The 121,952-nt window shown below is 36.3% G+C and overlaps 2 protein-coding genes and 1 long non-coding RNA gene across 3 annotated transcripts in view; all 3 read left to right on the top strand.

Annotated features, from left to right (window-relative positions):
- Window positions 1-4,462: 4,462 nt before the first annotated feature.
- LOC133529569 (homeotic protein empty spiracles-like) lies at window positions 4,463-53,622 on the top strand. The gene is made up of 3 exons (XM_061867316.1): window positions 4,463-5,681; window positions 28,656-28,828; window positions 52,476-53,622. Exons 1-3 carry the CDS (start codon window positions 5,228-5,230, stop codon window positions 52,662-52,664), a joined length of 816 nt encoding a protein of 271 aa, XP_061723300.1. The 5' UTR covers window positions 4,463-5,227; the 3' UTR covers window positions 52,665-53,622.
- A 1,555-nt stretch (window positions 53,623-55,177) lies between these two features.
- On the top strand, window positions 55,178-56,678 carry LOC133529851 (uncharacterized). The gene is made up of 2 exons (XR_009801233.1): window positions 55,178-56,102; window positions 56,515-56,678. It is a non-coding gene; the product is annotated as an uncharacterized LOC133529851 (long non-coding RNA).
- A 64,109-nt stretch (window positions 56,679-120,787) lies between these two features.
- Window positions 120,788-121,952, top strand: part of LOC133529565 (uncharacterized) — a 1,654-nt gene continuing 489 nt past the window's right edge. Inside the window, exon 1 of the mRNA XM_061867308.1 lies at window positions 120,788-121,952. This exon is cut by the window's right edge and continues 489 nt beyond it. Coding sequence (XP_061723292.1) covers window positions 120,821-121,952 — 1,132 coding nt within the window. The 5' untranslated portion in view covers window positions 120,788-120,820.

Below are 121,952 nucleotides of genomic sequence, written 5' to 3'. Positions count from 1 at the left end.
AACGAAGTATAAAATGTATTTGACCCATGTAGGAACAGGAATAGATATCCAACTAATAGTTAACTCCCCCACGACCCGCAACCTCCAACTCAAGCTGGAGATACCCAATCATTAGCAGCCACTTTATTTGTTGTAGTCTGCGGTTGCAGGTGATAAAAGTCCCGAGATTAGGGGGCACCAGCCTAAACTACTCGAAGGCAATCATGTGATGGTAAGGAACTGGGGCACGGGGTAGGGATGTCTCGTATACCGGTATTCAAGATTCTTGAACACCGGTACAAAAAGCCTAAACTATTCGTAGGCAATTATTTGATGGTAAGGAACTGGGGCACGGGGTAGGGATGTCTCGTATACCGGTATTCACCGGTACAAAAAGCCTAAACTATTCGTAGGCAATCATGTGACGGTAAGGAACCGGGGCACGGGGTAGGGATGTCGCGGGTACCTACCGATATTCAAGATTCTTGACATCGGTACTTTCACGGTGCATCAAGAGCCCGAACGCCAAGAAGCTGGGCCCATACAATCGAAGCGCTCTCATTTTAAAATGAAATGCTTAAATTACATGTAACTTGCCATGAACATTCAAGTAACATATCAAAGTCCGGAACTAATAGTTTTCCTTGCTAAAATTGTTGTATAAAGAATATAAAGCGAGTAGAAGTTTTGTGTGAAACTTTTACTCGCTCTAATTTCTATATTATTACAATTATTGAGACCTTAATATCGATTGTACAGCGGCGGCTAGATTCGTGTGACACTTAACTAGGTGTTGGCTGTTTTTTTTATACTAAATAAGTAATAAAATTAATATTAAAGAACATTACACATATTGACTAAGCCCCACAGTAAGCTCAAGAAGGCTTGTGTTGTGGGTACTCAAACAACGATATATATAAGATATAAATACTTAAATACATAGAAAACGCCACTCGGGAATAAATATCTGTGCCCATCACACAAATAAATGGCCTTACCGGGATTGGAACCTAGAACCACAGGCTTCATAGGCAGGGTCACTACCTACTATGCCAGAACGGTTACATTGAAACTTACAAGTAACTATGTATGCCTATATTTATTGTTTTTTCGACAACATCTACACAACCGGGACAATTTCGTCTACCATACCGGTACGTCGATCAGCCTGACTGTAATCGAATGGTGAAACCATTGACCTGAGTATTCAAATGCGGCCACGACGCGATAATGTGATGCTATCGAGGTTTAGCCACACTACCTAGTACCAGTACCGTGTGTACCGGACTATCGGTACCGACCTACCGGTACATCGGCTGGCTGAAATCGAATGATTTCGCCATCGAGCTGAGTATTCAAATGCGGTCACGACGCGATAATGCGATGCCATCGAGGCTCTAGCCACACCTTTGGGCTTGTTTGTTCTTTCAATAATCAGACAATACATAGGTACATATCAATAGAAATGAAAATAATGTATGTAAGGTCAATGTGGTATTATGGATGGCTTTATCCCACCAAAAACATTTTCATGTAAAACGTTGCCAAGACGGAACTAGAAGGCTCGCACTGTTAAAAAGTAATCAGATCTCATATAGAGCCAAGCTTTTAACTCTACAAGCCCTAACTCCACAAACTCACAAACTACACCTTAGTCAAAATATGTGGCTTGGCCATTTTTACTTTATTTAATTTTAAATCGATAGTCCTTGGGATTCTAAGTAGATATAATCCTTACTATTTTTTTAACACCTTACCTTACCTTTTTAACGCTGGGTGTTACCTAGTCTTAAACTTGTATTTCTGAAGAGAAAATTATTTATTGCAATAAACTTAACCTACCTATAATATATATATATAAAACAACTTACTCATCAAACCTAAAAACTAATACTAAATAAAATTAATATACGTGTATTTCAGAATCATAATCAAATATTTTATTCGTGTTAAAACTAAAATTACATACTTATAGAAGTATAACTACAAACTACAACAGTTAAAGTTCACCACGAATTCATTTTCTGTCTTTTTCCTGCAACTTTATGATGCACAATAAATATATTTTTTAGGGTTTTTTCGATTTTAAAATCAATAAATTTATTTTATCGCAGGTATTTTAAGAGACTATGCGCGTTTATTAGGTATCATTGTAGGCAACAATTATCTACGACATAAGGCACATTATTATTTAAAATCTGCAGAAAAGTTTTTAAAGTTATTTAAAATGGCAATAAATTTTGTTTAATGCGAAGTTATTATATTTATTTAAAGCCTTTTGTGTTCTTAATAATAAAAATTACAAAAAGTACAACATCGTTAAATGTATGTTACTTAATTCTTATTTGAAAAGTTTTGGCCACTTTTACTAAACAGAGATCGCATATCTCCAATTAGATTTTATTAGTCTTTTGTTGGACTCTAGGTGCCTTCAACTTTTATACAATTTGTATTACAGTCTTCAATTAAATATTAGACAATGGCGCAAAAAACACCTGACATACTTATAGATCATCTTAGTTGTAGAGCTACAAGATCGTGCTGACTGTGCCAAACATCAATTTATACCGTTTTTTACCTTTTCGCCACACGGGTGTTTGAGTGCTCGCCATAGAACTCAATTCCTACCGACCTGCCTAATAGTTTTCAGATATTTGGCTAATGTTCTTTGATGTCATTGAAAAATATAGGTAGATCAAAAAATACGTTGACAATCATATTTTTGTGGATTATTTTTCTTAGTTTTTTTTTACAAAATATCGTTAAAAATCAAACGGCAATTATCAACAACCGAACCTTCGGCCGCAACATGATTTTTATGTTAGAAAAAAATAAATAAAAAAAACACCGAAACCGATAGTTTGAATACTAGGTAGAAAAGAAACAGATTCGGCGCGGCTGAAAGGTTCAGCAGGTTTTTAGCCGAAACTGAATTTAGCTAAAACATGATTTTTTATGTCGAAACCGAAACTTCGGCTACCGGGCCCGCAACTGGTCCACTTTCATACAACTGGGGAATAAAACAAATTGTTTTATTATTTTCGATTCGAATCTGGCCTCTTACTGGAGCATTTAATCACTTTGTTTTTGGTATAATATGTATATATTCAATTTATAGGTACCAGTGCTTTCATATTAACTACAATAAATAGCTAATATGTTCATACGGCGATGGTAGGTAGACTAGGTATTTAGGTATTATGTATAACACTAAAACTGATTTAAAAACGTGAAAGTTTAGTAAAGATCTACATATAGGTATACCTATAGCTCCTATAGGTAGTTTAGGTAGATAGGTACTAAGTAGGTACATAAAATTTATTGTTATTAAAATTTCAATACGTCTAAATTATTAAATTAAACAATGTTTTTCTACCACACCTATTTGTCGCTTGCTAAAGATAAAGATAAGTAGTTTATTTATCAAGTAGGCATATAACAATGCGCTTATTAACGTTAAATAAATCTTTACAAATTTACAAACCGCACTTTTTATATTTATTTTTTGTCACTTTCTTACTAATACATATCTAAGTTAAAATTGTAGATTAAGGTAAACGAGTTTTAGCAGATTAAGGCTTGCAGCGCGTTTATGAAGAACGCCACCTGTAATAGGTACCCATTAGGTAATATAGAAGAGCTAGTTCGAGTGAACTTTTCTGTTTGAGCTAGTACTAGGTATCTAGGTATAGTGAAAAAACTGCACAAACAACTGCACATGCATGCATGATTGGCTCGGTACGCTACGTTATAAAATAAACGTATTTTTTAAAATATCGAAATATAGGTACGTAAATTAGCCCTTAAATACTAATAATTATGATCTCATATAATATTATTACTGTAGGTACCTAAGTAGATAATCGTTTGTTATTTGGTTATAAAATTGTTGCGTCCTTGCGGGGTCCATAACGTAATATGTTCGTAATAAAACTCAGAGATGCCACAATATTCGGCAACTATTCGGTATTCAATCCTTTCGGCCACTTTGCCGATTATTCGGTATTCGGCCCAATGACGGCTACTATTCATCCGAATACCGGATATCTGTTGCAACTGCCTACTATGAAAATAATATACAAAATCCACTATTTTATTCGATTTTGAGAATATGTTGACTACAAATAAATTTATTTTTACCGCGGGTCTGATTTGATTGACTCTAACATTCACTGATGCTGGGCAACAAAAATAAAATCTTAGTAGGTAAACGTTGTGCTTTATCGGCGAACAGTTTTCATAATTAATGTGACTCAAAATATTCGCATGTTGTGCTGAATATTCGGCGCTTCGGTCGAGAGACAGGTCGAATATTCGGTATTCGGCCAAAACCATTATTCGGGGCATCTCTAATAAAAATGCTTTTAAATTTAGACTTTTAATATGTACGTAGGTATGAATTTAGGCAAATAGTTTTTTTTTTCATATCGTACCTACGTTCGCAACGTAATCTATCTACTACATATGTATAGTAATTGAATATAACATGGCGGAACGCATACATTTCCCAAACAATAACTAATCACAGTCGTACAGCGCTACAAAACACAAAACAATTTTAATTAAAAAATCAAACTATTTACCAAACACTATTTAGTTTATAATGGCGTAAAATTTGCGTGAAATTCAATCCTTATCGCGTTTCATTAAAAAATAATTCAACAATATGCGGGTTCATATCAACGATAAAAATAATTAGAAATGCCAAAATGGCGGGCCGGGCGCTGCAAATTAATTGTTTCTAAGAGAAATCGCTGAAAAATTCTTTATCTCGCGGTATTAAGTTAATAAACTATCGGAGTTAATTAAAGTGTATTATTTCGAATGCGGAGGCAGCGGGCCCAGAACGAGCAAGCCCAATCCGGGCCTTAATTGATTGGTAACCCGACCAAAAGGCGAAGCGGAACCTTCCTCGGCGCCGCCTCGCGCCGACTGACGCCCGCACCCGGCAGGCTTACACGCAAGCTCCCGGCTCCAACCGCCCATCGCGAAAGCATTCCAAATTCAAACACAACCTCCCTAACGCAACCAACCAATCACGTCGCGCCGCTTCAAATTTCAAATGCAGCTCTACGCCCATTGGAAAACACCGACCAATCGCTCGCTCGGCATCCATGTTCGTTATTTTTTCCCTCGCCGGGCGTCGGGCGCGGTAGTCATTCGGCCGCGCGCCGCGTTGGCGTTCGTATCGCGCGTCACCATGGATTGTGCTCTGTGACAGTGCTAAGTGTTTGTGACTCGTGAAAGCATGATGCCTCTCGCACCGACCCCTGTGCTGGCGGTGCCGTCGAAGCCGAAGATCGGTTTTAGTATAGACAGTATAGTGGGTGGCGGGCCGCCGAAGCACGCGTCGCCGCCGCTGGCGAGTCCGGGGTCACCGTCGCCCGTGGCGTCTCCTAGGACGCCTAGGAGTCCGTCTCCTAGGCCTCTGTTGCGGCCTAGCGCGTTGCCCGCAGTGTTTCCATCGCCCGAGTTGAAGAGGCTGCCTTATTTGGAAGCGCAGAGTCATCACCAGCAGTTCTTAGCGCACTTCCAAGGTGCAGCATTGGCGGCTGCCCTCGCGCATCAGCAGCAAGGGTTCGGCGCACCGCTGCCCCCGCACCCCCCACCGCACCCCGCACCTGTACCTCGAGAGTCGTACCAGCTCTACCCTTGGCTAATCAACAGACATGGAAGGATATTTCCACATAGGTTTCCTGGGGGTAAGTTCCAAACATTATTTCTATAAAAGGCCAAGGACCGTAATTTCTAATTCAGCTTGACAAAGAGAAATGATTTTTATCTACCTATGTCGGATACTTAATACGCCTGTCCAAAACATTATGTAAATCTAAAATCCAAATTCTGCTTTAATTTTGAATAAGGAGTACCAATTTTCTTACTAGACTTGCTGGCTGGGCCCTTATGCTCTCAAACTCATACAGATATAGGTACATCAGTCATACACAATGTCAAAAACTGTTGAGTCCTAAGTAATTTTGATTTTATAGATATATTTTTTGTGCCGACGCCGGTAAATTTTCTGCCGACGCCGACATGACATCGTGGGATCGCGCGACGTGGCCGGGTTAATTTTAAAGATAACCGGCAATCTTGCGAATAACGAAAGCTAAAAAAATATACGTTTATTTACCTGCAAATAACTATTCATATGTAAATTTAAACGTTTTCATTGAGGACGAAAAGGATATTTTTCCCTTGTGGTTAAAATAAAATAATTGCGTCGCGTAACTTAGGTACTGTTTTATGTTGTTCAATAACAAAAGAGGCTAATGAGGATCTAAAATTCTAAATAATGACTATAAGTAGGTGGGTGAATTAAAAGTAAAAATAGCCTTAGCGTAGGTAAGTATCTATCTGTTCCCCACCCAACCTTATGTACATTCTTTCCTTACTTAAACTAAAATATCTAAATATAAAACATAAACAAATAATTTGTCAAAGTATTTCTTTGATTTAATTTGATTCCAATTAGTATATTAGTGTTTATAAACAATGTAGATACTTACCTAAAAAATCAACATTAAAAAAATATTAGGTACCAATAGCATTTTGTCGACGTGTTCGTTAATTATCGCGTAGAGTAAATTAAAAAATAATAAGAATGAGAATATTATTATTATGTTTTATATTTGTTTATACAAGTATCAGAATATCCATTCTGTATATTGTTATTGTAAATAAAGATATTGTTAAGTATCAGAATACAATGCATTGACAAGTAGGTACCTATTACTAAAACTAGAAATAGTATGTAGGTAGGTATTTAATTGTTACGATTGGTAACTACTATATTTTAATTGTCGGATAAAGATATGCGAAACTAAGTGTAAACTGTTTTAAGAAACCTTAGGATTATAAGGGCGGTCACTACGTGCACTAAAGGTTAAAAATTCAATAATTTATGATTTTAAACAATTTCTCATAATATCTAAATTTAAAAGTTTTATCAGTCAATCATAGAGAAAAATAAGATTTATATTTGTTTTTAATACTTACCTAGGTAAACACCATGCTTGCTTTCAAACGGTTTTGACTTAAATACACTAAAGTGGGTAATTCACTAAACAACTATCTAGCTGTTCCCTGACAATTTTACATTTAATAGACAAAAGTCAGACCAGTCCCACGCTACCTTCAAGTTCTGTCAAACACAAATGCCAGCGTGGCAGCTGCGTCTTGATTTCCACTTAATTGCCTGGTCAAGCCTTGACAGTTGACAGGTCCAGCAACCCGTATTCATTTACTAAACGAGTGAACTGTCAAATTAATGTTATGTTGTTGAACTTGTTGAATAATCATGTACAGTTATAAAGCTCTAACAAATATAGTATGCAGTTGACAGTTAGAAATTATTATTTATTTGGTCATAGTTTATTTTCTGAAAATCTCGTAGAGAAAGTAAGGGAGACAGTGACAAGTGACAAATCGATCCCACTCGTTTTAAACGAGAGTTCAAACGTAAGTGCAAAACCACCCAACTATGTATAGTCCAATTTCTAGTCTATTGAAATTAAATTACTAATTTCATACTTATACATTAAAGTTTCTAATTTTAAATTGATTCTATTCTTTCTCACGTTATTGTGAATTAATTACGTACATAACAAAGTTCCATCAACAGTTATTGTTTGAATTTTTGTAGGTGTTTATTTAGTAAACACATGCAAAACAAGTCGTTCGTGTTTCGTTAGTTTCTGTAATTCAAGCGAGAGAAGAATAAAAACCCTCACAGTCGTTCTTTGCCCGCTATAATTCCTGTAGAACCAGTAGGGGTGCGACGGATTCATGTGAAACTTCACACCCCCTACCGATCTAGCTAATATAACACTCGCGTGGCAAAAATGGTAGACCTCAATGCAATTTTTTATCGATATCGATATTTATTTGTCGAATTTTTTTAACTCTTAAATTCGAATGTCTATCTTTTAGTGTTTATTTTCTTAACTCTTCAAGTGTCATATGTCGTTTTTGAATTATTGGAATTTTGATTTTATTTCAATTAATCACATTTGAAATTTAAATGACAATGATTCGGGAGTCGACTGCCTACCACTCCAAGGGTTATCATTAAAATGACAATAAAAAAAAAAGTATTGTATATGTATTGGTAATAGGTACTTACAATACGCCTAGCTTATGATAAAAACAATTGTATATTGTGTAGTTAATTAATGTTAATTTAAGATTATTTTTGCCCACATAATCTTCAGCGTAAACTAATTGCTTGTACAAACGGTGCTAACTTATACCATAAGAAACTGCCGCTGTTGGCCCAGCTACCATTCTAAACATTTTAAACCTTTTACCGATTCTAGCAAAGACAAGTAATGTCTTTTTCTTTTATGAATCAACATATTATAGCATCTCCACAGGAAGTTGTATTTTAGATCTCCAGCGGATATTTTCTTAGGAGAAATAGTTAAGCGGCAGGCACTCGATAAATACTTAGCCACTGGGTAAATACAGGCGTGGCTACTTGAAATTCTCTTCTATAAATAGGCTTGAAATTGGTCCGGTTGTTACTGAGATATGTTGCTGCAGATAATATTTACAGGTGTAGGTGACGATCATTTACTTTTTTTACATATATTATGTATCGTTTTGTATCATAATGTATAGATGTGTATCTTCATCTAAATTTTTAGACTCTATCTTTCTCTAAACCTTAATACCTACATAGTTTAGTTTCAAATTCAGCTTGTGTTGTTCTGGCAGAGATTTATTTTATCTCTTACGGTAGTATAATTTTCCAATCGTAACACACCTACCTATTAACCGTTTTAAATCAGTGTCTATTATTCACTTCACCCAAGTATCAATTAAATTTATCTCTGACTATAAACGTACAGTTAAAATATGCTTAATCAATGCAATTAACCGTAGGTTTATCTCAAACGGCTCATTAATCCTTCACCGACTTACAAACTTTTTGAAAAAAGAAAGTATCTCTAAACACCAGCGTTTACGATAACGTTATCTCTGGTCTGTCGGCGCTTGTTTAAAAAAATAAAAAAGTAATCCGGGAACGTTTGAATTCACAACGTCCTTTTTCGAAAAAGGAACAAAGTGTCGTTTTGTTTGTACCGATCGCGGTTTTTGAAATAAGTTAATTGGCTTTTCTCTGGCGTATTTTAGTCGTACAACTTTGTATAGGATCTTAAAAGGTATAACGGAGTTGAGGATTACTCAGTCCATTTGAAAAACCGTTACTGGGCACTCTTTATGTTTAATCCGATCGTCTTAATTGTCCCTTATATAATTTATTTTGCTCATTAAATTTCGGTTCAATATTCTGGGTATCTGAGTAAGATAACTTACTTGCCTGGATAAACGAACTTAATTTCAGTAAAATAAGCTATACAACAAGATATCACATACTATATCGTAACCTCAAAATGATACCATATTTTATACGCATAAACTGCAAAAACAATAAATCATTCAACAATGTTGCTAATTATGAGACAATTAAGTTATCTGCTCATAATTACGCTTAATAGTGCGATAGTCACATTGTAACGGTGTTTGTGGCAAAACGACGCAAGCGCGCGAATGATACTCCGTTATGTTACGTTTTCGTTATAAACGGTATTGAATCGAGGTTATCGCTAAGTTATGAAATCTTCGTCCTAATAGCGCGGGATCAAGTGTCACGAGTCAGAATAACATCTTTATTGCTTTTAAATTATCTGTTTGGTTTATTAACGAAATATTATTTTTTTGTAAGAACCGTTAATTAGATAGAAATGAAGCTCGTATCTTTGTTATTATGAACCAATTTTAGACTTATCAATTCTACCTACCATTACATTGTTGCAGCTTAAAAAAAAAACACAATATAGTATCTACTTAAGTGATGGGTGCTCATGTGATATCACAGATATTGGATATTAGGAACACGCAGTGTTTTCTTCGTAGAAACATAAAGTGAAATGAAACTAAATGACAGAATAATTTACCCAGATCTATACCGATATGTACCTAATATATCCACATCCACAAGTACATATAGTTTATTTGACAATGATAAATTATTACTTTACATTATATTGTAACAATTGAATAGAATTAACTCCACTAACTAAGCCATTTGTTACACCAGTTATTCGTAACCAGTAGCAATAAAAATCAAATTATCCACCCCTCGAAACGGCAGCCATTATCTGCGCACCACCCCTCCCCTCCCTAATTCCTTCGGATCAAAAGCAAATATTATGTGACAAATAAGCAATAACGAAACGCACCCTCTATAACAACAATATTTTTATGAACCATCAGAAAAAAAACAGTTCATTTTAATTAAACTGGCTTAACGCGTCCGTCAGAAACGGTTTAAAAAATGTTTTAAAAAGTTAAGCGCTCTGACAAAGGTCTTTTGTGAACCGAAAGCCCGCGATTATCAACCGACGCCATTGTTGTTCGAAATTTGATTGTTCCGTAGTGCGGGGCATGGACCATCGATGTTTGTAATCTGATTTAGGTCTATTCCTTTAAGTGAACTACTATATGTAATTAATTAATTGATTTAGGTATGTGTCACGTATAAAATATTTTTTACCTAATGGGAAAATTTTCGAATTCTTTGGTACATAATTGCCGGGGATATTTCTCAGTAATTATTAGAGGTAACATAAAATAATCATTTATTATAAATTAATAAGAAGAAATAAAGAATACTGTGTTAGGTAGGTAGTTATACCCTAATTATCAATAGGGCAACCGCATAATACAATGTTAGTTCGATTTGGAGTAGCATAACGATTTAACGTATAACCGTTATAAAGAGAAGCCACATTAAAGTTTTATGTTTATTATAACATACTTAGTGACAATATAATAATGCTACAAAGATAACCTTTACACACTTGTCTATTTTAATTAACCGCTCATACTAAAAGTAAATTTGATTACCTATTGTAACCCCTCCCTCGGCACGTATTGGCCAACTAATCAAGCATAATGTCCTGTTTGTCCTACAATCATAATTAAAGATTCCATCATGTAATTTGCGCATTAATTATGACTCGCTATAAAACTTTATAACCTCTAAGTGCCAATTGTGTCTGTATAAAGAGTCGATAATCGATATCGATAGATTGCGTCACCGTCACGACGCTATCTCGTTAGAACGTCACATTTCTTAATTACGCGATTGTTGTGGATGTTTTTTAACAGTATTCGTCTGAAAGATTTGGGTAGAAGAATAGTGGGTAATTGTGTGTAATTTGAGCTACTTTGTTGGTGCTACTGGCTCGAGCGTGCTACACAGTGTACACACGCACACAACAACACACTAACACACATGCACACAAGTGCGTTCATCGCTCATTAAGGCGGTGACAGACAGATCTTTTGATAAAATATAGTTTAAGTCATTTTTATTCCTCTTTTTAGGGTATCGTGGGATTCGTGAGTCTCAGTGCAGTTGAACTACAAAATATGTTTCGAAGTGTGCGTGTTTCGGGGAGATTTTTAAATCAAAAGTTTCTGTTGATCCTGGGACCAATGAAAAAGCAACATTTAACATGCATTCGACCGGAGCAGATGAAAAACAAAATATGCATTTTGCGATATGATTAATTCTTTAAAAAAATAAAAACTGAATATTTGTTACAATGTTGCTTTTCAACACACCTATAGTGTCATAGTTTTTGATATTGTCTTAACTATCCAATATTGTTCGGGTTTCTTGTATTAGTATTGATGATGTGACTAAAATGTTACGCCGCCGCCGTGCAGGTCAGGATCTCGACGACTCAAATGAAAAGCTTCGATTCTTAATAAATTAACAAAACGGTTAATGCAGAAGGTGGTGTTGATTTTATGGAGGATGCTGAAAGAGTGGTTTATCAAAATTTTACAGTAAAAAAGGTTTAAATTTAGGTGCCAGAATATGTGGAGCGCTCCTATTGGTGCTTTTGAAAAAGCCTCCGAATACCAGCCGAGCCCGACGGCTGCGTTTAGCTACTGCATTAGGAATATATTGATTATACAAATAAATAGTTGCGTTCGCAACGCACTCAATTAATGACTTTAATTAAACAAGTTCACCAGATTGTAACCAGCTTAACCAAACAGTTAATCTATTTCCAAACTCGTTTGTAGTGCACTTAAAAACGGTCAATTTAACCCCTTTGTCCGACCATCTCGATCAGTAGTTAGAAGTGATTTATCATTAAAGATAATTGTGATTAATTCATCTGCCTTGTTGATATGCTTACAAGTCATATGAAACTTTAGCGTTCTTGGTTGATGCGACTTTTTATCACGAGGTTTTAGATATGTTATGATAAGTTTGAAAATATCTTGCACCATATATAATAAATTACCCTAGCTCTCAACCTTATAATGTAAAATGTAATTTACTTTAACCAACCTAATAATGTAAAATGGACTTGTAATTTACTTTAAATGTAATTTAATTTAACTTCTGATAATTTGTTATACATCCTAGTATATAATTGGGTAAACTGTTAATGTAGAACCGGCTCGGTGGGTCCCAAGATACAGGCTCAGCCTAGTTTGGGACACACAGGACAGCATTTGTGCAACTTTTACTATGTATTATTTTATGATAAAATATTATTCTTATTCTTAAATTAAAATAATTCTACAGAATAGAATGTATTTGTTGTTTGTTTGTTGTTGTTTGTTGTATGTATTTGTAGAAGCCTACTCGAACTTTGACAACACCACCCACCTATGTAAGTTTCACTACTGTTTGTACAACAAGCTTGGGCGATAGTCCCACGCTAGCCGGATGCGGATTGGGGACTTCACATTGACCAAACAGAATTTTTTGGGACCTTTGGCCGAGACTTCGGTCGGACGCTGCCGAAAATACATGTTTCAGCGTCGCCTTCAGGGAATTGAACTTTAAACCCTAAACAGAATCTCATGGTGCTGAAAATTAGGACCCTTTCTAATGTGGGAGTGAGCATAGAGGGGGTTGAACTTTGATTCTTAGTGAAGCTCAACAACTCGGTCTCCTGTGTTCAGAGGTTTGGCCAGTGCGTTGTCTGCCATGTTATCAAAAAGCCCGGCGTCTCCATATAATGGAAGTTGGCGTAACGTCCATTTTAAAACATAAATGTGCATGTCAAGTTTCATGTAATAAGCATGTCGTATTAAAATGTGAACTTACGTTCCATTGTATGGGAGCGCCTTTGTGGAAGCGGGTTGAACTAAAAGTTAAGTCTTAAACTCACGTTTAGTGAGACTCAAAACTGTTTTATATGTGACTATTATATATTGTATTCGTCAACCCAAAATACAAATCCATAGAAACCATTTTGGCTCCAAACCTAATTGTAAGAAACGTAGTTAGCACATTTTTACGACTCGGCTTTAATGAGTGGTAGGCGTAAGACGCGGGTTATAATTAGCCTCGTTAGAGCAATTAAAAAGGGTTTGTTTGAGGAAATTATCCTTGGTTTATTTTGAAGTTTGGAGGCTTCAAATTGTGCCTCGCGGCGGTTAAGTGGGCGATTACTCTGGTAATTCGGGGCTTGTTTAATAATTATTATTTAACAAGTTTTGTTCTGTTTATTGCAATAATTAGTGTTGTTAGGAACTGTTTAAATTTGACTTAGACTTCCCCCCTTATTCATAAACGTCTACTAAAGTTGACAAGCCGCTAATAATCGTTTGTCCCTTTCCGACATATTGATTGGTATGATGGAAAGGGATAAACGATTATTAGCGGTTCGTCACTAATTTTTGTAGGTTAATACATATTTAAATGAACACTAAGAAAATGAATGAATCTCATGTGGAGACTAGGTATTGTCATATGTAAGTTTTAGAAAAATTATTTAGTTATTTTTGAAGGGCTCAAAGTGTTTACAAAAGACTCAGATCTCGATGAGAACTCAAATTTCGACTGAATGCCTACAGTCTGAAAATTGAGTCGAACCTTAAAGCATCGGACTCATAGGTATTTATTATAAAATATTTTACAGTACATATGGTGCTACTTTACCGCACTAGTGCGAAAATTAGCATATTACGTTACTGTGTCCAACATTTAAAGGGCCATATGTACTGTAAAACGTTGTACGATACATGTGCGAATAGGTAATTCGCAACTCGTGTCGATTTAAAACACTCCCTTCGGTCGTGTTTTAATTTATCGCCACTCGTTTCGAATTTCCTATTTTTCGCACTTGTATCGTAATGTACTATTTAGATATAATACCTAAGTCGAGTATTTCACCTATGGAAGGTGGAGATAAGGAATACAATCTCTATAGGCAGAACTGTTGCAAAAGTGTCCAGCTGTCAGCTATAAATAATAGTTCCAAATCTCTCCAGAGTAGCGCTAGAGTAGCTAACAACCTAGGCGTTATTGACGGAGTGAAGTGCGCTGTCTATGAATTGATTTTTTTCTTCAAATATTCTAGATAGCGCCACATATTTAAGGTTTTTTGACGAACAATTTTTGATACATGGAGACTGTATTACCTCTACTTTCCATAACTATTAGTTCCCGAAGACAAACAACATCAGTGATAGTGTTGTGACAGCCCGCCGCGTTCTCCATTCAAACGATATTAATTAATGATGTACCAATGATGGGACTGTAACTTGATAGTCATTTGTTATATTTTATCACTGGGAATGGAGAAGAAGCAACTCTCTGCGGCAAGCACCATCACCAGCATTGTTTTATGTTTCTATGGGTCAAACACATTCCAGAAAAAGGTCACTATATGGGCACAACGTCAAACGTTAACGACCCGGTATTATATCAATACCCCTAGAGTAAATTTATTCGATAGCGAAACGTGACGGACGCGGTTGCGTTATCTAAGTCTCATTTTGTATGGGATTTTGAGTTTCTAAAACGTCCCGCTTGGCGCGCTGTTTGGAAATCGCATACAAAATGAGACTTAACGCAAACGCGTACGTCACGTTTCGCTATTGAATAAATTTACACTAGGGGTTCAGGTCTTTCTTATTTGAGTCTCAAGTATTGAAAAAATGTAACATCAGCTTAAAAAATAACTTTTGATTTTCTTAAGTATGCGATGTCTACAGGAAATACTGGAACGAGCAGTATATAATAAAGTGTGTACGACCCTTATATAAGATCTGAAATTCGTGATAGGGATTCTATGGCGTAGGATTAAGATAAATTAGAAAATGTCGCCTGAGTTTCTTCCATCTAAAATATATCGTATCTTGCTAATTGACAGTTCTTTTATTTAAATAACGATGCGCTGTCAAATATTGCATCTGAGCCATGTTATGACATCACGACATTTTCACAATGACACTTTCACACAAATTGTTAAACTGATTCCGCTAAATGTCATAACCCTCATTAAAGTTGTTTATTTTCAACTCGGTGACAAGTTTACGAAATTCTTTAATTGCCCACTAAATTATATTTTTTATCGCTTACAATATGATTAAACGAAAATAAAATAATTACTCATGATGTGTCTTTATGGCCACAGATAACATTTAAAAGCTTTTTATTTCGATATAGACGTATTTACGACTGAAATATCTTGTACTTAGGCCTTTTTCATTTAAGGAATAAATGTGTTATTTTGTATTAAAAGGGATTTTGTAACCATTGGTACTTACGTCAGAAAGTGTCGCTTTAATGTTAAATTATTGTAAGTAACGATGTAAGCGCCCCCTGAAGTAAGACTCCTTATAAAGAAAACGAAACATTTGATTTCGTAGTAAATTAACAACATAATCGGTGTTCAAGCAAAATGCGTGGCAGGTTGTAGACGAAGTAAAGTATTGTTCTAATTAAATATTTTTGTAAATATTGGCCTTTTTAAATGATGGTAGTAGGAGTATACTTAAAGAGTATTTTGATTGTTTAAAGTCTTGTAAATGTATTTTTATTGACGAGAAGAGACAGTAGGTAATCAAACTTATTCAACGTGTTTGTTTGTATTTGGCCTAAATGTAGGTATGCCACATACAAAAAATAAACAAACCATTTATTTGGCCAACTTAGGATAATTTCAGTATAATTACAAAGAAAATAATAATCACTTTTCTAATGATGTTGAATTGATGCTAAATACTTTTGTTATTGCTTATTTTCTAAACGTAAAAGCATAACAACAAATTATAATATCAAGTCAAGTCAATAATAAAGAAATTAATCAAATATTCTCTATTCAGGAGAATTAGTAGACCAACTACACTTATACATATTCATAATCATATAATTCAATGAATTATAATAATTTCCGCTCTACATTAAGTTGCGCTTACGCATGAACCCTAGCGTTTTCAATATAATTCGCATTCAATTTTAATTCAATTCAGCACTCGGAGGACCAATCACTGTAATTATATTAATTATAAATACTCGCGTGACTTTGCAGATCGTTAATTTGTACAATCTGTTAAGAGGAAAGTCCACATGACCGCTTCGCCATACAAACAGTCCCCGTTTTCCTCTCTGGTTATTAACACATGGATTTTTAACGCAATTTGATGTATGTTTACAACTACGCCCCATTGATTTTTTTTTGTGATTTTGACCGAAGCGTTACCGAAGGTCTACGTTTGGACTCGGGCAATTTGCTTTCGTAGTTCCGGATGTTCTCCTCTACAGTACCCCTAGTGTAAATTTGATCGACATCATAACGTGACGAACGCGTTTGCGTTAAGTCTCATTTTGTATAGGATACTGAGTTTCCAAAACGTCCCGCTTGGCGCGCTCTTTCTAAATCCAATACAAAATGAGACTAAACGCAAACGCGTACGTCACGTTTCGAAATCGAATTTATTTACACTAGGGGTACACGTCGCAATTCACAACTGAATCTCGTGAAATTTTATAAGCAGGTTCATTAGCTACATATAATTTTTATGTCGTTTCATTTTTTTGAAAATGTTCAAAATGGTGGAAATTTGCATAACGGACTTAAGTGCCATTACGGTCTATGGCACTTAAGACAATTGTGAGTACGCTGTGAAAATTACTCAACAAAGTATTTTTTGTTTTTACATGTTAAATTATTATACGAGTTTTTCGATCCTATTTCTTAAAATAATCACGAGTACATACATCAAATTGGATAAAAATGGTTTCCATAATGTCAAGATCCAGAGAGGAAAATGGGGACTACGTTGTATGGAGAAGCGGTCGTCCTCTACTCTCTTAAAGTTTTAATTGGAAGTAATGAGTATTAAAGTAGAACACTTATCAGGGAGATAAGTTAATGTATGTTTCTGTGACGCTTTCTAGGGGTTATCTACTAATGGTTATGAGTAATGTGTTCCTAGACATCTTAAATTATATGTCACTTTAACTAACATGACGATAATATAATGTAGCTAGGTAATTAATAAATCTATACGATGAAATTTGTTTAATAAAATATTAAATATAGGGATATATTATGTTATGATACAAGGGCAGTTTTACTTCGCACCACAATACATATTTACTTTAATCACTTTAGAAGTAGCTAAAACACTTGTGCTGTTGATTATACCTATAATAATTACCTAAAACAAAGCAAAACCTAGCTTAATAGCTTTTGCGTTTAAAAATTTACAAGAAACGATTGTGTTAAATATACTTATATTTATTTTTTATATAATTTTTCGTATATTAGCATTATTTCGGCGTTTTTCTGAACATTTGATAGTATCAGAGAAAGAAACCCATATACCTGCAAAGGCTGCAAATCTTCAGAAAATTCGCGTATGTGGTGGTACAGTCAGCATCAATAGTAGCGGATGAAACAACGCGCCGGAAGTATTTGAAATCCCAAATAACTTTTCCAAATTCACGTTCTAAAGTATATCTTTTGCAGTCTTAGTTGTTCTATTTTAAAGACATCACTTTTTGTTAAGCTGGTACAGAATGGTAGATACTTATGAAGCGTTATTTGATCCGCTACTTTTGATGCTGACTGTACGAGACAACGATAAACAACATCATGGAGTTAGGTACATGATTTTCTAATACATTATCTAGGTATTGCGATAAAAAAAAAGATCCTTGTCGTGATATAAGTAGATAGTGTAATGAATGCGATAACAATAGTTAAACAGTATCATTACAGCAACCTCAGCTGTCCGTCTGTCTGTCCGTGATCGCAGTTTCACGTATTATGGCCATTACGAGGTAATTAGTCTTCAGCGGGGAAATAAACACGCGATTCCAATTATTAACGAAGATTGAGCGATTAAATAAACTTTAGATTACTGAAGTATTACGCTAAAAATAATGTTTAGAATCGAATCTGGTGGGATCGCGAAGTGACGATTTGTTTATAGATGTATGGGAATATTCACGTAACTTTTCTTCTACGCACGACATTTCCATCTTCACAACTTAGGTGGTTGGCAGTCCTCAACTGTGCGAATCTTCAATTAACTTCCTGCCTCGTAGTAATAAGTAAATAATTAGTAAAAACGACGCCATTGACGATATTAAGCGATACTCGGATAATCTCCCTTTTTTTAAGGGTTCCGTAGCCAAATGGCAAAAAACGGAACCCTTATATTTTGAAGTCATTTTATAAGTCACAACCATAAATAATACTATATTTGTTCATTCGTATGTTTTATGACGGTAGTTATTGTAAGTAATTAAAGTTGGTTGCATAATTTATGTAAAGCTTTACTTCAAAGATATTTATATTTTTTAAATAGTTTTATTACGGCTGCACAAGAAATTATGCGCTAAAGTCGAAGGCCCTCTATAATTAACTAATAACTGGTATCAGTAAGGTAAATGAGCCAGTGTTCGACCTGCCAATGCCTAATATATGACACCCGCTGTCATCTATACAGAATGACGTAAGTTTAGTGATGACATCTGGGACAGTGACGAGCACTAGTCTACCTTAGCCAGCCATTTTTAGCTGTTCTTAATTTATCATCCACACACTATTTCAATTCTTTTAACTTCACTCGCTCTAATTTCTTTTATTATAGTTTCTAGCAACGAAAACAGCTAGGTACATCATACATTATATGTTACGAATGGTCATGTCAAGTTTCATGTTATTTCAGAACGTCGTTATAAATGGAAGCGTAACATCGATTGTATGGCGGCGTCTTGGTTTGTGTAGGTCTTATAAGAATTAAACATTTCTTAAATGTGATCTTTGCCGTGATTTTTATGTTACTAGTACTACTAGGTACTATTCTTCTGATCCTAATAGACAACAATAATAATCGTGCCCGCTCTTTTCTTGCTTTTAAATAATATATTTACATGTTTGATACCTCTACCTTTAATGTTTTTCCTTAAGTTGCATATTGTACTAAGGTGCTCAAAAAAAGATAATAGTTTGTGTTAACCAGAAATCAGAAATGATTTATTTGCTTTAATAAGGTATACGGATGTTACATTACTTATATTATGTTTAATTCATATATCTAGATTGCATGCAAGCGTGCAAATATATAGTCAATAAAATGACTAATAGAAATATTAAAAAGTTAACAAAATAGATATATCACAATTATATAACTAAATACAAAGTATTTAAATGTTATTGGTGATCAAGATACGCCTTTACGCTGTAAAAACAACGCTCTGAGAGCCAGCTTAGTTTGTTATACTACGTTCAAAGGCTTTTCCCTCTAGAATCAGACCAAGCTAAGCTGGCAGCGATTTTGATAGCCCAGCCTGTGTAAGTGTTAAGTCTTCTTCTTTACGTGCCATCTCCGTCCAGGAGGTCGGCGACCATACATATGTCTATTTTGTCTCTCTATCGTGCGAATTAGTCCATTTATGCTCTTCACTTTTAACCAGTCTCTTATATTTTTAGTCACAGTGTTAAGTAGACGTCATAAATTCATAGATGTTTGACGTTTAGGATAACACTTGCACAGTCTGGGCTATCAAAAACGCTACCAACATATCTTGGCTTGACTCTAGCAGCTTTAGTTCCTCCGTGATTATATGAAATAATGCACATATTAAAAACGTTTAACGTAAACCAATATGTTTTCTACTTAGTCATATTGTATAATATACTTGACTTGGTACATACTAGTTATGTACAGAATGTAGCATTAGTTTATGAGACTGCTAGTTTAACAGTCCAGACGCGGTTTATTTATTTAGTATAAATTTTATTTTGACACTTGGAGAGACTTTACACCTCCAAATTTTATTAGTATTAGTACTCTGACATTGGGGACCTTTTACATCTCCAGATTTAATGTGTTTTTAACCATAGAGACTATACATCTCTATTGTATTGTATTAATTATTTATTTTAAGATTATTATAATGTAATGTTTACCCAGGTATTGGCTGTTGTATTTATAAATGTTGTTATGTATTTTTCATGTCACTATATGATGTTACTATAAATGTTGTATTGACTTGTAAAAGAGTCCTTGAGGCCTACTTGCAGAATAAATTTTTGAATTTTTTTTGAATTTTTGAATAGTCATTCCTAAATTTAATTTGCTGTTTCCCTCATTATAAAACTCAACAGTACATAAACTGCCAAGGTCTAAGGAGGAAACGAAGGAAACTAATAGTAATTTGATATCATTAATTCGCTGTTACCGGCTATTAAGACACATTAGGAATAATCCTTAAGCGGTCATATAAGACTCGTATACCGGTATAATAAGGGATATAATAGCTATTTAACGACGTTTTAATAGGTAGGATTGTCACCGCAAATGCGCGTTTCGCGTGACGCGAATTTTGCCTTAATGACTTTTCACACTTTATAAAAGTTTCGTTTTTTATGTTAGAGGTATAAGTTAGTTTTATGCTGAGGTGAGAAATGTCATGGAAAAGTGGGTGTACTGTCAGCAACAAAAGTTATTTATTCATATATATAAAACAATAAATAAAAACAACTTAAAATTACAATTAATCTAAATACATAAAACTACACTAAACTAAAAAAAATCTAAAAAAGGCCCCTGCGGCAAAGTCCCGAAGATGCTGGCTGCGTTACCCCGCTGAACTGCCAGACCGATGCGTTGAGCGAGGTAACTGCCAGCTCTCCGGTCCCGCTGCGTCCCTGAGTCTCTTTGAAAGGTCTCCAAAGAGACTTAGAGCGCCTTGACCCCACGGACCCAGGGTCTCGACGCCGAACGGAACAAAACTGTATTATAGTTATAATGTATACAAAAATTATTACAGTGCTAATGTTTTTCGTTAAGATTTGAATCTTATATGTAAAGTTAAATTATATAATATTTGAGACAAGGAGCTAAAAACATATTATTATATTATTAAAACTTAAAATTTACACAAACAAACCGCTCCCCACCGTCCCGGGTGCAAAGGCGCCCATGATACTCGCAGCATTTCCACGCTGAATTACCATGGACAGCCTTTGCACTAGGAACGACTCGGAGCGGGGACCCTCCCCCTTTTGCCTGAGACGACGGCCTAGTTCGCGTATAAGACGTTTTGCGTCCGCTCCCCAGCAACCCGCCGTTTCCACAGCGAATGGAACGAATATGTAGCCTGGGCAAATAGGGGCATATTTTTGCCTCTTTAAAGCCGCTTGCGTTTCGGCTGCCGCTCCGGCCGTGCGCGAGGTACGGCTGATGTGGGAGGCGGCGAAGGTGCTGACGCACGTAGCGTCCCACACCAAGCACCGCCCCCGTTCCCATGGTATTAGGGTCAGGCCATCGGGTCGTTTGCCATCGGTGCGGCTAAGACCAGGGGGCTCAAGCACCGATGGGACACCAGCCGACCTAAGGGCCCTCTGGACAGTATCGTTGAGGGCATGGTGACGCGGGTGCCTACCTGCGCAACGACGGCAACTCAGTGCGTGGTGGCCGTCAGCACCCACCATGGAACCGCAGATGCAAAAGTGTGGTTGGCATACATCGCAGCCCAGGCGGAGAGCAACAGCCACGCGCAGTGAGTCACTGTCGAGTAAGGTGCCCAATTGGGGCGAAGGCAACGCGTGCAACCATGCCCCTGATTCTGGTTGCGACACTGCCAGAAGCCTTGCACGGTCAACTCCCGCGGCGCTCATAATGAGGTTGTCTAATGTAGCTTTTGAGAGAGTGTCGTCCCATGCACGCTGAATTTTTGGGTTCTCTGGCACAGTTGCTCCCGGGTTGATGCACAACCATGCCCTTAAGGCGTCCGCCACATGGGGTATGCACACTCTGTCGCCATTTTTTGGTACAATATTAGCAACAAGGTCTGCCACCCCATGGGCCGACGCCAGAAAGGCTGGCAGGCACACGTCTTTTATACGCCGCACGCCAATGCCACCGTGACGGACCGGAAGGGCTGCTTGTGTCCACTGGTTTTCGTTCATAAAGATGTTTACCAAAGACTCTATTGATAACTTTATAGCGGCATCGAAGCAATCGATGTCGTCAGGAAATAACCACACGGGGGCCGTACGCAGAAGATAGGTTACCTTAGGTACGGCAAAATATTTTTGTAATAGAACCAAAGCTACATGCGGATTGATGTCCTTGAGGCGTTCGCCAGCAAGCAGAAGGAGCTCTTTTCGCCTTAGCAGAGCCTCGGGTACTGCAGATGGAAATAAAGGGACTCCGAGTAAAGTAAAAGAGTTAGAGCTAAGTTCCCTTAGCCCAGGCAATACCGATGAGAAGGAGGGGAAGAAAGAAGATGACTCCAACCCGCACGCGAAAACTTCACATTTGGACGCATTAACTTCCAACCCCAGATCCTTAAGGCGCGGAAGCAAAATAAGCAAAGTCTCGCTTTACTTCTTCTGGTTTACCTCCAATGGTACCATCATCGAGGTACCAAATGTTGAGCGGGGACTTAAGCTCAGCGATTGCTTTTTGTATTGAGAGGCTAAAAGTGAGGGGACCCAACGGATCTCCTTGTTGAGCACCCACTTGAGACAAAATACGACTGGAACCATAGAAGAGGTTGGAAGGTAGGTGATAGACCTGGTGGAGGAAGGGGTAGAGAAATGGAATATTCTCACTTACCTCTTTTAATAAGACGTCCCTCTCAACAGAGTTAAAAGCGTTTTTTAGGTCTAGTTTGACTATCACACTACCTGCATTTTCTGAATCTAATGCAAAACTACGCACTGCATGTATCGCCGCTTCGCAACCCAAAGGTGTCCCAAAACCCACCTGAAGTGGTTGAAGGTAGGAAGCCATCTGCTCTCTTACCGCGCGGCATCCAAGCTTAGCGACGAGTCGTCGGAATGTGCACCCTACTGCTATTGGACGCACCCCTCCCTCTTTCTTCCTTAAAGCGCAAAGAGTAGCCCCATATAAATAAGGACAAACTTCGCCAAGTAACTTTCCGCTAAGTAAAAAATTACAAAGTTTGGTTAAGGACTCCAAAAGACGTACCCCGCTGTCTCCAGCCGAGCCAGATGTCAGCTCCTTCAAGAGGTCTGGCCGAATGCCATCCAACCCTGCTGCTGATCCACTGTGAAAGGAGTTTATTGCCCAAGCCACATCCTCAACTTTAACTGATAGGGTTGGGCAGTTCAGATCTGGCTCAGCTGGGAAACAGAGTGGACGAGACGGAGCCGGATGTTTTGATTGCAATGCTGTGAGAGTGTCAGGTCCTTGAGGAGCAATTGTGTCTTCGCTCAAAAGTATTCGGACAGCTCCCCTTAGATCGCCCTCATGGACTTTGGCTTCAATTAACTTAGTCAGTGACAGGGACTTGTGAGCCGCCGTACATTCAGCGGACGCTAAGTAAGAGAAAGCATCTATATTTGCCTTAACTTTCGCGGTAAGAGATCCTGCTTCAACTGATTCAGGAGTTCGTAATGCCCTATAGGAAAAAGATAGGAGAGCGTACCATTCGTTTACTCCATTAATTGTAATGCAATTATCAATGATATTACATAACTTACTAGCAGCGATACTCCTTGCCCCTTTTGGAATGTGGCGAAGAACTCTCACTGACCCCTTAAATGAGGGAAGTTGGTCCAGGCTACAGCTATTTGCTTGTGAAGTTGGAGCTGGTGGCGTGATATTAAAGCGAACAGAGGCATCGCCGGCGGGTTGCGTATGTATAAGGCGGGGAACATCTTTGTGTTTACGAGTAATATGCGCCTTAAGACCTCGGGACGTAAACACTCGCGATGAATCAAGACAGTGAGGGCACGACGACTCAGGCAGAGAACTCATTGCTGTTTAACACCAAAAAGTAGAAACATTGTAAATGAGATACTTATATACATTAACAAACACAAAACACAGTATAGGTTAGTATAACTAAACAATTTCACAATTAACGACTGACACGAAACTGCAGAGTCGATACTCTCTCGGTGCACCGTCGTGACCAGCGGCGGCAGCGAGGACTTTTGTTTCGGAACCGGAGCTCTGGGCAGGGACGGGCGTCAAAAGAGGCCTTAAGGCAGGCGTGAGGAGGCAAAATATAAATATAAATCACTTATAAACAAGAAGTTGTATCGATGTTATTGATATTTTTTTACACTGACATTCTTGTCATGTCAACCGAGGTGTGCATCGGCGCTCCTTTTTGGGCTATGCCTGCGAACTGCGGCCTTCGTGAAAAGATACTATCCGCTGTACGATGACTATAAATTTCTTGATATATTGTACCAGAGGATTTGTAAATATAATTGCACTATAATATTTTTGTGGAAAGAATTGATTTTAGTGCTTTGTTTACCGGTTGCTATGTTATAAATTAAATTAAAGTTAAATTGTGTTATGATCTGCCGGTGTTGGATGATATGGGAGGCAAAAGAGCTGTAAGGAAAGTGCTCAATAATGCAACACAAAATTAAAAATACGTAGTCGTAAGTTAGTTACGAAAATTAACATAGTTTTTAGGTTTTAGTTTTAGTTTTTATTTTGCCGCTTTTTTCTACTGACGGAAATAGTTTAGCAGACTATAGTTCTGCTAGCTGTACATACAGTAGAACGATGGCCACAAAAAGGCTTCATACGTCAGTCTAGTGCTCGGTGGAGCAGGGAACACACAATGTTTAAAAAAAGAACGCTAACCAGCTCATTATCTACTATGCAATCTTAGTCAGCTCATCAAATATCGATTAACTTCATATAAACAATTGTGCATTATGACATTTAAATGTCAAATGTAAACGGCTTATTTCTATAGGTATATATTTTTCTCATATTATTCTAGTAAATCATACAATAATAAAAACATACGTCAATATTCATAATTAATATCAATAATTTTCAGAAATTGTAACTTACCTGCATCAGATATTAAAATATTCTTGAATTTTTTATTATGAGTGTACTTAAACTTTACGAAGAGTTTTGACCTATTTTTATCAATTTACCAGCGAATTTATGTAATTTAGTAGTATTTTCTGTCATTATAGTATTGTATTGCATAGTAGTAAATATAAAATGCCAAGTAGTTATTAATGTAATCCGCTCATTATGCAACTGCTAAACGAGATAATATCTCAATTTTACGATACAACAACGCAATTGATATCAATTTAAAATGTTAAAATATAACCAGTTCAGCAAGACCTCTCTGTACTCAGTTAAGGGTCACTTGCACCATCCGGGGTTAGCCACTAACGCAGTTAACCGTTAACACACGGTGAAACTGTACTGGTAACTCCGGGTTTAACCGGTTACAGATCGTGTCATTCACGAAGACGAATGCCTTGACACGTAATGTCAAGTTATTAAAGGGTAGATTTGACATATCTGCGCGTCGTCGCGGATGACACGGACTATAACTGCGAGTTAGTAGCTAGCCCCGGAAGGCGCTAGTAGCCCTTAGAGTCTCATGAAGCTTAGCATGAAGGCATGAATATTTACGACAGTATTAGACAAATGGAGGCAAATAATGCTCGGCCTTGTGTAAAAATTATCTGTTGTATTTTGAATTATTAATTTGATTATTTTTATTTATTTGATTATTGTGGAATATTATTGTTATGTATTATTTATTCTAATTTTTAATTATTGATAATTTCATTGTAATTACTTTTTGTATACGAGTAGGTGCTAATATAGTCTAAGGAATTGTAACTAACATTTTTCTTTATGGGCTCCCGGCCCGAAATAAACGAATATTTAATTTAATTAGTACGTTTAAAATATTTTGTATGTAACAATTTTACTCGCTTTAATTTATTTGTATTACAATTACTACTTAGTAATGAAAACTAAAACAAGACAGAATACGCTGTATTTGTGTTTTGTACAACAAAGAGTATAAACTCGTACATAAATAATACACATAAGACATGATGTTACTTGAATGTTCATGTCAACTTTCATGTTATTTCAGAATATCGTTTTAAAATAAGAGTGTAACTTATTGTATGGGGCGGCTGCCTAGCCTGTCTTGTGACTCTTAAGAGTTAAGGTGTAGAAATATCTCATTATAGTGGCCGTGTGTACAATTATAATGTCATTAGTTAAAATGTCAGGACGTCGCTACGAGGTCATATCATGCGGAACGCATACAAACTACAGCCCACACAAGTCTTACACCCCACCCCAATGAAAAACCAACTCTATCCCTTTGAAATACGACTTACAATAGCTTGTTTACTTTTATTAAATTTACACATATTAAGATATGATATTGTGATGACATTTAATAGCGCATAATTGCCGGCCGGGCCGCAAAGTGATTGCTTTCCTTAATGCCTGCAATCGGTACAAAGTCCGTGTTAGCGATACTGGAGTGCCATTCGAAATTCAAAGATATGATCTTAATTCGACTTTGATATGATGTTACACAATGATTCGAAATAAAGGAAAAATGGAATTCCTTTTTTTCTCGTGCAGTACTCGAACTCGCGACTTTGGGACACCAGCCCATCGCGCTGCCAACTGAGCTACCGATGCTTACCCGTTGACAGTAAATGTTTTCTACCATATCCTTCATATGCGTCTTAGGGAGGCGTCCAGCGACATCTACCTCAAGAGCATTACACTTATTAAACGGCTACTGGAGTTGAAAGTCATATTGGAAATTCTCCAGTAGGTAACGATGCACACACACCCCATAATAAATTAATTGTGTATTGAGCAGACGCAAACGATACCACACAGCTTAGAAATAAATGGTATTACTCTTTTTGCCTCTCGCTTGCTCTAACATTCAATTCGTTTATTTTAGGTTATTAAAACCCATACCATATCATTAGTTCATTATTATAAGTGCTTATGAGATATTTTAGTAATGTCAAATCAAAATTACATTTTCAAAGTCCGTATGCCACTTGTTTTCAGTAGATAATTGTAAAGTTCGAGGAATGTCAGCTTTTGTTGGGCTTTATTTATTTGGGTATTTAGGGGCCCTTTAGGATTTGTGTGTAGGTTTTTTCATTTATTTGTGCGTATTCTCCTGTTTGTGTAATGCTAATTTCGTTTGTTCACTGGATTTGTCTGAAAACTTTCATTGTTTTGAATGACAAGACCTATGTTGATTGTAAATATTAATTTAAATAATTAATTTGTATTTTTGAAATTTACTTGACTTCAGCTTGTACAGTTAGCGACTGAAGTGGGGTGGTATATTTAAAATAAAATAAAAAATATCATAGAACATTATTATACAAATTGACTAAGTCCCACAGTAAGCTCAATAAGGCTTGTGTTGAGGGTACTTAGACAACGATATATATAAATACTTAAATACATAGAAAACACCCATGACTCAGGAACAAATATCCATGCTCATCACACGAATAAATGCCCTTACCAGGATTTGAACCCGGAACCATCGGCTTCGTAGGCAGGGTCACTACCCACTAGGCCAAACTGGTCGTCGAAATATTTGTAGGTATTATGTGTAATCTACTTTCGGTGCGACTTAGTCTACTAACTGTTGAACGCTGATGCTGACTATTCTTATTGTGTCATATCTACGCGCCAATTTATTACCTATGTATTTAAGTTTCTTTATGACATGTGGGTACTGAGAATTAATGATTGTTAAAAGTATTAAAACGTACAGTTCAGCCACGATAACAGCCGCAGAGTTTCAGATTTAGACTAACTCAAAGCTAAACTTAGGTACTTATTTGCCAAATACATTCCATTCATTTTAGCAAATCATGTTTTAACCAACGTTTACTAATACCAGCATTGGCACGCCCACAATTTGTAATACACTGGTTTGCTTAATGCTTAATGTAGTCTTTCATTAGGCCATACATCACAAACCACTCAAAGCTAAATCACTAACCACTCAAAGCTAAAAGTTATATGTGCCTGTTCGAGTACTTTCATATAAAATGGTTTACCAAATATATCACACTAGATGGCGCTGCGTGAAGAGCGACGATTTCTACATCGCGCTAACGAATTTTTTATTGGAATTGTATCACGGTTGGGGATTAATTTTATTTATTTTGATAAATTAGCTACTTCTAATTGGCACGCTTCCTATTTATAATAAAACACTGGTTTGTTTAATGTAATCTTTAATAACAATAGGTTATATCACTAACTAGTCATCGCTAAACGTCCTAAGTTGTTGTTACAATGTCTTTGCTTGAGCAATATCGAAGTACATTTTCTTGAAATGCCTAGTATTCTGTACCTACCTACTTGCTGTGATATTAAAAACACTAGACCTACACCATTGAAACGAAGGTCTGTACTCCTATACTAAAATACAGAAAACAAAGAAAAATAATGCAACTCAGTCGTAGTGCCATGACTCAACGCTAGTGTTTTCCTCTCTCGAAAGAAGCTCGAATACGTTATTGATATTATTTACTAACACATTTTTTTATTGTCTCCAGGTCCAGACATCCCTGGGTTCCTGCTACAGCCGTTCCGCAAACCTAAACGCATCAGAACAGCCTTCAGCCCCTCACAACTCCTCAAGCTCGAGCATGCCTTCGAGAAGAACCACTACGTAGTCGGAGCTGAAAGGAAACAGCTAGCACAAGCACTCAGCCTTACAGAGACTCAGGTATGTACCTAGACTTATTAGACAGACTTGAAACCCTTACAACTGCTCAAACTAGAACATGCTATCGGGAAGAACCACTACGTAGTTGGAGCTGAGAGAAAACAATAAGCACAATCACTCAGCCTTACAGAGACTCAGGTTTGTAGAAGCTTAACCTCTTGTCTGTGTACGATACCGATACTGACCGAATCTTTAGTCGTGTTTTCACATTTTTTCGAGAACGATTCTTTTGCTCTTTACAGCACAAGCGAAGTATGAACCCACGACTTTTATTCACGACACACATTGAAAGGTTAATACAACCATCAGCCTGTCATAACTCCGCATGCCTCCTAGAAGAACCATGGAGCTGAGAAGAAACAGATATTCAGATACGTTCTTACACAGAATTATGACCATCACAAGTTGGACCACGCGGGTTAACTGTGTTCGTAATTCCTTGAAGTAGAGGAAGTGTGTTCGAAGATTAGCAGAAGTGGACAGATGGATAGCGGAGGCGTGGGCTGCATTTGGTGCCCACTAACAAATACCGTGTGGCAAAATAGCCCTGGGTCATTCTATAAAAATCTCATTCCCCGGCTCCATTCAGCAGTTAAATATGAATGTAGACAGAACTTGGCACGATCTATACAGTCACCAAAAATGAGATGCTAATAAAGCGGCATCTCCTGGGAATTTGCGAACAGATACAGCCAGGGGAATGAGATTGCTGTGATTACTCCTCTACGTCTCAAAGTCATCGAAAGTATGTCGATGATGCTAGCTATATGACAGTGGATAAAGAAGAAACCAATGTTGCCAAACGCCGGAGACGCTTTTACCCTAAAGGCGTTTTTAAATGCTTAATCTAATATTCATATTTGTGTTTCACGCATCATGTAACATTACGGCTACTGATATACGCCATTCAAGTTCGCTGTGATGCCTATGATATGCAAGCCAGAAAAACCTGAATACATTTGATAAATTCAAACGTTTGTATTCCAGTATAGGAGGTATTTACGCGTAAGCAATAATTTCTTAAATGTTTTTCTATTAACTAGAATTCAACAGGTGATTTCAAGGATATTAATTTTTACTGTCGTCTTTCACGGTCAATCATAATCATAAAACACGTATCTATTTATTTTATACCTAACTATTGTCTAGAAATCGCCTCGTTGGTATGCATAAAATTAGCACGCTCTTTAAGTAAATCGATAAATATAATCATTGACATACGCATTGGTAATTAAATAATAGTTAGCAATAAATACCAATTACTGTTTTATCATATAACTGTGCACTTGGGTGGATAATATAGTTTAATAGTCATGACATAAAATTACATTATAACCAGGTGCAGCAATGTTTTGTTTATGAACCCGCGACACAAAAAGAGGTGTGTTATAAGACTTATAAGTTTAACGCCATGTGGCATTGTAGCTCTCTAACAGAGGGACGGATGCGGTTTTTTTACATGAAAGCGAATTTCCTTGCGGTGGTTCTTCGCTGTTTGATAAATATCAATCCAGCTCTTTTCTAAAATGATGAAATGCATTTTTATGTGCGTAGGGTTTTTTTTATTTTTTTTATATTTTTTTTTTATATTATAGGACATTATTACACAAATTGACTAAGTCCCACAGTAAGCTCAATAAGGCTTGTATTGAGGGTACTTAGACAACGATATATATAATATATAAATATTTATAAATACTTAAATACATAGAAAACACCCATGACTCAGGAACAAATATCCATGCTCATCACACGAATAAATGCCCTTACCAGGATTTGAACCCGGGACCATCAGCTTCGTAGGCAGGGTCACTACCCACTAGGCCAAACCGGTCGTCGAAAATTTCGGTTTTGAAAATTTAAATTTAATAGTTATTTGATTCGTTTTCGCAATCCGCTCATCTTTGTCACACTCGTTAAGAACTATCTTGTATTTACATTGTAAGCTTCAACAATAATTTAAATAGGTCTGTTACTGACTCATTATTTTTAACAAACCATTTCTTTTTACATAAAACGTAAAGTAATTTTTGCTTTAAAAAAATACATATGTAGAAACTATTATTATTTATTCTGTAACTTACCCATCCGTTTCTAATGAAGTTATTATTAGGCCTGTGAAAATGTCAAGAGAAAAATAAATGAAGAGCAGACTAAAACAATAGCGTAAGGTTATAAATAATGCAGGACAAGTAGATCGACAGATACCACGGCAATTACTACATCCACGACGGCCATTTTACAGATGCTTTAATGAAGAGTACTAGATCTAGTGTCAAGATACGGAGGCTCTCAAACTAACTACCTATCGTTAATTTTTTTAGTGTCCAAATGTTACTTAAGAGGGCTAGAGGGACCGGGGTACGTCCTTAAACTACGTTCAAGAGGTATGGGCATTGTGAATTTCATCTCGCTTTGTCTGGTAGGGCACAGCACAGCGGATGTCATTCCAGATCTAGAGCAGAGCCCAACTGGGGAAGTACCTCCACCTTACAGAAAACTGCAGCCAAATAACACTAGACTCATAGTGTTGTGTTCCTGCCGGTGAGTAAGGTTGCCCGAGCTCAACGAGGTTGCGGAGTGTTAGGGTCGAAAACGCGCATGTAACTCCTCTGGAGTTGCAGGCGTACATAGGCTACGGAGACTGCTTACCATAAGGCGGGCCGTATGCTTGTTAGCCACCGACGTATTATAAAAAATATTTAGAATTTTAGTTGAGTCTAAAAAAGAAATAAAATGCTAAGCTAGTTCAATCAGACAGCAGGGTATGAATTTTAGCTTGGAATAAGGGTTCTTATATTACTAGATAACCCTAATAAAATGCCCCAGGAAAGGGCATTATCGATGTTAATATTATGGCATTGCGAGCCGCCCGATCTCGTTATAGAGGCTTCGCATTCAAATTGAAAAAGGTTTCTAATGTGTATTTATATTTTATTGAATGGTCGTTGTATATCATTCTATATTGATTTTAGCCTATTTGTAAATAGGCATTTATATTACCCGCTAGAAAAACGCCAATGAGCTAACCTTTTTACGACATCGCAATTATGCTTTATTTGACTTGAAAACGTGCAAAACAGCCTCAAGTCTACAGCTAGGGGAAATTGCTATAATGACATAATAATGTATAATTATAGCAAATGCATACCAATTAGTGGCCCGGGCAGCTCGGCTGTAATGGGCTAAATAATATTGATATAATTTATTATAATTTACAAGTTACAACCTTTTACATGCCACGTATTTCTCAAGTTATTTAACCGGCTATAATAACTATTGTTTTTCAGTAGTTAAGTGCCTTTCATTTAATTAAAAATAATATTGTAGTACTAGAGCCACGGTAGTTTAATTTGGCAAATTGCTTACCGATTGCCTGATTTTTAAGTTAGGTTAAGGTTATAGCTATATTATAAGATCAAATACTAACCCACTACCAACCCAGTTGTATGTTCTCTTTGAAATAAAAGTTTGTTCAATACACCAACAAAATGAACAATTTATTCCACGTTAGTGACATCCACGGATGTGACATGTAAAACAATGCATGTAAGTAATCCAAAATAAACATGTAGATAAAATAAGCTTATTCCTTTAAATTAGTGATTATTTTATATAAAACTATGAGTGAATATGTATTATATTACGAAATACTTTTAATCGTTAAAAAAAAATGATTTTCGAAAGAAGCGGAATGCGTCTTTTTTCTGTGTATAACTTGAATGAGTGGTCAATTGTCGGTGACATCCATGGATGTGACTATATGAACAATAACGAGAGTAACACAAACGTCGAATTCTAGTAAAAACATAAACACGGTTAGTTAGCCAGTTCCTTTAAATGAGTGATTAAATGTAAAAAGCCGACGGCAGTGAAACCAGGGCGCATGGAGCCACACCCGATTGGCCAAAGAGCTCATTATCGTACGGCGTGCAGAAAAATCACGATTACAAATAATGAGTGTTACTTAAACGATTAGCAAAAAAATATTAACATACCCCGATCTGAAACCTGATTGTACAGCTACAGCATGAAACAACTAATTGTACATCAAAACAGCATTAGGATGTGTAAATCAGATCCTTTTGAAGTGTTTAACCCTTTAACAGGTCTGACTGAAAAAAAATCTTCAATTCCGTTATATGGTAATTCAGTGAGACCGTTGCCCTATAAAGGGCAGACGGTTAACATTATTCATAATATGGATTTTTATATATATAATTTACTATGTAACTTCATTTTGGCACTGATTACCAGCTTTGACACTTTAAACTGTCATTGTCTTGTATAAATATGACCTTAAGAGAGTAAGAGCATAATGATATCTCGTTCAAACTAAAATGCCGTTTTATCCGAAGACCTTAGCCCACAGACAACACTGCTAGATATTCTGTAGATTGGTAGGTTTGTGTTCACGACGGAGAGTAAGGCTGACAGAACCACCCTACCATGAAAAGTAAGACTGACATTCGAAAGATCACGTCAAAGTAGTCGGTAGCGGCTCTGCCAACCAATCAGGAGATCCCGGGTTCGAATCCCGGTAAGTTTATTTATTTGTGTGTATATCATGAATTTTTGTTCCTGAGTTATGGGTGTTTTCTATTACTTATTTATATCGTCGTCTAGTACCCACAGCAAAGCAAGGCCATAAGGCTGTTGAGCTTACTGTGGGGCTAGCTCGATTTGTGTAAGATTTTCCCATAATATGTATTTGCTTTATTTATTTAAAATGATTTGCAAATGTCACTTACGGTTGTTATGTTATGTACCGACAAGTAGCTCCGGAGGATGCACAGTGAAGGCCTTCCAAGAAATTAGCTAATTAGCTATGAAAACCTAATATTAATTTAATAGGGCTAATTAAACATCGATTTCATTTCAGCGCTCAATAATGATATAAGTTACGATGCGCGTGCGTTGCGAACGCTACGCGCCTAATGATCGGTAATTAAATCATTTTTTCCCGATTCTCGGGCAATTAACGCCGCTGATACACTTAGCGTTGCGCGTACTTACGTTCCAATCACTTGCAGAAAATAATGCCATTAGTTAGTTAAAAATGTTAAAATTAGTAGTAGTGGTAAAACACTATTGTACAGAAAGAAACATAAAACAGGACAGAACATACATCATTTGTACAAAGGCGAACTTATCCCTTTCAGGTTAGTTACATTACATTTACAGTACATTTATAGTAATAGCTAATGGGTCAGAATTATTTTGTTTCTGAGCACCTTACGATTTGCTTTTGTCTTTAGAAAGGAAAAAAACATGAGAAACCATATTTTGGAAAGAGAAAATAAGACAACGGCTATAATTTAGTCAATAGCTAGTAGACTCGTTACGTTACATTGATCTATTAAAAAAAAGCTCAGGTTGATTCGTTCCCAACTTGCCATCAGTCCAATATCTCAGATCGCACTGGTTCGCGCGAGCTCTCGACTCGCGTACAAGCGCTCGGTATTAACACTTCCGATTCTATATATTCACACTCGACAGGGAGAAATCGAAGCAAGGTTAGCGATTAGCGCAGTTTAATTATAAGTGGCCAACGCCCATGCATCGTAAATGAATATAGTTCCAGAAACGGAAATTTTACTGATTAAATAAAAGTAAAATGTAAGTTTTTTTAATACCACGTCGGTGGTAAACAAGCATATGGCCCGCCTGATGGTAAGCAGTCACCGTAGCCTATGGACGCCTGCAACTCCAGAGGTGTTACATGCGCGTTGCCGACCCTTTAAAAACCTGTAAACTCCTTATTAAATAACACAAACGGGACTTAATCGCGTATTAAGTTTTAAATTTGCCTCCGACGTTTCGAGGACGGCGTTGTCCCCGTGGCCTCGGAGAAGACTGGCTAAAGTTGACATCAACATCTTCAAGCCGCGCGCGTTTGTGTTAGTTAATAATGTGTATAAATCGTGAAAGTTTAAATCAGTGTTCTGTAAACTCCTTATTTGAAGAACCCCATACTGTATACCCTCGGGAAAACCTCGGCAGGGAGCTCATTCCACAGCCGGAGCGTACACGGGAGGAAATTTCTCTTAAACCGCACAGTGCGCGACCATTTAGGTTCTAGGGTGTGAGGATGAACACCCTGCCGACGGCGAGCGGTGCGGTTATAGAAAGTGGCCGTTGTCAAACAATTCTTCAGAGCACAGCCCATTGTACAAGCGGTAGAACACACACAAGGAGGCAAAGTCTCTCCTTAGACTTAAAGGTTCAATGCCGCTTGTGAGTTTGGAATCGTCGACGATTCGTACAGCGCGCCTTTGGACTGAGTCGAAGGGTCCAAGCTGGCATCCAGGTGCTCCATCACGAGGTCATCTTGCGGAAATCGACCTAGTCATAGTAATGAGCTTAATATAGCTTATGTTGTTGTGATACTAAATAACGATATAGTTAAAAGGTAACAGATTGTGGTACTCGTACCTTCTATGTACATAAAAATAAAACACACATACGAGTAAATAAAGAACAACCATAATTCGAACGATAAGTCTTAAGCGACTGATGGTATATACTGTAATCTGGATACTTATTTTACGACTTCCTTCTTTCCATCTGTGAGTTCCTATACATTTACAATAAGAGTCAATCCTCTGCAATTCAATTGCTATTTAAAAGTACAGTTAATCTCAATAAATAAACCAATAAATATATAAATCATAACACTATTAATTACGTTGTAATTATAGTACAACGCTCGAAGTTTGGCACGTATACATACATAAATAAATAAATAAAAACGGCCACACTAATTACCTCAAACCTCAACCGCGCCCTGTATTCGCTCAGTTTTTGCCTGATAAGCCGGTTACGCCATACACGTCGCGCACCACCGACGGCAGTCAATGCAATAAGTGGACGCGGCTGTGACAGCTGTGTTAATCCTGTCACACTTAAGTTTCATTATATGTATACACTACACAGAGTTTAATCAAATATTCCAATACCTACCTAATTAGGGCAACAGTGTTGTGTACAGGTTAATGAAGAACGTTGAATGAGATGCGAATGAATGCAGAGCAATAACGGAATTTGTATGGAAATTCGATACTAACCCATTTTTATTGCAGTTGAATATCCAAGATTACAAGTTATTAAATATCTCGGCAAGTCTAATCAATTGAATGTCATACATTACTTGCTTTCAAATGTCAATGATGTTACTACCGGAACGCGGGCTACTCGTATAAGCTGTTTTAAATATAATACTGAATGATTTTTTTTTTCTATTCCAATGGTAATCATAAATGAGTAATAATATAAAGTAGGTAAGCTAACAGATATTACAACCGTTAACAGATTAAGGTGTTTTATTAAGCTATTTAATTAAATGAATTAAAAGCTCAGGTTGAGGATGAGACAAATACATGCATGAATATGGCAAGATTAGTAGGTCCTTATGTTAATTGTTTTTTTAGTTTTATGTTGTTTTAAACTATCAGGATTTACACATGCTTATTTGGAAAAACGGGACTTAATAGCGTACTGCGATATCTGATATCTAACCTTTGCGAAAGGTCAGCTAGGTCAGTTAGGTCTTACATCCGATGTCTTATTTACCGCACGTCGATCTACTGCATAAATTCGTGAGCAAGGATCTTGATCAGATAAAACTGATTCTTTTTCAGGAGAAACTGGATTAGATTTCTCTTAGTCACTAAAGTCGGTACTTTTATTAAGGTCCTGTGGTAAGAGAAACAGTTTATTTTGCTCCAGACAAGAGAAACAGTATGAGGACTCCCTACAAGTGTTTATCTTGTCCCCTCCCAATGTTTCTCTCATTCCATCTAACCTTACCCGAGTGACACAATTTATTATGAGATCGTCAACATGCTTGGCACGGCTGTGCTAAAAAGGCAAAATTAGCTATAAAGGCTAGTACGAGTAAGGCACTCAAAATTATCTTGGTTGTGACAACCCTTTGAAAATAGGCCTAACTAAAGATGATATAATCGTTTGCTATTTAGGTATATTTGGAGAGCATATGCTTTTTTATTCTCAAAATACGTGAAAACTGCGTGAAATTACAGGTCGGCTCGGCTTTTTATAGGTATATCAGAGATCATTTTCGACGTTATCAATGTTATCACTATATTAACATCGCGGGAAACGAGACCTATATTAAAATAATTAAGAGCATGGACTAATAGACATGTTCTTTGTTTTTGCTGGGAGCAGGAATGCTGCTCATTAATAAAACAATAGAGCATTAGCGCAAAATTGGCCGCCTCATGCAACGCGAACATACCCTGTTTTTATGAGTTGGATTGGTATCGGACACAGGCACAGTGGGTATGCACTATGCAGATTGTATGTAGATTCATATTTTCGTATTACTTTTTTTAATCTACAATCGACTTTTGAAATCATGTCAGGTTCTATTTCAACAGCATATTCTTAGTGTATGAGAAGCTCAAAGTGAACATATAAATAAAAAAGTATTTAAAAAAACATAGGTTCCTTGTTCGGTTGATCCCTTTGTATTTTTCAATGCATGTTAGCTACCAAATGTTAAAATGGGTAGTTAACATGCGTTCTATTTAATTTGAATAGAACAATTTAGAGCCGTAAACTCTTAGACAGTAATCGTCTCGCATCTCACTATCCGACTTCCAAGAGCTGATTTGTGTTTTCTGGCTTTATGTAAATAGTTTACTCTTTTACGCTTAAATCACGAAAAGTTCAAATCACGTTTTAAGGTTTTATGAAAACAAGCGAATTCAAGTTGTGCACGCCTGCTGTACCTTTGTGTGGTGCGCACGAGTGTATTACAGCGCTAATGTGCTGCGGATCTACGGAATCGCCGCCAATGGGCCGTGCTCGACTTTCTGATGCTAATCTTTTGCAACTAGCTGCTAACTAGCCTAGCCCTGCTACTTACTTCCATTCCGTATTTATAGAATCACACCTCATCCACTTCTACCACCCAGATGCATTAATGTCCAACTAAATTAATTAAACTCCACAGACATTGAAATAAATATAATAATAGATTTTTTAATGATTATATTACGAATGATAATCAGTCTCCAGCTACTAACCAACCTTTTCCCTGGGTCTGCTAAGTATCGTCGCCGCATCCTATATGTTAAACATTGAAAATGAATTAATAATTACTCTGCAGTTTGCTGAAAGAGCTCTTTGACAAGTCAATACAACATAGACAGTAACATCAACATCATATAAAGTAACGTGAAAAATACATAGCAACATAAATGTTTTATGGGCTTTTATAATTATTTATATTCTTCTATGGATGTCACTACTGTGGATACGTTTATAAGCTATGCTAACATTAGAGGCTTTTCGTACGAATAGAGACTGATTCCACGGTAGTGACATCCATAAAAAGAATTGTATATCTAGTATACATACCTACACCAAAATAACTCAGTTATTAGTACATTTTCCAATAACACTTAAGAATCAGGTCAGGTACCTTCAAATATGTATTATTATTTTAACCTTTACGCTGTTTGTCCTTCAGTTTTCAGTTCATTCACTTAGTCAAAGTAGTCAAAGTTCCTAACAAAATGTCAAGTGTTCATTCATACATTATTCATCAAATATCATTTTCATATAATTCTTATTCTACGCAAACCACAGGAAATTACCTTACTCGTAAATACAATCTTCCGGACAGCGATTAAAAACCGAATAATCGAATATAATCGATTAAAAACTTGCAATAATCGAATTATTAACGTAAACAAGAACTAATAGCGTGCAGCTGCTAGTTTACTTAATCGTCTGAAATTACGACAACCGTACGTCATATAAAATAGAGTAAAACAGCGCAGCGAAAATTGTGCAGGCACTATATTAACTGGCTTCGAACGTTTGGAATAATCTCTTCTACATTGTTGTTGCCTTGTTGAGACTATGTCGTTTTGTGTAAGATTTATTTGTTCCATAGTACTTACGCTGAAGAGCAATGAAATATGATGACCTGATTCATTGCTCTTATGTCTGTGTAGATTGACGAGATAAGGTATATATCTTTTTGCAAGTTCAAAAATCACTTCACTTACATTTCAAAATCTTATAATGTGACCATCGATAGTGACGCAACGATTCGAGTGCCCTCCTTATTTTATCATAAGAGTATGTGTAGCAAAATTGATCTGTAACGTGTACAATAGAACACAAAATTGCACTAAAATCTAAAATCTCAGTACGTACTACAAAATTTTGTACATCTATTGTCGTGTTTTACGATGTCAATAAACTGTCCACACTAAACTCACTGTACCAAGAGGTTCTCTCGCTTGTCGTTAAATGGCACGTTGGCTCAAACGATACATTACGTGCTTTCAATATCGGGATTATAGCCTGAGACGAGCCACGGGCGTGTTATCATATAAATATAACTGACTTTAAGTAGATCTTAAACCGTGGCAATAAGGTTCACATGTCAAACGTGTCAACGATGGTACACAAACGTAACTGGAATTTACTGGAAGACTTATAGCGATGACATTAAGTAACTAATCATTGTGTTTCTATCGCTATTCATACAAGATGGACATAATTATATGGGCTACATCCATACTAATACCTACCTAATACCATAATTGCGGTAGTAACTCTGTCTGTCAGTTACCTCTGCACGCTTAAACTGCTGAACCGATTAAGACGAAATTTGGTATGGAGATAGTTTTAGGCCCGGAAACGTCATAGGATAGTTTTAAATATATCATCATCATAATTCCACGCTAGTTACATATAAGTAAAAATCTATAAGCACTATACATTTCATGCAAAAAAAAACATAAATGATAAATTCTTTAAAAATGAAATATTATAAACAACAAACTTTACCTATACGTTAAAAATAACTGTTATTAAATAAGTTATTGTAAATTATTTATATTTAACAAGTTAACCTGAACCTTGTTTCCTGACATGTCGATTTATTCATTCATAATAACTCATAATATAAAACACAAAAACATATTTATGTAGATCTATACTTATACTTAACATAAAAAGCTGTTTCCTGCCTCTAGGTTCAATCTAGATTCTAGACAAAAATAACGACCGCTGTCAAAGATAATGCGTTTTTTATCCCATGACCATAATAGAGACCTAAACTATTGACAACCTAGGAAACCTGTTCTACTTATATAATTATATCAATTGACAGGACATTAATTGAGTAATATCCTGCCAATTATACAATGTGCGGGTACAAGTGAGTCAATAAATTAATGGCAGTTACATTGACATCGCAGGTAATTGTCTTCTTAAACATACAAAGCAATTATATAGTACCTAAAGATCAAATGTGAGTCAGATATAGCAAGCATTACAAGCAAAAACCATTAAATATAGTTAATCGTTTTTTTTTAATTCTGTTAGTGTGTTTATTTACTTATATTCTCATGACAATTCTGAAATGATGATAAAAATTGTGTTACATACTTAGGTCAACTTATAAAAGTATAACGTATCCAACTGACATGTATTTATTTGTATAAGTCGTAAATACATATATGTGTGACACTTACATACAAAAATAGCATACTGTGCACTGTTTAGACATATATACTTACTAAAATCATTGTAATAGTTATAATAGTTATGACTGTACCAAGATCGTTCCCAGGCTAAATGATGACGTGACAATTTTGAATCAAAATCAACCAGTTTAACGGATTATGTCATACCTACGCACCCTCAGCGCATGCGCTATTGACTCCATAATTCTTCGTTCATAAATCAACCTTAGTTCTTTGATATAAAACCTATTATCGCTTGCTCTATGACACCCCTATGCTTTACTCTGTGATCTGTTCTGGCGATTCTTATTCTTTTCAAATAAGGACCTTAGTACTTTGATATAGAGTTTATAGTTGCCTGATGGTGTAGCTGGGCGGGTATTAACACAACCCCCGTTGTGATTTTGATGTCGCCGCCGGAGGTTGGATTAGGGTTGACACATATAGTTTGCTGTCAAATGTCTTAACCTATGATATACGACGTCCAGATATTTTGACCTATGATATGTCACGACCATGTGTACAATATTTTATTAACGATTTTCTAAAATAGAAAGGTTTTGTAAGAGACGCAATTGGCGACAACGTGCGCGGCATATTAACAATATAATCGATAATTATATGCATGTGTAGAAAACGTAAAAAAGTTCGACCACGGTTGTGACTTGTGACAGAGGTTTTTATTGAACCTAGTGACAACCCTAGCAATGACGTCACCCCGGGGGCCCGTGGTAAGATGAGGAATGGTGGGAGTTCGTTCGTGCGATGTCTAGTAAAGGGTGCTTTCATGTAACCAGCATACTAGATATCATTTGTGTACCTACAGTAGTATGTAGGTAGTTTAGGTATTAGATAGGTACCTACTTACTTAGGTACAAAATTAATTTTGAACAAGCAGAAACGTCTGCGAACGATGCTAATAAGCTTAGAATATATTTAAAAGTGGAAAAATTACTGTCTTGGGTGAGACTCGAACTCACGGCCTCTGGAATATCGATCCATCATCATCATTATTTTAAATTTACTTAGGTACTGTATTATAATATATAATATAGATATTGCTAAAGTTTTTCAATGCATCCTACCTAAATAAATAAATTCTTACCTTATTTTGTCTTACTATTCGAAGGCAAGAGGCCATGCTGTCTTGGCTTCGAGGAGTAAGATTCGACACTTTCGTCATAATTTATGGTTACAACTTTTTACAGGGCTGGTTACGTGCGCCCCTGAATAGGTTACCGTAACCGCCCCTCCGTTAGGCGGCATGCTTTAAATAGGTTACCGTAACCGACGTACTTTAGCAACTGACATGATATACAAAAATAATTACGACCAGTTTAATACATATTAGAACATAGGGATGTAAAATTTTTGAAATATTTTTTTTATTACATTTTTCTTAAACGCCTACATCACGATTTTTTAATATTACCCTATTAACTTATATTCAAGGGTATCTTGTACATGAGCTCTATGAACGTAGGTATACATACGTGAGCTACTTACGTATATGTACGTAAATACGAGACACAATAAACGGTATACTACAAATATTATTTAGAGTTCCTTGCCCCGTCGATCATTAACGAAAAGCAATAAAAGATTTCCTCCGGAAGCGCATCGATTGGAAACAATTAAAACGGAAAAAGGGGCGTGGCGTGCGGCCACTATACTCACTATTGGAAAACTTCATCCAATTATGATTGGTATCATAATCATAATTATAATGAAGCAGCTTCTTTTTCTTCTTCTTCCTTGCCTTATCCCTTTATTTGGGGTCGGCTCTCCTCGTCCTTAGGCGCCAGGACCACCTGTCCTGGGTTGTCTCTGTGTTCAGCTGTGCCCGTTCCAGATCTTTGGCTACGGTTGTCCACCACGTAGCTAGCGGGCGCAGCAATGAAGCAGCATTCGAACAAAGAACAGTTATTCTTGATTTGATATTCTTTGGGGAACTTTCAGTAGTCTCAGTGCAGCTAGCACATACAATAAACAAGCACACGAGTTATCAAATTGATATCATATAAAGCTAAAAATTTTACAGTTTAATAGTTTGGATGCCGAGGAAATTATTTTGAAAATGACAGTGAAATACCTACTTATTTAGGGAAGGAGTATATAAACAGTATTTTCATAACAATTTGGAAAATTTGGATTAAAATTACATGGACATTAAAACAGTGGTTAGGGCAAATCATATTCACAATTAAGCGGTTAGCAAATAAATACTAACCTCACCTATAAATTAGTTGCACAGGAAAACAGCATTCTGGTAATAATTATTAAGGCATCTATAAAATCTTAAATAGAAGGTAGCTTATTAAAACTTGGTGTTTTTGATAAGTCTACTGACTACATGGTGCCCTAAAAATTTCAGCTCTGTAGCGTTATTTAAACTGAAACTACGAGGGTTCGAAAATCTGACGAAACGTGCCGAGAAAAAATATAGGCACTCCCTTTTGCCCTTTGTCTCGTCTTGTCTTGACATGGCCGTGCCCCCAGATTCTGCTGTGAAAGTCAGTATTTTTTGAGGGATTATTTATTATATTTCATCCTCAAACACTGATTTTTCTATAAAATCTACCTACACACTAACGTAAATATTGTACTGTACCTTTTCTTCCCCCAAATTAACAAGCTTAAGTGTCCGCTAAAATACTTGTTAAATAGCTTTCGTTTTACTTGATTGCTTTGGATAATATTTTTATGTTTTTTGTATTTTACCAAGTTCCCTTTGAGCTTTTCTGCTTTAATTAACTAGTGGAAACTGTTTTGGCTTGTGTTCTATTAATATTAATTCATATTATGTAAGATTGATAGCTGTTTGTTTCCCAAAATAAAAAGCTAATATTTATACAAAGATCAGATTTGAGAATAAAAAATCTGGTTTGGATAAATCATTGCTCTAGCTTCAAAAACCACGGAGGAAACAGTCGAGTACGTTTGTATGGAGAAATGACCACTCCTGTTGCCTCTTAATATTACTACTATGTACTAATACCGCTCACAAACACTTTTTCTATTAGATCCGATATCCACAAAAATGTAAAAAGAATAAAGGTCACAGAAAAGTCGAGTAGAGTAAATCGAGCCCTTAATAAATCCGAGTCCCAGACAATTTCCAGCAACAATAGAAATCTTCAGGCCGCCATCTTGGCTTTAAACGCGAACCGGAAATGCTGTTGAACGTCCGGTTTCCCGCCGGAAATGGACTCTACATTGTTTTCTTTCGTCCGGAAATGCTTTATGGCTTTGGTGATTATTGATTATCAATTATGTCATTTTGGATTGCATAATGCTCTATTTATGCGGTTATTTTGCGTCATAGTTTAACTGTCATTATTGAGGTAACGAATAGTAATATTTTTACAAATATTAATAGCTGCTTGTACATATGATTTACACTCGTAATAGTTGGTTATTTATTGACAATAACAATATACATAATGGATATATACAGATGATTACTATAACTAGCTTATATCTAAAATAGGCCCTTGAGGCATTGTACCAAGGATGCTGGCGGCATTTCCTCGTTGTATCGCAATACTGATACGTTGTGCGAGGAAGCCGCCAGCTCTTCGGTCACCAGTTACGTCAACCAGACGTTTCGCGATTTCTCCAAAAAAACTTGTGCGCGCTGGGACCCCCATGGACCTAGAGTTTCAACGCCAAAAGGTACAAAATGGTACTAATGGTAGAGACCGAGGCTCTTATATTTATTACGTTTCAAAATTTCGGTGCTTTCCGCCGCTGCGCCCGCTTTTACATTAGTCCGCTGGAGGTGGGACGGTGCCAGTGTGTCTACGCAGGTAGCATCCCACACTAACATCCGTCCCAAGCTCCAAGGAACCAAGGACACCCCATCAGGCCTCTTCCCAACTAGCAAAAACACGCTTAGAATAGTCTCAAGACTACAATTTTTTCGCTCTTATATTGATTTTATAGCATCATATAAGCCCGGATTTGGGCACAAATTATAAGCGTATTTATTTTCATATCGTTCTAATATCAGTCTAATTGAATGCTGCTTGCATTTATAGTAATCTTTCCAAAACTTATTTAAGCTACCTTAGGCTAATATCGCTTTTACGTAAGTATCTTGTAAGCCTACATAGGCTTATATTGGACCAACGTTAGAATCTTATGAGCCTAAATAAGCTTATTTAGATTTTTTGTAAGATCACACAGAGTTGAAACATTCTATTTGTGTGTACGAGTAAAATAAAGTAGCAGCGTGACAAAAATATGTTAGTGTAAGTATTTATCTAACTGTTTATGAATTATGTTTAAATATAATAACATGCTCGTTATCATCGTGTGTGTTTATGTTATGTTTTACGGTAAGTAATCACGTGGGAAAATATTATTTACTGCAAAGTAGACCCTATTTTACACTTCAAACTTCATGCGCCTGATCAAATATGGTATTTGTATCCGTTTATAAATTATTTTATTTCTTTATTTGTACTGATAGTCAGCCATAGCTGTAGGTGCATTTTTAAAGCGCACTATTAGACTATTATAAGATTATTTACACTAAATTCTGCATTCAGAATACAAATGATATGGCCATGTTGAATTAATTAGGGTTCTTTGGTTTACTTACTAAAACCCTAAATACATTTGTTTATCTTTACTAGATCACTTGACACATACTAATAAACTAAATGTTTATTTATTTATTTAAGTGACAAGGTTGGTGATGCAAAATGGTTGTATTTATGGATATAGACCATTACTTGATGAAGAAAGACTTCCGCATGTTAAAACATTTAACATGGCCTTGGGAAGAAACACAATATACAAGTCTTGTTATTAAGCTACTATGCCAATACATTCCAGGAGACAAATCATTAATTTGCACAATCTCTTTGTTTGTGTTAAGCAGTGTCCTTGCGTCCTTTGGTAGAACATTATTTAGTCTTCTGTTTAAAATAATTAGCAATCCATTTACTGCTGCATGAGGGATATTAAATTTTAACGCCCATTTTTGTAATTCACTTTTTAAGGCAAAATCTTTCTCATAATCTGTTTCGTCCTCGGTCGAAGATTTTTTTTCACTAAAATTATTAATTTCACAGTGTCCTCAACCTCTACATCTTTCATGCAAGCAGAACCTACAGAACCCTCACTAATATTTTCACCAAAACTACCTTGTCCTGGCAGGAGCTGTATATGTATTTGATTTACTTATGATTTTTTTGTACTTCTGAATTTTCCGCCGATAACCATCACTTCTCGAACGTTTTTTCCAGTTGTCGTAATCTATACCTATTTAAAATTACACTCTTACTTTAAATTACAAAAAAAAATAAAAATAAATATCATACTTACATAGTATTCCCAAAATCGATTTAAGATCAAACGATCTTATATTGATCTTGTCTTTTGTGATATAAGTATCTTTATCCTATATCACTCTAATATCTCACTAAAGTGCTGCTGTTGATCTTATTTTATGCTTGTTTATAGCTTTAAATAAGATCAGAAAAGTACGTACTTACAGTGTTCTTATGCTATGTTGATATTAGTCTTACATTCTTACAATAGCATTTATAAAGTCTAATATAAAATCAAATAAACTTTGAGAATGGAGATATAAGACTAGGTACTCTCAAGTTCAATGAGACTTCGTAAATGTTATTGTAGGACCAAGAGGCTTATAATAGTATTATACTATGTTGATATTAGTCTTACATTCTTACAATAGCATTTATAAAGTCTAATATAAAATCAAATGAACTTAGAGAAAGGGGATATAAGACCAGGCACTCTCAAGTTCAATGAGACTTCGTAAATGTTATTGTAGGACCAAGAGGCTTATAATAGTATTATACTATGTTGATATTAGTCTTACATTCTTACAATAGCATTTATAAAGTCTAATATAAAATCAAATGTACTTAGAGAAAGGGGATATAAGACCAGGCACTCTCAAGTTCAATGAGACTTCGTAAATGTTGTTGTAGGAGCAAGAGGTTTATAATAGTATTATAAAATGCTCTTATATACATATATAAGACTAGGTAATAAGACTGACCTTACTAAAGCCGGTACTAGCTTGTCTAAGACTAATATAAGAGTGATGATATGTTCCAAAACAATAATAAGAGCTCTATAAGCCCATCAGTCTTATAAAGTGCGCAACCTGAGACTCTTTTGCTAGTTGGGTTGCCATCATCCCTGATAATGCCAGTTGGCTCAAGAAGAGCAGGCAAGTTGGTTAGTTAGTTAACAATACATGTATATGTGTAAAGTACATTATTTTGGCACATATTGTGTGTACATATAAGTACCTGCTTTCATTTAATAACGGCAACTTAAAACATCCCCTTACAGCATTTTTCCATCGCAACAACTTTCAACGAAAACATGACATGAATCTTCTCCTGTCCCCGCCTTGTTTAACTATCCACCTAATATACGCAACCCGTACTTAGCCGGCCATTTGTCTTACGAGTCTAGATCCAGACCATCCAGACTTAGTTTATGGCCTCGATAGCGGGCGGAAGCGCGGTAAACGCGCGCTTTCCACTTGCGGTACCATTGTTAATGTTGTGTTAAGGGGTAAGCTTGAGAGATGACATTTTGTACATGAATAGCTTTACTTAGAGAATTTAGTTGTGATTAGGGATGAAAATTCCGGAAAAAATCAAATGTATTTTTTAGGAATATTACCATTTCATAAAGTTATGAAATGGTAATATTCCCATTTCATAAAAACCGTTGCATAAATAATACGGGTAGAATCATACGGCCCTTAAAAAAAAAGAAGTTGTTTATGGCGTTCTTTAATTTCTTTCCCCATTAATTATCTTAGTCAGTATTACCATGTATTACTCAAAGGTTGTCTGGAAGAGATCGCTCTTTAGCGATAAGACCGCCTGTTGTCTGCCTCTATCACTAATCAATAGTTTTTCTTTAAGCTGTATCTTTTACTGAGGTGTGCCAATAAAGAGTATTCTATCTATCTATCTTCTAAAACCATTTTCATGCAACAAGCACAATACTCTTAATCAATTCCTTCCACACAAAAGAAAAATAAAATATAAACTACCAATTTCTAACTTAACATTAATCAAACACTCACAAAGACAACGATTAATCTCCCGACCCCCTCGCACACCCCTCACCCCTATCACCATCCCTATTACCCGTAAAAATTGCAAATGGGGTCGCCCAATTTGTCGCATAATTCCCATCGCTGTCTCCTTCTCTCCTTAATCATCTCCCTCTCCCCGTAATGGCTCGACAATAAAGTAATACACGAATAAATAGCTTTCCGTTTAAATTTCGCTCCGAATTCACGCCACTTAATTGCTTGTCTCCCCTCTGTGTATCCATCCCTGTCTCTCCAGTTCACTTAATCGTCTGTCTCTTTCTGTGATCCGTAGGGGAGTATAATCGAGCACATAAGTACTTAATCGTATTTGGGGTTTGAATAGCTACCCTTTATTTATTCAGTGCCCTGGGTGTTATGAGTTGCGATTCTCTTTTCCCATTAAATTCATTGTTTGCGTTGTTATAACCAGAACATTGGGCCACTTATCTAGGAGACGGTTTTGTATTTGTGTGTGTGAGTTTGTGTATTGTGTCGATACACTGTAAAAGAGCACACACACAGGGGAGATGTGCGACTGTGTTGTGTAGGTACGCTGTAAAAGGGCGCACACAGGGGATAAGGCTCGCGGCAGATGCGTAGAGTACTCGATTAAGTTTATGCAGAGGGAAGCAAATTTGCATCAAATAGCTATAATTGTTTTATGGTTGTTTAAATTAGTTAGAGGGGTTGGTGTCGTTTTGGTAAATGATGCGATGATGTTTTTGTTATTTTGACCTTGTTAGTGATGAAGGTTCGAGTTAGGTATATTTCGTGTACCCTCAACGTTTTTAATATGTACTTCTTTCTTTTGAAGGTATTCTCTGAATTAATTGTAAGTGATTGTTTTTGTTTATAGTGATAAATTGTTTTCTTTGCAGATACAATATCCACTTTCAGTACCGACAGTATACTGCTAAGCGAAGCGTAGACTATCAAGTGTAGTTGATAAGCACTTATACTTATGCCTGATACTCGATTCTAGTGTTACAATTACTTATCGTTTAAAGCTAGTTTCGACACGAGCTTTGAAACTCTGATACCTCCTTATAATAGAAGTATCACGTTATGGAATCTATATCATGACTATAACGTCATAATCTCATCAAAATCATAATCTTTTGGGGTGAAATCCACGCCTTCAGGCGCCCCCAGGGGGTTGTTAGGGGGTAGCTAGCAGTGCTATGTAAAAACGAAAATACCTATTGGTCTGTTAGAAGATTTAGATTCAAGCTTTTCCCTAGTCTTGCTTTCAGAATAGCAAATAAACACTAAAAGTCTACATCGTTAATCTAATGCGTTTTTAGATAAAGAGGTAAACTTTCCAACAACACAACACGAGCCTTGTTGAGCTTACTGTGGGTCGAATGTCGACTAACTAACTATTTTGGCTCAGTGATCCAAAAAGAATCTTGACCTCCGAAACGATGTGTGTAAAATAATAAAATTGTGTTGTAGTATCTATTTAATCATAATATTAGGTAAGTATATTACAATCTAAAAACTCAAAAGCATTAAACAATTCAAAGTACTTAAACAGGTGAAATTCAAAATTACATATTTTGTTGTTCAGTACAGTGTTTTTTCGTTACTGTGGAACAAATCTACCATGAAATAGTACATTACGATACAAGTGCGAAAAATAGGAAATTCGAAACGAGTGGCGATAAATTAAAACACGACCGAAGGGAGTGTTTTAAATCGACACGAGTTGCGAATTACCTATTCGCACATGTATCGTACAACGTTTTACAGTACATATGGCCCTTTAAATGTTCGACACAGTAACGTAATATGCTACTTCTCGCACTAGTGCTATAAAGTAGCCCCATATGTACTGTAAAATTCCATAAGTATATGATTCTCCAAATGAAAGTTAGAATAAACAGGCGAAAGGAAAATGTTGCAACTTAAATAGGTAGGTACAAGGTGTCTTTGTTTTCTGCTTTTAAATGTCATTCTACACATCCTATACGCGATAGTTATGTAGGTACTAACGGTCACTGCTGACCATTTTTCGACCCTACGGCTTTGCAATAACGATGGCAAATGACAATAGCTTCTAACACATTATCTTATTTGTGTAAAAGGCAGTGCCTTTCCTTAAACGCCTTGCGTCAGCGACATTTGCGATCTGTTAGCCTCGCTAACGGACAATTTTAAACCAGCGATGATTAGTTAGCCCTTATATACAAAATTAAACCCTATCACTGTGAAATAAAGTTCTAAATCAGTTGGGATATATATTCCCTCTTGTGTTATAAAGGCTTAAGTTGCTGTTTAGTACATGTAATTTACGTTGTACAATTGCTTTTATGTAAGAACCATCTTTAGTTTTTGAAAGCTTTCCATTTAAGTACCATAAAGCCAAACTACACACACGGACAAAAGATATGTTGTGTTTAAGGCTATATTGTTGTTAAAGTTGTCGTAAGAACTGTGACAAAGGAGTGAGCAGACTAAGAGAGTTGTATAATACATATTAACAGCCCATAATGAAAGGCAAACAAGTAACACTCTCCGCCCATTTTCGAGTGTAAGTATGTATGTTTGAATGTTTTTCAGCCTTAGATATTCTGATGTGACAATAAATTAGTAGAATATTAAATTAAAAGTGGCAAATATCTTTACTCTCTGCTACACGACCCTACTCTCTTGCTGAGTTTGAGCAAATGTTGTATCTGCAAATTTGTCTTTTGCAATAAGCGCGCAAAAGCATATGAAATTGTATCATATGTTTTTGTGCCCTTCTGTTTCAAAATATTATTGCAGGTACATGGACTTTCTGCCTTTTGTAAATTGACGAACATATACTTTCCTCTATTGATATTATTTTTCCATACTCCCGATAACGACTCCGCATTCGCCGCTCACGCGCCATTGCGTCGAGATTGATATTTGATGTGGATGACGCCTAATGTAGCGTGACATGTTCCCTCGTTGTCGCACTCGATTGATCTTTCGTAAACCTTATAGTAAGGTAATAAGGCATATTGTTGCTCAGTTATGTTAGAACTCCCAGAGTTATATAATGTATAATTGATTTAGACGGGCTTGTGTGAAAATGATCGCTTTTGTTATGGTTTATGGTAATGTATTGGCTCGTTTGAATATTGTTTAGTTATTAATGATGTAAAATATTGGTAATGGCTTTAAAAGATAATTGATTAAATTAAGAGTGTTTTATGAAGAAATCGCCATATAAGTAACCTTTTATTTTTAATTATTGCATCATTCAATTGCTGTGATAATTAGCTATTAAAAACAAAGATGCATTTAGATTTATAATGCAGATGCATAGCAGCAGATGTTTGTTAACTGACGGTTACGAATAAAGAATATTATGAATATTTGACTTTGAAATCTTTCGCATATTACGAATAAGTTAAGAATACTGTACACTTAATTAAACTTTCTTGCCTTCTTTATGAAAGCTTTTCGTTAAATGTAAAAAAGTGTGTAGGTAAAAATATTCAGAAAACGCAGCTTGAATTCGGTAGCCATGTTTAAAACCCAATAAAAAGCGAGCCCACCGCTCAAATCTTAAAACAAACGAGCCATAAACATAAACCGCACAAAATCCAAACCAATAACCCTTATCTGGAATCGATAAATCATTAAAATATCGCAATAATAATAACTTATTAAAATTTCCATTAGCCCCGGAGCCAATGGCGTCGGTACAGCAATTCGAAATGTCAGTAAAACATAATTTGCCTTTGGATTGCCGTGAAATTGTGCAAATGTTATGGCTTACATTACTACGAACAAGTTATAAACTTATTATTTACCTACCGCTGATAAAGCATAATCGGAAATTACTCTTTTATTTTTGGAACGAGATTGTTATTGCTTTCTGTTTAAATGGAATGGCGTTTACTTTTATGGGGCTAAAACAATGTACGCACCGAGAGTAACACGGCCCAGAAACTTCGGTTATTACAGTATGTCTTTTACTGTAACCTACAACCGAAACTGCCAGTTTTTTCTCATTTAAAAGAGTTGTTAACATTTATACATTGTTGTTTAAACATCACCAAAAGAAAAACATGAACTAATTTTCTTTAAGAGGCGCAATCTGGTTTTGTAATCCAAGTCGCATTCTTTTAGTGCGACTCTGTCTGCCCTTTAAAAGTACGAGTAGGTTTATTGTAGGTTACAGTATTCCAATAGTAATTATAGATCGCCAAGGTTCAAGTAGGTACCTATCAAACATTTTATATCATATATCTACAACTAAAATACACACACATAAGATTTTATTGTAAATATCTCAAACACGATACAGCCATGCGCCATGAATAGATTTTTCGCGCCATTAAACTTGACAAATCGTTCAAAATGGCGGACGATTTTTACGCGGGAAATCCATTCTCCCTCGCAGTTTCGGATTTTCTTTGAATAGCGATGAAATATGATTAGGGAGCGATGTTCCCGACAATGCTGTAATAAATGGCAACGATGTCACGGTAGTAATGGTGCAGAAGGTCTTTAACCCCTTCGATAAAATGATCGTTTCAAATAAATAACTATTACACACAGTCACACACCCCTTTTGTATCTATAACAGCACGGAAATATCATATTATACTACTTTTATTACTTTTTAGCACTTGTGTAATTTGATGATAATAATATTAACCAATTAATTTTAATGTGAAATCACTGACTGTATTATGATTAACGGACGCATTGAAATATTATCCGTTATGCTAATTTTATGTAAGCTATTAACATAAAACAGTTTTACAGTACATATGGGGCTACTTTATAGCACTAGTGCGAGAAGTAGCATATTATGTTACTGTGTCGAACATTTAAAGGGCCATATGTACTGTAAAACGTTGTACGATACATGTGCGAATAGGTAATTCGCAACTCGTGTCGATTTAAAACACTCCCTTCGGTCGTGTTTTAATTTATCGCCACTCGTTTCGAATTTCCTATTTTTCGCACTTGTATCGTAATGTACTATTAAACTATAATAAGAAGCCGTTTAACATTGAACCATAGATAACTTTTTTTCTTGTTACAGGTAAAGGTGTGGTTCCAAAATAGAAGAACGAAACATAAACGTATGCAGCAAGAGGAGGAGGCCAAAACGGGAACCAAATCGGGTTCCTCGAGCAAACCGGACGAACAGTTCAACAATTCATATGAAGATGATGAGGAACTCATCGATATGGACATGGACGAACTAAGTGAGAGTGAAAACGAAACGTAGGAGTGAGATAGACAATCGACTGTAAATATCTATCGATAGATTCTATTTATTTATTATAGTTTTTGTAAATAGCTTAGCGGTAAGTAAGTATTTATTACGGTAATCGAATCCAATGGATGAATGTTTATTATAAGTAAAAAGATTAATTTTTAAATTAACTAATACAGCAAACATTGGTAAAAAAAGTAGAATAACGACTTCTAAACGCGCCCCAAATGAAGTTCTAACAATCTTCGTTGTCTCGACTCATAAATCATCATATAAAGCGTCCATTATAATTAAATGAAGGAAACCCAAATTTTAAAACGGTTTCAAAACGCCTTGTTAGCCACGAGTTATTACATAACATAATTGGTCCCATTATAATAGTTTTGGGACTAAATTAATTAAAAATGCCTCTTTGATGCGTGCTCTAGTGATGTGGGTATAATTAGGAGGTTAGATTTCGAGCGCTGATACGTATGTTTCTAAACGAAGGCTGTCAATGATAGAAAAGGATAGCCTGGCTTCCCATAAGTCAGAGAGAGATAAATATAGTTATGTGATGACGTTTGAGATTAGCGTTGGTCTGTGAGTCTATTATTAAGAGATGCGTTCAGAAACATATCTTGGGCTCGAATCGCGTTTCGTAATTGCTCGCGACGCGCCCAAATTGTTTTTAAACAGTTGACGATTGTTCTCCACGGCTATTTGTCTATGGTCTGATACGATCGGATTGGCTCGTTAGGCTTTCACGCGTCGCACACCTGCTTTAATTTTGAATTTGGAATCGACAACGTGTTAGGAATTTAAATTAATTTGTTCCAATTAAAGATTGAAGCCCTGTTTGAGATAAGTGGAGCGTTTTGGTTCTCGTACATACAACGAGATTCTTTCAAGATTTTATGACAAATGATAGCCCGGGTAAGTCCTGGAATTAACGCAACTATATTTTATATATTCTATAACCTAGAAGTGGTTATATACAATGTCAGGGCCCTTATTCGACATGCTAAAAGTGACGTTTCGTGTTGATTTCCATTTGATGTGGGAAATATTGTGACTTGTCGAATTGCTATCATCAACACCTGTCAGTGACCAATATCCACACTAGAGGCGGGGCGTTGTACCGGAATAGTTTTTGGAACAGGTTTTTTGTAATAGACTACTTTTAGCTTGTCGAGTATTTAAAAGTACGAACTTTGATTTCTGAAATAAAACAAATATGAAACTTTCATCACCTCGTACCTCCATTCTTACCGTTACTTTAAGCAAAACAAAATTTTGTTAACAGACGGTCGTCTGGGCGTCTGTTGTATCTAAAAATAGTGTAATAATATATAATAAAAATATGTCAATGGATTCATAGCCTTCACTCAAAACGTCATAATATTTCCGACCCCTACCGAAATAATAAGTCGATATTTGCACATATAATCCTTATTTGTAAGACGCCTAAGACCGGCAAATACGTAAACTGCCTATTGGGGGTCATACTCGTAAAAGTGGTATTTTAGACGTTCTTTTGGTACGAGTAACAGAGACGTACTTTTGGTACGCAGTCCCAGCTCTAGTCAGGATTCTAGTTGTCAAATATAAGCGTGTCGAATACGTATTAGTTAACTGTCAAATGAAATTAGATCAACGGTAGACTTTTTTGTCGATGGGTATGGCTGCCATGTTTGGATTTATGACATTTGAAAGGGGATCCTAAGGCAGAGAGTAGTTTTTTCTGTACGATTTTGATTCTTCTACTCGACGCAAGATGGAGTTAGCTGCCAAATTCCGATCTTGGCGTTATAAAAATAAACCGCAAGAACCATGACAATGACATGCAGTTGCGTCGATGTAGATCTATCATAAAAACGTACATGTGACAATTGTCCAGGATTTAAAAAAATCTTGACAATTAATAAATGTCAAAAAGAAAACTGATTTATTATAAAAATACAAATTATATATAAAGTTTGATTTTAAAACCAATGGTCGTGGGTCCTAACCCCGGCTCTTAACAATGAACATCTTGTAACTTGTGTGCAAAATATCATTTAACTTTTACCAATTACTTTTCGGTTAAATAAAATATCACGAGGAAGAAGTAGCCCCAATAAGGTATATTTTCCCCTCTGGAGGGAAGCGGAGCTTCGGCGACTAGCTGGTTGCGTCTGCTTATCAACTTCTTCCAATTCACTTTTACATCAACTCCTTATAAATTTGTAAATTAAGGTCAACTTTGTAAGAACATATACCTGTGCCATACTATAAATTGGACGATATGCCTAATTAATTGTTATTAATGTTGAATTTTTAATGGCGTATAATATAAGACAGCGGTCGTATAATGACTGAGAAATTTGGATTTTTCTGTTTGAATAAACAGCAAACTGGAGACATTGAGATTAATTATAAACTTATTATTTTAGGTGTTATCAAGAAAAAAGGTCTTAACAGATTTATGAATAGCCATTGGCAGAAAAACAGGCGTCCGACTTTTATCATGTAGCTATATCTATATGACCACTGCCGCCGACTTTTTCACCCGTTGGCGCCTGTGCCCAAATCCTTCTAAGACCGAAGTTTGCTGTTTCCACCTGTCCAATAAGCTGGCACATAAGACAGCCTTACAACATAACTATTCGCCAAAGTATCTCGGTGTTACACTGGACAGAAGCCTGACATACCGATTGCACATAGAGAAGCTAAAAAGTAAAATAAGGACCAGGATATTTTAATTACGATACATAAATAACTACTAAAACATGTTTTCTGCAAGAAATTAGTTATCTTATTATATTATAAAATATTTATTATCCATCTGTGATGTTTATTTCTTGTGAAGATATCGAAGTTTCGCTGTGTAGCACTTATCGATATATAATATGATCAAAATCGACCCGTCCACATCCCTAAAAATCCACACATACACATTTTTACGCACATATACAAAGCAGTATAACCACCAAAATGGCTACGGCTTGAGTATTCAAATTTGTATTGAGAAAAGGCAACTATATCCTGTCTTTATTTGCCTCTCTATCGCTCGAATATGCAATACGCATGCACTCTTCGTCAAAATCGGTTTCAAACTTTTTCGACTGAGTACGCGCAATAAACGCCTAGTAGTAGTATTTAAATGTTTACCGTATTCATTTAAAGCATCGTAGGACAATGCCGCTATGTAAACTGTAAGGTGGGTCTTAAATTAGTGTGAGTTATTTTGGCACCGGACTCAACCTTCACGTTACAATATTTAAAGTATTGCGCTGTCATAGTAACGAAAATGATAAACACGTCAATCGGAGTAAACAAGTAACTAAATGATGCAAACAAGAAAATATTGCAAAATAGGTACATATATATGTACCGATAATTATTTTGTGTTAAAAATATGAGGCAAATTATACTGCCCGATTATACGGACTACATATTAAAAACGATTATCTTGGAAACAGTCAATAGGTGAACAAAGTTATAGTAAAATTGGTGCATAATTTCAGGGCTTGCCTGGCCCACGCATGATGTACCTACCTACCACGACCACGGCCGTCTCCTATTACTATTTTTTTCTAATTCCCTAACTAGAGAACAATATTTCATGTTCATAGTCTAGAATTTAAAACCTTAGCTACATATTTGTGGTGCTTGGGGTTGAAGTTGAAACCCTGGGGTCCTAGCGTGGGTCTATGAGGAAATGTCAAAACGCCTTTTAAAGGTTTCTGGTGACCAGAGGCCTGGCCTATATTTCAATCGGCGGATCAGCATTGTTATCCAGAGGGGCAGCAGCCTTCTGGACACACCACCGACCGACCAGAATTTATTTATAAGTTTTTATCTTAAGTGTTTTTATGATATTTTATATATAAACTTACAGATGTCGAACCACCAGCAAAGTTTTTGAAGAGGTGTACCTAGTTCCTGGTACCAACTGGAAACTGAAACTAATAATCTACACTCAAGAAAATGAAATATAGTCACAGAAAACTTTAATGTTTTATTTTATTAAAGAAAAACGTTAAAAAAATGTGTAAACAGAAATATATATTTTTTAATTCGTAGTTGAATAACATATTTAATCTCCTGTACATAGGAATCGTCTTTTTGTAGGTTTATATAAACAATAAGTACTTAGGTCGATTTAGGCATCAACTCATCACACCAAAATTTTGTTCTAACCGGTCATACCGCCAAAAGCAGTATTATTTGTTTAAACCCGTCACAAGTAGATTTAGTTCTATTAGGACACATCGTAATTTTGTAGCTATTGGTCAAACTGCAAATCTGTTCCTATTCGTCATCCCGTCAAACTGTTCTAACTAGTCACAAGGAGGATACCTAAACAAATTTCACTACCCGCCAAACGTGTAATATAGACCATACAGTAGGTCTTAATGGTGATGGCGACTGTACAATGGGGTTGCGTATACATACAAAGAGCATTCAAATAGTTGGTGATAGACCAAGTGACCGAGTTACTAACAGTTATATTATATCTTTTTTATAAATAATGTAATAGTGTAATTTTTGGAAAAATAATAAAGGATTCATGAACCATCTCGTAATTTTTAAAAAACGGACTTTAAATCATATGCCTGAAAGATGTGTTAAGGTATACTTACAACTTGGATCGTGAACGTGGTTTAGAAGCAACTGGGTGCGGAGTAAATTGCTTGAATTTTTTTAGAATTTTGAGCGTTTCTAGGAGAATATGTGGAGCGAGCATTATTCGACGTGTAGGTGTGGGTTCAACAAAAATATCGCATGTCAATAGTGTTTTATTGTCGTTAAAATTCAATTAATAATCGCCTTTATCGACCATCAACCGTGTGGTCACTTTTTAATTGATTGACATTGTCAGGTATAGTTTCACTACTCGCCGCCGCATTATTCATAGCGCATTACTTATCCTATCGGATACAAGATGTCGCTGATTCTTGTAAAGTTATGTTTTAAAAAAAAAGACGCCTTACTCTATGCCATATATTGTATGAAAGGAAGGGTATTCCCTGTCGTACGTCAAAAAATCCAAGATGGTGCCCAAGCCCATGGACAAAAAAGTCTAGCAATAAAATCAACACTTGTCAAAATTTGACATTAGCAATCCACAGTCAGGTGACAATCAAATCAAACCGATCCACTTCGAGTTCAGAGCCATTACAAACTGTATAGTAGTAATAAACAAAGTTGATTTTAGTTTGATTATTTTTTCTATGAATGAGTTTTGATTGTTCCAAATGATAATATCCACAGTTGATAGAATCAACACTTGATACAATCAACATGCGATAGAATCAAGTGTTGATTTGATGTGGACGCGAAATTTGACAGTTGTGCATGTCGAATAAGGCCCCAGGTTTCAAGATTGATTTTCTTAGCTGTCAATGTCAACGCGTTTATAGGTAATTTTTAGCAGGTTTTTCCATTTTAAAAATCAAGAAATAAAGGCACAGCTTTCCACGGAACTAAACTTAGTAACTCCTTTATTCAAAGTTGATTTAAAAATGTTTACAGAAGTTTAGTTGACTATTCGTCTATAATTTAAAACATTGATCCGTGCAATAGATAATCTCACCCAGTAATTTTCGTAACGCAATATGACTCAAAATTTACTTCCATCCCCAATCGTCTTCATAATTTATTGGCATGCAGACAAAACTTTAACTTATCCCCATTTTTTGCAATCCATCCTTAATACAGATTAGAAAGCCAATTTATGAATTTGTGCAGTGTTTCCCTCGCTAATCTGATATTCAAGTTTATGGTGCAATTAAAGGTAAAGTTAATGAGTCGTTTAATTGGCATTGTTCGCGACAATTAGCCCGGGGCTGCGGGACAAGCGTGCTAGGTGACCACGTTGCAAAATACCCGTTTACGCGGCACACTGAGGGCCTACCGCTAACATCGAAAACTCAAAACTCAAACAACGTTATCTGCCTGTCTATCGCTCGAGTTTATTCCGCCTTACACATTTGACATTAATACGTGCATTGTCATACGTCTGAAATGAAGTTTAAAGAGAAATATGTAGTATTGTTGCTGCTAATGTAAATGAAAAAAGAATGATAAAAGAAGTTAGCTCTGCCATTTATAAAAAAAATAACAAACTAATTCGACCAACATTTTTTATATACTTAATTACCTCACAAAATCTCACGAGAATCGGTTGAGAAAGGCGACCTGTAGAGAAAAACAGCCAGATAGCCGGAGAGACATAAAGAAAGTATGTCCAAGCTCAAAATTTAAACTCAAGCAAGCAAGTAGGCCTCAAGAGTTCTTTTACAAGTCAATACAACATTTACAGTAACATCATAATAACATGAGAAACCCATCGCAACATTTATAAATACAACAGCCAATCAACATTATGTCAGGTTTGCCCATCTGAAACACAACTTTTCGCTGTCGCTTCGAGACCGCTCCGTCATTGCTGTTTTACCCAGTGTTGCAGCAGCCTCCCTCGTCGCCATAGTAATGGATTACAAGGTTAATTTGTATTTTCCCTTTGTTCCGACTTTACGAGCTTACTTACGAGGCACGCGGCTGTTTCGTGTTCGTGCCTTAAAAAGGTTGCTAACCTAAGAGAAACATTTCAACAATGTTTGACATTTCAAACAACAGAAGATGTTAGATTATAAATAGGAAAGGGAATGCGCATCTCAGAAAACCTACACTGATATACATACTCGTATCTAGAAAGAAAATGTTTTGTTTCAGGTATTTTTGTAAAAGTACTAAATAAGTGACTGTAGGCCTGTTTCACAATGTCCAAGTAAAGTATTGTATAGCTAATTAACAAATAAATTAACTACCAGATAAAACTTCGTACTAAACTTAGCACTTTATCTACCAGTTAGGCTTATTTGAAGATTGTGAAACGCCAACGATGACTTTATTCGTCAGATAAGTGGCAAGTAGCTTATTCAGGACTTTACTTGGACATTGTGAAACAGGCCCATAGTCATAAAAAATACTTAGGTATATGCAATAAAGCATACTATTGTGACATAGGTACAACTGTTTACTGTTACTAATTCAAGATAGGTACGATATTACCTAATCTTCCCATTGCTAGAATCACACACATCGCAACAAAACGTGTAATGAGAATGACAGCCAGATTTTTAAATAAGTGTTCTTTTTTTCCTACGGATACCAAGTTAAACCGCCAACTGCAAGATGGTCCAAAAAAATTCTTTCAGGTTTTTTAGTTTTTAAAGCTTTTTAGCTTATCGTGCGCTTGAGTCATATTTACTAATTCATTCATTCAATATTGTTTTTTCGATTAGTACTCTGTGTAGCTGTGTGTGTAATCATTCACTTCAACTCTCCTGGCGATACCTATACCTTAGCTTCTAATTAGTTAAAGATTCATATTTATGAATAACATGATGTGTCATAGTAGTATGAAAGGAGGAGGTAAGGAACGAAATCTCCATGCACCAAAAAGTGTCATCAAAAAACCTTAAATAGGTGGCGCTACAATACCTAGAATACTTAAAAAAAAACAAATCATAGACAGCGCACTTCACTCCGTCAATGACGCCTAGGTTCTTAGCTACTCTAGCGCTACTCTGGAGAGATTTGGAACTATTATTTATAGCTGATAGCTGGACACTTTTGCAACAGTTCTACCATAAGAGATTTCAGTCCTTTTAATTCCACACTCCATACATAATAGCGGTACCATAACCGTTTAGTGCGTAGTACGAAGCTTGGACAAAAATGTTCCTACTTATTTAGTGCCCACTCCGCACAATCATAAATTACTGGCAATCAATACTCGAACAATTAAAAACCACGGAAAATCGTAAAACGCGGACATGGTCGCTAATCGGAATCACTTAATGAAGAAAATCGATAATTAAAATCGACTAACAGTTAATCGACTTGAAAATGGAATGCTGATTCCATTCAAAATGGCGGGATCGTTAATACGGTAATAGCTTTAGCTATGTCATATCTTGCTCTATTCATTAACAGGGAAATTGATCTTATACATGTTGCCTTAAGATTGAAATCTGAATGATAGGCTTAGATGAGATGACAGGTATTTGAACGACGGCTTTGCTAATTGTTTCATAGGTTATGATTGATTGAATGTGTGCCGGATTGAGAAACGTAATAAGAAAGAATATAATTGTGAAGGTAATTGCATAATTGGTTAACGAAAACTCTTGGTAATTATAATTGATATTATTTGGGCAGCTAAATAATAGTTTCTAATTGTGTAATACGAAGTAACGTATTACATCAATTTCGACACGCTATAATATTATTTTGGAAAGAAAAAAAAAAGCCGAAAGGTAATTTTTAACGTACCCACATCACTAGTTAGCTTAATCCGCGAGAGTGAATTTATTATATAATTTCGTTTTTATTTAAATATAAGTAAGTTTATTATTTATTTTCCCATTTTGTTTTGTTAAATATTATTATTATTACCTACAGTTGATTCTACTTAATAAAATGGTTGTGTGTATTATTGTATTGTAATACATGCTATACCGTGGCACATAACATTCCTAAATAAATTCATTCATTGGATTCGATCATCTAAATTAAATATCGATTGAAATTTTATCAAAACATGGCTTACAATTATTTGAAAAGATGATATCCGTTGGTAGTGATTAGTGATATCGTTCAATGGCTCAATAATATGTAACTAATAATAAGACGGTTCCTTTAGTATAAATATATGTGAGAATGGCTAAACTTCGTTTACATCCAGTATTATTGTATACTTATGAAAATAATAATTAAAAACCACTGAAAGGAGTCCCAAATCGTGTAAATGACCTTCCAAAATTTCAATATATTGTTATTGCTAGATGAGCTGGTTTTTTTTTTTTTTTTTTGGTTTCTTTCGGTAGGTATATTTCGCTAAAATTCTGGTGGAGCTCCGAGTTCTGTACAATATAAACCATAATTTCGCCGTTAGTCTTATTCCAAAAAATATGGTATCTCTACGGAAAATATAACATACTCACATTTTTTGGAAGAGATTATGGTTTTTTCTTTATCGGACCCAAAATGAGCAGCTCGTTAAACCAGTCATTTTTTTCGAAATCTAAATATTTTTTTTTACAGCAGAATAAAAATCGGCACAGATTCTGTTAAAATTTATAGGTAAATAATTATGCACTTGTATTTTCAAACTTTAATTAAACAGCCTTTTTGTTTGCAAAGGTTGTCGACACAAAATGTACCTATTTTTTAACATGTATGTTTACATTTAGTCCTGAACACAGAAAATATGTTTTTTTATAACTGTGCAATTCTAGGCCAATCATTCAAGCTGGATAAAGTCCGTCGGGTAACGTTTATGGCAGTTTAAATATGTGGTGTGAGGGCATTTTCATTTTAACCAATGTTTCATTCGTGTGACGTTATCATCTGACAGTGAGTGTCAGGTGATATTTATGCAATTTGACAAAACAGTCATTTCTTTTTGTTTTTAAGGCCCAAAACTGGCCGATAAAGGAAATATAGTGAAAAGGCCCTCGAAATATTGACTTCGTAGTCAAAACGTTGTTGTTTATTATTATTAATCTACACTGTATTAGGGACTTTCATTAAATAACTTTGTCACAAAACCTATTCTAAATGTTACCTTAAAACAGAATATATTATGCATTAAATATAAAATGTCAAAATGTATTTATGAAAAGAAAGTTATTTTACCGAATCGTAAATGTCAAATGGGGTACAGTTAGCACCAAAAGTACTAACTAGTACTTACATGTTTATTTTATTTGTCTTTGCTTAAATAACTGTGATTATGACAAACTGTGTTTGACATAATACTCATTCGTTACTCATTTTTTCTGAAAGATTCGGCGCAGGATTGTAAAAGGTGCATAACTAACGGATTCTCAATTTCTCATTTTGATATTTTGTAAAGTTTTTTTTCATTTATTTTGGGTCTGCTCTTTACCTAAATACAAGCATTTATTTATTTCCTTGGTACTTAAACTTGGTAGGTAAAAAACGAATATGTATAGACAAGTAGGTATAAAATTCCTATAATCACGGTTGTTCCTTCTGTCATCTTACGCCATAGACTCAAATTGTAAATAAAATTAGACATAAATTGTACATTTTATTTTAATTTAACTAGCGTTGTACATACTGAGTGGTAGAATAAATGTTTATATATAGTGTAGGCTATGTTAAGTATATGTGTGTATATTCGGCTAACACTTTTCTCCGCGACTGTCCAGTGAAGGTTTCTTTTCGTGACTGTACGAGAGTGTACCTAATTTAAAAGACGAGTGATATAAAATATATGTTTTTACTCATTTAATTTGTTTTTCTTTTACCTATTATACCATCGTTTGAAAAACCTTATAAATAAATAAAAGAAATGATCATAAATTTAGTTCTAATCGCTATTTCATTCAAAATTCATAAAATTACCCCATTTTACTAGCCAATATATTACAGTGAACATCAATATAGTGACATGAAAAATACACAAAAATATATATAAACACAATTGTCAATACCTGGGTAGGCATTATCTACATTACACTGAAAAATAAATAATTACTCCAATATAACTGAGATGTATTGTCTAGGGTCCATAATACATTAAATTTGTAGTAAACATTATCATACAGGAGTAAAACTATTGTACCTATTGTAAGACCTGTTCATACGCCAATACGAGAACAATAAAGTTGCTATTAAATGAAACAAAACCCGACATTTCTATAAAAATGAAAATAAGTTTAATAACTTTAACTTATCCTAAAAAGAAGTAAAGTGCTGGTGGCCTAGCGGTAAGAGCGTGCGACTTGCAATCCGGAGGTCGCGGGTTCAAACCCCGGCTCGTACCCATTGAGTTTTTCGGAACTTATTTAGGAAATATCATTTGATATTTACCAGTCGCTTTTCGGTGAAGGAAGACATCGTGAGGAATCCGGACTGATCCCAACCAGGCCTACTTTGGGTTGGAAGGTCAGATGGCAGTCGCTTTCGTAAAAACTAGTGCCTACGCCAAATCTTGGGATTAGCTGTCAATCGGACCCCAGGCTCCCATGAGCCGTGGCAAAATGCTGGGACAACGCGAGGAAGAAGAATCCTAAAAAGAAGTAACATACCTAATACCATCATACAATATAAGGTAACTTTTTTAAATCCTACTATTATTATAAAAGCGTAAGTATAACTATCTGTTACCTCTTCATGTTTAAACGGCTGAACTAATTCGGATGAAGTTTGGTATCTCTGGAGACAGTTTGAGAGACAGATGCAGAGACACCTTCTAACAAATAAATGGCCAAATCATGACAGTGGTCAAATCACAGATCAATTTATAACACGCTCCTTTGGCAAATTTTGACAGATGACATTAATCATTCGACAAACCTGTCAAACGGGCGATAAGAGACAAATGGAAGCGAATTGCAATGACAGAGCAACATCGCGGTGACTAACCAGACATTAATTAATAAACATTTAGTAAAAGGAAATTATGTCTGTTATCGGCGATTCGTACTGGCTTTTCGGGGCCTACCGCGAAAATCTTCATATCATTATCTACCTTTCTGCATTGTCTTTCTATCGCTCGAATATTCAAGAGTGACAGTGGCGGATAAATAAGTTTCGTTTTCACAGCTTTATGAAATACTATTTAGAAAAAAAAACGAGGATGCGGAGTGTTAGTGTTGGCAACGTGCATGTACCTCCTCTGGCGTTGCAGGCGTACATAGGCTAAGGAAACTGATTACCATCAGGCGGGCCGTATGCTTGTTTGCCACCGACGTAGTATGTGTATATATATATATATATATATATATACTTATATGTATAGTAAAAAATACATAGGTAAAACACTACATATCTATATTCAAGGTACTTAATTTTTTAATGGTGCACAGAAGGCAGTTACTATATCCCGTCAATTTTTTTTTATGATGTACTTAGCAGGAAAACTAGCAGCCGGATCACCTGATGGTAAGCGATTACCGCCGCCGTTGGACTCCTGCAACCAGAGGGGTTATAAGTGCGTTGCCGGCGTTTAAGATAGGAGTACGCTCTTTTCTTGAAGGTTTGAACGTCGTATTGGTCCCGAAATACCGCAGGCGACAGTTCATTCCACAGTTTAGGTGTGCGAGGCAAGAAATTTCTGGAGAAACGCACAGTCGACGACTGCAGAAGTAGGTAAGCTTGTGGTTCCAAATCGGGCACTTTATTGCACGCTTATTTTTTTAAATATTTTTATTTAGAAACCAAACAGTCATATAAACATGATGTACCACAATAATAAGAAAATACAACAATAAGACCTAAGTTCATAATTACAAATTAATTGGGCTGGAGCAGCTGCCGAGGCGGCTGAAACCAAAAAGATTTCCAAATATCGAGGTCTTGGCCTCTAATACCACTTTGTGGCATTTTGAGTCGAGACCCTAGGGGTCCAAGCGCCAAAGTTCTATTCAGGGAATCAAGTAAAAAGCTCATCGATTCTACCGGTGACCAGAGAGCTGGCAGCTTTCTCTTGCATCATTGGCCACAGTATCTTGACAGATGATTGTTACAGCGACAGTTCATTAGGAAGAAGAGGTCCGTGCGCCATCGGAGATTCAATTTTTGTCCAAAGACATATACTTAGATAATAGCTGCCATTCATTGAGTCTCAGATTCATAAAGTTTGGTGCCTTTTTGAAACTCGTATGATCTTTGATTGTCTTTATTATTTACCAACCTGTCTCTTGACTAATAAAATGACTACCTAAAATTCAAAAGAATTTAAAACCACACACGCTGCAGTGACGTCATCATGCACGCCGAGTGCACGTGCCCGGGCTCGCAATCGACTCGATTGTATCGATATCGATATTCGGGGTTTGCACGGCGGACGACTGTTAATGTTTGGGTAAATTGCTGGATTTGCATGTCCTTGGCTGAAGTCATTGGCGGAGGAAAAATACGCATTTTGATTGTACGAGTTAGGTGGGTCAAACACATTTTAGAAAAAGGTCACTTCTGTGGACGATATACAATAAAAGTTAACGACTCTGGTACATAGATATCCCGTTTTTCTTATTTGAGTCTCAATCTTCAATTTGCGATGTCCACAGGAAAGACGTAAACGAGTTTTCAACAAAAAACATTGGGGACGCCATGGGGGAAATACAAGCTATATCCAAGGGCAGATCCAGGAGGGTCATGGGGGTCAAGACGACGGGGCGCCTGGGTCTAGGACAACAGTAAGTAGATATTTTTCTAAGCTGGTGAAACTTCTGACTTTATACCTAGTTAGGTGACCCCCCCCTGACTATAAAGTTAGATCCGCGCCTGGCTTTATCTATCTATTATGCAAGAGCGATATTGATATTCATTTATTCAGAAGATTATATTGATTAAACATTGTCAGTAACCTGACAATGTATCCTTATCGCAATTACAAAATATATAATAATGATAACTTATTAGTAATATATACTGATATGTAACACATTTATCTAACCTAACACAACCATTTTTGCGCATGTAACACCTCTGGAGTTGCAGGCGTCTATATAGGCTACGGTGAATGCTTCAGACGGGTCGTATGCTTGTTTGCTACTGAAATAGATATAAACCTGTTTCTAAGGTTCATGTATTAATTGATAGTATAATGAATATATTTTAATCACGACACGTTGTCGTTTTGCCTCTACGAAGCATTTCCGTTACATACCGGGAAACCCATGTTATGGGCTACAACGTATTCAGCGTACCTTACACATTCACCGTAGCTCAGTGGTGAATGTGTAAGGTCGGAATTCTTCTGAACGCGAATAACGTACTATAGGCGGACTTAATGCCTTGGGGCATTTTCTAACAGTCAACCACTGGGCCAAACAGAAATTTGCTAAGGTGGGTGCAGTGTGAAAATAAAATTTTCCAAAATTAAATACTAATTTATCTCTAATTGGAAGTGTATTCGACGCTGGCAGATACTTTTGGCGCATTATTTTATCCACTTAAGTAAGGACGCTAAGCAAGAAGAATTTCGTACAATGACCCCACATTTTCTATCTCTATCGCACGCACATAATTATATTGCTGTCCTGCTCGCACAGTGGCATTGACCACCAACATCATGGGCGGGAAAGCAATATAATTATGAACATGCAATAGAGATAGGAAAACAGAACATATTCTCCTAGACTGTAAACAGGTAGAAGTATACATTCGATGACCGGTCTGGCCAAGTGGGTGCCTGCCTATGAAGATGATGATCCCAGGTTCAAATCCTGGTATCCATTTATTTGTGTGATGAGCACGGATATTTGTTCCTGATTCATGGGTGTTTTATATTATATATATTTAAGTATTTATAAATATTTATATAAAAAGTATATATCGTTGTCTATTAAGTCCCCACAACACAAGCCTTATTCAGGTTACTGTGGGACTTAGTCAATTTGTGTAATAATGTCCTATAATATTTATTATACAGGAACAAATACCTAGGGATTCCGTGTACACGGAAGGAGGTAGTTAGCAACCTGAAGAACTTGCTAGGTTTCATGGAGGAGCTGTAGGTGTTAGGGTAGCGCTACCTCGTTTCACTCAAAACAGGCGCAATGGTCGTTGATTTGCGGAAAATGCCCAGCAATACTAACTAGAGATAAGAAATGGCGAGTCAATTTACGATATTCTTTGTGTTTAGCGTCCGTACTTCACTGTTGATGCTGACTGTACGGCCGTCACTCGTAACTCTCTTGTTTAGGAGCCGTAAAGCGACAGACGGACGGACGTAAACAATCGCGGGAATACAGTGTTGGCGATGTCGCGCTGTAGTGTTGTGTTTACGATTATCGTCGCAAATGGCGCTATGTGGGTGGAGCACACAGATTATGTACTCGTACTCACTAGATGAGCCGTATACTGCCGTGCTCATTCCAAAGGACGCATCTCCAAAAAAAAAAACAATATTACTTTTTAGCATTTTTCTATAAATCAGATATGAATGCATCTTTTGTGTAGTACAAAAACAAATTTTTGTTAACAATATTTTTCAAAAAGTTATTAAGAAAATTTAACACATGTCTAAAATCATGACATATCCTAAGCCAGTTATCCTTTGTCCATGTGTCCTTTGCTAAGCAAAAACTTCTTATCTCCATTTTACTAATGAGTTAAGGACGCATATACCTATCTGACATGCGTCTTTATAGATTATTGAACGCGACGAATTAACTCGGGGTGAAGTTAGATATATAATAGGTACGTACTACAGTATGGGATTCATCAAAAAATAAATGTACGTGTTTTTAAACGGTCCGCAACGCACATGTAAAGCCATAACTGAAGTGCGTTCCGGACCGCGACCTTGGTGCGGTCCGAGGCCTGTAATACGTTCGTATGTAATTAATGTATGTATGCAATCTAGACTGCGCAGTCAGGATAGGAAATTATTTTTAGTTTTTGTTTTAACCTTAAGTAATATTAACTTTATTTTAATTGTGTTGTTACACTGTTACTAACCAAGATATGGATCCTTAATGTGTCTGAACTGAAATAAAATTTTCAATTCAGTTAAAAATATATAAATAAATATTACATTCTTACACAGATTGACTAAGTCCCACAGTAAGCTCAAGAAGGCCATAACACAAGCCTACTCAGACAACGATATATACTGTAATATATAAATACATAAAAATTACCCATGACTCAGGAAAGTCAGGAACAATTCGAACAGGATTCGAACCCAGGACCATCGGGTTTATAGGTAGGGTCACCCGTATAGGGTTGTATGAAAAGTGGTCCTGAGTTATGAAAGTTATCTATGTATTATCTAAGTATGTATTTATCATTTACAGTATGTATATCGTCGCCTGGCGCCCATAGTAGGTACACGCTTTGCTGAGTTTGGGGCTAGGTTGATCTGGGTATTTGTTTAATATTGCGTAGTCCATCAGAGGAAGTCTCTGACGTAAAGTAACTGTAGCTTGGTTTTAAACTGTAGCTAAACGTCTGGTCGATTGAAACATTGTGTGACAATTTATTATACAATATCATAGTAATAGTCTTCGGTTTGTGCGATTTTCTGTAATCTGGCAAGTCAGTTTTGTCAGTAGAAACAGGCGGCGTTTAAAAAATGTAGGCGGGTAAAAAGGTTTGGGATAACCGGAAACTTATCTGTGGATATTACAAAGATTTTTATCATACAGATTTTGAGAAGTAGAAGGTTTTAAGATGCCTGACCATCATAGAGCAGGATCTCTAGTATTTGTATATGTAGGTACTTCGCTCAGACAGTCAGAAAGGAAGAGCTTCACTCCGTCTGCTCCACCGACCTTCTGGTAGTGGAGTATGTATACAAATACAAACGCAAAAGTTAGAAGCGACGAAAGAGCGTGTAGACGGTCTTAACTGATAGACGGTCTTCTCCACGTTGACCTTACTCACTACGTAGTGGTATTGTTAGAAGTTTTCGAGAAGTCCTACGGTTACTTCTGTGTTTTTTTTTAGTTTTTCCTGCGTACATACAGGACTAAAACTTGATTCTACTCCACCTTTTTTATTTGCCCATGAATAGCTAAGTAAGTATATATCTCGCCTCATATTAATAATAAAACCTTCGACGTTCCCACACACTTAAAAAAAAGTTTTTGCTTCTTCAAACACTTTAGGTTCCCGAAAACATATTAAATAAAATTAAAAACAGCTTACTTGAAGAAATAAGATTTAAATTATACGCGACTAAACCTCAAAAAAACTTCAAAACCACAAATTTCAGTCGAGCGCGAAAAGTCAAATGGTTAAAAGGATTAGTTTAATACCGTCAGGTAGTGGGTTCGAACCCAGATGTGGTTCTCGGAAGCGACGCGGGTGGCTCACTTAACGACATTAAAAGATTTCACAAACAAATACTTAGATAACTTAGAGAAGTTGGTAAATTTTTTACTGAGTTGACAACCCTGGGATCTAATTTCTCCCAAGCAATTTCAACTTTATCGCCCTTATTGTAGAGTTGCATTTCCTTTAACTTTTTTGATTTCGTAATAAGGGTTGCCTCTTTACGTATCACCGGTTTTGTTTAAAAAAAGTGCAAGTAAAGTATTTTTATCATTAAAAGGTGTTTGTAAAAGGATTATTCCGTTTTTAAATACATTATACCGCGGAACCTTTGGGGGTTTATCCAATATGGCGGCAAATTCTAGTGGATTTGCGAAGTGCCGTAGGCGTTGAGGCTTTGAGGGTGTTAACGTTAAGTAAAAAGGATTATAATTAACTCATTAACTCGGGTTCGTTTGACAGTTAGCTAAGAAGTTTTTTAATAAGCTAGTTAATTAAGGTGGATTTTTTTTAAAACTATAATACTTACCGCATAGTTGCCATCTCAACTTCAGAACTAAGAAGTTTGTTCTAACAAAACAGTTTTCTTCGTCACATAGTGTTTTTGAACACATTATAGATAGGTAGCTTATAATATGTATGTTTTTTTTTTATGTTAGAGGAGGCAAACGAGCAGACGGATCACCTGATGGTAACCGATAGATAAAATGTGTATTTGTACACATTGTAACGACTACTATTCCACTATTCCTGTTTGTTTATAATATTTATAAGATTCTGTATTTTGTTTTAATTGATTGTGTACTTTGTTAATTGTGTATTTCTCTGTTTGCCTGTGTTTTTAAATTGTGTGTATTTGCAGCAAACAAATAAACGCTTTATCTATATATCTATCTATCTATTTATCTGTAGACAATTATTAGTGTTTATTAGTGTGATTGTGATCGTATTATAAATCTCACTTCGTTTTTGTTCCATAAACCTACACTCGTATATTAATGCCCTGTATTATGTTAAAGCCACATTAAACTACTATTATTATAAGAAAATGTGTATATAATAAATAAATGTAGTATTTATATATAAATAAATGAGGCACAAATGTCTCATGTCAACTTCGAAATAGGAGCAGTCTGGGTGCAATGAATTATAAATCACTTTAAATGGTTTAAATATCGAAACTTCTTTTGACAGTTGATAAAATGAGTACAGCCTTAACGTGTTATTAAGCGATCATAAAATATCCGCTCATACAATGTAGTTTTATGAAATTGGTAAGTATGTATGAATTACCTCCGAACACAACGCGGAGAGGAATTTATAACAGATTGAGTTATCTGCTCGTAACAAATGATTTGTCAGTGCGATTGTGCATGGGACCAAGTTACTAACTTTTAGCGGCAAGTTGATCTTGAGATTGAGTTACAAAATAAAAAGAGCGGAAAGTGAATTTATCGGCGATTTCCACTTCTTTGACATATTTTGTGATGATGGATTGCATTGTCATTGTGATTGAATTTCAAAGTAGCTGGCTAATTCGAACGTGTCATTCTAACTGATTTCATTCAAATTTTTCATTTGCTCGTAAAATTCAAAATTCAAGAATTTATTCTTCAAGTAGGCATCAAGGGCTCTTTTACAAGTCAATACAACATTTATAGAAACAGAATATACTGACATGCAAAATACATAACAACAGTTATAAATACAGCAGCTAATACCTGGGTAAACATTACATAATAATATAATAATAATCTTGTCTTAGATACGGAAGGAAAAGACATGCTGCGCCGACCCCAAATGAATGGGATAAGGGCAAGCGAATGATGATAATAATAATCTTGTCTGTACATGTAGATAGTGGCGCGGGTGAGACGCACGATAACTTAATAATATCATTATAATGTGAGTGTATGTTCGAATGGGCTGTACATAGATAGAGTTTCACACGATACATGGTTGCTGATAATGGGTTGAGTGCTCCAAGTTTTCACTGTCATCTTCCAATGATATTATAGGTACACATTAAGTATGTATGGTTCCCTTTGTTTGTACCTTTAGATATTTAGACGTTATACTCTTGAAGTTTTCACGCGATTAGTTTCCTTCACGTCGTTTCAGTTTAATTTAATTTTAATTTAAAATCATGAAATAATGAGAATAAATTTCTGCGCCACGTTACATATTTAGTTTTCTTGGTATTTCAAGTTTTCTAAGTGCAAAAATGCCTCGAGAAACGAGTGCGAAACGACCTGCGGAGTCGAAACGCTTCCAACAGTCGATACATATATCACGCCTGATGCGTGTGTGCGTGTTATTTAATGATACTTTTCTAAATAAAACGCTGTAGCTTATGCCTTAAGCCCCCTGAAACGAGCGCGGGACGACCTGCGGAGTCGAAACGCTTCCAACAGTCGATACATCACATCACGGATCAGTATTTATTGATAATGATCCAACTTATATTTATATTTACACCTAGGTGTCTGACTGAACCCCATGCGGTGATGGGGTGCCTTTCCGGGTGCTATTTGTACGTGTACAATAATATCGTACAATATTTATGTCACAAAAAAATGGAAATCAAAACTAGTTCTAGAATCTGCATGGCATTGGCAATGACAAAGTGAGGTAATGTCAATTAATGAAAAATTTCTATAAATATGATATATCGTACATAAGTTCCGACAAACTTATTTGTACGAGTGATTGGGATACAAATAATTATTTGAATATCGCATAAACTACCCTACTTAACATACGTCAAAATGTTAAACAACAAAATCCTTAGGTTCGTCCTGTTCCTTACGGAAGGGCATACGGCTAGCATGAAATAAACAGAAACAATTTTATTATGAAAGACTAATTGAGATTGTTATATAGCTAGAGTAACAATTTATTACCTACAAAGAAATTTACACAACTATTAAATGTAATAGAGTTGCCTTTTATATTGTTTGATTTTAAAACTAAATAAACATAATATTTTTTTTTATAAAGTAGGTAAATTCCATTTTTTTTGTATGCCAGTAACCAAAAAAAAAATAGGTACTTTAAATTGGAAAATGTGGAAATATTGACTTGTAATGAATTGATGAAATAAATGTGGTTCTCCATCGGAGAAGGGCCCATGCACATGTTCCAAGTGCACAAAGAACCTTGTTTGATGGAAAGCCACATAATATAAATAGTTCACAAAGAATCTGTATAAAGGTGGCCCAAAAACATTTCACAAAAAAAATTGGAGTTTGTCTCCACTTCACGTTCGGTATCCTCTTTTGTAACCATATCCATGTAGCTATAACAAAAATACGTACTTAATCAAGCGAAAGTATCGACTTAAAATTAATTAGATGATCGAATAGTGAAAATGTCTCAAGATAACAACTCAAACAACACACCGACTTAACATAAAACACATCGGTACACTTCAAACATTTCAGCCATGACACATTTACTGCACACAAAACTTGCTAACAACCTCACTGGTTACTAAATAGGGGATATTTTGGAGTAAATGTTAGTTTACCAATGTTATTTGTGGTTTGTTGACAATTGACATGTGTCAGGCAGTGGTTATTAATAATTAATTATAGTCAGTTGTCATCAATCTGTGGTTGCGTTAAGGGCAGGTTTGGTTTTCGGAATTCATTTGTACTTTTCAACACTATTTTTCGTCGATCAAAAATGTAGGTTTTCAACATTTCTTTTCCCAACGAATAAGAGTAACTTTAGTCTGATTAGAGCTCAAAAATGACCCCAAGGGAATTGTGCTGTGAGCGGTTCAACTACAGGTGGAATTGGGCTGTGAGCGGCTCAACTACAGGTAGAATTGTGCCGTGAGCGGCTCAACTACAGGAAGAATTGTGCTGTGAGCGGCTCAACTACAGGTGGAATTGTGCTGTGAGCGGCTCAACTACAGGTAGAATTGTGCTGTGAGCGGCTCAACTACAGGTAGAATTGTGCCGTGAGTGGCTCAACTAGGTAGATAGGTACTACCGTGCAACTTGACAACGACGATAAATATTGTACTGCTGCGCAAAAGGTTTGACGTAGCGTAGTGTACCTACCTTACCTTACCTGCATAAGTCGTGATCAGAAATACCTGTGTTTCTTACTCAGTATGTTTAGTATAAACACTTACATGTACCATCAGCCGTAAATGTGCATGGCGACTTTATCAATGAATTCATTCATAATTTTTCTAGTAACATTATTCAAAAACCTGTAAATGTATTTTCTTAGGTATAAATATTTCACTTAAACTGAGTTCCATAGTTACCCTACTTTTAACATGGAACTCGCATGAACTCATAGCATATTAATAAAATTATTCAGTTCGACTTTTTTGTAAATAACATAAAAGCTGATTGTAGATGGCGCTCACAATAAACCCAAAGGTAGACAATCAAATTCTCAATTGCTTTCTCCATAAGAAAACTTATAAATTTACTTTACAATGGGGAAAACCCACATATTAAATTCTGATTTAAAAACTAGTCTGTGTAGTTGTATATAATAATTCACTGTACTCATTTATTAAATTTGAATACACGAAACCGGGAATATTAAGGAAGTGCCATATCGGACGGCTAACGATTGGAAGCGACGTCGACGGGCCCAATTATTTTTGCTAGAGTTTTTACCGTTTCACGAATTATCAACACTGCGTTTACAATATTTTTTGATATAAAAAAATTGTTTATTTGCAAAAATATCAAACATCAAACATTTTTTGCAATTCAAGACAAAGTATCTTTTACATGTCAAATATTGTTAACGATACCCTTATATTTCGTGAAAAGGAAACAATCTGGGTCGGTGCCGACGTCGGGCCCGATTGTAAGGCCCGACGGCAGGATGAGTATAATAAGCCTTTTAATTCTGCGCATCCTCATTCCACAGAGAATCAAATTCACAATAGAGTACTCCATAAAAGTAAAACCCAACCTCTTTACAATTATAACTGGCCACATCACCTCTTTACCACAGATAAGATAAATTAGACGAGATTTGGAGCGCACAAAACTAATTTAACCCCTATTCACCTTAACCGGGCACTGAGCGCGCAAACGGCTGTCAACGAATACAGATTCAACGATAAAATAACCTAAAACCATCTTCCATGTTACACCTTAAAACATAACCTCAAATATATTAAATAAGCCCTATTTTACAACAATTTAAAGTTCAAAATAGCGTATAAAAGTTGTGAAAATTTTGTTTTAAAAGTGAAAGTGTGCGTTGGTGCGCGCGAAGTCTATTTACCGCCATAATTTGATTATAGTTATCAAGATGGAGTTGTCAATCGGCATTAGACGGACGCCATTTTGACAGGTAGACTAAACGTTCGAAATTTGAATCGTGGAACACGTTTTTTCAGTTATTGGGTATTGGGTATGTATCTAGGTATTGAGTTATAACGGTTTTTTGTTATTTGTATTTAGCATGTGAAAATAGTTAATAAATTACTGAGCATTCAATGCTGTCTTTTAATATTAAAATGTGTATATTGGTGTATGTGGGGCTTAGTTGATTAGAGCGCCAAGAATGTTTAAATACAGAATGTTTTATCATTGTCACAACATTGAGGCCATACTTTGGGAGTTGATATTTTGTGTGTAGGTCTAACGACTTTTGTTATGGGACCAATTATGAAATGGTCAAAAAAGTAAGGAGCTGTTATAGAAACATCGAATTTGTAAAAATAAAATAAAATATTCTACAAGTAGGTAACTCACGTAATGAATGGATGCCCCCTAACTGATCGGTCAAACGTGGCAAGAATGAACTTTTGAGAGCTCATCTCTTCATGCTATTTAACATCTATCTGCTGTCAATTTGGCTGACTTTTATTTTGGTTGTCGTTTTTTTGTTAGATTGTGATAAAATTGGTTCGTGTCATCGATGACGCGCAGACTTGTCAAATCTAACCTTTATTAACATGACAATAGGAGTCAAGGCACGCGTCGTCGTGAATGACAAGATCTTTACCACTATCGCCCGGTCCACAGCCACTGACTTATATGTACTACGTACTAGACAGGCTATAGAGAACAAATTGTGTCCGCCATTTTCGACGTTTGACGTCTGTCACTAAGCTTAAGAATAAGCGTAACTAGCCAGAGCCGAAACTGTTATGACAACTGTTCATTTTCTGCCTACATACGCTTTGTAAAGAATCTAGATAAAATGTATTTATTTTCTTACAAGTGTATTGATTTTTTTTAGATAATTATGTGAAACTGACGACATTGAAATTAATAAAAAGTCATAAGTATTTCTATTTGACTCTTGGACGCGTAGAAATTTTGATCAAATCCCGCTTATAGACATAGACATAGAATTTTTTTTTTAACACCACATTGAAAAATGTTTACAGGCAATGCTACAAAACATTACAAGCCTTAAAATGAAACTTAATTAGGCACAAATTTATGTTTACATGTAGATATAAAAAAAACTTTTAAAATTATGATGCTAAAAAGGAGCGAACCTCAGCATGTGTTGCAGCAGGCTTACCTACTACAACGCTGGTTTTCAGGCCGACCCTTCGTACAATACGAATTTACTTGCTGCTTGTCGGAAACTGTATGGCTAAGACTGTTGTAGTTTTTCTTGATATTATAGCATAATATACTCTTTAAATTTAAGAAAAACACTACAAAAAATACGAGACAAAGACAGAATATATCATTATTGTGTATATATTCTGCAAAAAATAAGGTAGGTAATCATTAGTACCTACGTGTTACATCTGCGAAATGTAATCTTTGCGCCAAAGAAAATGGCGTACCCTCGCGAATATTTAAAGTGACGTTTCAAAATAATTTTAATGAACTTAAAACAAGAGTTAGGAGCATCCTGTACGAACCTATGTATGTGCTCTATTTCTTGGAGGAACCAACCGCTACCGCTGCTTTCTGGGCATCCACAGTTTAGGGGAACCTCGACACGAGAGAAGAAGAGAAGATTGCTATTTAGACTCACGATGAGATTCCAGCTACTGTTCCCAGTCAGGTACGCTTCATTTGCCTCTAGTTTTTATAACATCACAAAAAAACTTTGCGTGTCGTTTTGCAAATTGTATATGAAGCCCCGGAGCATCACACACTGATCTTCACTTAATTAGTGCCAGTTAACTAACTAGCCAACTTTAACAAGGCCATTTTTTTCGACAGCCTATAAAAAAGCAACAAGGTGTATTCGAATTACGGGCTATTCTGAAGCAATCAAACGTTTAACTACATTAGTTAACCTTTTAACGCAAAAACCACAAGTCTCAACATCTGTCAAAAAGGAAACACCCTATTACGTACAGTTAACCACACGTCGCGGTTGTTTTCAAAATATCGTATTTCGATAACTAACTTCAATATTGATACGACGGTTTTGTTTTCATCCTGTGACTTTTAAATTTTGCCATGCGTTTATAGTAAATAGCTCTTATATTTAAAGCCATAAGTATGTGTATCGTGTGTGGGAAGGTGTACGTAATAAATTAACATTTAATAAGAGTTCAGTACAAATTATATTTTCCAAATTGGAGAAATTACGTTTATTATAAATGGGGTGCGCCTAAAATTAGATTAGGGCGCGTGCCCATTACCCTATAAGCGGGCTTTGGAAGAAATACTGTCATTGATTCTTTTCAGATTGGGTTTATTTTTAGATTTAATCTTAAACGTGATCTAATGAGAGTAAGAGCGCAATGACAAAAATTGAGATATTTGCCGTTTTGGGAATTAAAGTCACAAAAACTCACTATTAAATCTTGCACTCACGGACCTCATTGCAGTGCTGTCGTTAACAACTTTAGACGTTGGGTCTACCTAAATAATTTGTTATTTTTAACTACAATATAAATAAAGCAATCAATAAGCGTTCTCATCGCTATACGCGGTGTTATCCATAAGTTCTGCAAAGTATCAAACATACTAAGTCTATAATACCTTTACGAACGTCTTTTTCCAGAGCATTTTTCATCCAGCAAAGTTATAGTGCCCTTTCCACGGATACTACACTCGAGCCTGCTCTGGTGTCTGCGCGAGATAGCGCTACGCACGCAGATCCGAATCCAATGTGAAGACAGAACCCTACCGACATCGAAAACCGTTATCTGTCTCTCTATAGCTCTTGCATATTCAAGCTATAGAGGCGATAAAGATATTTCTAACTTTATTAACTATTCTTAACTTTCTCCCGGCCTCAGTCTTCCCGTGTAACGTGCGAAAGTGCGAACCCGCACTCCGCCCGCTGATGGGCTAAGTGGGTGTTTAAATCCCCATTCGGGCAATTTCCCGTCACTCACCGCCCCCACACGGATGATTAGGGACCTCGTGTCACAAAAACAACTAAAATAAAATGGTATACTTCAAGTTTTCTATAAAAATATGGTTTTTATTTTGATTTTTTACTTCTTTTATTTTGAGGCCGCAAACAAAAATATCCGTAGACAAGACGATAGGAATCGAGTTCAATGGATAATGGATCTTTAAAAATTCAATATTAAAAAAATGTATTCTGCAAGTAGGCCTCAAAGGCTCTTTTAGAGGTCAATACAACATTTACAGTGATATCACATAGATAGTGACATGAAAAATACATAGCAACATAAATGCAACAGCCAATACCTAGGTATGACATTAAATAATCTTACAAAATAATTACTACCATATAACGGAGATATATATACTCTATAGTTATTAAATTTGGAGATGTAAAAGGTCCCCAATGTCAGAGTACTAATACTAATAAAATTTGGGGGTGTAAAGTCTCTAGAAGCGTCAAAATGAAATTAACAAAATATATCGCGTCAAGACTGTTAAGCTAACAGGCTTATCAGGATTGGAGAGATCTGGTTCCGCCTCAGTATTACACCTCAGCGTCACCCTTTGGGAGAAGCACTGATATCCTGCCAGGACCAGAGAAGTTTGTACTTACCTAAATGCCTATAAATATTAACATGCTTAGGTATATAACTACATAACTAGTGATAAAATTTCCAATGAGTGTATGTAGCTAAAGCTATGATGATTATGATGATGTTGATGTGTCAGCGTGGTTAGATTAGGTTAAAATAGTAAACTGAGACAACATATTCTGAAATACTGTAATGAAAATATTAAAACTAATTAGAAATAATAAATTAATCATTTTAAACATGTTTAATTATTAAGACTAAATAATCAGCAACCTGGTAACCGTGAAGGATTCCCAAACTTTGCTTGTCTTAAGAGGTAGTTTTTAATATGAAATATCAAAATACGTTTAATTTAGATCCTTTATTGTCTCGGTGCCTTATGAATGAATAAATGAATTCTTATTTAGTCAAAGATATAAAGAAGTAGAGGTGCGCTTATATCCCTCCAACAATACTGGCATGCAAATAATATTACATATAATAATCATATTAATTATACACAACCATCGACAGAAATTAAAATTTATATCATGTTAAAACATTATTTTAAAGATAAAGTTATATTTTATTTGCAAAATGTAGTGGTAAACATAGTTAGACTGTAGGTAATTTTAAGTGGGTGCGTACATTTTACTTAATGAAGCATGCAAACTTTCCTTATTAACTAGGTACTATAAGTAAGTATAGTATAAAAAAAGTTTAGAACAATAAACCATGCATTATAATCTTATACACCTAATACTAATTAATTTATATCTAAGATTTACAAAATATTATAATTTTTTTTTTTTTTTTTTTTTTTTTTATTTTTTTTATAATGTCACTTACAGTATACACCAGACATGACACATAGGAATATAAGAATTGAATTATAACATAGCCATAATAAATTACAATAAATTACTACCAAAAAACAGTTAGTCATAATTTAAATATAAGTACCTACATATTATCTAATTAGTGCTAATGGTGCTCGGGGCGACTATAGCCTCGAGGCAGCGCCCGGCTGTGGCTAAGAATCTTGGTGCAGGAGTCTAAAATAGGTCTAATGAATCGTCCTGGGTCAATATGCCGTTAATAAGCTTTAGGTTAATCATTATTCATTATTATTTATTAGCTTACACATAATTTAAAAAAATACAAAATTATTAACCTGAACCTATGACGAGTACCTATTTCATACGGATATGATGTCCTTCATGACCTCAAATAACCAATAAAATGTTATGTTCTCTTGTTTCATCAACAACCTCAATAAACAACATGATAACTTTCCCTCCTTATTGACAACACTGCCAATACTGTACAAGAAGACTTAATAAGCAAAGAGTTATTAATAGTACTAGAGATGTAAAGTTTAAGAAAAAATTGTGTCTAAAATTTGACAGCTGGAGCTCGCTGTAGGCGCCATACAGTAATTCTGATTGTCAAAAGTTGACGTTTGACAATTCAGTTACTACAAAACACATGGCTTCGTAGCGCCATCAAGTTTGACTGTCAAAGCATTTCACGATTCAGTTACTACTAAACATATATAGTTTTGGCCATTATTTAGTCAAAAGAGACGATGGCAGTTGGACGATTCGAAAGGATATAGAAGAACTAATAGCCGAGCCGAATATAATAGGCGAGACCAAAGCACATCGTTTTCGCTGGCTTGGCCATCTCGAACGGATGGGTGACGATCGGGCAGTCAAGAGGGCTTACTTAGGTCGACCAACTGGATAGAGTGGAGGCAGATCTCCGTGAGCTCGGCGTCAGCGAAGGCTGGCGCGCCTGGGATCACTATATATTTCATGGAAGCCAATTTTTAAAGAATAATAAGTACTAAAAACATTCATGTAATGCTCTGGTTTCCTAAGATAGCGGTGCTGTCACATAGCGTCCGTAATATTACGGACGCAAAAAGGATGTTCCTTCAATCACCGCCCTCTAGGAAACCGCGCCATTTTGTTTACATAGACGACGTTCTAGTGACGTCACTCAACCGCTATATGACGGCACCGCTACCTAGGAAACCAGAGCTTTACAAATATCACCGAGTCACCGTTGCTCCATCTAGTTCTGCTATCAAACTCGGGGGCACGATTTTGAATTAGAGTTTACACCTCTTCCACAAATTCTACAACATCAACTCTTTGTTAATATAGTTTCGCAGCCTTACTTAAACCAATAAACCCCAATAATTGCCCACAATCACCCAAAATTACCGCTCAAAATGAAATTCGTGTGTGGAAATTCAAAATGGCGGTCATTAAAAAAATTGGTAGGATATAATCATGCGCTGCCAACACACAATTATAGCGGGAGTTAATGAGGCAACATTGATCTTTTAAAACATCTAGTTAGGGCCAAATTATGGAGATGCAGCCCATGAATATGAATATGCTTGATCATATCAGACGAGTTTATATTAAAGACTGTCATATAAAGTTGCGTTTGTTTTTATTATAAGCTTTTATTTAACTTGCAATGTTCCGGGCAAGTCTTGCAAGCTAAATTAGAACCATTTTCCTTATTCCACTAAGCCGAAACTTCATATATCTAAGTATGTAAGTTGGGTGCCAATGCAGTACTATGGTATAAAACACCGCAACTTAATTCTCTAGTTGCCTGTTGAAAGAAAAGAGCAGTCAGCGATAAAAGCTTGTATCAATAATGACATTTTTGAGAAAAAACTTATTGTTCTAGATGGAAATAATTCTCGAAGATAGATGTGCTGATGCATATCTCATATGCTTAAGTCAATGCAAAAAGGTGTTAAAATTTGTATAAATGTCAAATCCGAGTTTCTGAACTCTAGGACCATATATAAAGGTAGATCAAAGGGTGCACAATTTTGAAAAATAAATTTATATATATATAATTCTATAATTTAAGATCTATGCGTTCTTTGTACAGTCTAGTGAAAAATAACTCAAAAAGTAGAATCGAATTGAGGGAAAAATATCTTTATATGTACTTACTCGTATTACTTATACGTACTATCTATAGATGGTAAGTCTTTATTTTATTTATTCGTCTTCATAAAATGGTAGGAAGTGTTTTGAATATGTGAAGATTCATTGAAACTTTGAGACCATTAATTCCGAAATGAGACGTACGTCGCGTCGCCTGATATTTATTATTGAATGAAGTTTTGTTTGAAAACGAAAATCTATGTTTAAAAAAAGCGTGCAATCGGGATGAACGCTTTTATTTGTAGCTACTACAGAAAATTATCTTTTTGGACGTTCGATGGCAAATTATGTATATTATATGTGGGTACATATACCGTTGTTTATTTAGTCACCTGCAATAATTTACGGGGTGAATGTTTAGGTCAAACTGAGCAACTTTTATTATGGGACCAACCTCAAAATCACGAAAAAAATTGGCTGTTTCATACATTTTGGCTGGCTGACCTTGATATTTTTTATGGGAAAGTAAACATATTTTTCGAGATTTCGGGTTTGGTCCCATAGTAAAAGTTGCTCAGTATGACCTATATTGTATTCAGCCCGTAAATTATTGCCGGTGACTAAATAAACAGCCTGTATACTAAAAAACAAACATTCAACAAAACTTCTTTCTTTCTCTGTATGTGTTGTATTATAACTGTATACTTATACTGAAATAAAGAATATTCTATTCTATTCTAAAAAAAAAAGTCTTGTGCCGTCAAATGTGTTAGTATTTTTTTAGGTTGTAGGTATATAAGTCCAAACATATGCGCTTTCATCGGGAATAGATGTGTTCGTTTATAACAGCTATTCTACTTTAACTATCTAGTTACTTACAAAAAGCTCTCAAACTTATACTAATTTACCAGTTTAACCAAGAAACTAACTTCAGCTGCTCAAGTACTTTCGTAATAAATTCCCCAATTACCAAAATCATCTCAAACAAGCATTTATTCCAAATATCATCTAAACGCTCCGCTTATCCTAAATTATCGTCACCACTTTTAAAAGGACTTAAAAGGTCATTTTTTTCTATAACCATAGGCTTTTTTGTGTGAATAGTATAGTACAGCCGTCCCTTTCCCTCTAACAAGGCTTATAAATTAGCCTAATATTATTTGAACCGTAATGACATTTTAAGCGGCGAGTAGGAAGCGATTAGTATTAAGCGCTGGAGTGGTGCTCGGTAAGTTGATCCAAATTGGCGGCAGTCACGCGATGATTAAGTTATAGTTTTTTGGGGGTAATAGGGAGATGTTTAATGAAACTACTTTTTTACCTACTTGAGGCCCCTACATGCTGGGTCCTAATATACTGAACACTTTTAATAGCTACAGAATAGTCTACAACTGCTAGATTTGAGCGATAGTTGGAATATGAAATAGAGAGCTATCTGGTTTTAGCCGTTATTGCAGTTCACGCCCTCTTCCCCTCATTAAATTTTGTTTTTAGGGTTCCGTACCCAAAACGAGACCATATTACTAAGACTCCTGTGTCTGTGCGTCTGTCTGTCTGTCTGTCACCAACTCTGTCTGTAACTCATGAACCGTGATAGTTAGACAGTGGAAATTTTCACAGATGTATTCCTGTTGCCGCTATAACAACAAATAGGTACATACTAATTTATTTTAAATGCAGTCTTGGTCTATCCAAATTTTTACAGATATAAAATATGACATTGATGCATCAAGGCGAAAATTGAAATTTAGCTATCTGCCTTTTTATCGCTCGAATAAGCAAGAGTGATAGAGAGGTGAGATAACGAAATTTCAATTTTCTTGTTTCGCGGTAGACCCTCAGATTGTCATGGATTGTGGTAGTGGTGGTGCCCCTACGCAGAGTTTCGCGTAATATTCCCTATTTTGGAAACTATTTGGCGGCTCATCAATAGGTAGCACTGGTAGTTAGCAGGTATATGAGGAATACTTTTGATAATATTATACCTAGTAGGTATATGAGGAATATTTTGATAATATTATAGGTACCTAGCAGGTATATGAGGAATACTTTTGATAATATTATACCTAGTAGGTATATGAGGAATATTTTGATAATATTATAGGTACCTAGCAGGTATATGAGGAGTACTTTTGATAATATTATACCTAGTAGGTATATGAGGAATATTTTGATAATATTATAGGTACCTAGCAGGTATATGAGGAATACTTTTGATAATATTATACCTAGTAGGTATATGAGGAATATTTTGATAATATTATAGGTACCTAGCAGGTATATGAGGAGTACTTTTGATAATATTATACCTAGTAGGTATATGAGGAATATTTTGATAATATTATAGGTACCTAGCAGGTATATGAGGAATACTTTTGACGGCTTCATAAACTCAAAAGACTCCGTTTAATCCTCTTTTAAAGCCAAAGCCATCGTGGAAAAGGCTAATCTGCAAAATGCGTAAAGAAAAACAAGATTATAAACTACTTCAATACTTATACTATAAATAAATCTTCCTTCTTTTAACGGTGTTTAAGACAACAATCAGCTTAAATTGACAAATCCATATCCATTTAGTGATCGGTCTTTTTTAACCAAAAAATATTAAAACTAATAAGTAGGTAACTGTACCTAAATTCTTAAAACGATTTTTGGTAAAGCCTACCGCAAAATAAGCTAATAAAATTAAGGGATTAGAAGATTTTTTTACCATTTTTTTTTGCGCTGGCATTGATCTGAAGAACCGTAGGACCCTTTTTTATAAATTTTAACGGATTCTTTAAAACTAATTTTGACTAATCGCTAATTATTAAGATGCTTAAATGAGTTTTAAAATTAGTTAATGTGAACGTCAAAAAAGTAAAATCTTATTTATCAATTTATAACTCTGATCTGTCGCAAACACAATATCTAATAGCTATTGGTTCTGCACAAATTGTAGAAACTAAAAAAAATGGACCTAAAGGCGAAACAAAGTGACAGGACCAGTTGACTTGTCACAACCACAACGATAACATATTTTTGTAATTAAAAAATCCAGTCAACCACGGGCTTAACGGAAAGAATGAGTAGTTGTATATTTTTTTCATATAATATTAATTTATATATCTACCTCAACACTAAAGAATGAAAGCCTAAATAAATTAAATAGGAAAGGATTTCTGGAGTCTTGTCGACAAAGAAAATACAATATTTAGCGATGTTTGTTCTAGCTAAAGGACTTTATTTTATAGTAACAAATTAAAAAAACAAACTTTTTTATACAGTTGCTCAAAAAGTGCTACTTTACGTAGCTGTGTAGCGTGCGGAAAGTTGGATTTCGCAAACTAGTGCTTTTTACTTTTCCACTTGTTCCAATTCATGACTACTTATTGATGAGTGTTAACGTTAGTTTCCTTTAAAAGTCGTAATCAACATAAAAACCTACTGTTAATGTAAAAATAATAAATATCAGCATATTTCATATTTTATTACTTACCTCTTCATCATTATAACACGTTTATTTTTGAATATTGAAAAACCGTTGTTAATAAGTTGTCTGAATGGAACGGAATAGCTGCCGAAACGCCTGTCAAAGCAGAGGCGTTTTTCTTACTGCAAGAATATTTTAAGTTTCCAAAGGCAACATTCGATATTGTTTTCATACAATTTGAATATACGATACACAAATAATCGTAAATAGCGATACTTAGGTAATAATAGTATAATATTTTATATTTACAATTGTTTTTGTCTTATAGAAAATGCATAAAAAAGTACTTGTTGTTTTTCTAATTTTTTCGCAACTGTATTAAAAAACGTCGTTCGATACACGTGCGGAAATGTCATTCTTCACTCGTCCCGAGTCTTGTCACTCGCCAACGGCTCGTGGCAAGATATCTCGGTACTCGTGAAGTAATGACATACTTTCCGCACTAGCATCGAAATATACTATTATATGTATTATGTGTAACTAACTACCTAGTCGGAGAAGCACCATATACTTTGACGACTGTTCTGGATTCTGGCCTAGTTGGTAGTGACCCTGCCTATGAAGCCTATGGTCCCGGGTCCTGGTATCCTTACCGGGATTTGAACCATTTATTTGTGTGATGAGCACGGATATTTGTTCCTGAGTCTTGCGTGTTTTCTATGTAGGTATTTAAATATTTATACATTATATATATCGTTGTCTGAGTACCCACAACACAAGCCTTCTTGAGCTTACTGTGAGGTTTAGTCAATGTGTGTAATAATGTCCTATAATATGTATTTATACTTACTTGGATATCTACCGGACAAGAAAAATAAAAACTATCTTGGTAAATCGTCTGTTTAACCCGTTTTATCGTTGATATTAAGTTTATATGTTGACCATTTCCACGGCGGGTGATTACGGGCCGCCTAAACACACTGGCAGGCGATTTAAAAATGCTATAAGATAGTAAATAACGTGTTTAATGCCGCTAATAGGGCCCAACATGAGGGCCTGGGGGCGAGAGAGTTAAGGAGAAGACACGCATTCGGTTTGAGCTTGGTCAGAAATTAGTTATCGTGGCTGCGCTTGTATACTCCGACATTGTGCTCGATTTTAGAAAACAGAAAATAATTAAGTTAAGAAGTAATGACATACTTTCCGCACTAGCATCGAAATATACTATTATATGTATTATGTGTAACTAACTACCTAGTCGGAGAAGCACCATATACTTTGACGACTGTTCTGGATTCTGGCCTAGTTGGTAGTGACCCTGCCTATGAAGCCTATGGTCCCGGGTCCTGGTATCCTTACCGGGATTTGAACCATTTATTTGTGTGATGAGCACGGATATTTGTTCCTGAGTCTTGCGTGTTTTCTATGTAGGTATTTAAATATTTATACATTATATATATCGTTGTCTGAGTACCCACAACACAAGCCTTCTTGAGCTTACTGTGAGGTTTAGTCAATGTGTGTAATAATGTCCTATAATATGTATTTATACTTACTTGGATATCTACCGGACAAGAAAAATAAAAACTATCTTGGTAAATCGTCTGTTTAACCCGTTTTATCGTTGATATTAAGTTTATATGTTGACCATTTCCACGGCGGGTGATTACGGGCCGCCTAAACACACTGGCAGGCGATTTAAAAATGCTATAAGATAGTAAATAACGTGTTTAATGCCGCTAATAGGGCCCAACATGAGGGCCTGGGGGCGAGAGAGTTAAGGAGAAGACACGCATTCGGTTTGAGCTTGGTCAGAAATTAGTTATCGTGGCTGCGCTTGTATACTCCGACATTGTGCTCGATTTTAGAAAACAGAAAATAAACCCTGAAAACACTAGGTACGTAACGTTTTCTTTGCTGAAAATTTGACAGATCACATAGCGAAATTTACAAGCGTAAAAACGTTACGTTACGTTATCTGTGTGTTACGTATGTAATTTCGTGTGTCAGTCCGGGTGTCGGGCTGTTCTCCTCTACCAGAGTGCGGCAGCGTGGTCGCGTTTTTATCGTCTGTCGTGTCGTGGCCGTCGTGGGTCACTTTCACACAAACTTCTTAGAACGTGACAGGCATAGTGACAGACGATAATTCAGCCTCAACCGATTCTCGTGAAATTTTGTGTGGTCCCAGTACTCCCAGTGGTGGTGGTGGTTGTGACCGGGTGGTTTAGTGGTCAGGACGTTAGCCGCGTGAGCTCAGCGCGTAAGGTCAGTGATGGGCTTGGTCTTTTTTCTTTAGTATATGACATTTCATTTTATAATTTTGTATTCTCGTAGTAGTGTGACTACTTAAAAAATACAAATCTAAATAATTCATAAAAAAATTATAAGTAACATAATAATTCAAACTAATAATATATGTAATAATCAAATTATTTCTAATAAATGATTTGTTTACCAGGTTTTTAGTTTTATCAATACTTCAAACTAATCTAATAAACATTTTATTACTTTTCTCCTTGCACCATTTTTCCTTTTAGGTATCTGTTTAATTCGATGGTTGACTGGTAGATGTGTTTGTGCAATAAAGTTTTAATAAATAAAGTACTTATTATTGATATTATACAAGAACTTCCCCTTAACAGGCTCGTCCGCGCGTCTGTGTGAGTAAGCGCGAACAACTTGTTTGTTCAGAGATTTAATACACGGCAAATTTCTTCACGTTGCCTGCCCGCGCCGCGGAGAAGGTGGTAACTGATTTTTAGTAATGTGGCGTTGAATATCATCAGGTAATGACTGTACTTTTCTTTCCACAGGCAACTAATACTCTTCGAGCAAATTCTAAAAACTCCAAACACAATTAGGTTGCGTTGTTTTATCACAGAGTTTCTATGTCCACCTCTTGTCTCCATCATCAGATCAGCTCGACGGCACCATAATATTGCATTGTCACCCAACTTACATATGTATGCAAATTTTCAGCTCAATCGGAAACCGGGAAGTGGATCAAATTTAACTTGCAAGATTTGATTACAAACAGACAACGGTCAGGTGAAAGTAAATAAAAGCTTGTAAATTATAGCTTATTGGAATTTTTTATCAAAATACATCTTATAAAATACCCACTGTTTTTACTAAGATACATAATGGTAAATAAGCGATTCTTCGTCTACACTGAGTACTAAGGGGCATAAGGGCGACCGCTAGCTGGCGCGGTTAGACGGAGCGGGTTAACAAAAAATAGTATTCTGAGCAATATGCTAACTGGCGCGGACGCGTGCGATGACTTATACCTACTACGGCACCCGCGTGCCTGCACCCAGGACGATGTTTCGTAAGACAGCGTCCAACAACGTTAGTACGTTAGTAGGTACGCAATGCCGGATTTAGAGGTCTGGAGGCCTCGGGCAATAAAGGAGTGGAGGCCCCCTGACCCCAAATTTTTTCCAAATAAAATGGTAAATTTTCCGTATTCTCTATTGTAAGGGCCCCTCTTTTATGGAGGCCCGGGGCAGTAGCCCCGGTTGCCCTCCTCCAAATCCGGCCCTGTAGGTACGGCTCGCCAGATGGCAAGCGGATACCGCAAACTGTGAAGACAAGTAACTCCAGCGGAGTCATAAACATATTATGGCATAACAAGGCACGGAATTTCAGTGACTGTAATTAACATGGATGTTCACAATATTTATTCGATAACACTGGTGAATATTATCATTGAAAAATGAAAATGTTTTATTTTTTAGACAACTAAGGGCTATAAATGCCTAAAAACTCAAACCAATTAAAATATCACATTGTAGCAATTCCAAAGCAACAGAGCTTTAAAAGTTCGAAAAAATCAAACTTAAAATCTCAGCTCCGCTCTTCCCCATCACATCAACTTAATTGGATATATCATACGCGTCTGTTTGCGCATGGCAATTGATTGCAACTTAACAACATGCTAGCAAATTGCCTGCGAGAGCGAGACGGCTGCACACGCTAGCCGTGCGTTAGAGGGAGACGACTATAGTTTCAGGGTTTCGGGTGGAGTGGAACGGTATGATGGCGTTGGGCAGTGGCGCATTTGGGGTTAGTTTTTGTTGAGTTTAAGAGGGTTTTTATTTATATTTAGTGTAAGTGAGCTTATTTAGTAGCTAGGGAATTAGTTGGACTTTTGGTAATACTTTAAGATAAATTATTGAGGATGATTACTATTCGGATATTACACTGAAAGAAATGTTTGCATAACTGTAACAAAATTTTGGTTACTGTTTACACAAAAATTGGGACTTGCGAACTATGTGTTATATGTTACAAAACCGATTTGGCTATCAGTGTTCAGGTACTGGGTGGGTATACACTACAAAATAAGTTTGTAAATTTATGCAAAGTTTATTTTCTTTTAACCGTAGTTTAGTTATTTAGTAAAGTTACAAAACCAGTTCGGCTATCTATTTTTTTTCAGTGTACTAAAGAAGTATTAGGTTACCTAACTTTTATAAACCTGCTAACTTTTATAAACTAGGTACGTGCCTAAGATCGCTACTAAAAGTAGGCTGTGTTTTTATATCTCAAGTAGTAAATTGACATTTTGTCAACGCCCTTAAACTACGTCCAAGTTTGGTTGGGGTCGGCAACGCGCATGTAACTCCTCTGGAGTTGCAGGCGAACTTACATAGGCCACGGAGACTGCTTACCATCAGGCGGGCCGTATGCTTGTTTGCCAACGACGTAAATCCGTAATATATCATACTTATAAACATAGATTTATAATTATAAATTTTTCCGAATAAATTTTAAATTTGAATCCGAATAGATTTTTGACGACGATTTTTGTGGGTTTGGGTAGTGACCTAGTGACCCTGCCAATGAAGCCGATGGTCCCGGGTTCAAATCCTATTAAAGGCATTTATATTTATTTATTTATTTGATGGCACCGGTCATTCTTTAGGTACTTTTAAATTTCATTTAAAATATCTATTCGACATTCGCTTATTAGCCAAAGCCATATGTCACGGCACATATCTAATAACAATAAAGTCCGTGTGTCGGTGTCGCCGTAAATCCCGGCTAGATCGTATCGCGTGCGGTTCGCGCGGGAATAGTTTATTTCTGCGTATGCTACAATTTCACCGAAAGGTTACATTATTATTTTTAAGCTAATAAAGTGAATGGTCAAGTGCGAGTCGGAGGCTGGATGTCGTTCGATACCCCCCTAACGGGGGGTATGAGAGGCCGTGTCCGCCGTTACACTGCGACGCCGACGGCTATACGACGGCGAAGGGGTCGCTCCCACCGATGTGGGGAGATCATTCCACGTCATTGTGTGGACGTGTGTGCTGCTGGTGAAGGCCAGCTCTTCGCTACCGATCGTTACCCAATCCCACGACCCCTAGCCTGGTGATACCGTTTGAGCGGGGCCAGGTTTCGCGGCCGCGGTGAAGGCGACCGGTAGCTTAGCTGGCGTGTGCGGCGTGCTGGTGTGTGTGTGTGTGTGTGTGTGTGTGTGTGTGTTGTGCTTGCTTCTGCTACTGGTGTAGACTTCGGGTCGAGTCGGACTTGTCCCGAGCCCACCTCTCCGGAGGTCTGGTGTTGTGGTGTGGCGCGATGTCCCGAAAATGGCATAGGCAAAGTCATCTGTAGGTCTACGAGTACTTACCACTTATCTCAGGCGGGTAGTTAACCGAATTGAGCTATTTTATATAAGTTTTGTGAGATTAGACACATTTGATTTTGTGTTATTTTTACACAAAACTATGAGCTGTTTCGGTCTTAATAGAAGAAAAAAAGAGTCCCAAGATATTTATTTCCATTCGGTTACGTACCTACACTACCTACCTACTACACTTACTTACCGTTTTACCGTTAGGTCTCTTCTTCAGCCTAGCGTTTTCCGGCCTAGCGCCAGGGTCCGCTCTCCTACTCTTCTCCACTTTGCCCGGGCTACGGTTATTATCATGTTCATAATCCCAAAGTGTCGATCCAACAATTTTCAAAACTCACCTTAGTAGGAAATCTCCCCTCACCCCTACTCTACGGGGTGAGTTGAGATCTCCTACCATTTCGTATTTATCTTTAAAGTTATGAAATGGAACTAGACAAAATAATAAAAATACAAAAATTCAAACAACCGAAACATTTTATTATGTATAAAAATCAGTTTGCCACATGTAAAAATAAAGTTTTATCGAGGTTTGAATGACAGTTTTGTCCCTACTCACCCCATTTTACGGTATACTTTAAAACTTATTAATAATACGGGTTACCAATTACCATACCTCCCATACTATACTGATCATTAATAAGTGAGGAACCTGATGTATGGAGACTATGGAGTGAGCACCCTATAAGCCTACTTATTTCTCAATGTCCAAGTATTCGCATTTTATATTTTATAGCGCAACCATTACGGAAATATAATGTTTACCGCGTAGCGATACAGACAGACAGGATATCTCCGGCTACTACTAATTGGGTATAACACGCTTTAATATTACTATTATTTATTTCATGTATGGTTAACTGGCGTAAAATATGCTGTCGTAAAACTTACTCGTAATATCTTCTTACATTCAAGAGATAGGAAAACAGGTTATTTTGTGAAGATATTTATATAGACAGTGAGTGTTTTTTTCATTGCACTTTGCTGTAAATAACGTTTTTTTAAAGTAATTAGTGTACACATTACACACGCGGTACGCACGCATGATTTTAAGTTACCGTGTTTAATTATGTATAACTAAATAGTAAAAGCACATACACTTATACAATTTTATTCATTTCAAAAAATAGAACACAAAAAGCAAAACAACAACACATACACAAAACAAACACACACACAAAAGCCTGAATTTTTTGTCTTTTGCGGTGACCAGGAAATGTTAAAAATAGGCAAAGAAAATGTCTGTTGATAGGTACTTACTAATTTTTAGGCAGGAGGGGACAATGTGCGAAAAGGTTCAAAACAAAAAAGTTGGGAACGTACTAGGAAATTTCATACAAATTTCACAAAAGTGAACAAGACAGAAATGACTGAAATGGAACGTTTTACTTCCCATATAAAAATATTTGAAGTTCCCGAAATAATTGCATGTGGAAATTTCGCAATTTTGAAATTCCAATGGAACAACAGTAGGTTAGGGATTATTCAAAACATAACTTAAGAGTTCAAGTCAGTTCAGTTTAGAAATAAGTCAAGGTCATGACTTGTGATAGGCCCTGAGTTGGGCTTAGAATTAGATCATGCGAGCCCCCATGCGACAAAAACAGTAACTAAGATTTGACTATGCACTATGCGACCCCCCCCCCCCCTTCCTCCCCCCTCAAACAACTAAAACCCAGTAGGGTTTAGGATTTAAATAATTAAAATAGGCGACCCAAACCACATGCTACCTGTAGGGCCTCATTGAATACCTAAGTATTTGGCCCTTTAAACCACAAATAAAACTCAATAGAATTTAAAATATGTGAAACACCCTAACAAGCCTTCCAGCGGCACTAAATAACGCTCAAATCGTATGATCTGCAGCGAAGCGCGAAACAACAATATTACATCCCATGGATATCCCGTGCTGAGGAAATATTGACCTAGAAAGACATGTATAAGTATCTATAACTTTGACTTTCGTATTAAGATTATTATAATCCATCATGTATTAGTAGTTCAGAACAACGGCTTGCTGTCGCCAAACAAGAAAATGCCATCAAGACTGATATGAATACTGTAGATTCTACAAGACAACTAACTAAATACTTTAGTTTTATGAGAGATGTTTAAAATTTTGCTCGTCAGATCCCTCGGCTATATCACTAGCTATTTTATGCTATTTTTATATTTTTCCCATCACGGATCAATGGTGCAAATGTTCCGGACCTTTGAGAAGCGTTTGCGGAACCGAAGCCAACACGTGAAGACCCTTTTCACACTTTAATGAAATGTAACCGGGTTGTTATGTTTTTCATATTTGATTTGTTTTGTTGAATTTTCGAAGGCATTTGACTCAGTGAAATGGCGAAAACTCTAGAAAACTCTCTTGGATATGGGAGCACCTAATCACCTCATATACATTCTGCGACGGCTTTATGATAACGGGACGGCATCAGTTAGAACTGACAAAGTAGTTTCTGACAGTTTCCACCCCAGTGCAGGTGTCCGCCAGGGTTGTATAATCTTGCCCCTTTTATTCAATATATACACCGAGCTCTTCATGAGCATCACCTTGGAAGATTGAACAGACGGTGTTCCAATTCGTGGGCTGAGGATCTCAAGCCTGTGTAACGAAGATGATTTTTTGATAATATTATGCTGTTATATTCAAGTGATAAAAGAAAATTAGACATGCATTCGTGATTCTTTTTCTATCGAGCTAACTTTAGCCTTTTAAGGTATTTGTAGTCTGTGCCCTTGAATATATATATATAGTTTCCATAAGAATTTTCTCATGGCACGGCCTACGACGTGGCCCTTCAAAAGAATCACCCTACAAAAATAGACGCAAAATGTGACGTCGTCCAAGGTCAATATTATACGCCTCCACAAAACAATTTAGATGGAACATCCAGTTTAAATAAAACTCCTTGGCACAGTCGAGACAAGTCGCGAAGCGCCGCCAATCCAAAATGGCTGCTCGGGCATAATGCAAAAATTAATTTAGTTAAAAAAGCAAAGTGTTGTGCGCGCAGTAAACGTCCCGGTTTGTTTACGAGCCGGCTTGTATTTATTTATTTCGATATAATTCGGCCTGTGTTTATATTCCAATGCATTGAATCGCCAAATGGTTGAGTACACGGGGGAGTAATACTGTTGAACTGAATATGCTACAAAGTGAATTGCCATTGAAAAATAATTACAATTAGTCTATCAATATTTTTCCGTAGCAGTCCACTGCAAACCTAATAAAAAGTAACCTATTAGAAACACTTGAGCTTATATTATTAAGGCTAATAATCCGTGTTAGACTGATAATATATCATTCCTAATTTTTCCGTAAGGTCTTGCTCGACCTGTAAGTCGATTTTTACAATAGGTACATTTCTATAATTTATAATACAAGTAGATAGTTCCTTTTTAATAAGAGAATTTGAACTGAATCGATTTATAAGTTATAGAGGCCCTCAAGTACAAGAATTTGCCATCTACAATCTTTCTGTTTAGCCATTGGTTGATTAGTAGAGTCTGCCTTCTGGCATTTAGTCCGTTATTTGTACTTTCCTATATTGTACAATTAATGTCTAAATAAATAACCCGAGAGCAGTGTTCCTCGACCGTCCGGCGCATTTCATTTAACGCTCGATCAGATTTCGCGAACGCATTTGTACAAGTTTTATTTATATTATATTGAGTTAAAATCACGCAATATATTTCAATGAAAATATGATACGCAGAAGTGTTTATTAAATAATAAATGTTGTTTGATAACATTGTGCTAACACGAAGTTTTGTATACTAGCTGAGCGTGGCTTTACCAATATTATTTAAGAGAGGTCTGGGCACTGTGAATGTCATCTCGCTCTGTGTGGTAGGGCACAGCACAGCGGATGTCATTCCAGATCAAGAGCAGAGCCGAACTGGAATAGTACCTCCACCTTACAGAAAACAGCAGCCAAATAACACTAGACCCTACTCATAGTGTTGTGTTCCTGCCGGTGAGTAAGGAGCTGCGGGTGCGGAGTGTTAGGGTCGGCAACGCGCAAGTAACTCCTCTGGAGTCGCAGGCGTACATAGGCTACGGAGACTGCTTACCATCAGGCGGGCGGTATGCTTGTTTGCCACCGACGTAGTATAAAAAAATGATTGAAGTCTGTGTTATTTCCCTTCTATCTCGTTAGAGGCTGATAAGCTCTTTTCTTTTGCTATAAGCATAAGTAAGCAGGAACCTTATATAATATACAGTATGGAACTGAACGAAAAGCATTTACTTAATATTTAGATCATACTGAGCAACTTTTACTATGGGACCAACCCCGTCATCGCGAAAAAAAATTGACTCTCGCATAGGAAGTTTCAACATCAGACCAGTAAAATGTATGAAACAGACAATTTTTTTTGCGATTTCGGGGTTGGTTCCATAGTAAAAGTTGCTCAGTATGACCTAGAATTGCTCGGTATATAATTGTATAATGTAGTGTAATAGCTCAGTGTGTGAGGAAGTGTAATTATAAACGTGATTAACGTCAGATTTCATAGAAATTTTTCAGTAGTGATGACATTGACTCACTTTTTCCGACTCTAGGTACCTATAAACTCTAGACGATCAAAGGCTACGGTGATTGCTTACCATCAGGCGGGCCGTATGCTTGTTTGCCACTGTCGTGGTATAAAAAAAGGTAGAATGGGTACTCAGCCGTTACAAATCATAACATAACCCTTCTTTTTGGTTTTGCCGTAGGCGGGAAAAATGTGGGTGAGGCCTAACTCAAAGCTAGTTAGTCAACCTGAAAAATAATAGCATTGGCAGTTTAGTATGTCCAGCTCACGAACGGACAGACAGCCGGACAAATTTATATGCGCGTTAACGAGACACTCGTGCCTGCGCACGCGCATGGCGCTGACAATTTTATTTATTTTAAGATTATTGCACAAAATACATCATTGTACGTATGGCGGACTTAATGCCAAGTAGACTATGTAACCATAGGGTCTATTAGAGATAGAGTCAGACCAAGATAAGTTGGCAGCGATTTTGACAGCCCAGACAGTGCAGATGTAGATGTAGTGTAAGGACGCCCGGCCGGAAGCAGGCGGGCTGTCGATCGCGTGTTGCGTTCATTCAGCCCAATTCCCTGAAGTTGGAGCTGCAGGTTACTGTCCCGGCGGCATTCCCATAGCAATCTCCTCAAATCTTCTTGTTTTCCTGCAGAACAGAAGGATTTCTTTAAGTTCGACGTCCTTTAGTTCGTTTTCTATTAGTGAATCTCTACCGAATGTATTTATATCGCAGTGCCGCGTACATGATACATTCTGCTAGTAGATGGAAGCTAGTTTCCTCCTTACCACAGTGTGGGCAGGAGGCCTCTCTATTTATTTTCATTACCTTGAGATGTCTGTTGAGAGTGTGCAAGTGTTATTTTAAACTCGTATCAAATTATGACGTTTACTGAACACTTGCACAGGCTGGGCTATCACAATCGCTGTAAACTGATCTAGGTCTGACTCTAGGTACTTACAAATTTTGATTTTAATTAAAGTTTAGTGACTAGTTTTTTTTTGATTAGCCTACTTTATTGTCCCTCTGCTGGGCAACCTTTTCTCTGCAGCTGACTGTACATTATAATGCCATAAATGTCACCTTTTTCTAAGGTGTGTTTGATCCATAGGTAGTGTGGAATCTCTTCCAGTTAACCTTTGAGTAGATGAGAATGATAAGGTTCCTAAAAATCGACTCCAAATAAAAGCTGTAGAACATTAAGTTGTAACTCTCAGCACCAACATGATTCAAAATACTCCAACAATAACAATAAAACGTAAACAAATAAACAATCATGCGCAGGTGTGAGCTGCCGGAGCGACAGAGACGCAAGGTACCACCATCGTCTTGTGCTGTGGGAGCGACAGAGATGCAAGATATCACCAATTTACCATCGCCATGTTGTTATCATGAGCTGTGCGGACAGAGTCGAGTTCCTGAGCGGTCCTGGGGGCTTACCCAAGATGACAATTTGACATCGACGAACGCCAAACGAATAGAAAAACCGGCCAAGTGAGAGCCGGACTTGTGCACGAAGGGTTCCGTATCATTATCAAAACACGTCTGTTGTATGGGAGCCCCCTTAAATATTTGTTTTATTTTGTTCTTTAGTATTTGTTGTTATAGCGGCAACAGAAATACACCATCTGTGAAAATTTCAACTGTCTATCACGGTTCATGAGATACAGCCGGACAGACAGACATACAGACGGACGGACAGCGGAGTCTTAGTAAAGAGTCGAGACGACAGATGTCACGGCAACTCACATGACTATGTCCGAATGTCGTGGCCAGATCACATTTCATGATATGCCATATATCTTAGAATTGATCACTTCATGGTACGGTTAGATTTGGTTTGGTTAGTTCATGATGTGGCCAACCAATCATTTCATGATATTATTTTCATTTTCTTATTCATTTACCTATCTGTTTTTGAATACATCTTATTCTGTTCTTGCTGGTTATTATTTATAAGGCTACCTGCTCCGCATTGTTTTTACTATTCTTATGTTGTATGATGTAGCTGAAACTGCCGCTAAGCTCAAATGGGACTGGGCAGGGCACGTCTGCCGTATGCCGGATGACCTGTGGGCCAAAACAGCCACCTGTTGGGTCCCACAGGTTGTAAGGCGTCACGGTAGACCTCGTCGGAGATGGCGGCATATTATAATATGTTTATATCTTTTGTATTGTTTTGTAAGTGTTTTTATATTTTACTTTTATATCCATATTATAAAAAATCCTAATCTAAGATATTAAATGAATAAAGAGAATAATAATGATGCCTTCGACAGAGACTGGTGGGAGACTTCCGAGGATAGGGACACGTGGAAGAATAAGAGGGAGGCCTTTGCCCAGCAGTGGGACAGTATGGGCTCATAATAATAATAATAATAACAACATTCCTTAACAACGAGTGTGGGATTCCTTAACAACGAGTGTGGGATGCATCGTGATGTGGTGGCAGTAGACAGGAACCTCACGCCGCTCTCCTTGGCAAACGAGAACTGGCGCAAACCTGTGGTACTAAGTACTGCGGATCGCAAGGCGGCATGGGAGAGTAAGGTGCTGCACGGGCGGTTCTACAAGGCCCTCACGGGACCCGACGTGGACCTGCTCGCGTCGGTGAACTGGTTACGATTCGGGGACCTCTTCGGAGAAACCGAAGGTTTTGCCTGTGCAATTGCGGACGAAGTGATGATGACGAACAACTATCGGAAATATATCCTGAAGGACGGTACGGTCGACATTTGTCGGGCATGCCGCCGTCCCGGAGAGTCACTCAGGCATATCATTTCCGGTTGTTCTCATCTTGCTAACGGCGAGTACTTGCACAGACATAATCTCGTAGCCAGGATTATTCACCAGCAACTTGCTCTTCTATACGGCCTTGTGGACCGCGAAGTACCGTACTACAAGTACTCACCTGCGCCAGTTCTCGAAAATGGTCGTGCCACGCTCTATTGGGAACGATCTATTATCACTGACAGGACTATTGTAGCCAATAAGCCTGACATCGTGATAATAGATCGATCGCAACGCCGGGCCGTGCTCGTCGACATCACCATCCCCCATGACGAGAATCTCGTGAAAGCCGAGAAGGACAAATCCAGTAAGTACCTAGACTTGGCTCACGAGATAACCGCCATGTGGGATGTTGATTCGACGATCATTGTCCCGATAGTCGTTTCAGCGAACGGTCTCATAGCGAAGAGTCTCGAACAACACCTTGAGAGACTCTCGCTAGGTGGTTGGATCAAGGGTCAGATACAGACTGCCCCGCTGCTGGCGGCACCCTAGGTTAGGTTTTTTTTATAATATGTTTATATCTTTTGTATTGTTTTGTAAGTGTTTTTATATTTTACTTTTATATCCATATTATAAAAAATCCTAATCTAAGATATTAAATGAATAAAGAGAATAATAATAATAATTATGTTGTAATGTATTTTATTTCTTTTTTAAGATTTCGGATTTTAGTTTAAGGGTCCACTGAAAATCAGCGTCGTTGCACTATGTGCTCCGACACGTGCTGAGTGGTATCCTCTTTAGGACAACAAATGACTAATGTCAAATGTAAATTTAGGGTTGGCAACGCGCATGTAACTCCTCTGGAGTTGCAGGCGTACATAGGCTACGGAGACTGCTTACCATCAGGCGGGCCGTATGCTTGTTTGCCACCGACGTAGTATAAAAAAATATCATTTTCAAATGACCAATTCGAAGATCTGACCATGCCCTTTCGGCCGCGTATGTAACCGAGTTTTTTTAACCAGGTACAAAATAAGAAAATTTACTCGTTTTTTTTAGCATTAGAAAAAAGGTAAACAATCTTGACATGTCTTTTTATTGAAAAACGCTTTTTAAAAATCAGTAACTATGTATTATGTACTTAAGAAAGCAAAAGAATTTAAAAGATTGTATATGATTTATAATTGGTACATATCAGTGGCGGATCGTTCAAAGAACTCGATTCCCACCGGCTTGTCTAAACTTCAGCCCGTTGAGTACTTTCACGATCGGTTCATGGAGAAAAGGAAACCAAAATTAGCTCCGGGTTCCCTACGAATATTTGTGACGCGCCGCCACTGGTACATATTTACTTTGACTTATTTTTCAAAGGTGTTTTTCAAATAAAAGACACGTGAAAATCGCTTACCTTCTTTCTTATGAAAAAAAAAACATGGACTGTAGAAGAAAAGCATTTCGTAAGTGACATTTTCGTGGACTGCCTCTGTACGGGTGTACAGTCTGTATTGTTTGTGCCCAAACAAAAATAAAATAAATAAATATAAATATTATATATTTTACACAGATCGACCTGGCACACAGTAAACTCAGTAAGGTTTGTGTTGTATAGAAAACATCCATAACTCAGGAACAAACATTTGTGATAAGCACACAATATAAACGCCCTGACCAGGATTCGAATCTCCTGGGTCTAGAGGCCGTTACATTGGAGAATGCCCTTACAATAAAATTGTTTGTCGGAGTGTTTGACTCGGCCGTGCTCGTGGAACTGTTGGAATGAGCTGGCCGGGACGGATGCGCCGTGGGCTGAACTGTTCTACGGCCCGATTCGAAGAATAATTAAGACACGTTTAAGATCTTGGAAAGATCTTTAAAAGATCGGTAACTAAACGACATGTCAAAATTGACGTTTATTTCGATTCCGCTGTGATCCCCATCAGATCTATCTACGATATTTCTAACGTCAAAGTGACATTGGTTGCCCGAATCGAGCTGCTTCTGTCAATTATACGCCAAATAAACGATATCTAAATGAAAACTTATCTTAACCAGAACTTATCGTTATCGTATCTCATTCTTCGAATCGGGCCGTTATTCTGTAAGTACTTTGTTTTACAAGTGTTCTTGGTTTCAACTGTCGAACAGAGAGGGCGGATAAAAAGGGAATAATTAGGTATTTCTTTAAATTATATTTATAAGACCGAATAGATTTTTTGAGGACGTTAACTCTATTTTTACAGTACTAGCCTATGTTTGGTTATATGTTAAAATTATATTTCGATTGCCCAATCGAATTATAAATATAAAAAAAAGGGGTTTTAAGGGTCTGTGTTTTTAATGAATGATGATTTTTTTTTACATAGGTACTTTATTTATTTTTTATATAAATACATAATCTGCTGAAATCAAAACCATTTTAAAGCTTTTCCGTGATCAGGTAAATAATCAATTTGATTCCAATACGAAGAATTTAAATAAAGCAGTAGTAGCACTTCTACTTAACCTAAATCTTATCGAAAGGGTAGTCCCACACGATGCAACACATCTCCTATCACAAAGACGTGACCCTGACATAAACAAACAAACATATTATCTTAACTAGAGGAGAATCGCTTTAACTGTTAGTTTAACTGAGGCCTTAACTTTGGATCATTCTTACATCTCAATCAGTTTGGTTTGTCTTATGCCGGCTGCCATACAATTACATACAAAAAAAAAACTTAAAAAAACAAAGAACATACCGACTTAACAAAATAGTACCTAAGTATTCCATTACTTTATGAGATGTCTTCATCAGCGGCTCCACTTGAAATGATGTAAAATGAAAAATGGTCCCTGTAAGTAATTGGAGAACAATTGACAAGCATTCAGTTTACAAACAACGATTATAATATTATTTATGCGAGCGATTATTTTATAAGCGATTATTATGATTCTTAAATATGTATTTTCATATAGTAAAATGCTGATTATTTTTGCCATTAAAAACGTTTGCTAAATAAGTTTTTGTTTTAATAAAATTTGACAAAGTAAAATGATGCCAAATCATAATTTAGCCAAACAAATTAATTGCGAAGTGTTAATTTGCCAAAGATTCATTTGGGAAATGAAACTATTGCGATATGTTTATTACAAGTAAAATTTGACGAATAGTATTTTGGCCAAACGGAAGTACACCCTCTAAAACCTTCGTCTAGTTCAAGTTTGCAGTTATATCAAAAATACATACTGTATATGTATATAAGCTAGATTTAGCCAAACAAATTAATTGCGAAGTGTTAATTTGCCAAAGATTCATTTGGGAAATGAAACTATTGCGATATGTTTATTACAAGTAAAATTTGACGAATAGTATTTTGGCCAAACGGAAGTACACCCTCTAAAACCTTCGTCTAGTTCAAGTTTGCAGTTATATCAAAAATACATACTGTATATGTATATAAGCTAGACCAGGCGGTCATGCGTCACCGCCATATCCCAACGTATATATACACACTGTATATGTATATAAGCAAGACCAGGCGGTCATGCGTTACCGCCATGTCCAAACGTATATTTTCTTCTAAGTACTCAAATCATAACATAAACAAATTTGATTGTCCTTTTGTGCAGAAATGGAATGACATTCATATGGGTTTATGACATGCTGCTGCTGACATTTTATTTTTATAGTCTATTTAATCTGATTTTAATTTTCATTTGAACTTGATTTTAATTGTGATATTAATTTAATTTATATATTATACTAGTTCATTATTTAATAATAATTTTAATTAATTAATTTATTTGTGACTGATTATTTATTTAAAATTAATGTAATAATTATACTGTGGATACTAAGTTACTAACATAGTCTTAAAGAAAATTTGTAACTAATTTACATATATGGGTATAATACCTGAAATAAGTAGTTCAATTCAATAAACCCCATTGAGCTTACCTTACTACATATAGGGCTTAGTCGATTTGTCTCAGAATTCAGAATGACCTGCAGTATATTATTTATTAATTAATATTTAGTTGTCGAACAGCCGGCCTCCATTATCCTCAACACGCATTTACACTGAGACCGTATCAAGTTACCGATGTCTCTATCCGAGATTACAGTGAAGGCATATATTAGGTTTCTTTCTATTGAACGTATACAATTATATATTAAATTTATTTATATCGCGCTGGTTAATGGGATATCGTTTGGTTAAACTGATGGCTATTAAAATTATTGGATATTTAAGATTGCCTGAAGGCGTAGCTAAGTGATAATCATTTGTAGAGAACGTCAAACATATGGAAATGACACTTTATTTTGGGTTCCATCTGTCACCGCCTTAACGCCTTGTATAGAATAAATTTTTGATTTTGTTACTTTTGATTGGCATATTTTGTAGATATGCGATGTCGAAGGTGTAGCTCATAAAATACGGCGTTGCGCGAATAGAAGATTTCGTTTGGTAGGATTGGTCCTTAGGACCCAAGGATGGATTTAAGAAGTGCAGGAACCACCAAGGAGGGCTCTAAACTTTATCTTGGTATCTATATCATTTAAGCTACCTAGGCCAAGTTTGGTATCGTTTTCGTATAAGTCGGGGATGGGGAATTAATTTATGTTATCTTATTGACACCATTCCGAAGTAAACACATAAATTATGAAAGAAAAACTTTTTTTTTAATTCTGCTTCACGCTAATATCGTTAGCGTCTCAGGGAAGAACACGAGATAATTTTTATCCAAACATTTTCCCTTAAAAATAAAAAGGGAGGTGTACTTTTGTATGGGGAATCAATAACCGCTGAACCGATGTAGATGAAATCTACGTCTACATTTTTGATTTAGTTGAAAATGACGCTGAACTTGACTTAGAACCTAAACTTAAACAATTATTAACCTGAGAAGTCACCGGCGCTGAAATACATCTTAGGAACACAAAGATTATCTTTTGTTCAGACAACGCCGTATTTGGCCTTTTCATGCTTTCAGCAACAACCACTATATTGGCTACGGCCTCATTAGGCCTCTTTCTGTATGTGTATGACGTATGAAGCAACAGCTCAGCTTAGAATAATTAATTCACACCTGCATTGCAAGTTTGAATACTTAGCCACTTATTAATGGTACAATAGATAAACTTGTAAGGCACTGGTTAATACCTAGTTGTGTCCTGACTGTCCACAATTGTAACTATGAATATATCTTTCACTAGAGTCGGCCCAAGCTAAGTATATGTACCACTATAAACGACAAATTACTATGAAAATATCTTGTTCAAAATGGCACTTTGACACTGTCTTCTTTGATTTTTTCCACAATTAGCTTGGACGGAATCTAATATATAAGTATACCTGGGTCATTTTCAAATTATATGACTGCGGTCAGACTCAACTCCGTCAAACTTTTCATATATTCAGTATGTGTTGAGGCCTAGGCTCCTTATTAGACGGAGCAGGGATGCAAGCGGTGCCTTAATGAAGACTTTTTATTAAAACGTTTGTACATGGCTTTATTAAAAATAAGGAATTACAGTACAACTTCACTGAAAGAAATGTTTGCATAACTGTAACAAAATTTTGGTTACTGTTTACACAAAAATTGGGACTTGCGAACTATGTGTTATATGTTACAAAACCGTGTTTGGCTATCAGTGTTCAGGTACTGGGTATACACTACAAAATAAGTTTGTAAATTTATGCAAAGTTTATTTTCTTATAACCGTAGTTTAGTTATTTAGTAAAGTTACAAAACCAGTTCGGCTATCTATTTTTTTCAGTGTTGTTGTTTGGTGTATTTTAGAGGATAGCCATTGCGATCGCTGCCGAACTTCGGAGGTCATCGGCCGTCCTCCGTCACGTCAATAAGCTGCATTCAGAACAGGAGTTTAGATGCAGGCAAAAATCTGGAGAATGACCACCTGTAGTAGATGTACAAGGTGCCCGTGAGCATTGCGAGACATTTTAACTAAGCATTGCTGGTAATATTTAGAAACTAAAATGTCATATAAAATTTTCTGGATTAGGCCTAGTTTCAGAGATAATTAAATGTTTTTCGAAATCATTCTTTCGCCATAAGTCGGTACAAAACACATTTTTGACTGCGGTATTGCCACTTTGAGGTCTAGTCTGGACATACCTATTGATTAACATCGAAAACATAAAAAAATGTATTCGAGAGGCTACCCCCAAATAAAAAAAACTTTTTAGTTAATTTTAGGTTATGTGTTTATCAATAAAAAATACGTTTTATGTACAGGAGTGTTCAAAAAAAGAGGAAAAAATACAATTTTTTTTTGTCTAACTTCACAAAAAGTCATAAAACATTTTTTGCTTCTGTTGCCATCTGGAATGCACCGTTAAAATCTTTCGCAATGCTCACGGGCACCTTATATTTATACATATTTATGTATGGCCCAATTGGCCCATCAGTAAAATAAGCTGTTTAGAACAATTAATTCACACCTCCATTGTCAAGTTTGATTGGCTACTAACAGGAACTTATTAATGGTACAATACACAAACGGACTCGTAAGGCCACACGTCGCGCCTTCTAATAAAATTCTCACACCGAGGACGGTTGGCCGCTGGCGCTGATGGTAACGTTTTTGTATCTATGTTTAATTATTTAGTAGGTAGGTATAATACAATCAGCACGTTCTCTATAGAGTTTTTCAGCTGGAAAATACGAGTAGGTTAAGGTACTTATACCGTTAAACGGGCAGTTCTTGTATATTTATATATTTCAGCGATCTCGAAAACGGCTCCAACGATTTCGATTAAATTTGCTATATGGGGGTGTTTGGGGGCAATAAATCGATCTACCTAGGTCTTGTCTCTGGGAAAACACGCATTTTTGAGTTTTTCGAGCGAAGCTCGGTCTCCCAGCAGTTACTGGATTACTAACACATTAGACCAGCCATATATATATCTACCAAAAATTAGGTACCTCTGGGGGGCCTACCGCGGAAACCGAAAATTCGCAAATTGCGTGGATCTTTCTCTTTTACTCTCACTAAGATGTAATTAGAGTGACAGAGAAAAATGCCCGCATTTGACGAACTTCGATTTTCGCGATTATAGTCCTGAGCTTTTCTTATTGGCCAATCTAGCAATCGCACTGAGCACTGCTACCAGCAATCCAAATGTTGTTTTTTTGATTGTGTGGCCCGAGACTACTAAAACTACGAGATAAAAGTTACGACTGTTATGAAATAAAACGGTTTGAAAAAGGTTGCAGTATGGCTGAACTAGACAGTATGTCTCCAGACCATGAAGCGTGGAGGCCGACTGTACACGTACACTTCGATGGAATAATTGACCGGCTATTCCGAATGACGGCCCATTATTCTGCGCCGAGATACACATCACAAATTCGAATACACACGGGTAGGCGGACGCACGGAGACGCGGCGTTTCATTAAGCAATTTCGGTAAATTTCGGTAAAAATAATGTCTCGTCATTATATCAGTTGAAAACGCTGTTAGACAAAAATTCGTTCGATTATTTGGACAATCAGATCAGCTCGAACGTGGATCCGACATCAAAACAATATCTGAATGATATAAGTTAGTTTGACGACGGGTCTGGCCTAGTGGGTATTGAGCCTGCCTATGAAGCCGATGGTCCTGGGTTCGAATCCCAGCAATTTATTCGTGTGATGAGCACGGATATTTGTTCCTGAGTCATGGGTTTTCTATGTATTTATATATCATTTTTATCGTTGTCTGAGTACCCACAACACGAGCCTTCTTGAGTTTACTGAGGGGCTTAGTCAATGGCCTGCCAGGCCATTTCGAACGTGCACTTGACATCAAAACGATATCTGAACGATGTAATTTGTTACCATTCGCGTGTTCAATTCGCTCGGACTTGTCCGTATATTTATTAGCGCGAGCGAGACGCACACGCGAATGTTAACTGACTGATCCCCTAATTCAAAGAGGATAAATTAAAAGATAACACAGTAAAGATAGAATAGATCTTCAGCTGGGAACTAGTGTAGAGTCCGTCTGTGATAAATGAAACGAAAATTAACGGGAATCTAGTAAAGATTACTTTAATTTTAAGCAAAAAGCACACTCAAAAAACGCGTGTCACGGAGTAGGTACAAGAATAGGAAGTGACACTGACGTAAGAACCGTCAAGTGCGAGACGGATTTAAATAAGGCGCGATATTCGAAATTAAGAATATCTTAACAGTCTGAGCTAACTTTGCTCCAATTTGAACAAAACAAAGTGCGGCAGTGTCATTATAAACGTTATATTTTCATAGAAAATTGTCATTAGCGACAACATGTTTTTTTTAATTCCATATGAATTTGAATCATATTTTTTTATATATTGCATGTTATTTATAAGATGTAATGTTTTGAAAAGATATGTTACCAGTCCCATATTTGGAACCCCTACAATTAACAAGAGACAATTTACAATTTAGAAGGGATTTCAATCTTCTCGGGTCAGAGGCGTAGCTTTATTTTACGTAAGCGCATTGTAATAATATGCCTATTTGAATAATAAACTATCTTTATCTTTAACATTGCCATTTGTTGTCATTGCAAATGTCATGCCAAGTTATCTTAATCTGACTCGATCAAACTAAAATTGGTAAGAAAAACCCAGCGTTATTAACCGCAATCACACCCGTATATTTCCGCCAGTAACCAGTAAAGCACGACGTATAAAAACTTTCCAAACGTGTCAGTTGTTCGTGTTTGTTTTGTACGTTTGACACCCAAGAATCATTAGGTGTGGAGGTGACTTTACTTGTAACTTTTGTAAGTCCACTTCAGAGCTAAAAGAGTTTATGTAAGTGCTCAGCGTGAAAGTTATCATGTTTACAATGTATTCTTCGTATGACACCCAAGAATCATACAGGTGAAATCGTGGTCAAACGCCTGCCTATCCTACATAAAAATAAGCGGTTATGACTTATTTACAATATTAGTGGCGGTAATTGCTATAACCGTTCCAAATTTTAACTGTCTCCGTCAAACGGTCTCTGAGAAAACGGCATTTAACCAATTTGCAAAACCAAATTGATTCCATAAGTGTTCCGTGAACAAAGTTTTGTACGGATACGGAACACTAAAAATATGTGGAAGGTGTTTTTTTGGTGACATGTATTGGAGGCAAATGAGCATACGAATCGCCTGATGATAAGCGATTACCGCATCCCATGGACACCCCCAATAGGTACCAGAGGGGTTTAAAGTGCGTTGCCGAAATTTAAGATGAGAATACGGTCTTTTCTTGAAGTTTTGAAAGACACATCGGTCCGGAAATATCGCAGGTGACAGATTATTCTATATTTAGTTTATCGAGCTGTGTGAGGCAGGAACTTTCTGGAGCAACGCACAGTTGTGGACTGCCAACAATCTAAGTGGTAAACGCTGGGTGACGCTGGCGAAAAGAGCCGGTAGGGGTTAGTTTTTAGGGTTCCGTAGCCAAATGGCAAAAAACGGAACCCTTATAGATTCGTCATGTCCGTCTGTCTGTCCGATTCTGTCACAGCCACTTTTTTCCGAAACTATAAAAGCTAGACTGTTCAAACTTGGTAAGTAGATGTATTCTATGAACCGCATTATGATGTTTACACAAAAATAGAAAAAAAACAATAAATTTTGGGGGTTCCCCATACTTAGAACTGAAACTCAAAAAATCTTTTTTCATCAAACTCATACGTGTGGGGTATCTATGGATAGGTCTTTAAAAATGATATTGAGGTTTCTAATATCATTTTTTTTCTAAACTGAAAAGTTTGCGCGAGAGACACTTCCAAAGTGGTAAAAAGTGTGTCCCCCCCCCCGTAACTTCTAAAATAACAGAATGAAAAATCAAAAAAAAATATATGATATACATTGCCATGCAAACTTCCACCGAAAATTGGTTCGAACGAGATCTAGTAAGTAGTTTTTTTTTAATACGTCATAAAAATTTTAAAAAAAAATTTTTTTCATCAAACCCATACGTGTGGGGTATCTATGGATAGGTCTTCAAAAATGATATTTAGGTTTCTAATATCATTTTTTTCTAAACTGAATAGTTTGCGCGAGAGACACTTCCAAAGTGAAAAAATGTGTGTCCCCCCCCCCTGTAACTTCTAAAATAACAGAATGAAAAATCTAAAAAAAATATATGATATACATTGCCATGCAAACTTCCACCGAAAATTGGTTCGAACGAGATCTAGTAAGTAGTTTTTTTTAATACGTCATAAAAATTAAAAAAAAAAATTTTTTTCATCAAACCCATACGTGTGGGGTATCTATGGATAGGTCTTCAAAAATGATATTTAGGTTTCTAATATCATTTTTTTCTAAACTGAATAGTTTGCGCGAGAGACACTTCCAAAGTGAAAAAATGTGTGTCTCCCCCCCTGTAACTTCTAAAATAACAGAATGAAAAATCTAAAAAAAATATATGATATACATTACCATGCAAACTTCCACCGAAAATTGGTTTGAACGAGATCTAGTGAATAGTTTTTTTTTAATACGTCAATAAATTAAAAAAAAATTTTTTTCATCAAACCCATACGTGTGGGGTATCTATGGATAGGTCTTCAAAAATGATATTTAGGTTCCTAACATCATTTTTTTCTAAACTGAATAGTTTGCGCGAGAGACAGTTCCAAAGTGGTAAAATGTTGAACAAGATCTAGCAAGTAGATTTTTTTTTAATACGTCTTAAATGGTACGGAACCCTTCATGCGCGAGTCCGACTCGCACTTGGCCGCTTTTTCATTTACTTGTAACTTCAGCTAGCAGACGAAACGCGAGCACAGCGAACTCGACTTATTCAGAAAATATGTCATCATAATACTTTAAATACAGGCACTGACTAATAATGCATAGTTAAGTGTGGTAAAGAGCGAAGCCGAAGGCGTAACGTCGCAGGCCTGAAGCGTTCTATCGCCGCACGCTGTGGAGGCCAAAGGCAAAGTTGCACATGTTCATGTTGTATTGAACATGAACCGAGGCCGAACTGAAGGCCGAGCTCCGCATAAGGCTAAAAGCGCCCCACGTGTCAGCGGCGTTAGCATGGTCGCGTTTTCATCGCCTCATTCGTCACTTTCGCACTTACCTACTTGTTATATTATAACGATAAAGATGCGACCATGCTATCGCCGCTGTACGATTTTCCAAACGATTTACATATAAAATATATTGAAACAGAAACACGCGTTCGTAGATTAGTGACGCGTTGTCTCGTTTTCATTAAAACAGTCGAAACCCTTTTATGGGACCTTTCGTTGTAAGTTTACCAACACAAAACCAGAATGTCTTATGTTGTGATAAGTTCCATTATATTAAAACGTTTTAGTTATGAGATAGTGTAGCATCGGTTAGATTTAGATAAGGCCGTGATTTTATTGAACGTTTTGATGTTTCCCTGTCGAGTGTGATGTGTTTATTAAGGTGTTTATTAAGGTCTTGACCCTACTCATAGTGTTGTGTTCCTGCCGGTGAGTAAGGTTGCCAGAGCTCAACGAGGGGGGTGGGGTTAGGGTCGGCAACGCGCATGTAACTCCTCTGGAGTTGCAGGTGTACATAGGCTACGGAGACTGCTTTACCATCAGGCAGGCCGTATGCTTGTTTGCCACCGACGTAGTATAAAATAAAAAAATAAAAAATTAAGGTGTAAGATTTGGGTGGCTTATTAGGATTTTGTTTCTATACTTTAGAACTATTTGATAATGAATACATTCAATGCAATATAAGTAATATAACTAAAGTTGAGACGAAAAAAAAGTATCAAGATACTTTTATATAAAACGATAAATATTTATGGTGTCAGATTATTTAATTTAGTTTTTTGATTATTCGTAATATACCTAATTTATAAATAACTATTATTTATTATTGTTATCGCAATTTAATTAATAATTGAATTAGCAATTACATTTTGTAAGCGTAATTCTTAATTGTAAGTGCAATTACTCTTTCCTTGTTAATTAGTAATTTCAATTTGATTTATTAATTATAATCGTTCATTTATAAATTGCAATAGCTTTTGCCCGCAACTTGGTTGGTGTGGAAAGATGATGATGATGGACAAAAAGTCAAAAACTAGTCTATATTTCACCCCGAGCTTCAAACTTCAATTTCAGACTAACAGATTGAGTTAATTGTGACCGCGGCCGGCAAAACGTCACATTTTGTCGCTTGCCATAAGGACGAGATTCGCTTGTATTTTTCTATTTCTATTTCTGTCAAGGCACGTGGACGTTTTGCCGGCTGCGGTCACAATTTAGCATTCATAATATTAGAAGGGAATAATTATTGCCCACACTGTTAGGTATGCACATACCACATTTTACAACTGTATTTTTATATTCAATCTTAATTTCGCTCATTCATTGAAATTAATGGCGCAGTTTAATCATTACTTAACTTTGACATAAAGCCCATTTTAACAGCCATAAATATGGTCTCCACCGCGACCAATAGAGACATTATAGGACCTTATCATAAAAAGACCTTAGTTATTTTAAAAATTTCGAAAATGAACCTAATATCGAAGTAATTAGGTAACTTATCGGTTGGTTTTGAAATCGTTAAAGTTCCTTTTCCTGTAAGGATGATCGTAATCGGACATTTTATTCTGCTCGTACGCTGTATATCTGTAACACGACACCGTAGCCCTCGGACGTTTAGGGGCTCGGGGAAACAAGATTCTTTCATTACTTTATGGTGTCAACCGATCATAGATAGTATTTATTCGATTATTATTTTATATAAATGTTAAAAAAAAAAATTTTTTGTTTTGTCATGCTTTATTTGAGCTATAAACTATTATGCTTAGGTATTTAACTACAATTAAATGTATGTAATTTTTATACTAACCCACCCCGCCCCATGGTACTACCACTCACTCTTGGGGCATAAATAAATAAACAAATAAATAATTATGTATGACATTCTTTCACACATTGACTAAGCCCTATACACCCTACAGTTGTATGAATTCCATTATAAATAGTATCTTATGTCCTTTTTCCTGAAATCCATTCCGCCATTTTCGTCTGATGTATGAACATAACAAACAACACACTTCCCCATTTATAAAGTCGTGTTTTAACTTGAGCTGTATTGTATTGTCTTGAGACATGAAATGCCAAAGTTAATATTACGTCTACTAATTGCCGGTCATTTGATTTGGAACCAAAATGCAAAAATAAAACTTGTCTATGGAACCCAAATGATTAATAAAATAAATAGACATATGACCCTTGTCACACACACACGTACACACAAGTGCTAGATTGAGTTATCACCGTAATGTTCATGTTTATTGAAGGTGATAATAAATTGGTTACATTTCTTGAGCCTGTACATGCACGACTGACCATTTTTGACCCTTATTACAACTGGTTAAAGTCTTGAATGTGCACTTCTGCGCGGCTACATTTTCCTATACCATTCGTAAGGAATAAAAATCTACGGATTTCTTGTTTACTAAAGTTTATTGGGTAGGAGCGGGAAAAGGGTACCTGGTACATTTTATGCTGTTAGAGTAATATTCACCTGCGCTTAGAGGCTTCACGCAAAAATATTCACTAGCAAAGACTTTTGATTTTTAAATACGTATTATTTTATTATTATAATTTGATAAATTTAGATTAAGAATGGCATTGTCATGTAAACTGAAATGAAGAATAAATTATGTAAAATGGAGTTCAATATATACTTCTGTATGTAAATTAAGTTTTACCACGAAATAAATGATTTATGATTTAATAGAAATGGTAAATAATGTAAACAAACCAATTTATCTTCATTACCTACTTACTTCATAAACTCACACTTTTTAAGGACACTATCAATAGTTTTTATACTTAAATCTTTTATTTATACGAAGTTTTCAGGAAATTATTAATATGTGAGTGAAAACAACCTTCCTATAGATTTTAGGTTATGCGTCAAATGCTAAGAAAAGCTGTCATATTTGTTTTCATTATTTTCCATTTCTATTCAACTCCGCTTTACCTACTTTACAGAACTATACCTCTATATACCTTTAAAATATATTTATTTTTGACATGGCTCGCCAACCGAACCCTGTTTCTGAGACAAAACACTAAATTGGCCATTTACCATTAATCCTAATCTCATGTTGCCCATCGTAACTTAATCCGGCGATTTAACAAGTTAACCAATAAAATAACTAACGTATCGCGGCAATAAATCCACGCGTCCCGAACGCTCAAAATACACATACGTTAACGGAGTTCCCACCATCAATACAACTGTGTTATAACTGCTTACCGAGGACTAGCCAATTAACGTTTTCTAATTAACAGGTATCCGCTATGCAGCCTGTGGGTGAAGTTTACACAACGAGCCTATAACGCATTGCGCGTTCAATATAATAACATCTTCAGGATGCTGTTGCGGCTGCCGAAGCACTGCAGCGCGTCCGGCATGTTCGCTGAGGCGGGAGTAGATGACGTTTTTGCCATTAGGCGGAAAAGAATCGCCTCCATGCTGAGACGGGTGCGCGGCAGCAGCAACAGTCTTTTCAAGGTGTTGGCCGAGCGCCTCGACTGGCGGTTATAAAGTTTTGGGTGGAGGTGGCAATTGGGAGAGCGAAATAGAGCATGGCAACTTGCGCCCCTCCTCTCCACACATCTTAGTTTTTAATCATAAGTTCTTATTTTTATTTTCTCTTAGTACCTCATTAACATAGTTTTAAGTTAATACCAATAGTCGTTATGGATCACTGATCGGAAATATGTAAACCGTTTTTATTTATTTATACCTTGGGGTGTACCCAAAGGAAGTGAATTTGAACGATAAATAATGAATTGCACTAATTTGGATATCGTTTATAATGTTTTGTTAGACATGTTTTACCGTTACTATATTCTCTTCATTGAGTAATTTTTTTTTCGCTTATTCGGGTATCAATCACTGGGTGTTAAACAACAACTTTTCCCCCTTGTAAAATAAAATATATAGAGTAGGTATATGAGCTCACAGTTAGTGGACAATGTGTTACTCGAGCTCGCTAAGCAACAGCAACACACGAGCAGACCGTGATAACTCAATCTAACACTTCGGGAACATGCAGCCATTTGAATATCGATAGCATTCCACCTTCACCATCGAGTTCCATACAGAACGAAGGATACTGGACAATTGATTTCAACATATCAACAAAGTAAAACTATGTTTTTTTTCAGTCATGGATAGTATGGCGACATTTCTTTTAAAACAGACTTATGTATGTTAAATTACATTACTGTACAGTCAGCATCAAAAGTAGCGGATCAAATAACGCTTCATAAGTATCTACCATTCTGTAACAGACTAACAAAAAGTGATGTCTTTAATATATAACAACTAAGACTGTAAAAGATATATTTTTGAACGCGAATTTTAGAACATTTTCTATTTGGAAAAGTTATACGGAATATCAGATACTTTTGGCGCGTTGTTTCATCCGCTACTTTTGATGCTGACTGTACAACAATATAAAATGGCCCACCGGCTCTAAAGTTCATCCTCAAAAGGAATTCTCTGAATTTTGGCCTTATGTGAATATTTTTTATATGATATGTTCAATATTACCAGTATCTTGTCTATACGTTTTGCTTTTTTGATATTCTTGTTTTTATAACAACTCATCATCATCATCACAGGCCTTTGCGTCTATTGCAGACGATTTAAGTATTGCTGTTTAGACAACGGGTTTGGTGACTGTGGAGGCCGATGCGTGAGCGACGACCTCCCACATTTTTGGCAGAGAAAGCTCATGCCACCTGAGGTTCCAGTCCCGATTTGCTTTCTGCGACACCTTCTGCTATCTAACGTAGTAAACCAGGCGTGGTCGCTTAGCTTTCTCCCCTCCACAACACGCTTGCGCCATCCATCACGGTCTTCAGCTAAGGTTTCCCAGGCATGGTGGTCGATTTCAAATGCTGACATGTGTCTCGCTTAACACAGTCTTTAAAGCGCAGCATCAGTCTTCCAACGTTCCTTTTAGCATACGCAACTGCACCAAGCAAGACACGACGAGGTATTCTAGAGGATTCCATCCGGTGCACATGCCCCAGCCACCGCAAGCGTCTCTGTTTGAGAAGAGCGGCAAGACTGGGCAGCTGCGCTTTTTCAAGAACCCTTTGTCACTTTGTCCTGCCAAGTTATGCCTAAAATGTTGCATAACAACTAGGTTACTTAAAAAGCACTAAAATAGGCCAAATAAATGCGCTGTAAACAGACGCCTAGCACACAAATTCGGCAATAATAAACGCAAAAATCAAAATGGTGAAACACAGATAATTTCTTTCTTATTCCGTTCCTAAATATCGTTACGATTGGTTAAGTTTTAGAGAAGGAAAATGACGAGAAGGAAAGCTCGATTTCTGAGATTTTTACCCAGGATTTTTCGCCAAAGCTGCAGTTGTCCTTATTGCACTAATTAGGAACCGTCGAACGTTAGGAGTGTGACGGAGATATTTATCTAAAATTCTCAAAAATCTGGTATTACTTCTTTAAAAACGTGGGTTATATGTATGTGTAAATCAGAGTCGGTATAAAAAACATTGTGTATTGTAAATAGTTTTGTTATATTTATAATACTATTTAATGTCATTCCAGTAAGAGTGGGAGTTTATTCCAATGCTAAGCCATAAGTCCCCGCAATTGCGTTGTAGAACAAAATATGTATGGAGATAACGCTCGGTCGAGCTCTCCTACGGGACTCGGGGCTAATTTAGTATGGACAGGGCTTTTATTTAGTTTAATATAAAGTAAACGTAGAGTAAATTCTTTGTTTTCATTAAATGTGGTTAACAATAGGTCTTATGATAGTTATAAGTATCATACATATAGCCACATTATTACATTAAGTCTGCGTCGAAGTAATTAATGTATCATAAAACTTGAGTGATGATGTCACGTATGGTTTAATTATAAGCTAAGTTGGCCCAAAAATACACTGTCAATTAATTTATGAGTTTATTTTTCTTTACGTCTTTCACAAAATTCACTTAAACAAATATACCTCTTTAGTTTCGATTGTATCAGCACGCAAACGTTTGTTACAAATATGAAAAACATGCCGCAGTAAAAAAAGTGTCGACACATCTTTAGGCCACCTGTAGGTATTTTATTTTGACGCTAATCTTATTAGTATGAATATTTTCTCTGACATTGGGGACCTTTCACATCTCCAAATTTAATGTATTTTTAACCACAGACACTAACATCTCTGTTCTAAAAATGTTTCTAATATGTATTACTTGTATTATCACTGTAAATGTTGTATTGACTTGTAAAAGAGCCATTGAGGCCTCAATACATTTTTTAAATCTGATTGTAAGAAAATTTTACATTCTTACCTACTTATTGTAAATCAACTTTTCTCTCTAGCTATACAAATAAGTATTGTTTAGTCACAGCAATGATCGTGAAGCCACGCCTGCGCTCTGACGTTTATATTAGGACGAGAGTAAGTTATCTCGGCCATCATAATCTAACAAAGGATCACAATAGAGTGTTGCTCCATCATCAATATATTACCCGACAGGGAACAAGCAGTTTTGATACTTGTAGCTAATGATACTTGTTATAACTCCAGATAGGTTATAGCCTTTCCGAAATTGAAGCAATGAAATTCTACAAACAGTTGCTTTTTAGTCGCTATTCAAGATATAACGATACAGAGATATGTAGTTTATTTTACAAGTATGGCATATTATAATGCGCTTATTAACGTCAAATGAAGCCCATTAGAATAAAATCGTTAAGTATTAGATTGATGATTTAGTTATATAGTTTGATCCACGTTGATGCTAAAATTGTGCTGACGATTATTTGTATGTAAGCATTTTTTTACACGTTCACTGTACTCATACAAAAACATATGACAGAGTGCTTTCACTTTGACGTTGTGAACCTATAGTGGAAGTGGATGACCTTGGAAATTTTAGACCTATTTCAATACTTCCTGTTCTCAGTAAAGTGTTTGAAAAAATTGTATTAAACCAATTGCTTCGACATTTCAACTCGAATGAACTACTTCAAGATCAGCAATTTGGTTTTACAAGAGGTCGTTCGACGACTGATGCCGCCTCTGTACTAATCAAGCACATATACGACGCCTGGGAACACTCGCTAGATGCTATAGGTGTCTTCTGCGATCTGTCCAAAGCATTTGATTGCGTGGAGCATGACACACTTCTACACAAGCTGAAGCACTACGGTCTGTCAACGGAAGCTCTAAGCCTTGTTAAGTCTTACTTAAACCAAAGAACCCAGAAAGTGGTTGTAAATGGAACGGAGTCTACTGGAATGACTGTAAAGCTCGGAGTTCCACAGGGTTCAATTTTGGGTCCTTTTCTCTTCCTTGTATATATAAATGATCTGCCGAACCTTGTAAAACATAAATGTGAGATAGTCTTATTTGCTGATGACACCTCACTAATTTTCAAAGTTGACAGGAAACTGAGCGATTATAGCCAAGTCAATGAAACTTTGGAAAAGGTACTAGAATGGTTCACAGCAAATAACTTACTTCTTAATGCGAAAAAGACGAAATGTGTCAAATTTTCGCTGCCGAATGTAAGAAAATCTGAAACTATCATCACATTAAATGGCGAAACGCTGGACCTTGTCGAGAATACGGTTTTTCTGGGCCTTACTTTAGATAGTAAACTGCAATGGGCCCCTCACATATCTGCCCTGGCGAAAAGGTTGAGCTCTGCCGCGTATGCAGTAAGAAGAATCAGGCAGTTTACTGACGTGGAGACAGCTCGCCTAGTTTACTTCAGTTACTTTCACAGTATTATGTCTTATGGCATACTGGCGTGGGGCAAAGCAGCTGACATAGAAACCATCTTCGTTCTTCAGAAGAGGGCAATCAGATCTATTTATAACATGGCTTCTCGTGACTCACTGAGAGAACGATTCAAGGAAATAGATTCTCACAGTAGCTTCACAATACATACTAGATGTGATAATGTATACGCATAAGAATATAAAGTCCTTTAAGAAACTGTCCGATATCCATAGTTATAATACGCGAAATAAACATAAGTTAGTAGTCTCCAAGTTTCGTCTACAGAAAATTAAAAAATCGTTCATGGGAAACTGTGTAACATTTTATAACAAAGTACCCTTAGAGGCATGGAACCTGCCCTATACTTCATTCAAGCAATACGTCAAAAATGCACTTCTCAAAAAGGGATACTATAAAATAGATGACTACTTGGGAGACACGGAATCATGGCCAAGTATCCAGTCTCAAAAGCTGTAATAGTTTTGCGTGCAGTGTCCCGGAGAGGCATATGGCGCTGTTGTTTCTAGCTGTTCAACCTTATGTATTAATGTTTGTTATGTTTTAGTTATTTTGATGATGACATTGACATATTAAATACATAGTACTTATGTATTCTGTAGAACTAGTTTTAAGATTGTTAGCTTAACAGTCTCTTGACGTGAAATATGTATTTCATACAATTTTTTATTTTTTTTATTCTTTGACATTTGGAGAACCTTTACACCTCCAAATCTTATTATTGTGTATTATTATTTTTCTCAGACCGTGGGGACCTTATACATCTCCAAACTTAATGTATTAACCGTGGAGACTATACGTCTCTGTCATATTGTATAATATACTTGACTTGGTACATACTAGTTATGTACAGAATGTAGCATTAGTTTATGAGACTGCTAGTTTAACAGTCCAGACGCGGTTTATTTATTTAGTATAAATTTTATTTTGACACTTGGAGAGACTTTACACCTCCAAATTTTATTAGTATTAGTACTCTGACATTGGGGACCTTTTACATCTCCAGATTTAATGTGTTTTTAACCATAGAGACTATACATCTCTATTGTATTGTATTAATTATTTATTTTAAGATTATTATAATGTAATGTTTACCCAGGTATTGGCTGTTGTATTTATAAATGTTGTTATGTATTTTTCATGTCACTATATGATGTTACTATAAATGTTGTATTGACTTGTAAAAGAGCCCTTGAGGCCTACTTGCAGAATAAATTTTTGAATTTTGAATTTTGAATTTTGGAATCCTGAAAAAAAAGCTTTATGACCCCACATTGGACAGGGAACGTGTTAATCTGCCGACACTCTACTAGAGTAGATAAATTTTAAAACAGTATACTAATAAATACGTTTTTGGTAAGATTTTTTTTCGCTGACTGTACTTTTCTTTCTGCATGCAACTAACTAATACTCATTGAGACAATTCTAACAAACCCAAACACAATTAGGTTGCGTTGTCTTATCACAAAGTTCTCATGACCACCTCCTGTCTCCCTCATCAGATCAGCTCCATGTCATCATAATATTGCATTGTCATTCAATTTACATATATGTGCAAAATTCAGCTCAATCGGAAATGGGTCCAACCTAGCTTCCACGATTTGACCCACATTAACTAACAGGGCATGTTAAAAAAAGCTTGTAAAATTGCACTAAGTATACGCACCAAACAAACGAAATAAATGAAAGTCTCACTAAACAGTAAAGTATCAAGAAAGTTATAGGCGGGCTAATCCAAGCCCACGGAGGTGTGAGCGTTGTGAATTACGTCCCAGCGGGGACTCGAACCCTGGACCGGGGCTTCTCGGAACGTGATATGATCGCTGGCATGTTGATTGTGGCGAGCAGGTGGTAAAAAACGGAATGTTTGGCCACTGAGAAAAACTAACACTAAACATAATACCTATATACCTAATAGTATTTAAATCAATTAAATTAAACCTAATCCGTACTCAACGTGCTCGTCAGCATGAAGTTGATGTAACTTCTTATATTTTTTTATCAATTTAAAAACTTTAACTATCTTGATATTCAATTTATTTTATTTATATTGTTAATATTATTTCTGATTTTATCTCTTATTTCCTAGCGTGTAAGTAAAATAACAATTAAAATTTGTTTTGACATTTTTATTTTCATGCCCATGTTTGGGAAGTTTCCATATTTTTTTTCGAATCTTGACAATTTATCTGCAATTCCTAACATGTAAGTGAATTGATTTTAAACGAAACTTGCATTTGTTTTTTCAATAAATAAATAAAAATACCCCTATAATGGACATGGCACTATACTCTGTACCTTTATCTTTAGGTATTTAAATAAAAGTAAACAAAATCTACTCTCAAATGGCTCCTTAAGCTAATTGAGGATAGATGAAAATATTTTTTTTTAATACCACGACGGTGGCAAGCAAGCATACGGCCTGCCTGATGGTAAGCAGTCACCGTAGCCTATGGACGCCTGCAACTCCTATTACATGATCAAATAATGTAGGTTAAAGTCAGGTCGTTCAGTGACAGATCCAGGCGGTTGTGTATTTGGTCGGTTAACCAATAAATATTATACCTACCTGAAAATTTACAAATTGTTTACTTTTATTTAAATACCTAAAGATACAGCGTATAGTACTGAGACGTAAATCAAAAATTCTGTAAAATAAGTAGACATTTAACATCAGTTTTTAAACAGTGCCAACATGTTACCATAAACAAGAGCTATAGAGCTGCTTAAGATGACGTCAATATAATTTTATGAAAATAATTTGACTTCTGAGGACATTTGATAGTTTTTACCACGGAAATCAGATGCAGACAAAAACTAATAAATCAGTCACAACTATGATTATTTAATTAAGATAAAGATTGTGGTCCAACCGGCTCAATGCCACTTACACTTGTCAAATATTCAACGAATATTATAATTTAAACTAATATAGGAAACTTAGCAAAAAAGTTGATAAATCATCGACGCGACGGGGAACTCGCGCTATTAAGACATTATTATTGCTGGTGAGAAAATTATTAATAGATTTAGAGTCCGCATTCGTACTCATTTTAGAACAACGTGTTTGATTACAATGAAACTTTGCACATACGATGAAATTAGGGATGAAGAAAACACGAACGTAGGTCTAAAAAGCATTTTTTTTTTACATTTCATGCACAAAAGCTAAGAATATGAAAATTGCTTCTAAAACGAGTAATTTTATTTTTGAGGTAACTCAGCGATTTCTTTTCCTATTAAACTTACAATAAATTAGAATTAAAAAACATGATATCCGCGGTCCCGAGTACGCATACTCACATCCATCTCTCTCACTCTTACGCTCAGTGACAGTGAGAGAAACACGGCACAAACTAATACGGGGCCTTAAATTTTTTATAGATTAAACAAAAAAATTGTAGTTTATTCTTCGACACACGGCACGGGGCCTTAAGATTTTTATAGATTAAACTAAAAAAATTGGTAGTTTATTTATTCTTCGCAGTATTTACATACTGTCGTGAAAATGTTTAATTCAAAAGAAATAAACATAATTTATCACATTAACTTTAAATAAAAAAAACCCTAAAAAACATACCTTTCTCACCAATAGAAAAAAAAGCTATCCTAACCAGGTATCAACCAAATAGTAACTCGATCTGATATTAAACACAAATCAGATGCGAAAGCGTCACATTAAATTTTAACTAGAAGTGTTTAACATGGTTCTTAGGCAAAATAAACAAATTAAGTTAATTTATGAGACACCTCGCCTGACGGTTTCCATTAATTTATTAATTTAATGCTATTAACGTATAATGTTATGGGTTTCCGCCAAAATTGGAAAATGCTCTATGCGCCTGTGCAGGTTAAACTAGCTCCTGCCCGTGGTTTCGTCCGCGTAGATGTCATTAAATTAAAATAGGTTGTTTGTATTTCGTCGGCCGGAGGTCGGTCGGAGGGTCGGCAACGCACATGTAACACCTCTGGAGTTGCAGGTTTCCATGGGCTACGGTGACTGCTTACCATCAGGCCGTATGCATGTTTGCCACCGTCGTGGTATTCAAAAAAATAGATTATTTCGCACCATGAACCAAATAAACCACCAGCAAATATTAGAAAAACGTAGTCACTAGTTCTTTTTTATCATTATCTCTATTTAATAAATAGCAGAACTAAAAAAAGTAGGTGACTTGACTGTAATATATGGGTATAATGATGTAAGAGGGTAGAAACAATTCTCACTGACATAATGTATAAGTACCTACTTATCATCGCTCTCTTCCAATAAATGGTTGTTACCAAGCGGACGCGTCTTGTGCTTTCTCTCCGTTCTAGAAGTTCCTGGATAGTCAGTGCATCGTAAATACTTCAGTGGCGACGAAATCGAACTGTAAACGCGTGTGAAACTTTTTTTTTAGTGGACGTGAGTGAATATCGCAGTTACAATGTCTATCGGTAAAATTAGTGCTTTCGATGTGCATAAGGATAATTGGGATTTATATGTGGAGCGCTTGGGCCAGTATTTTGTGGTTAACGACGTTAAACCGGCTGTGCAGGTAGCGACTTTAATCACCGTTATGGGTAGTGAGGCGTACGAGCTCATGGCAAACTTATGTTCACCGGACAAACCGTCAACAAAAGAATTTGATGACCTTGTGGCAGTTATGAAGAAGCACCTACAGCCGACGCGAAGTACCATGGCCGAACGATTTAAATTTCGTCAGAGGACACAAAGAAGTGACGAAACCATCGCGGAATATACTGCGGAGTTAAAAAAGTTAACAAAAGATTGTGATTTTCAAGAAGCCAGTTTAAAAGAGAATTTACGAGACCAATTCGTGTGTGGTATCCGTAATGATAGCATTCGGCAAAAGTTATTTACGGAAGATAACCTAACATTTGAAAGAGCATTTAAAATAGCGGTGGCGATGGAAGCAGCGGAAAGTCATGCGGCGTTGGTACAGGACCGTTCTACAATAGAGGAGGGAGTATCATCATCCATGATAGCAACGGCAGTGCATCAGCTGGCCACGGTGAAGCGGGACAAGCGACAGTCGGCGGAGGCGGCTAGCACCGAGCGCTATGGGCCGCGCGGTCAAAAGGTCACGCAGGGCGACGGGACAAAGGGCGCTATGGGCGCGGGCAAGCGACGAGTCGTTACGAACAGTGCGGACTGGAAGGGAGGACAAACCCAGCAATGTTCGGCGTGCGGAGGGCAGCATGGACAGAGCTCGTGTAAATTTAGGGCCTATGTTTGCAGAGTATGTAATAAAGAAGGGCATCTTAAGAAAATGTGTCCGAATTTAAGAAAAAACGTCTCTTTTCATGCGATGTTAGAAGAGCAGGCAGGGTACCAGTATTCAGACAGTGACAGTAACGGCAGTGAAGAGGTAAATAACTTTTCTATAGATGCTAAAAAGTTGAAGAAGTATGGGCCTTACATGGTGCAATTAAAAGTGAATAATGTAAATTTAGTTATGGAAGTAGATACGGGCAGTGCGATATCTTGTATTAGCTATGATTGTTATAGTCAATTATTTCCTGAGTGTCCGTTAAAAGCTAGCAATTTGAATTTAT

This window comes from Cydia pomonella, chromosome 21 (genome assembly GCF_033807575.1).
Source record: "Cydia pomonella isolate Wapato2018A chromosome 21, ilCydPomo1, whole genome shotgun sequence".
Taxonomy (NCBI): domain Eukaryota; kingdom Metazoa; phylum Arthropoda; class Insecta; order Lepidoptera; family Tortricidae; genus Cydia; species Cydia pomonella.
The sequence above is the reverse complement of the archived record's forward strand: the minus strand, read 5'-3'. Positions and strand labels throughout refer to the sequence as shown.

What these genes read in the sequence shown, in the direction of transcription:
- LOC133529569 (XM_061867316.1), top strand. Translation starts at nt 5,228, where the DNA reads ATGATGCCTCTCGCACCGACCCCTGTGCTGGCGGTGCCGTCGAAGCCG. An exon ending in TCCACATAGGTTTCCTGGGG is followed by an intron (nt 5,682 to 28,655) that starts GTAAGTTCCAAA and finishes TATTGTCTCCAG; the next exon opens with GTCCAGACATCCCTGGGTTC. An exon ending in TCAGCCTTACAGAGACTCAG is followed by an intron (nt 28,829 to 52,475) that starts GTATGTACCTAG and finishes TTCTTGTTACAG; the next exon opens with GTAAAGGTGTGGTTCCAAAA.